Source organism: Cyprinodon tularosa, unplaced genomic scaffold (assembly GCF_016077235.1).
Source record: "Cyprinodon tularosa strain WSP-4 unplaced genomic scaffold, ASM1607723v1 ctg684, whole genome shotgun sequence".
NCBI classification, from domain to species: Eukaryota; Metazoa; Chordata; class Actinopteri; order Cyprinodontiformes; family Cyprinodontidae; genus Cyprinodon; species Cyprinodon tularosa.
In genome coordinates this window covers 133,581-242,401 of record NW_024039434.1, presented here as the reverse complement: position 1 = coordinate 242,401, position 108,821 = coordinate 133,581, and the positions used below count along the sequence as shown (strand labels likewise).

The 108,821-nt window shown below is 37.1% G+C and overlaps 5 protein-coding genes across 6 annotated transcripts in view; 3 read left to right on the top strand and 2 right to left on the bottom strand.

Moving 5' to 3' along the window:
• The first annotated feature begins 9,875 nt into the window (after positions 1-9,875).
• Positions 9,876-14,717, top strand: si:ch211-149b19.2 (G protein-regulated inducer of neurite outgrowth 1). The gene is made up of 3 exons (XM_038267789.1): positions 9,876-10,076; positions 10,303-12,064; positions 13,459-14,717. The coding sequence occupies exons 2-3, from the start codon at positions 10,387-10,389 to the stop codon at positions 14,643-14,645; spliced, it is 2,865 nt and encodes a 954-aa protein (XP_038123717.1). The 5' UTR covers positions 9,876-10,076; positions 10,303-10,386; the 3' UTR covers positions 14,646-14,717.
• A 4,778-nt stretch (positions 14,718-19,495) lies between these two features.
• LOC119771658 (protein phosphatase 1K, mitochondrial-like) lies at positions 19,496-29,267 on the top strand. The gene is made up of 9 exons (XM_038267773.1): positions 19,496-19,615; positions 20,625-20,754; positions 22,589-22,765; positions 23,472-23,644; positions 23,728-23,828; positions 23,976-24,141; positions 27,696-27,840; positions 27,967-28,101; positions 28,579-29,267. The coding sequence occupies exons 2-9, from the start codon at positions 20,644-20,646 to the stop codon at positions 28,708-28,710; spliced, it is 1,140 nt and encodes a 379-aa protein (XP_038123701.1). The 5' UTR covers positions 19,496-19,615; positions 20,625-20,643; the 3' UTR covers positions 28,711-29,267.
• A 6,613-nt stretch (positions 29,268-35,880) lies between these two features.
• abcg2a (ATP-binding cassette, sub-family G (WHITE), member 2a) lies at positions 35,881-79,139 on the top strand. 2 transcript variants are annotated; one of them, XM_038267791.1, is made up of 19 exons: positions 35,881-36,186; positions 42,116-42,189; positions 42,271-42,395; positions 56,655-56,714; positions 57,095-57,209; positions 57,475-57,627; positions 59,055-59,212; positions 61,890-61,992; positions 62,093-62,141; positions 62,224-62,322; positions 68,152-68,268; positions 70,632-70,777; positions 71,462-71,544; positions 72,521-72,610; positions 72,866-72,990; positions 73,079-73,233; positions 76,960-77,049; positions 77,171-77,229; positions 78,652-79,139. In XM_038267791.1, the coding sequence occupies exons 2-19, from the start codon at positions 42,145-42,147 to the stop codon at positions 78,794-78,796; spliced, it is 1,917 nt and encodes a 638-aa protein (XP_038123719.1). In that variant the 5' UTR covers positions 35,881-36,186; positions 42,116-42,144; the 3' UTR covers positions 78,797-79,139. The 2 variants fall into 2 exon arrangements, with proteins under 2 accessions (XP_038123719.1, XP_038123718.1); XM_038267790.1 differs by lacking the exon at positions 35,881-36,186 and adding an exon at positions 40,313-40,400.
• A 13,185-nt stretch (positions 79,140-92,324) lies between these two features.
• On the bottom strand, positions 92,325-97,698 carry LOC119771662 (cyclin-dependent kinase-like 5; the record flags this gene model as incomplete). The annotated part of the gene is made up of 7 exons (XM_038267776.1): positions 97,516-97,698; positions 96,744-96,938; positions 95,477-95,661; positions 95,278-95,390; positions 95,066-95,205; positions 94,154-94,242; positions 92,325-94,050 (listed from the first exon to the last, which is right to left on the bottom strand). Coding segments are annotated over exons 1-7 (2,616 nt in total), but the record flags the coding sequence as incomplete, so codon positions are not given.
• Positions 97,699-100,582: 2,884 nt separating this feature from the next.
• txk (TXK tyrosine kinase) overlaps positions 100,583-108,821 on the bottom strand; it is a 25,168-nt gene continuing 16,929 nt past the window's right edge. Inside the window, exons 11-16 of the mRNA XM_038267781.1 lie at positions 107,025-107,196; positions 106,725-106,941; positions 104,048-104,112; positions 103,697-103,815; positions 103,455-103,612; positions 100,583-101,021 (exon numbers count right to left, since the gene is read on the bottom strand). Of these exons, the coding sequence (XP_038123709.1) occupies positions 100,950-101,021; positions 103,455-103,612; positions 103,697-103,815; positions 104,048-104,112; positions 106,725-106,941; positions 107,025-107,196 (803 nt within the window). The 3' untranslated portion in view covers positions 100,583-100,949. The remainder of the gene's footprint in view (positions 101,022-103,454; positions 103,613-103,696; positions 103,816-104,047; positions 104,113-106,724; positions 106,942-107,024; positions 107,197-108,821) is intronic.

The following is a 108,821-nucleotide window of genomic DNA, read 5'->3' as shown; positions in this document are numbered from 1 at the left end:
AAAAAGTTTTCTTTAACTTGTAAAGCACAGATAAAAAAAAAATATGTGAAAACTATGAGTGAAAGCAGAGAAATGCTGCCAGGCTCTGAATCATTTCCAGCAGCGAATAACATTTGGAGATTTTTCCTTTTCCTCAATCTTCTCCCTCCTTTTAACAGATGTCTTCATTAGAGCTCCGTATTATTAGGTGCTTTCAGACCACAGAATATTTAGATTTGGGTTTGATCTCCTGCGGCAGCAGCAGAGTATTTCCCCAGTCTGCTGCTTTATCTAATAATCCCTAAAGCAATTGGACATATAGATATTAAAAATGGGTTAAACTATCTGTTCTGGTCTAACTACTTCTATATCTATGCTGATTTAGCATAGATATAGAAGAAGGGGCTAAAAGTTTATTTTTAAACCTTTTCTTTTTTATTTCCTTGTATATGTCTGATAACATGCTACCAGTCTGCATTGGATTTCTAGATTTTGATTTCTTTCCAGTTTGAGCATCATTATATTCAGAAAATGATTAAATCTACAGAATTATTTGTGTAATCTACATTCAGATATTTTTTTCTTTCAATCAGTTTCTGCTTAATTTCTTGTTGGGATGTGGTGGATTGGCTTAATTATTAAAATTCATTTTTATATTACATTTTATTTATGAATATTTTTGCATGTTTTGTCAAAAAACATGCAGACTGAAGTAGAAAGTTTTTGCCAAAACAATGAAAATGGCCTTTTTTTTTTTTTTTTTTTACCGATATTGTGATTTTTAATTTGAATCTCCTTTGATCAAACTACAAATATGTAGAGTTTCCTCTCCAAGGTTTAATTGTTTTGACGACCTTGGCCTATTCCCTGATTAAAGTCCATAGTTTCAGGACTTTACTGTTTAGTGTAAAAAATTTCCTGCTTCTTCTCTCATACATGGATCTACATGTTAGCTCCAGCTATCTTCCCACTTTTAGCGCCAACTAAAGAGTTAGAAATGTAGTTTCTTTCTCCTGTTAAATGTAACGTGACTAAGATTTAGAGGCTTTGCCATTTTAAAAAATGCATTTTGTTAAATTGAATTATTGCAAATGCAGTTAATGACCCAGCCCTGATAGAGACAGGAAGTATCTGAACAATAAAAAGAAAACCGTACCTGGTGTTAAGGTAGAAAATGCTTAAAGAAACAATCTTCCAAATGAAATTGTTAAACAAAATAAGAACCACCTTTAACTGACGTTTTTAAAGTTCTTAGAACCATGTGGTCTGAAAGCACCTGCAGCCTTGCCTTGTTCAGTTTTCCCAACATGTCCGACTGCCCCACCGCCATCATCCTGCTGCCTTTTTTTCTACTTTTGACTTCTGACAATCGAGGAGGCTGCTGCTCAGGGCTCTTCGCCCTGAACTCCGCCACAGAAGGCTCCGGTAATTTCCCGCGCCGCAGACGCAGGCTGATCGAAACGTTTCTGTGCTGCTCTTGGTTCTGCCTCTTCACCTTCATCAGCCCATCCTGTGAACACAGGACACAGGTTCACTTCGCTGCCGACTGTTTGCTCCGGACGTTGACGCTCGTGTTTTCGGGGGGTGTCGCCGGCGAGGAAAGTAAAAGATTGTCGTCTATTTTGATACCAGAGGAGACGTTTATTTTTGTAACGAAGCAGCAGGGACTGACTGATCTCCCTTCCATCCTCACCTCCCCCATGGCTCGGATGGTTCTGCATTTGATCGGGCCGATTTAGATGTTGAATATTTGTGTAATTGTACATACAAACTATTTTTTCTCTTCTTTTTTTTTTCTTTCTGAGGCCCTCGATGTTATGAACCAGACTGAACATGTTAGGATCTGACTGAAGAAAGCTGTGAGAATTGAGCTCATGTTCTGAACCAGCACTGTTAAAACTACAGGAGAAAATATTTTCAGCTGGAAAAAGAAAAAAACAAGTTTGGCTTCCTTTAATATTCGTCAGTGCTTCTATTTCCTGTGAGTTCAGTTCCTCTCAGACTCTTTGTGAAACTTCTTCCTTTGCTTCCACAGGTTCTTGGTTCAGGAAGCTGCAGGTTGTTGTAAACACTAAGTAATTTATACTCTGTAACATGGAAGCGCTTGTAAGGAGATGACAAATTTGTACGGCTTGTCTTTGACAATTTTCAGTGAGCAATGTTTTAATTAAAGTCACCTGCTTTGTGTTGTGAGTTTCCTCTTTTATAGACTATTTATTCTTCCACCTTCACATGTATTTTTCCTTAATTATCTGCAATTAAGGATGGGTTCATGAGGCATCATGAAGCACTACAACACATTTGTACACATTTATTGATAATGTCATTGAATACTGACACCTGCTGGACATTTACAATAACTACAGTTTGACAAACTAGACCGACACTGATTTGATGACCTATAATATGATTTAAGCCATCGTTTGCTATAAAGTATTATTTAATATCTTCCTTTAAATTTAAAATTCATTTGATATATTTAGAAGCAATGCATAAATGTGAACATATAATGGGGAAATTAAAGTGAACAAGGATAAGGATGTTTGTGGACTAGGATTTATATTAAAAATGACTAAAGAAAGAACAAAAACTAAGAATTTAAAATTAGTTTGATTTTAAATACATTGAGTGATTACCAAGAGGAACAGGATGACACATTAAAACATGAGATCAAAATGGTTCCACTCAACTTTTGCCTTTAGGCCTCTCCACTTCGATTAATTTGGTGATAAACCACAAAAGATCAGAGATTTTTTATTTATTTTTTGGCAGTAGCCTTCGTCGATAGATGCACTTATAAACACAGTTTAGTGCATCAGTCAGTTGGAAACAGCTCCTGTATCAATCACATTACTTTCTTGAAACGATATGTGCAAAGATTTTTATTTATTTTTTTACAAGGCTGGACTGAAAAAACAAACCCCAGAACCATTTTGAAGTTTTTCCAACCTGTCTTGTGTTATTTTGAGGATGACTCTGTTGCTACTAGCTGATAATCCAGCATTCTTCTATTTAGTTTTTTAAATAACTTTTTACGTCTTGTTTTTTTTTTTTCTTTTTGTTTTTTTTTTTATACAAGGCTCTTCATTAATTTCCTAAATGTTAATTTAAATAGCATTAAATAAAGAAGCAGAATCTATTTTATAATAAGAAAAATATCTTAGTGCAGATGTAATGTTTAGGGTATTTGTGTGGTTTACCGAGACTTAACAGTGTTCTGATATATATTTATGCAATATTGCATCAAATACATTGAATAAGATGCAAATATCAAGTCTGCTACAAGCTAATGCTTAACAACATAATTTCACTAAACTTAAATTCTAATGTAAAATACTCCAGCTTATTGGTTTTAAATAAATATTATCACAGGTTTCCTCTTATATTATTGATAAATTTTATCCAAACACAATGGTCCTGTTAAGCTAATTCTGTGGTAAGGGATTTGTCTCAGTCGACAGTATTGAAAACTGTTTTTAAATGGATTAATAAGAAAACATGCTAGGCTAATGGGGAATGATCAAACTGGACTGCGTGAAGAAGCAGCTGGTTGCTATGGTTTCTCCCGCCAGAAACACTGACTGTAGGAAAACTGAAGATGACATCACAAGAAATAATGGAGGCAACAGCATCAAACCCAATGGTAACGTGTTTCTTTTATTTAATAGGTGATTGCAGTTCAAAGCTGTTAAAGTTACTGAAAATGAGTGACTTTTTAATCAAAGTTGTTAAAGAAACATTTGAGGGATTTGATAGAAAGTGGCTGTAAAAGAGACGCTGTTTGATAGAAAATGGTTTATGCCCAGTTCCTTTATAGCCCTTTATCAAGTCTAAAGAACCCAAAGTGCTTAAAACAAAATCACATAAAGTATACATAACTTCTGGAAACTTTGTACAGGAAAGTAACCTTTACCAGAATTTAAAACCTAGAGTTCAGAAACATCTTAATTTAAGCTTAACATCCTGATACAATATTAAATTTACATGTCACAAAAGATTAACTATAAGGTAAACATGCTAACTCAGTCAAGAAAATTAATACATATACTTTATTTAACCTATATTATGAGTGTAACAATATATATAGCAACAATAATATATATTATAAATATATAACATATATACGTATATATACACTCACCGGCCACTTTATTAGGTACCCCATGCTAGTAACGGGTTGGACCCCCTTTTGCCTTCAGAACTGCCTCAATTCTTCGTGGCATAGATTCAACAAGGTGCTGGAAGCATTCCTCAGGGAGTTTGGTCCATATTGACATGATGGCATCACACAGTTGCCGCAGATTTGTCGGCTGCACATCCATGATGCGAATCTCCCGTTCCACCACATCCCAAAGATGCTCTATTGGATTGAGATCTGGTGGCTGTGGAGGCCATTTGAGTACAGTGAACTCATTGCCATGTTCAAGAAACCAGTCTGAGATGATTCCAGCTTTATGACATGGTGCATTATCCTGCTGAAAGTAGCCATCAGAAGTTGGGTACATTGTGGTCATAAAGGGATGGACATGGTCAGCAACAATACTCAGGTAGGCTGTGGCGTTGCAACGATGCTCAATTGGTACCAAGGGGCCCAAAGAGTGCCAAGAAAATATTCCCCACACCATGACACCACCACCACCAGCCTGAACCGTTGATACAAGGCAGGATGGATCCATGCTTTCATGTTGTAGACGCCAAATTCTGACCCTACCATCCGAATGTGGCAGCAGAAATCGAGACTCATCAGACCAGGCAACGTTTTTCCAATCTTCTATTGTCCAATTTCGATGAGCTTGTGCAAATTGTAGCCTCAGTTTCCTGTTCTTAGCTGAAAGGAGTGGCACCGGTGTGGTCTTCTCCTGCTGTAGCCCATCTGCCTCAAAGTTCCACGTACTGTGCGTTCAGAGATGCTCTTCTGCCCACCTTGGTTGTAACGGGTGGTTATTTGAGTCACTGTTGCCCTTCTATCAGCTCGAACCAGTCTGGCCATTCTCCTCTGACCTCTGGCATCAACAAGGCATTTCCGCCCACAGAACTGCCGCTCATATATATATGTATATACACTCACCGGCCACTTTATTAGGTACACCTGTCCAACTGCTCGTTAACACTTAATTTCTAAGCAGCCAATCCCATGGCGGCAACTCAGTGCATTTAGGCATGTAGACATGGTCAAGACAATCTCCTGCAGTTCAAACCGAGCATCAGTATGGGGAAGAAAGGTGATTTGAGTGACTTTGAACGTGGCATGATTGTTGGTGCCAGAGCGGCTGGTCTGAGTATTTCAGAAACTGCTGATCTACTCTGATTTTCACGCACAACCATCTCTAGGGTTTACAGAGAATGGTCCGAAAAAGAAAAAACATCCAGTGAGCGGCAGTTCTGTGGGCGGAAATGCCTTGTTGATGCCAGAGGTCAGAGGAAAATGGCCAGACTGGTTCGAGCTGATAGAAGGGCAACAGTGACTCAAATAACCACCCGTTACAACCAAGGTGGGCAGAAGAGCATCTCTGAACGCACAGTACGTCGAACTTTGAGGCAGATGGGCTACAGCAGCAGAAGACCACACCGGGTGCCACTCCTTTCAGCTAAGAACAGGAAACTGAGGCTACAATTTGCACAAGCTCATCGAAATTGGACAATAGAAGATTGGAAAAATGTTGCCTGGTCTGATGAGTCTCGATTTCTGATGCGACATTCGGATGGTAGGGTCAGAATTTGGCATCTACAACATGAAAGCATGGATCCATCCTGCCTTGTATCAACGGTTCAGGCTGGTGGTGGTGGTGTCATGGTGTGGGGAATATTTTCTTGGCACTCTTTGGGCCCCTTGGTACCAATTGAGCATCGTTGCAACGCCACAGCCTACCTGAGTATTGTTGCTGACCATGTCCATCCCTTTATGACCACAATGTACCCAACTTCTGATGGCTACTTTCAGCAGGATAATGCTCCATGTCATAAAGCTGGAATCATCTCAGACTGGTTTCTTGAACATAACAATGAGTTCACTGTACTCAAATTGCCTCCACAGTCACCAGATCTCAATCCAATAGAGCATCTTTGGGATGTGGTGGAACGGGAGATTCGCATCATGGATGTGCAGCTGACAAATCTGCTGCAACTGTGTGATGCCATCATGTCAATATGGACCAAACTCCCTGAGGAATGCTTCCAGCACCTTGTTGAATCAATGTCACGAAGAATTGAGGCAGTTCTGAAGGCAAAACCCGTTACTAGCATGGGGTACCTAATAAAGTGGCCGGTGAGTGTATATGTATGTATATATATACATGTATATGTATATATATGTATGTATATATGTGTATATGTATATATGTGTATATGTATATATATATGTATGTATATATTTATATATGTGTATGTATATATGTATATATATATATATATATGTATATATAAATATATGTATTTATATATATGTATATATATATATGCATATATATATATATATACATACATATACGTATATATATATATGTATGTATATATATGTATATATATACATGTATATGTATATATATGTATACATGTATATATGTATATGTATATATATATATATATATATATATTGTTTGTTTGTTTTTTACATTGTGTTATATTCCTACTGAATAAAAAACCTTTAAACACTTTTATCCCTGCGATGGATTGCAACCTGTCCATAGACAGCTGGAGATGGGAACCAGCAGCCCTGGCGACCCTGCTTGAGATAAGCGGGACAGAAAATGGATCGACGTTTTTATTAATTAAATCAAAACCCTTTATAGCTTATGTGAGAGCTTAACGTGAGCCATTAACATAGTTGTCCACTTGTAGTCCAGCTCTGTTCTGTTCTGAGTATCTTAAAAAGGTGTAAGGCCAGACTCTATGTAATATCTTAACTAAATAAGAGTTTTAGATCTCAATATAACATGTTTTACATGTCAATAAAACATACTTTTAAAAGCTGTATTATATAATAGTTATTATTTAATATATTTCATGACAATGCAGAGGCTTTTTAAGAATTTTTCTGGGGCCCCATTAGCACCCATTCTGGCGGCCCCCACTTTGAAAACCACTGTAAAATGGGTCATCGAATAACTAGCCTGTAATAGTGACTAAGATCCAGCAGGTGTCAGTATAGAGCACTCATGATATAATAGTGAATGTGTCACACTTCTTCACCAGGCCTCATCTACTAAGCACTATTTGTTACTACTCAACCGAGCCACGCCTGGGCAGTCACTGCACCATGAACATTACCCACATTAAAATGGGTGTATTTTCTATTTGGATCAAAGTGGCATTCTCTACCTGTTGGGTATTGACTGACGCATACATCTGTCTCTGTAGACAATCTGATGCCTCCAGGTGAGGATGTGTCTTTGAGTCCCAGATGATCTCTGCAGCAGTGAATATGTCATCCTCAGCACAGAAAAACTGTTAAGATGAGAGCTTATTTCTAATGTCCCAGTCGCTCAGCTTACCAAATATCAGATCCAGCATCCGTTAGGTTAAGAATTGAATCTCTGAATGTTACTTTAGTGAACTGAAGTGAATTATTGTTTACTTTTTAAAAGGAATGCATTTTAAACCTTGATTACGGTAGGCCTGTAATGTAATCTGTCTCTCTAAAACCCTGCAGCTTTAAATCACCCATTCTGTTTTCTAATTATTTAAAAGAAATGTCAAAGATGTAACTTGTTTGGAGGAGTGTGCTTGTGCCCTTAGAAGGTTGCAAGTACCCGGTTCGATCTCCACAAGGTTCCTCAGCAAAACCCTTAACTCCACACTGCTCCCTGGGCGCCACACAATGGAAGCCCACTGCTCCCCAAGGGGATGGGTTAAATGTAGAGAGTGAATTTCCCCATTGTGGGACAATAAAGGATTTTACATTATGAAATGTCAATGATGTAACTCTGAGATCAGCTCTAAGCAGTGATTCTCTCTTCAGGTTCTGTAACTTAAGCATGCAACATTATGTTAATCCTCAGTTAGGTGTCTAATGGGCTCCCCGTCATGTAGGCATAGCTTCTTTTTCAGAATTCCAAAAAAAGAAAATTAAAAACAATCCACTGGACTTTGTTTCCAAGTTTGATTCGATTAGATTAATTAGATGAGCTATATTGATCTCACAGCGAAGAGATTCACTTGTCACATATTGGCATAGAACTCAAAGAAGGTGCAAACAAGGAGGAAAAAGGTGCATAATAAACAATATATACAGTATATCAAGATAAATAAGGATTAAGGTGCAAGTATACCTGTGTCGCACACAATGAAAGACAAAATAAAAATAAGAAATAAGAAAAAAAAGAAAAATATGTACTATCCAGATAGCTTATATACAGGTGGATTAAAGTGTAGTAGGTGAGGAACAACGGTGAGGTAGTGGTATGACTATTCTATTCACATATATTGCACATTCAGCATATTGCACAAAATATTGCACAGTCAATAAATAAAAAACTATAATGTAGCTGTACAGTGGTTTTTACAGGAGTTATTGTGGTTATAGTGCATTATTATAGGGTCTGGTGGCAGCAGGAATGAATGACCTGCGGTAGCGCTCCTTCTTACAGACAGGGTGTCTAAGTTTGAAGATGTTTCGCTTCCCATCCAAAAAACCTGTTCAATTCAAAATATCAGAAATAGCGTTGAGTTGGAGGTTTTATACAGGAGCCCATGAAAACCTTGTTTTTTGTTTGGAAAACATGCAAATTTAAACAGACGAACGGGTCCACCCCCTTGGTATGGGGGTCATTTGGCTTCTTTTGTTAGCCTGCGATGCCCCATACCCGTCTAAGTGTCTGAAAGGGGGGGTCATTAAAGGGAATTGTTGGCCTTGCTGAATAGGTGAATTTAATTTAATGTTGTTTTTTTTTTAGAATGACTATTACCTGAATGACAGAGATTTTTCACCAGCATATTCTTTTTCAGAACTTTTTCATTAATTGTCCTTAGAGCCATATAAACATCAGGAGAGAAGAAACAATATTTGCTGCACACCTACCCAAATGTTTTTCTATTTAAGAGAGTCTTCCAGGCATGGACCTAATTTTTTGGGGGGCTGGGGCAGGGGGGCGCATGTCCGCCGCACTTCTTCAAATCTCTGTTTTGGTCCCTTGCACTTTTTACCATCCAAAAAATGAGTCGAGCACTAGGACCAAGCGGAAAACTGCAGCTCCAGTTGAAGCCCACTTCCCTGAGCTAAGGCTGCCCACAAGCTCCTGATTGGCTCACCGTGACTGGCTGTCACCACTGTCACTCCTGAGAAGCTCCCTTTGCAAACATCTGATGCCCCACTGAATCGGGTCCGTGATTAGATGGTCATACACCGTAAAGTTAGTTATATTAAACAATACTTGCATCACTCCCACTACTAAAAGCAAAATTTCATCCATGCTTCCAGCCCTATTGCTTCTTTCTCAAAGAGCTTTTATTCATAAGTATTTCTGACACGGTAGAGGTTTTTTATCATGCGGTGCAGAATTAAGAAACCAACTCACGCCTCTAAAGCAACACTAATTCAAGAAAAAAAAGTTACATTAGGTGTAAGAAAAGTCAACTTCCTTTTTTAAGCATTCATGCGATCCCCTTTCGTCTGTTTTCTGCCCTGCAGTAACGTTCTGGACGCCCGGCCTACAGGGCCTACGGCTCAGGGCCCCCTGAGCTTCAACAGCAAAATGTCATAGAAAAAGATCCCTGCTGATATCAAAGCACGGGACATTTACAGCTGAGCTTCATGAGCTCAACGTTAAAGATTTTACCTCATCTAACGCCAAAGACAAAAAGAAGAAAATACCCTTAAGAGGTGAAACTGGGAGAGCAAATACATTTGGAGGAAAAACATTGCATCACACCTTAATACATAAAAGGTTAAAGAAAATTAATAATAAAAAAAGAGAAGAAGGAGGAGCAAAAGCCGCTCTCAGCTCTTTCACTGCATCTGCTATTAATTTATTCACTGCTGCCTCCTCTGGAGCGCTGAGGAGGAACAAAACAGAGCAGCTAAACGTTTGCTTTTCAACTGGGCAGGATTTCCAAATTCAACCTCTAATTCGCCATAACTGATGACTGCAGAGCCTCAATAGGTATGAATATAACTAATACATTTCTAAACATAGTTTTTGTTATTTGATCTTCTATGCTTCATCCAGTAATATAATGTTTTAAAGATCAGGGACTATCTTGTAAGCAACTGTAGACATACTGTTAGTGTTGGATAAATATTTCATGTTTCATAACCTGCTAACATCAATAGTTGAGATGTTTTTTAAAGTTTGTGATTTTGATAATTTCTCTCATCTTTTAATACAGGTGCAGATCTTCAGTTGGATAATTTTAAGATTTTTTTTTGTCTTTAGATGCATTGGGGATCACAGTTTTTATCCCCCATATATCATGAAACGAAGAAAAGATCTTCTCCAACAAGAATGTGATGCTCCAGAACCAGCAGAAGCTTCATATTCTCCAGTGAACACGGATTCAAACAAAAGCTGGGATACAGAACCAAACTTCAATCTTAATCTCAATATAAGCTCACCAAGCAATCCTCGCCCCACTAAAGAGACCTCCAAGATGGATTCTGGGAGTAAAAAGGACGATAAAAGTAAAGGAGGGGGGAAAACTGGTAATAAAGGAGCAATAGCTGTGGACTTTTCAACTATTTTACCAGCTGAAAAAATGAAGAGCAAAATCCCAACCTTTTCTGGCTCGCAAACAACTCAGACTACTGTCAAAAACAAAGGCAAGCCTAAATATCCACACACTGAGAATCCCTCTACATCCGAGATACAAATACATGGCTCAGCAGCACTAAGTTCCAAACCAAACAGTGTGGAGGGGAATCTCAGCCAAAGACCTATGGAAAAAGTTAAAACTGAAATACCTCTAAGAGAATATGCTAAACCAATCCCTGAACTAATGCCAGAATTGACAACAAACTCTGCAAATGTCACACCAAACTTAAAGACTAAAGCAAACAGGAAAGATGGACATGTTAAAGAAATTCACCTTGAGACATCATCCAAAACACTACAGCTACCTAAAAGCCCGAAGTTCTTCAACAAAAAAGGGGATAAAAGCAATATCAGCCCACAAATTACAAATCATACCCCAATGATGATGGCCAAAACCAAAAAAACTGATTTGGTCAATTCAACTATTCCATTTGACCAACAACTTGAGGATGTTAACAAAGCTCAAGGTGCTTTTACAAGTTCTGAAACCTCTCTGAGTCCAAAGCCATCCTTACTGGCAAAACCTACAGGGACCATAAACAACAACGTATCAGGGTCTAAGGAGAGTCTTAAGGGTAAATATTCAAAGGCAATTTCTGGATCCAAAACTGCTGTCCAATCTATTAAAAGCCTGAAAGCAACAAAAGGATCCAAAAATAGTCTGGATTCCAAATCCAGATCTCAGTCTGGGTCCAGAGATGCACTGGATTCCAAAAGCAGCAGTGCCTCAAAAAGTAGCGTGGAATCTAAGGACGGCTTGGAGTTAAAGAAGCTCCAGAGATCCAAAGCTAGTCCAAACCCTAAGCTAAAAACTGTTTTTAAAGATATGCATGATCAGAAAACCTCAAAAGAAAGCAATAAAATCCACCAAGATTCTGAGAAAACGGCTGCTTCCAAAATGACGAACTCAAAGAATAATCATGATTCTAAAAGTCTTCAAAGCTCCAGAGCAAGTTTTGATCCCACAATCATTACCAGCTCAGGATCTGAACCTAAGATGGGCGTTACCAATACAGCTTCTCTAGCTAATCTGCCGACCTCCTCCTTAGATATGGACCTTCTCGGGGGTGTTTCCTTTTCCCCCATCTCTTGCGGAAGCATCAAGACTGCAAGTTCTGCTGTTGAGCTCAGGTTGAATCTGAAGAGTCAGTACAATCAGTCAGATCCATCAAGATCTGAACAGGTTCAGTCTGATTCAAAGTCAACGCCCATCGACCTGTCCTCTTTGAGGCTTTCTCCTGTACTAGCATATCAGAATCCAGGATCCAGCTCTAAACACTTTGCTTCTACTTCAACTGGATCAAACGGGGAGAACCAGAAGAGCCCAAGTTCTTCTCCAGGTAATGACAATCCAAGCGTCAAAATACAACAGAAGCAAGGTAAAACTTTATTTCAGTCATAACCTTTAAGATTTTTTTGCGCAACTTGTTTTAGGGTGTGGAGATACCTCTTACATCTGTAGGGTCTTTATCACCCGACTCTAGTAGTACAAATGATTTGAACTTTTTTCTCTGTATAAGGCCTGTGCCTGTGTTTTGAAATGTTTTATAGAGACTCAGTCACCAAGGTTATCTGAAGTGTCTAAAAAACTTTGAGGTTTTGTTGCAAGTACTTAGGATCTGGGTTTTAGATCTCATCTAATCAGAAACCATGCAGTTGTGTAGAGACACCCCAGATCCAACTATATAATGGAGTATAACAGCTGGCATCAAACATTTCTAGGTTTTTTTCCTCAATTTAACTCTTGAACAGTGGCTCGGCAGCCATATTGAATGACCATACCAGAGCAAAACACTTGGTGCCTGATGTAAAGAAGGTTTGCGTGTCCTAAAACACCTTCCACGTGTTTGTACGTGCAGATTAGATCGTCAAAGAAGGTGCAAAGTGATTGGTGTTTGCCGTTCAGCAGACCATGTATGCAAACCATTTTTTTTGTGTATGTGTTTGGCTTCGCCAAAATGCAGATCATATTCGAATGACCAAATGGCACAAATTCATGGGTTGAGGATGTGTAAATGGTACCATTTTCAAAATGCAAAAAGATATTCCAAATCAAAAACTCAATTAAAAATATCTGTGGTGATTGTTTCCGCAAAGGAGGAAGTGGTGCAATGACATATGCTGAGATAAACATATTTGTACAGTTAGACAAACCTGACACAAGCAAAAATAAGAAAAATCTGACAGAACTTAAATATTGTAGCATGTATGTAAAAGATGAAAAAAATATTTCTTTCTCAATATAGTAAAAATCTAACCAAGCACAAGACACTGTTATGTTTTATTAGACGCTAAAGCAAAAACCTGGTTTAATCTGTTTGTATGTCAATAGACAAATACAGCTTTACAGCTTGCAATCTGTTCATTTTAATGGATGGAACAGAAATAGTTTGGAGGTCTTGAAAATTTGTAACAATCTTTGTAGATTACCCAAAACACTCCCACTCATTGCACATACTGAAATAAAAGTGGTACTTGCAATTTAGCAATATGACATTTTTTAAGATCAGGCCCTTAGTTGACAATGAGTCAATTAGAGTTGATGTAATTTTCAATCAAGGAAGTTTTGAGTAGCAAAATAAGCCAATTGCAGACTAAAATTTTTTTTAGAGTTTACCAGCACATTAGATTGGAACACATTTACACACTTTCTATGCTTTCCAACTTTATCAGACAAGTTGCTTTGAAAAGCATCAAGCACCTTTTCTGACAGATCATTTTGCTTTCATTTCAGGTACACTGGCCCCTTTGACATCTTCTAGTCCTAAAACAAGACCTGTGGTGACCTCGAAAACAGTGGAAGGGTTAACACATACCTCTGAAGTTTCTGCAGTTATAAAAAGAGACCCTGGCATTTCACCCCGAAATACTTGTCTGACCCGAGGTCTTACCTTTGACTCAATCACAAAACTAGACAATAATGCTGTCAGAAAACATTTAAGATCTAGTGAGAATAAGGTGCAGACTAAAGAAGGGTTGGAAATATCCCAAGAGGACAAGAATATTGAGAAGGAATGTCCTTTGGGAGATAGTAGGAGGGAATTAGATCGCCTGAGGAAAATGGAACACCCAAGAGACACAAATATCATCTCATCACCTCGGGCAACTAATGTAGGAGAGCAAAAGCAGAAAATGCCAGTTCATGGAAAGAAGAATGAAGTGAATTGTTCTTCACCTCTTCATCCCATTTCTTCTTCATCTACTCATGCACCAACTAAGAAGAACGTCAAGGAGACTGCAGCCAAGACTGAGTCTCAAAGACTCCAAAAACTTTCAGGAGAGCGGAAAGAGGTGGCCGTTCAGGTAGAGGTGGAAGTGGTTGAACGTTCTGTCTCTACAAGCCCCAGCCTCCAACAGGGACCTCTCACCTCATCCCTGATTGGTTCCCCCAGTTGTCAGTCATCACTTAGTTACCTTCCACCCCTCAAACATGTTTGCCAGATTGAGATTGAGCTATGCAGCCAATCAATACTTCCCTCTGTTGTACCTGAAAAGGCGAGTTCCCTTCCTGCGTGTCTGTGCACTTATAGCTTCCACCAAAACCCTGAACTAATGTCAGAGATTGGACAAGACCCAGATGTTAGCTCTGAGAGCATCTGGGAGGAGGAAAACAATGAGAAAAACTCACAGGCCAACAAAGCGAACGAGGATGGGTTTAAAGGGCAGACTGAAAAGCCTCCAGAGGTATTGTGGGACAAACAAGGGATGACTTGGGAGGTTTATGGTGCCTCTGTAGACCTAGAATCTCTTGGTACGGCCATCCAGTCCCACCTGGAGATGAAAATCCGAGAGAAGGAGAGACACATTCGGATACTTAGGAAGTCCATCTGTTCCAACAACAGCTTCACACGGTGCAAGCTGAAGAAGAGACGGAGAAAGTTTCTTGGTTGCTGCGTCAAGGCGTCCACCGTGATGGACTGAGATTGATCAAGGAGGTTCACCAACTTCAAACACGAGTTTAGTTGCTCTCAGCTGGATTTAGTTCAGGAAAATTATAGAACATCCCTGTTGTTTCCCATATTTGATTTAAAGTCGTAGAGTAACGGCTCTTCCAACCGTTGCAGTTCCAAATTCTCCCGAATGGTGCCCGACTTTACACGAGTGAATAAAGTGAATGTGATTTGTTGATTATCAAGGGGGCGGGATTGTTTTGGCGGAAGGTTCGCAAGCAAGTTTGGTTGTGGCAGGTTTGTCAGATGCATCTTGCTAACCAGTTAGCATCTTAGTGCTATCAGGTTCCCAATGGGAAATTACATTGGGACCAAGTAGAACTAACTTGGTGACTTAGAAACGACACTGTCAAGGAATGCTAGGGACAGCGGAAACATGCAAGAGGAGGAGAGTTTTGTGTCGGAGGTCATGGATGAGTCTCCTCTGTCATACATTTTTTATTTAGAGGAGGAAAGTGGGGACGAAGATGTTGTGGAAGAGGACGCCAGTGTAATGATCTCAGAATGTAGGACTCAGAATTTGAGGCAAGACAGGCAGTGGGAAAGTTCAAAGCGTTTATTAAATAAAACAGGTGCGTGGGGCTGCTCGTCTGCTGCGGGGCGGATCTCTGCAGAAATGGGAGAATACAGATCAGTGACTGGATATGGAGCTTAACACGACTTGGAGCAAAGTCACTGACCTGATTCAAAGTTCAGTCCGTTTGCAGAGCTTTGACCGCAGTTGTGGCGGGAGACGCCCCCAGAGTTCCTTGAGAGCGCGCAGCAGACGCCGAGCAGCAACAGAGTCCAGAAGGGAAATCCAAGGCCGAAGTCAGAAGACAGTTCATGGTTCAGAAGCCGGTAGAATCCAGGATCAGACAGGACAAACAGAGCAGACAGGGGCAAGGCAAAAACTCGAAACCCTCAGGGCAGAAACTGGTCAAGATCAGGGAAACAGGCAGACTACAGATTGCTGGGGAACGTATCACAAAAACACAAGAATAACCTGGCGCTGATGGGAGGCAAACACACAACTTAAATAGTAGAGGAACCAGGTGGAAATGATCGGCGATAATCAGCCGCAGAACCAATTAGACAGGAAAGCAAGGAGCAAAGGAAAAAACCAAACCATCAGCGCCGAGATCATGACAGCCAGGGCGGCAGAAGCTTGGTTTGGTGTAGAAGGCTTCCAGCCGTACATGTTTCAGCCCTTGCCTCGCAACGCTGCCAGTTCTGTTAGCTCTAAGCCTGCTGAAGATAAGACATACATCTCCTTGAACACTGGGACGGAACTCAATGGGAAAGTAAATGATTTGTGTTTCTTATTTCAACTGTTGCGTATATCAGCAGTGACATATGAATCAAGATGCTATGACTGAAAAAATTTGATTGACAGATGACCGTTGATATATGATTGGCCGAATTTAGGTGTACAAGCTGACGTATAACTAACTGGCCTGCATAAGATAATGAAGAAAAAAAACACAGATTTTAAGACAGGATTTTTTTCGTTTGGGACAATATGGTCTGATAAAGAGTACATTTATATATTATATATTGAAGCAGAATTATTTGACATTTAAATATGACTTCCCTATGACTTTAAACACACATAAAGTTAGTCAACGAGGGCACTGCCTGGAAAAGAGACCTTTAACAAATATTTGACTCAGCCTCAAGAAAGTGCTCCGGTCTGAAGAGTTCAGGATACTTGCCCTTTTGTCTGATGATTTTTCATAAAAGCATTCTTCACTTGGCCCTGACAGTCATGAAAATTCCAAGCTATGGCACATTAATCTTGAATAAATATGTAGCGAAAAGGAATATTCCCCTGCAATTTAATGGAGTAATTTTTGTAAGAAAATCACTAAGGCTTGTTCCTAATCTTTTCCACTGTTCAGGTTTTTGTGTTATAATATAGTAGAGAGTCAAACTAACGTGTACTGTAGACCACATCCTGTGATGTTAGCACATGTTTAGATGTGTCTATTTCTCAAACAGTACAATGGGTCAGTACCTCAGTCTTCCGGTGTTACATATTCAGTTTTAAGCCACTAGGGTTGTTGATGTGGAGCTAAGAGGACAGCAGCTCCATTCCTTTTAAATATTTAATCCAATTTCTCTTTTATGAAACTCTGCACAAAGCACTCAAGCTGGGGCAAAAAGCTTCCAGTCGGAGAGTGGATAATTTGCTTTAAAGACGTTTCGTCTCCTTTATTTTCCTGTCACTTCCATTTCCATTGTTTTTATCAATTTTCACTTCTTTTTCATTTTTCTTTCCCATTTCTTTCGCATTTTATTTCTTTCCTTTCTGTTTTTCTTTTCTTTAATTAATTGCTTTCTACATTTTCTTGACTTCTTGTCCCAGTTTTTACCTTCCATTTTCTTCCTCTTGTGAGGCCTTCTTAAGCTTTTCTTTCAGTCTCCTTCTTACCTAAATCATCTTCTGCTTTTTCTTGTTTCCGTTTTAACTAAGCTCTCCTTTGAATTTCATATTTTCCACTTTGTACAAGTTTTATTCTACTATCAACATAGCTTTCCCTTGAGTTTCCCCTAAATGTTTCCTTTAGTTTCTTCTTTCCGGCATTACTTTTTAGCAGCTACTGTAATCTAACAGTAATGGTTCCTCTGACACCTTCCTCTAGCCTCATGAATTTTCCCTGTCTGCTTTTATTTTTTGATATTTAGGACCTTGAATGTAAATCAAACCTCCCTGCTTCGTCCCTTCATTTCCCCCCCTCTGTCTCCATCTCCTCTTCCTCCCTGAACCTACCCAGCCTGTTTTGTAACTCCTTCTGCTCCCTTGGATGCTGCTGATGGAGCTTCATCATTTATTTAAATAATTCAGAAACATTTAAATGACGCTCATGTTAACAACGGAAACTCCACTATGTTTTATTTACATGCACTGGAACACACTGTAAGGATGATGTATTTAATAAAGGTTCATTACAAACTCTTCAGCTGTTTTCTTGTTTTCTATTTAGTCTTTACTATCTTTTTTAACCATTTAACACAGTTTTAATGTACAACTTTTTTAAACAGAAGAACGCGAAACAACCATTTTATAAAACCAGTGCTTTATTTGCAGTTCAGGTTAATCTAATTTTCTGTTTCACCTCATAGCGCATATCTACACTGCAAAAAATGTAAATCTTAATAAGTCAATTTTTCTTAAAATAGGTATTTTTTCTTGAACTGAAAAGGTAAGTTAGACACTTTGCCAATGGAACAAGACAAATTACATTTATAATAAGAAATAACAATTGCATTGTCTTATTTCAAGTGAGTTTTATCTAATTATCTTATTTTAAGAATAAAAATACACATTCCATTGGCAAATCCTCTTACTTACCTACCCAAATTAAGAGTAAATACACTTAATTTAAGAAATCTGTTTTTCTAGATTGTTTTTGCAGTAGGAAAAGTGCTTTGGAGAAACAAAAAATATATATATTTTTAGTGAAATTCCAAAGTCCTATCTATGTTTGTTTTATTATTATTATTTTTATTTTTTTGCTGAATAATCCTTTATTTGTTATACAAAGTTTCAACCATGCAGCATGTGGAGGTAATTCTCTGTCACCATTAATCCTCCAACTGTCTTTAAATAACTATTTTAACTCACATTAAAGGTATTTAATCAACAGTCTGCATAATGTTTTACATTTCCTAGCCTCACTATCATAACATATTTTATAAAATAAAATGCTTTGAAAGTATACTTTTTTAAGAATACTTTTATCTAAGAATTAATATAAACAGTGGGTTATAATATTTTTTTTATGTGTATGTTTATGTTTTTTGTTTTCATATGTTTATGTATTTTTTTTTTTTTTGGGGGGGGGCACCAGGGAGAATAGCCACACAAAAAAACCTTGATGTAAAAACCACACAGTGTTGGGAGCTGGAGAAATTCCACCTTTCTCCAGCAGAGTCCGCCGTGGATCCTCTGAGGGAGCCTCCTGCACAGCTGCAGCTTATCAAGACCATCAGAGGATCCACTACTTAATCTGTCTTCAGACCTTGCCTCAACGCCGCAGTGTTGTTCCAGTTGGTCAGCGCTTAAGCCTAGATCCTCAGTGAAACTCTTTGACTTTGAATCCAGCCTGGATTCTAATTATTGTCTCTGTCTTCCAGGAAACCTGTGTCTCCTCTGTGAAAGCTCTGGAAGAGCTAACCTGCCGAGCCGACCCTCTGAGCCAAACCTGAAGAATCTCAGAGAACCTCCAAGCAGCTCTGGACTAGAGCTGGAAAACCCAAAACCAAGGTCTGTTCATTGTAGACGTGAGACGCTGAAGCAGCAAACGGACTCTGCTGTTGAACTCCTCTCCAGATCCAACAGTGACTCTCCCAAAGCTAACCTCAAGAACCCTCAAGGTACAATCAGTGATCCTCTGGAAATCAAACCTCTGTTGGCAACGCTAACTGAACTGTCTCTCACGCAGACTCCGGTGAACCAGTATCCAGGCCCCGAACCAGAACCAGTACATTCTGTGTGCTTGTGTATAATAAACTTGTTAAACTTTCATCCCTGTGTCCGTTAGTGGTGTTCTGCATTCTTGGGTCGCTTTTAGTGAACCCATCATGACACACAGGCTAAAAATACATAAAAACACAGTGGTTAATATTAATAATAATAATGCTTTTAGGATTATTATAAAATTATACATTGTTGATCCAAAATAGTTGGAATAAATTGCTTTAATCTGTTTGCTTTAAAGATAGAACAGTTTGAACCTGATAAGGCTAAAGAACACTTGAACTTTTTTTTTTTTCTGACGTCAGGATGTGCCGTGCTCTGATTGGTCAGCTACAGGGTAGTTAAAACCCCTCCCAGTAGTTCAGGGTGAGGTGAATAATCAGAGGGCGAGCACCACTGACTGCTCAAGGCAGCTGCTGGACACCTGTTGCCTAGGAAACTGAAACGGCGGGAAAATTATCTGTTAATGACGTGAAGAGGTTGGTTTACATGTGCTTTTGTATTTTTTTTTGCCATTTTTTAATTTTACTTTTCCTTTCAAAGTGCCTTTCTTTAAAAGAAAGAATGTAATGAGATATGTATAAATATTTATATTTTAATTATATATATGTAATAAACTTATTTTCTACATATTGATAAGGAACCTTTTTATTTTAAGTACTTATTTATTTATTTAAGAAATAAACAGAATTATCTATCAATTCTTTGTTTTGGGTCTTTCCAATTTTGTAAAATGTTTTTATTTTTTAAATTTTTAAATAGTTAATTGATTTTCAATTTTTATTCAGCCTCAGTTTTTATGATTTTTTCGGATGACTTTAAATTCTGATATATTCAGCCGTTAAAACATATGTGCTTTTTGAGGTCTTGTCATCAGCAAGTCCCGTGCTTTTGTTATTGAAGCTACTCTGAAGGTCAAGTTCACCAAGAAACTTCCATGGTGTTTGTTGCGGAGGGAGTTTCAGTCCAACTATGTCAGCAGCAGGTGATCCGATCTGGCCCAGTAAAATGTAAATTACCTCACCAGAAAATGGGAAATAGTGACAGCTTCAGAGTTTACCTCGCTTGAAGGGGATCAGTTTTATATAAAGCTTTTAAAATCTAAAGTCAAAGCAGAAATGGTTTTATAGGTCAGGCTGACTATTTATAGAGCTGATTCTGTTGTAGGGGACTGATACGGAAAGGAAGTGGTGAAAACGCTGAGCAGCAGGGCTATTTGTGGAACAAACATACACAAAAGGAATAATGGGCTCATAAGGGGTATGAGGAATGTAATCCCTGTTAATGTCAATACTTTAGAGGATTTTTATTTCATAGATGAATCCGTATTTCACTACTGCCTCCTTCTAAATAAGAGACCCCTCGATATTTAAAGGTTAGAAGTTGGATGTTTGTAATTAATGTAATAATGATGGGGGTGCCATGGGGTATATATGTTGAAATGTGCAAAGTTTCCTGGTTTAATTCCTTCATGCAAAATGTCTACAGCTGTTAAGGACAGTCAGTCATGTCGTCTCCTGCACTGCTTAACCTTCTACGCTGTGGCCGCTTCTCCGTGGGCAGACAAACCCTCGCCGCTGTTCAATCCTCCCTGGAGGCCTCCACTCAGTCTGGGCAGGTGAATCTGTCTACCCAGTCTTAAATGATTCTGTTGAATCATTTAAGACAAACTTAACTATATAAATAACAATTCATTGCCAGGTTATCATAACAGTTATCACTACTTTATTTCTAGACAAGGAGAGTTTTACGTTCATTCTTCGTACAGTAGCCCACAGGGGATAATGGGCTCATGCTATTCTTTTTAGGGTTTTGAGGCGACCTTAGGTTGGCATGAGGATGTTATGCCAGTGAGGCAGTCTGCAACTTCATATCCAAAAGTTCCCCATTTGATCCTTCATCCTCTGGTAGAAGTTAGTTATCACAAGGTCCTTACAAGATTCCTTTAGGGAACTTTTAAGGTACCTACAGTGTACATGATGGTAGTTAACAGCTACCTATTTGTAACACATGCACCTAAAAGGAAATGATGTTATGCATGGTGTGCATAGTGTATATAGGGAGCTCTTATAGGATACCTACAGATTTTTTATGAGTTACCTCTGGTTACTTGCATGTAACTTACAAAATACCTTGTGACAGTTACAGGGTACCATATGCATAAATGCATATGTGAAATGGATGCTTAAATGGGAGCAATTGTACTTACAAGGATCCCATGAGGCACCTATCTGGCCCTTTTTGGGTAACTCTTGCATATTGAAAATTACCTTATTTTCTTAGTAGTTGCCCAATGTTTTTTATATACCTATACTATTTTCATACGTACAACTGCTAGGGTATATAGGATGCATACTGGGTACCTATAGGATATGGATTTTCTATGGGAGGCCTCTGGAATAGGTGGTTGTTAATGTAAAGAACAAAACAAAAAGTATACATCATAGGTATTCTTTGTGGAATATCTATATGGTACTTCCATAATACCTTGTAGGTCATTTCTAGGACTTTAGGAGATTTGAATTTTTACCCTTTAAGTACCAATACTTGAAGGGTAAAATGCTACTAACTGTATACCCAAATGGTATTAACAGGCAAACATTTTAAAGTATTTTAAAGCTAACAAGTACTAAAATGACTTTACATTCATGATGTATTTAATGAGTACAAATGTGGTCCAACCAAGAAGTCTAAAATATGCTTAAAGGGTACCTTCTTGATATTTAGGTACCGTACTTTCAGTACTAGCGATTCAAAATTTCCCTGCTTTCCTTGATGGGCCCTTGGCTGGTCCCCTAACATTCCTTTTAAAAACATCAATCTTTGTACTAAAATATTCTTTCTGTCATGATTTGTGAACATTAAGACCTAAAGAGAAGCATTATCTCCTGGTCAGACCCTGTAATTCGGTGAAGAGGGTTGAGTCAGAGTATAAAACTATGCACACGCAGGTGAAGGAGGGGATCACTAGATACGTTAAGACATGGTAGAAGCATGGTACCTTTTTAATTCTTTCAAGGTATCTTTGGTTTACGCTGTTCAGGCTTAGAGTACCTACAACAGTTCTTGGGGTACCTTTGAGGTACCGAAGTTGTACCTATGGGGTCAGAAGGCTCGGTTATGAGATGCTGCTGTCACCATCTTGTTGTCCAGGTTTTACAGGCTACTGACTGAGCTAACAGTAAAGTATTTAAAATATTCTTACTAGATTCTTCAGGACTAGTTAGCTGGGAGTAGGTACTGAATACTAATGGGGCCTAGGGGTATCATAAGGTGTGAGTTATTTAGTTGGAAGATTTCCAAATCCTCAAAAAGACCAAATAATCAATAGATGCATAAGATGTTATTTAACTTATAATTGATGTTGTTATTTAACAAAATATAAAATATCTAAAGTATCTATGACTATTGCAGATTTTCTTTACAGTAGGATTTTTTGGGGTTTCATGCAGGTTGGTGGACCTTTGTTGGGGCTGGTGGGCGTGCGGCGGGCCAGCGGCTCGGTCAGGTTCGACAGTGACGGCAGTGGCCGGCCAGTAACCTGGGACTCATTTGGTATTTGGGACAACCGTGTAGAAGAACCAATATTACTGCCTTCAAGTATCCGTTATGGAAAACCCATTCCACAGGTATTAGGGTTGTCAAAAGTATCGAAACTCAAAAAAGTATCGATACTGAAATGTTGTATCCGGATACAATACTTGTTTTTAAAAGTATCGATACAGTGCCGTCACCAGTGGCACCTAAGCAGTCATTCATCTAAAGTGCAGAATAGAGGACAATGCACTTTCTGAACACTGTGTGATGGAATAATTCTGTGCTCTTTTCGGTTTCAGACTTTTTTTTTGTAAGAGGTGCAGCTGCTGAGAATTATTTTTGTTTCTTAACTGGTTTGGCTGGTGTCATTGTTATGTGTGCAAAGCATAGCCAAGGAAGGAACACTTAATTTGAATTTTATAAGTTTTTTATCAAGCTTGCATAATATTATGCAGAGCATACAACCTTTATTGTGTTTATTTATTGTATTTTATTTATTAATGAAAATATTTCTGTTGAATTTTGGAGTCTTTGTTTTTATCCTTGTGGTATCGAAAATGGTATCGAGTAGCGAATATTTTCCCTAGTATCGGTATCGAGTTGAAAAGTTTAGTATCGTGACAACCCTAACAGGTATACAAACCATTAATTTGTTTAAATAGATGGTTCAAGTTCAAAATCGGCTTAGAGTTGATTGAATAATATGTAAACAAACAGATAAACAATAGAAAGTCAAACTTCTGAGAGCAATGTTGTTGTATCCAAGTAGATGGAGGGTAATATTTGTCTTCCTCTCAGATCAGTCTGTCTCGGGTTGGCAGCGCGTCTATTTTGGGTCTCCGGAGAGAGAATGAGGACAGACTGCGTATTGCCCGTATTGATGACAGCCTGCTGTACTTCGCCGTATTCGATGGCCATGGCGGCCCACACGCTGCCGACTACTGCTGCACCTTCATGGAGAAGTTCATCAGGTTGAATTCAATTTCCTCAATAAGTTACCAAATACGACATTTTGACCACTGAATTTTATAAATTCCTGGATGTTTTCCTACAGAGACGCTTTGGAGGAAGAACAAGATCTTGAGAAAGTTTTACAGAAAGCCTTTATAGATGCTGATAAAACTTTACACACACACCTAAGCTTCTTCAACAATGGTAAACCGCTTTACTAAACCATTTACTGAATGATCCAAATTACGTGCACATTCAAAATATGATTTGCAAACTTGGTTATAGTTTGAAAATCAAATCACCAAACAACAGTGGCTTAAGTTTTTCTTTTTTCTTTTCTTCATTTTTTAGAATCGTTTCTGAAATCAGGCACAACAGCAACAGTCGCTTTGCTGCATGATGGGATAGAGCTGGTGGTCGGCAGCGTCGGTGATAGCCGGGCGATGCTGTGCAGGAAGGGACATGCCAATAAACTCACAAAAGACCACACACCAGACCGCAAAGACGAGAGAAAACGGTATTGAGTCATTTTTTTTTTACTACTATACAAATAAATCTTTGATAGTAATAGTAATGTGCAGGGTTAAAAGCTAACTTTTTGACCCACTGGCCAAATTGACCGAAAGCTAAAATGATTTACCAACACAGCATATCTTAAGCGTCCGGAAAAAAAAAAATTCTCATATATTTTTAAGCAACATAGTTAAATAGTTAAAAACAAACTTAAGGTAAAAGGTAATGTAGTTCATTGAATGAGGCTGTAATTTAAAATTTCATTAAATTTAATTCAAAATAGTGCAAATACTAAGACACCTGTGTTTAATACAGTTGACATAAATAAAAAAAATGAAAAAAAACAGCAAACTATTTTCATTTTCATATTATCCATGAATAAAAAAATAAATTATCATCATTTTAATCAGCATACTCACAGTTGCTGCTGCATGGGTTGTTGTCAAAAATAAACCTCTTGTGAAACACAGGGTGTGTTCGATTTCAAAGGCTGCATCCTCCAAGGAGCCGGTCTTCAAGGATTGGGTCCTTCGAGGTTCTGGAAAATAAGGAGGCTGGAAGAGATTTGGTCTTGGATTCAAACAGGTCCAGCCTTCTCTAGCTTTCACCGGCCTTATGCTCTGTTGCTTAGCAACCATTACAGTTGACAAAAACAGGCAAAGAATGGATACCGAACTTCTCACAATTTTTATGTATGCTTCCCTTCTTCCCTGCTTTCCCTTCACAAAAATAGTAAGCTTACTAAACTATAAAGGTTCATAATGTATTTCCTGAGAAAAAAAAAGACTTAAAATTCTGTCTGTTTAATTGCTCATCTGCCCCTGATCTGCACTGGAAATGGGATCCTTTGCTCCTTTGGGGAGTTAACTTTTCAGCTTTGCATTTAAACATAAATCTAGTCTTTTTAGGTTTTATGTTTCCTTTTCTTGTTAACATTATGGTATATTATGTATAATCTAAAGAAAGAAACAGCTAAAATGAAGATAAACATGGTTTAATCATATTTTGCTGGACCGCTCTGAGCATGTATGATGATGACATTAGAGAAGCAGTTTAACGAAGATGTAAAAAGCATAAAAAGTGTCTCAGAAAACTCATAAAGCATTTTTCAAAGATGTATATTAGAATTCTTTAGGGAGTTAAGGATAGAAATAAGTAATTTTAGTACAATAATTACATTATTTATGGACACTATAAGCCTAGTGGGTTATAACAGTGCGCTTGTGCTCTGAGATAGTTGCAAGTATGTATAACTGTATAAACTATACAGTTGTATAGTTGCACAGATATAAAAAAATGTATCAGCTATGTATAATATCCTCTAAAACATTGATGTCCAGTTTCAGTCCTAATGGCTGCTATCTGCCAGGTTTTGAATTAAAGATATACTCAAAAAAAGTAAATCAAGCACATTTACTTTGTTGCTTTCCATCACTTAAACCTCTGCAGGGTTTTTGCACCCTGGAGCCGCATTTATCCACCTCTGCTTATTTGTTTTTTTTACAGAATATTGCCTTGGTATTTATTTGCCAACTAATAAAACACACACTTCTAATCCTCCGCAGTCTACCTACCCAAAAGTCAATGTGATTTCCTTTTCTAGGATTCATAGTGGTTGACCTTATCTTCTACTTAATAATGATTTAAAGCTTCTTTATTTAAGCATGAAGGTTTCTGGAGATTTTAAATCCTTTGCTTAAAACATAAGCTCTAACCAAATAGAGACTAGGCCTTAACAGTCTTCTGTTAATGCAGTTAAACCTCCCTGCAGCTCCTTCCATCATAGTTTGCTGATCATAGATTCATCAGTATTGTTGTCTGGTTTGAGGTTTTGCTGTGAGGACTTTCAGCTTCAGAGCATACACAGCAACACTACGGTTCAGGTTTCCCATACAGTTGATCAACTCGCCGAGTATAAATAGTGTGAAAGTCAGTATTCATAAAGCTTATCCAGGAGCTGAAATAGGAGCAGAGCTGCAGGTCGACAGGTTTGGGATTCCCTTCAGCTATAAGCAGCTGGTGTTATCTAACAGCAGAGCGAGCCCCCATCAAGCTGTGGACATCAATCAAACGGGATAATCATTTAGTGCTGGGGAAAATAAAGTCTTTACAGAGAAGCTGTTCATGTGAGTACGCTAAAGCAGAAGAGTTGTTTTAGTTTAAGTAAATTATCTAATCATATCAATCTTCAACAAATTGTGTGATACTCTAAGAAACTGCTTTTTATATCAGGCAAAATTATAATTTATAAAGTGAGCAAATTCCTTATTAAAGGGGGAGCAGGGGGGCCATGGCCACTGCGAGCCAATCATTGGCCATCCCTTCCAGCTGATCTGCTGTTCCCATGGAGATCTAAAGGCTGATTTATACTCAGAAACCAGGTCGTCTGCGTGTGTGTCGTAGTGAACGCAAATATGCTCCCACTGCAGACACTCTGGTGCACCTCTCCTAAAATGTAGGCGACCGCAGACAGTGCCGCAGACAGGAGGTCTCTGATTGGCAGAGATGGGAAGTAACGAAGTACAAATACTTCGTTACTGTACTTAAGTAGATTTTTCTGATATTTTTACTTTACTTTACTATTTATTTTTATGGCGACATTTTACTTCTACTCCTTACATTTTTACACAAATATCTGTACTTTCTACTCCTTACATTTTAAAAAATTGGCTCGTTACTTTAGTTTTGAATCATTTCAATGGAGTTACCGTTATTTTTCACGTCATCAATACCAAATTCAATCTAATTGGATGGGAATCTACGTTGCATTTGACGCACCACTACAAGATGAATCGACAGATTCGGCGGTATTCATTGGCGGCAAATCATTGCAGCTTGGTGGCGGTGGCGTTAGCATAGTAGTATGGACGACGAGATGATTGAAAATGAACACAACGGAGATCTAGTCCTATTGGTAGACATCCATTTAAAATGTAGGCAACGGCATGAAAAAAGTGGTTTCTACTTTTACTTTTATACTTTAAGTAAATTTACAAGCCTGTACTTTGTTACTTTTACTTGAGTAAAGAAGTTTAATCAGTACTTCCACTTTTACCAGAGTATTTTTTAACACAAGTATCTGTACTTTTACTCAAGTATGGAAAGTGAGTACTTTTGCCATCTCTGCTGATTGGTCAAATCTATATCCGCTCTACACTATGCGTATATCCTGTTTGGTACCGTACCGGCTTGTTTTGTTTATTTGACCACCATTGTGGAAACATCTCATGAAGATGGATCAGCTAGAAGAGCGAGGTGCAAGAGAATGATGGGAACCTTTTTCTACCTCGCTCTTTTTCGCCCTCATGTCCCTCCATTGTCGAACAAACCTGCCCCAAGTTTCTCACCGCCTCGGCCGTATCTAGACCCACAGCCAAGTCAACAGATTGCTGATGGGTGGGTTTGTCAGAACCATCTTGTCAATTCTAGAAAGTATTCTAATATGCTCTTAAAACACAAAATGAACTAAATTAACACACAACCAGTGATTTGTATATTTAAATGCCTCATAGTTTTGCTTGAATAATAACTGATCCTGTTTAATTTTTTAATGTTCAGGATCCAAAGGTTTGGTGGTTTCCTGTCATGGAACAGCGTCGGTCAAGCAAACGTTAACGGGCGGCTCGCCATGACGCGCAGTATCGGAGACTTCCACCTTAAATCCAGCGGCGTAATCGCAGAACCGGAAACACGTCGACTTTCGGTGAGTGCTATCCAAACTTAACATCATTTCCCAGTCAGTTTGGATCTGTAGACTTCTGACAGCTAGCCAGTTAGGTTATTATTGCTCTGGATAAGCATGTCACATAGACATCCTCCATGTCTGCAGGTCCAACATGCAAATGACTCCTTCCTGGCTTTGACCACAGATGGTATTAACTTCCTTTTGAGTGATCAGGAGATCTGTGATGTCATCAACCAGTGTCAAGATCCCACTGAAGCAGCAGAAATCATTTCTCAGCAGGTAGATCATTAATAGAGCAAAGTAATAGGCAATAATGCAAAAGACGTGCAATGCAAAATCCATTTATTTTGGTATATATTTGCAAAGGACTGTAGAGAAAACATTGATAACTCTAAGAAATTTAGACATAATTTGAGAATAACTGAGCTTCAACCTGTGTTGTTCTCAGAAACCAGAGATGGTCCAAACTCAAATTTGAGATCCTCTACATTATAGATACATCCAGTAAACTGACCCCTTTAACACTGCAAAACATTTACAGTCATTGAAAGACATTTAACCCTTTTAACTCTAAATCTTTAAGCAGTCATACATTTCTAGGGTTTAAATATTCTTTTCTTTTTGGGCTCTTGGCATCTGAACTTTGTTTATTAATAAATGACAAATGTGAAACTTGATCAGTCCAGGTTATTATCAGCATTTCTTTGAGAAACGAACGTCATCCAACCCAAATAAGTGGATAAAATTCTGTTTCAGGCTCTGCAGTATGGCTCGGAGGACAACGCCACCATCGTCATCATCCCATTTGGAGCCTGGGGGAAACATAAAAGCTCAACCAAGATCTACAGCATGAGCAGGAACTTTGCTTCGAGTGGCAGATGGGCATAGACAAAAACATACATAAAACTTTAGCTCAGACAATCATCTTAATGTCACTTTAAGTAACCCAGATTTTCTTAAATCATAAATATTGCCACTCATAAATCCATCCAAACTGCCACCCACCAGCGTTATCAAGTCCCTTCCCAACTCAGTAGTCAATTCTGTAAATATAGTGTAAAATAATAAAATGTGTATATATATATATATATATATATATATATAAAGATTTAATGAAGTGTTGTTCCATATATCAGCTTTGTATCATTAAATATTGAGCCTTCAGAGAAACCTTTTTAGTATATTTATATTTTTCCTGAGAGCTGGCATGGAGTTTCCAGCAATTATCAAGATGAAGGCAAACATTTTTACCCCTCAAAATAATTCAAGAATAAAAAAGCAGGTTATTTTAATCAATACCAAACCCTTTGTTTAAATTATGAGTTACATTATGGTTTTGATCTTCTACTCATTGACCACCTGAAGATGTTAACCATGACTACCTTAAATGAATACTAACCCTGAGCCCTCTACAATGATAAAGCTCCACAAATTAAACAGTAAAACAAAACTGTTGCTTCGTTGCTTTATTTTTTTATGCTGTTTTGATGCTTAAGATGATGGCATTAAGCTCAGGTAGTGATCAGTCAGACACTGAATTTTTCTTTAGAAGTTATACCAGTGCAGGTACTGTAGACTGAACTGTTATTTTGTCCTCTATTATATCTTCCTGTAAAACTGGCTTTACTGTAGTTAAAAAAGGGTTAGTTTCCTTCTCTTTTACCATGAATACAGAATGTGAGCAAAAGGATGGTTTTCCATTGGCTTGGTGAAAAGGATCTACCTGGATCTGGAAAGAAACCAAATGTCTTCAAATGTCTCTGCTTTGCTTTTCACCATCAATGATGGACTGAAGCTTTCTGTCAAGAACTACTGTAAAGCCTATGACACCCACTTTAATTCACTTACCTGATGAGCGTTTTAGCCAAACAGGGTCATTCAGATGTGAAGGCTTGTGCAGGGAAGCATGGAGAGAGTTCAGTCAGTTAAGTTACATCTGGATACAAACAAAGGTTTGTTTCTATTGGTGGTTATTGGAAGTAATCAAAGGGCTGAGAGAAAGAAGGAAGGCAGAGAAGATCTGAAACCTTGGTGGTTTTGTTGGGAGTTTATTGCCTCCATTTATGGGGTACCTGCTCTACCATTAAACCTTTCATTGCCTCAGAAATAATCAAGGCAGTTCTCCTTTATGGAGCCAGTAGAAGGTTTATCAGGTTTATTGAGATCTGGTAGGGATCGGTCCAGTGCTGCTCAGAACACTGGCGAACCGGAACTGAAAAGTGAAGGGAAGTTCCTGCGGTTAGTTCAGACTCAGTGGGAAATTTGAGCTTCGATTGCAAAGGGAATTAAGGCAACAGGACTCAAGTTTCCAGAAAAAGGTGTTGTTCGCTGAATCCAGTCAGTGTGGGTTGTTCCAGTAATAGACTTGTTCCCTGGAGGGCGAACAGGGTTTACCCAGGTTGAGGTGTTTCCTTGAGGAATGTAGGAGCTGACTGCCACTTGGATTTCCTATGGTACTTGAACGGTTTCTTGTGGAGATGAATTCCCTGTTCAGAGTGTAGCTCAAACAATTCCTTGGGGAAAAGTAGATCCGAACCTCCAGTTTGAATCCCCAGCTCAGTTTGTAGCTCAGACGATCCTTCCGGGGGGAGAAGGTCCAAAACATCCAGTGTGCAGGATGACTTCCTGCTGAGAGGCAAAGACAAAAACAACAAGGTTAGGCTCAGGTTGACAAAAACTCAGTTTGACTCAGCAAAACTCAGCTTGGCTAGAGTACCCAAAACTGGCAAACACTCTGGCGTCGAGGTAGGAGCAGTCAGCAGCTTAAGAGTCCTCCGGTAATGAGGTAACCATCCGCAGGAATTTGAGAGGGCCAACGAGAACCAGGCGCCACCTGGTGGTGGAGGGAAAACACACAAAAACACAACCCACACAAACAGGAGGAAAACAATTACATTAATAAAATCACTGGAACTGCAAACAGTCATCAACAGATGCCTTCAGAAGACGCTGCACATTGGCTGGGAATCTTTGGTTCCCTGTGGAAGAGGATGTGCTCAAAAGATACTTGCTGTAATTTGACTATTCTGCACGCAAGGCAGTTACAGATATTAACAAACAAACTGTGACCTGAATATGGATAATATATGTATGTATAAATGTATATACAAATTTAGATGGCACTTTACAGAGTCAATTCAACCAGATCATACAGTCAGATCGATTCAAAGTTTTCTATCTAAGGAAAAAAAATAGCTGATCGCATCGACTCATTTACTCAAGAGCAATCCCTCACACCAAGCATGCTTGTAGCGACAGTGGAGAGGAAAACTCCCATTTAACAGGAAGTAACCTCAATCAGAACCAGGCTCAGTGTGAGCGGCCATCTAACAAGGCCAGCTGGTATCTGTCCCTCAAATCTCTTGCATAGGTAATGTGGATTTTTTTTATGTATTTAAAATTAATGGCTTCTTCCTATAAAAAGATGCCTTTTATTTCATTTGTTCCAGGACTTATTTTTTTTGTAGAAAAAGTGATCCATGTTTTAGTTTTTGCTAACATTTTCACAAGTCCCTCAGTTTGCACCAAAACACTTTGGCTTTGTGATACTTCCTAAATGGTACAACTGCTGAATATCCCCATACTGTTCATAGAACTGATAAACCGTCACATCTCTGGAGGTTGTACCAAATGTTGGGCAAGACTTGTGGGGTTTGATTAAATTGACTTTACAAAGTGCCTTCAAAGGACATGAATTGGCAACAATTCACAACAAGTGTCATGCGGTTTTTTTTTTATTATTAATTGGTTGAAATAAAAAATAATTAATTAAATTCATTCATTATGGCATCAGAAAATATGAATAGCTTTGGTTATCCTAAGTAAAAAAAAAAAAAAATAGATCTGCATTTGAAAATACAGTAGGGAGAGCAGGAACGATAGTTACCCAGGGGGAGGTTTAAGGCATAATTTTGGAGGTAATGTTCTGGACCAAAGGTAACATTTGTTTTGCACTTATATACTAGTAGCTATGCTCCAAGTTAAAATATGGCTCTTAAAGCAAACAAGCAAATATTGGTAAAGCTAAGTGAGCAGATAAGACAAACAATGGCTGGCTATGGTGGGTTATAACGACCCAAAAAGTATTACATCTGTCCCTGTTATCTATTGAAAATTTAAATAAGGATTTGACTCTCTTTATTTGATTAATTTAGAGCTGGTTAGGCAGTGGAAAAGGAAGACAAAAACCCACTAAAGAGCTTAAACCATCACTAAGACTCTATACAGTATGTAGGCCAAAAAAGTTAAAATGTGCTTATTATGTTAAAATGTGCTTACAATGTTGTTATTTACCAACATTGTCATTCCGATTTACATTATAAACACAAGACACACACAAAAAAAAAACAATATATATTTTTTGTTTTTTATCCGATCAATATGCTTATTTGCTATTTAGCTAAAGAATGAACAATGAGAACTGATACTGTTGAGGTTTTTTTCTTGTAGACTCTCCCACACACACCTAAACTCTGATGAGGAACTTGAAGAGACTTAAATGTCATCATAAATATTAGCAGACTGTATTAAGGGTTGTTATATTTCTGTAATACACTATACAATATAGCCTCTGTCTTTGTCTGGTACAAAGTACCCCAATATGTAGCAAGAGGGTGGATTGAAAGAGGAGGACTGTGTCTTTGACATTAATGCAATGACTCTGTTACGTACTTAGAGTGGTGGAGTTTATACCTTCTGCAGTAAACACGTGTAGATATGTTGTAAAAACGTATGAGAACCATGGTGTCCTGTAAGACTTATATAGCATCCATGCATTTCTGTTGTTACGTCTAAACATTAAGGAGGTGCTGGCTATAGAAATCTGGTTCAAAGATAAGTTTGTCATGAACTTTCTCCTGGTTGACTAAATGCAGACCCTCCTTCTCAGACGTCCAATCACGTTACAGCATTCTCAAACCCAGTGGGGGTTCAGAAGTTGGAAAGTAAATATAGAAACCACCAAGCTTGACTGAATTCTGTCATATGACCACGAGGTGGCATTTGAATGAGCAACAAGACACACCCCCTCCTCCATAACTGCACCTTTAGGAAGCCTCTAGGGGGTGACCTTCAGGATCTGCTGCCCTGTAAGTCGGTATGTCAGAGTGTGTGTGAGGAGGTAGTCTTGTTTTGGTAGAAGCAGTTCGTATTTCAGAGCTTTAAGGTGGTATTTTAAGACATGATGTTAACCAGTCATCATTTTCCACCTTAAAGTGGTAGGGAAACTTCTGTGATATAAATGTTCTCTTTATCAAACGATATTGTCCTAAAATTTAGAAAATTTCTATTTGTACAAGCTGGTTTTTTTTTCTTCGTTATCTTATGCAGGCCAGTTAGTTATATATCAGCTTGTTCACCTAATTTCGGCCAATCATATATCAACGGTCATCTGTCAATCAAAGCATCTTGTTTCATATGTCGCAGCTAATATACGCAATGGTTGAAATCAGAATCATTTCCTTTCCCATTGAGTTCCGTCCCAGTGTTCATGGGGATGGACGTCTGTGTCTTCAGCAGGCGTAGAGCTAACAGAACTGGCAGCGTTGCGAGGCAAGGGCTCAAACATGTACGGCTGTAAGCCTTCTACACCAAACCAAGCTTCTGCCGCCCTGGCGTCCTCTTCCACAACATCTTCGTCCCCGCTTTCGTCCTCTAAATAAAAAATGTATGAAGGAGGAGACTCATTCACGACCTCCGACACTAAACTCTCCTCCTCTTGCATGTTTCCTCTGTCCATAGCGTTCCTTGACAGTGTCGTTTCTAAGTCACCAATTTAGTGCTACTTGGTCCCAATGGAATTTCCCATTGGGAACCTACTAGCACTAAGTTGCTAACTGGTTAGCAAGATGCTTCTGACAAACCGGCCATTCACATTCAGTTTAATTACTCGTGTAAAGTTGTGCTCCACTCAGGAGAATTCGGAACTGCAACCATTGGAACAGCCGCTTCCCTATGACTTTAAGTTCACACAGCTCTAATCTGTTGTTTTAAAGGAGAGTCATGTCACAGTGTTTGCCACTGTCTTTAAAATGGACTTGTTGGAGTTGTGCGTAGTGTAGAGGAAGAGAGGATGTCCAATATACTGAGGCTATTACAATAGACATTGATGCAGCCATATCAGGGTTGCAAGCCATCCCATTAAATGCCAACCTTCCTTTATTTGGCAGTCAAATATTGGGTTACATATTGATAAAATAAGGGACAAGTTTTTTCACATGTTGTCATAAATTTCAAATTCACATGGTTGTCTCACACACACATCAGTTCTAAATCTAACAAAATTTGCATCAGCTGCTGTCATGGTTGCATACAGACAGTAAACCCTTACCTACACTATCATTGCTAATGAAGGATTTTTAGCTTATTATGATTTTTTTACCTCTTTACTAAAGGCAGCAGCATAAAATAAAACATTATTTTAGGACGTCCCACCATGCAGATTGAGGGGCTTGGGCCATGGGAATGCTTTAGTTTTAATTTATGAGAACCCCTGTATAAGAACGTAACCACATATTTTACCCCCATCCCTCTGAAATAAAGAACACTAGTGTCACAAGATAAAAAATGTAAAAAAAAAAAGTTGCTCATATTAAAAACAGATATTTGCAATTGTACAGTATTACTTGGTTCTTTGCACTGGTAAAAAAAAAGTCGTTTGAAAAATCACCAGCTGAATTTTTTTCCAAAGTAAGATGCACTGCCGCCCTCTATAGGCCGATATCTGTACTATACACGTCAAAATATATATATATAATAATAATACACACACACACACGCACACACACACACACACACACACACACACACACACACACACACACACACACATATATATATATATATATATATATATATATATATATATATATATATATATATATATATATATATATATATATATATATATATATATATATATATATATATATATATATATATATATGAATGCAATCCTCTCATTACTCTTGCTATAAACATTTTAAGGTGGAGGCATTGTTCCAAAGTACATATTCAAAGCAATTTCTTAGGTTATGAAGAGCATTTTCTTTTTTCCACTACTCTGAATGAAAAACTAAATTTGACTTATAAGTATAACTGAACTGGAATGTTTGTCACTCCCCAAACCTTTCTATATGATTAAATAAAATATTTATTTACCTGTATGTAAAATTTATCTTTTTATTTTGTAAGGAAATTTGAGAATAGATTTTTTAAATTCGCACACTTTATTTAGGATTAAAATGTTCCCTCTTCACAAATTTTGTTTTTTGAAATTTACCTTTAAAACTGTATGGTTTGTCACTTGACTAAATGTTTAAGTAATCTAAAATAAATCGGTTATTGGTTTAACCTGTTTTCTTGAATATTTTGCTTGTATTTACACAGTGCGGGTCAAAATGACCCGCAACATAATGAATGTAATTTTTTTTCAACATAATATAAGGGTTAATAATTGTTGCTCCACAAATAAACTGAACATAACAGAATATTACTTTCCTAAAAGATTGCTTACAATAAATTGGAAATGTATCTTGTTTTTTAGAGAGGTGTAGCAGATTACCAGCTAATGAGTTTTATATCATTATTAAAGTCATATCAATTCACATAACCCAAGTTTTTCTACCGGCGAAAATCTGACGTGCAATGTCACATTTATACCGCCAGAGGGAGCCAAAGCAGCACAGCATGACAAAGAACTGCGGCGTTCTAATGGTTTAGCCTTTTATTAGTAAGTTTATAATACAAACAAAATAAAATGCATCAACACCTACACATAACACGTTACTGTATTTTTCTGTATTAATTTTAATCTGTTAAAAAAGTTCTCGGTTAAGCAGATCATTGTTTATCTGCATCCTGACAAGAAAAAATAGAGAAAAAGAAAGTAAATCTAAAGCTGAATCATGAACAGATATGTGGAGGATCGCTGTAACTGTGAGAACAAGGAAGCTGTTCAGTAAAACAGAGTAAATTAAGAAACAGGATGCGAGTATTTCATGGACTTCCTGCAGAGTGTAGGGTGAAAGCTGCAGCTGCAGACCCGCCTCCTCTCTCTGCTACCCGGAGAAAACAGATCAACCACCTCTGCTTGGCGCTCTACTCTGTCTGCTGCATTGCTTTTATAGATTCTCTTTGAAAACTACAGTTAGGTGTTTAGGATACATTCGTTTTCAGCCAAATTTAGATTTTTCTCCTGTATATAATTATTTTTAAGCATGCAACTTTATCCAGGATGTGTATCCAGATGTTTTCTGGAGGAGATTTAATCATCCATTAGAAGGAGCTGCAGCTGGGCGGGGCTTCAGACACGTGCTGAGACCTGAGGACTTCAATTTACTGCCACACTGATCTGGAAAGCATCAAGTAACCCTTTTGAAATTTTCTAATGCTACACATTTTTTGGTAACACGTTGAAAATTGGATAAGATAAACAGAGTAAATACAAAAAGAAGGTTTTAAGAAGGAATTTTCTTTATTTGGGGTAAAGTGTTAAATTCTATGGAGGACCAGCTGTACCATATTTAACCCTTTATGGGGCACTCAGTCAAATCGCAAAAATGCATGTCAAAGTAATAACAAGAAACACCAACTTGCCTGTACATATTTAGAAAAATAACAAAAGTGCTTTTATAAGAAATTGATGAAAAACACTCTGAGATAGAAAGAAACTTTTTTTATTGTTTTTTTTTTTTTGGTAGAGACATTAATGCTGATACTAGCTCTTAATTTTTTTAGTTTATAACCTTAATATAATTGTTAAATGGGCTTATTGACTTTTTAACTTTTCAATTAGCTTTTTACCTATTTTTCTTTTTTTCAACTTAATTTCCAGTAGGTAATATATAATTTAAGGGCTCATCTAACTGGTCAAATGCCAAAATAAGATGTAAAACCATGTACCAGTATCTTTGCTGAATGGCTGGATATAAATCTTGTGCTTGTAGACCTCACTGAGGGACAGTGGGACTTCATTTGTAAGGGGTATGCAAGTGATCAAAAATTGTAACTTGCCCTATAAAGGGTTAAAAATAAATGCAGAAATAAATAAATGCTCAATTAATAAATATGCATGTAATTAATTGCTCTATGAGACATAAATGTATATGTCTCTTAATTAGCTTCTTTAATATTTATCTCATCTATTTATGTGCATGTGATAATATATATATATTTTTTTATTCTTCCTTTGTATATTTTTTTACCCTATTTATTTCTTAACCATTTATTTCTGCCTGCAGTAAAATGCTAACCAACCAATGGGCAGAAGTTGACCCTCTAAAACAGCGGATTGGACCGTTTTTTACCCCCTATTTAATTATTTCTGTATTTATTTTTAAATATGGTAGAGCTAGTCCTCCATAAAAACCAAGCTGGCTCTATGTCCAAATTTAATTTCCCATTTGTAAAATCAAGGATTAGCTGCGTTTTACTGCATTTTTATTGTATTGTATTTTAATTGCACGGGCCAATTTCAAGTCATATCTATAATGAAGATTTTGCTTAAAATTTAAAATCTTTTCAAATTGATAGGTGTCAGTGGTTTTTTTTAGACTTAGACAACTTTTATTGTCATTTTGTATCTACAGAGTGTATACAAAACGAAATTTAGTTTTTTACAGCCTTTTGTTCAGCCTTTATAACATTTTTTTATTAATGTGCAGCAGTGATCAAATGCAAATGGTGTAGGTGAAAAAACGGGATGCAAAAAACGCATTGATATGGAAGTTCAGAGCATTAAATATGTATGGTGCAAATATGCAGTGTTTTGGATGAGTTTTATCAGTATGTTGCAGAGTCAGTGACATGATTAAGAGATTTAAAACAGCAAAGTGTAAAGCAAAAAGCTCTGCGTTTACACCTTTATCCTTCCTCTCCCCGTTTCTCTTCTGAGAAGAGATCACTCTGAATAAACTCTTTAAATAACACTTCATAATCTATATTTATTAAATAACCATTAGACAGGACAACAGATTTTGATATAAACTGTAATCTTACTCAGACCAGAGAAGTTGTTTATAGATACTGAAGGCTGCGCTTTTCTACCAGGCTCACTTCTTGTTGAAGTCTACCCCAATCACAGTTATAAAATATTTTTATACCCCCAGTCTGCCACATCCTCGTCATTAGATTACTCAGTGTTCCAGATAAAAACACAGAGAACTCTTTGTTAAGAAAGATCCAGTCTGTCTGTGCCCCCATTTCATTCCCAAATCTCTGTTATGTACATAATGAACATGACAACACTATATCCTGACAGAAGAGTTGTCCTAATTAGATAAACTACTTGGAAAAACATTAGTTTTGACATGTAGCAGGCAGGTTTTATTATGGTTTAACAGACTCACACATCACCAATAAAGATAATCCTAACAATAGCATTTTCCTTTGAAAATTAATTCCATAATTTTTATGCTGCTTTGAGTAATTTTATGTTTGTTAAATAATCTGAAATCAATCTGAAAACAAAAATGTAGGTAAAAGCAGCAACACATTGTGCCAATCTAAAAAAAAAATCAAAACAGATGAAAAGAAAAAAACGGGAGTGGTGGTGGTAGACGGACTCATCCAGGAGATCACATCTTTATCATCTTTATCACTACAGCCCTTATTTAGCTCTGTTAAAGTCAGAGGGGGGGAGGCAAAAATGGCGACAACTGCACGTCTTCAAGATGGTAACCACTTCTAAAGTACAGGAACCCAAAATAACTTAAAAACCAACAAAAAAGACTTCTACTCAAGAGGTGTGACAGCGAGAGCAAATACTGGTATCTGGCCTGTCTCCTTTTAAGGTGGCATATGCCACCAGCATACCCATTTCATAAGGGCCACTTTTAAGACTGGTATGCCCGTTCCACCCAAAGGCCTACATTGGGTCTGAATGCCGTATTCTGGTTTTATTGACAATATATTTGCACCAATCTTTGCCTTGGTGGTGTCTTCGTTAACAGTGTGACTGAGCTTTCCTAAAGCGGCAGATTGTTATCAGGATTACAGCAGCTGTAGAGCATTAGCCTAACCGCATCGTATGCAGGCGTAGACAACATCTGTGCCACTGTCCTGCAGCTTCCAGCTACCTAAAACAAACAAATGGTTAATAACCAGGCCTCTGTGAAACTTCCCCACATGCAAAGTGTGGAATTTGGCCTTTTGTTTCAGGATTTGTTGGAGCAGGGATGCTTGCAAAAGCTGAAGGACAGTGGCGCGTGAGGACCGACATTGCCAACTCCTGATCTAGTCTGACTTTAGAGATGCAGAGCTCTGCTTCTTCCTTTCTAGTCAGCAGTTGCTGACCGGGATGCTGGTAAAACATTGGCATATGTCGTTCTTTTAACTGGTATGTCACTCATAAAATTGGCTGAAAAATGTTGTGGACTTTTGTCTCACCTTGTCCAGATGTTACACGCCTGAAACGTCTTGGGTAACATCAACACAGCTGATGGCTAAACATGGTGGTGGCGTGAGAGTCTGGGAATGCTTTGCTTCTTAAGGACTGATACGTTTTTCTATGATCAGTGAAATTTTTCTGCTTTTCTAACTGCAGAAAAAAGTCCAGTCGTTGTTTTTTCTTGACCTAGAACTCAAGCAAACATTCGTACAGTTCAGTTGGGCTGAAACAATTGATTGGGTTTGTAATGAAGAGGGCTTCATTAATGGGACTAGTTTTATGCAAATAGCTTGTAGGACTTTAAAGGACCTTTGCACTCTATTAAAAACCTGCTTGTTTAGCACTAGGAAACTGTATTTAGCACTGCACTCTAAGCATAGATTTTAACATAAAGAACAATTTGCACACATTTTTTAAATAAAACAATCTGAAATCTGAGTTGTAGCCGCCAAAGATTGTGCAGCCAGTTCTTTATCAGGGTACAGTTACTGTCACATCCAGCAAGGTTGGTTTGGATGTTTTTTTTTTTTTTAGAAAAATCTGTAATGTGAAAAAAAAACTAATTTGTTGACATTTTAGGCATTTATGCTCTCTGTTAGGATTGCTCGTAATAATGGATGTTCATGAAAAAAGGGGCTTGTTGATGCTACCTTACTGTTATCATGTTGTTGTTGCCATTTTAAAGCTTTTAGGCTCAATTAACAAAACTATTCTAGATGATAAAATCCACTTTGCTGTCATGTGTTAGTAATTTGATGAGGGTTGCATACCATGCAGCAAAACCTCTGCTGGAAAAGACCAGTCATTTATCTACAGTTCTGTTGTGAGGTTTTGTCAAGAAATAATCCCCACTGCAAATTTAGAAACAGACTGATATAAATATGTTTATAATGGAATATAATAAGGTGTTTTGGGCAGTGTTTTTAAAGTGACCTGTGCTCACTTTCTCTGACTTTTATAGCCAGGACCTTAGGTAAGCGTCACTGACTGCTGCCCTTCTCCCTACTTATCACGCCTCAGTCATAAAACTAGACTTACCAAACCAGCACACATGCGCACACTCTGTGAACATTAAACAAACTGTGGTACAAACATCGATCTCAGCAGTCTGAGGCTCTGCTCCCTCCTGGTCAACGTCCTGTTGTTTGGATGTCCGTCAGCCGCTGCTTGCTCTGGGATTTACTGATAGCAGGTAGAAATATCTCAGCCTCTCATTTCCCCTCTAAATGCTTATCTGTTTGTTCTAATTAATCTAATCTCTTCGTTTGCAGTGATTTATAAAAGTCAATGTCGTGTTTAAGTGATTTGAGCTTTTTTCTCCTCTTTAAAAGGGAACGTTTGCGCTCCTTAAATGAGGAACGGACAAAATTAGCTGCTTTTGAGTTGAAAGATTTGACTTTTTTTAACCTAATCAGCAGAAGTTCAGGAAATCAATAATCTAGGGCGATTTTTCCTGTTCATGCTGTTTACTTATTAAGATAAGGAAGCCTACTTTTATTTGTTTGTAATGCTTTAAGCAAATAGTTACTGCTTGTAAATTATTTGTTCAAATGCTCAAATATTGAACTGGGTTTTTATTTTTATTTTTGTGTGGACTAAACAGAATTTTTAGAAATTGTCCAGCTTACAAATACTGGCCTTTAAAATCTAACGCTCTAGCAAAAAGCAGTCCTGGACAGGAGGACAGTATTTACGCTTTTGAGGTCTTCTTTTAATATCTGGTCAGAAATAGGCTTTTCTGTTTCCGGTTATCTACATTTGGAGAAAATATCTCTTATAATTTTCTGAGCATCCCTGAACAGTACCTTCAGTAGCCTATTTAATAAAAAAAAAATAGTTTTAAAAAGTCTAAAAGTCCTGAACGTTCTACCCGATAAATATCAAAAATAAATAAATAATGTTTCAGTTAAACCCTGAACAGGTCTTGTAATTTTGCAAAGGTTTTTAACATACAAAAATACACTAGAACCTGAATTTGTCAAAATCAAAGGAAAGTCAAATCAATCCTCTGTAGCCTGCAACACTGCCTGTTTAATTTGGAAAAGCTAAAGAGCAAAATTATAAAACATATTATGTGTTTTTTTTTTCTTTAATGCAACTATGGATTAAAATAGTAATCCAACTTATTTGGAACTTATTTTGGAGGAGAACAAAAGTATTTTGTCTCTTATAATTTATTAAAGTTTTGGCTAACAACCATTTTATAACAAGTCCTTGACAATAAAACAATAAAAATGTAAAAAATAATGTATGCGATAGAACAAAACTGATAGTTTTATCCAATAAAGTTTAAACGTTAAATTGTCTATAACAAAACCACTGCTTCATTTATTCAGAAATCGTATCAAATAACAGAAAACTGCCATCGTTAGCTTGTAAAACTGCTGTTATACGTGGTACAACACTTAAAATTTAAGTTTGGCTAAAATAACCTCTAACAGAAAAAAGCTAATAGATAAAAACAACTTAGATAACATTGCATGTGGGAAGGAAGCTGCTACTTTTGACTTTAAAAGTCGTTGCTAACGTAGAATCTTTCAGATTCTACGTTAGCAACGACTTAAACACTCTTATTGTCATATATAACATATTTCTGTATGGCTCTAAATATCTTGTCTATATCTGAAAACATGTACAGTTCCAGTGAACAGTGAGAGTAAATTGTTTAGTAGTTAAATAATTTAAAAAGTGATAAATTCTGGCACCAGTTAATTAGCAATTGATGCTTGCTTTAGCTAATCTGGAAATTCACCCATTCCCTAAAACACTGTATCTTTAATACGTTTTCTTTCTAAGACAGAATATTTAATTGAAGTTCATTGCCGTTTTTATGGTTATTCTACGAATTTTATACGACTAATAATGTGCGTAATGTGAGTTTCTCATTACGTCCTACGTGTTTTTCAGAGTTTTGAAAACAGAAGGTAAAGAGCAGGATGTCTGACATGGAGCTCGGGCAGAACGGACCTTCCAAAGGCCAGGTAAATCCCTGTTTCCATGCTAAAAAGATTAATTTTAAATTTGTAAAAATATTCGTTTTTGGTAAAGCAATGACCTTTCAGTCTGCAGGGAGAGGAAAACGCGGCGCCGTCGTTAGTTTCCACAATATACACTACAAGGTGAAGCAGGGAGGAGGCTGCTTTTGCCGGAAGAAGGCCACAACCAAAGACATCCTCATTGACCTGAAGTGAGTCCAACTGTGTCTCAGAGATAATTCCAGGAACACATTTTATCTCAAAGACAAAATTACATATTTATATTAAGTTGTTTTATTAAATCTGTTCTTGAATACAGTGATGATACAGTGATGAACAATGCAAGCGTCAGCCACCAGGTGTCTTAGAAAAAACAAAACCACTATAACTTGTTAGTCTACGTGCCATCAGGAGCCCACCTGGGAGGCAAGCGGGACATGATCAGACCCGTTCTTTGGTTCCACATCAAATACCACATGTTGGGGAGGCAAAGGAAGGAAGCGCTGCTTTGTGGAGAGACTCCGGTTTCAGCTTTGCCTCCGCATTATAAAACCGTAAGCCTGTTGGGGACAATAACTTTGAGCTTAAACCAACAAACAGGCACATTAGCAGGATGCTGATCTATTTAAGTTGCCTGGAACAATGTGAGAGGTCAGGGTGTTAAAGGTAACAGAAACACGTTGGCTTTAAGGATTTTATTCATCTGAAAACAACAACCATAGAGGGAGAAAATCTGTTTTTTTTTCTATATGCATCACAGGCTGTAGACACACAGTAAGCATAGAGAGACATTTGCTTAAATAACCACCAAATACAACAAAGGTGTTTAGGATTGCATTTGACATTGAATATATTTTGTAAGAGACAATTTTCAATAATTTCTCTGAACTCAGATCCAGAACTGCATGGCATTATGGGGGATGTAGGCAGAGAAAAGGATTTAGCCTGATCCAAATCTAAAATTTTACATTTAAATCGGGTTAGGAGTTAAAGCTTAATTCTGGCTTTTTTCACCTTATTTCAAACAGCTAAAATAAATGCTAACATTAAAAAAACAAAAAAACACAAAACTCCAGACTCCACCGACCGAGGAGAACAACAGGTGAGTCTTTGATTTGCATCTATCTTGGAATGTGCTTAGAAAGACCCCGGGCCGGGAATAGAACTCAGAACCTTTTTGCTGCAAGGCAGCAGTGCTACCCACTAAAGGGTTGAGTAGATTAAAAACAAGTAAAATTAGATGTAACAGCTTCATTTAATGGGGTTTAAGACCAAAATATATATAAAAAAGAGAATATAATAAATGAATTAATAAATAGATCATACTGAAACTTTAAAATGCATAACTTCAGAATAAAAAAACTAAAAAAACTACACACAACCAAAACGAGACCCACAGGCGTTAACTTTAAATACGTTGAGGGGGTAGAAATCTGTAGGAACAAATGAACGTTTAGACCTATTGCTCCAAATAGAGAGGGAACCTAAAATATATAAAAAAAAGATTAATGTCGAAATGCAGTTTGCTCTCCTCAGTGTTTGAAGATCTACAGCTCGTTCAGGTTGCTCTGTTCTGCACCTGTGATTTAGTTTCTGATGTTCACAGCTTTATAAAGCCGCTTTATCTCTCACTTTGAGATTTCCTTATCAACGAGTCAAAGAAAATGTCAGAAAGTTTACTAATCTTTCTTTGAATCACATATACTTTTAGAAAACACTAATTACTTTTTTTTCGTTGTTTCTATGGCACTAGTGGCTCATTTTTATGGATAGTAGGCTGACAGAAAAGGACCGCAAAGGACCACAGGTCCGATTCGAACCCTGCGCCACTGAAGCACACCTGAAAAGGTGCATTTCTATGTTTGCTTCGATGGGTATGGGGAAGGATGGTATCAGGGGCGCTGTCTAAATTCTGCCATCTTCTCCTTTGTCTTGGACGCAGTAAGCTGTTAAAAAAAAAATAACTCTTTATCACCTGAAGAAATTAAGTCGTTTAAAACACAAGCATGATGATTCCCTTCTTCCCTTCACCCCAGAGGAGGCTGATAACAGCAGTCATCTGTGAATTTTCAAATCTACCCGTTGTTGTTGCTACGACTGTCATTAGTGTAAAGCAGTGATAAGATATGTCCCTAATCCAACACGCCTTTATTAATTGGCTAACTGACCTTCTCAGTTTAAGTCAACTTCTCTAGAGTCATGCAGATGACCTAATTATGATTCAGGTGTGTTAAAGTAGAGACTTATCTAATGGTGCGTTCAGACCGGAGGCGTTGGCCATGGCCCTAGCAGTAGATTCACATATAATTCCTATACAAACTTTGCGGTGTAGGGTGGTTAAGTGGCGAGTTGTGAACTCCACCGCGGTGAAAGTTTTCACTGCTCTGCCCTCACCTCAACTCAATAGAACTGTGGTGTTCATAAACAGCAGCACCGCAAAGAGAGACAGGAGTGATGACCACTCAGGTTTAAACAAGCTGAACGTTTCTATGAAATTGCGACACGGCAGCCACATTATCTAGGGACTGATTGTAGGTTACGCTTTTTTCACTTAAATTGGAATACAGAGAAAATAATTTGATAAAAGGTAGAAATAAGGAATGCTCTCAAGAGGTTTTTAGTTGGTTTTAAAAAAGCCGTTTTAATTTTAAATGCAGAGAGTGATTTCCCCATTGTGGGAAAATAAAAGATTTAAATTAAGATTTACATTTTCATTTAGTCTAGAACGAATGTTAATCATCCTCCATCACCTCCAGCACGGAGCCAGGTCAGTCAGTGTCCACTGCCCGGCATCAGTGCTTTCTAAGGGGAAAGATTTACAAGGAAGTCCCGCCGAATCAGAAAAGAGAGAGGATTTGCCATCGAACTTCTGGCCAGAGAAAAAGCACGTAATATGTAGCCAACATTTGGAAGAAGAATGTTTTCAAGATGACTTGGATAATAGCGCGTTGTGACAAACACCAGATCCAGCACTGGGACTTGATCAACAGCCGATACCGCACCGTGACGTCACAAACCAGTAGGTGGCAGTAGTGTTCTTTGGCAAACATGGATGCCTCCAGTAAAGCACATTCAAATGAAAATTACTCTTAATTAAAAACACTTATCATTTATTTAAGAGTATGTTATAATTTCATATTTAACATACTTACTAATACTACTAATATGAGCTGACTTTTCCTTTAAAGTTTGTTAACTAAGAGTTGTTTAAAAGCAGAGTAGAAGTTAGTAATGAAATCCTTTCCTGTGTTTTACTGATGTTTAGAAACCTGATCAGTCAGAGTAGCGTTAGCATCTCTGCTCCTCGTTTCACCTCATTACCATATAAACTATTGGGGATCAAGAAGATTCCCAACTTCAGGCCTTTGCCTGTGAGCTCAGAACCTCTCAAGCAAAGAAATGATAAAATACTTTTTAAAACCAGGAGTAATTTTTATTTTTCATATTAGATTAACACGGACAGATTTTTGTTTTGTTTTACTGGTAGGTATGGCTGTGCTATGTGTTTTTTTTTATTTTTACTTAACTCTTATAATAAAAAAAAATTAAAATGGCATACATTGCTTTGGAAAATAGCTTTGATTTCTATCATCTATGCTATAATTCAGTCATGTTTCACAAAAAAAGGCAAAATGTTAGCAGCTGGTAGGATTACACACTAGTTCATTTATCAGTTATAAGAACGCATCTAAGAACAAAACATGATGAACTGATGCCACTCCGAGTTATGGAAGCACAATCAGTGGATTGATGGAAAAAATTTTTTTGATTTTCCAAAATATTAATCTTCATAAACAAAAAATTTGATCAATCAATCAATAAAGTTGATTAATCATCCGACTTTACTCTAATGGTAAATTGAACCCAACCTGTAATTAAGGTGAAGATATGTCAAACTGTAGAGTTAATTACATTTTAATAATCAAATAGTTTTTATTGATTTTCAGACATCCCATTCAAAACATACAGAACAAAATAGTAGTATTCAAAATATCCATCCATCCATCCACTTTCTGGCACGCTTATCCAGAGTGGGGTCGCGAGGGGTGCTGGTGCCTATCTCCAGCAGTCAATGGGCGAGAGGCGGGGTACACCCTGGACAGGTCGCCAGTCCATCGCAGTATTCAAAATATACATCACAAAAACAGGTCAAAAAATACAGACAAAATGGTAACGAGACAGATCCTACTACTAGCAGACACCAGGCATACCCAACACCCGAGTTCCACACAATACTGGGTTCAAAATAAATAAATAAGTAAGTAGAAATGACAATAATAAAAACAGTGATATTAATTCAGAGAGAAAAAAAATAGCTAATTATGCTGAAGCAAATGAAAGCTGGTGTTTAAAATAGGAAATAAAAGGCTGTATTAGGGCAACACTAAGAGAAGTTGGAATGTCTCTTAGTGTTGACCTGTAAAGTAGATCTAAGATGTTCTAGTTTCAGTTGAGCCATCAATACCTCTACCCATCCTTTGTGAGTTATTACAGTTTGACCTTTGATTTACCTCCTTGTGTTGACATCAACCAATCAGTAAGGCGAAGGATTTGGTCTCAGAAAGACCAGAAGTTTGGAATCGACCCTCAGAGGCGCCTTAGAAAAATTTCATGTTATTCAAGAATTCATCATACAGTATTAAGCACATTATGGAATCTGTGTTTGGTCAAAGGTCAGACTGGTGCTCACATGGTATCTTCATTATTTTACTGTTTATTTTGTGTAATCATTGACAGAGGTGAAGGAGAGTTGAAACTTTATTTAACTTTTCTCACGTGAGAATAGAGCGTGTTTCCTGTCCTGTCTGTTTCCTGCAAATCTGCTTTTATTCCTTCACAGGTCAGGGATGGAATTAAAACAGCGAGGGTTTGCTTTAAATTCTGCCAAATACATAAAAGTGATTTAATCTATAGAATAATTCAAAACATCTCCAAATTTGTTGTAAACAGTATGTTTTAACTGGTGACATAAGTGCAGCGTCATGGTTTGGATGTAGACCTTTTCTGAATGAATGACTTGACTTTTTCTGTTTTTGGTAAAATCTGCATTTTTATTTTTGCAGATAGAAAAACTAAAGCGGTTTTAGTTCCCTAAATGTAGGACTGGTTCTACGCAATCGTACGAGTCAAACCCCAAATTATGAGGAAAAGAAACTGCTGCCTCATGGTAGTAAAAACCTTCAAAAACATTCTCAAAAAGTTTAGAGAAGCTCCTTATCGTGACACATAAGTTTGCATCTTTCATTCATCCAGTTTTAATATTTAACATGTGTGTTTTTTTTATATAAACTTCTATAAAAGGCATTTATTTAAATTAATTATTATCAAAGTATTTGCATTTAAAATAAGAGATTTAAGGTTTTTCTGAAACATCTTAGAAATGCGGCCAACATGAAATGCCTTTTAGAAGAGGGAAAGAAAAACATCTAAACATCGTCTTAATCTAAATGTTCTTTAAAAGCCTTTATATTTTCTTTCCTGGGTTGATGGGTTCGGGTCTGCACTGACAGAATCAGAGTAGTTGATTTATAACTGAAGGAGAAACTTGAATAGCTATTATCAAACATAAACATGTTTGTGTCCTTTAACTCTGTATCCGTCCCAACAACATGGGAACATTTGCAAAAAAAAAAAGAAGATTCTCTCCTTAATATCTGCTTGGAAAATCATCTTAGAGAGGTCAAGTCACTTGGTATAAATATTAAGTTGCTCTACTTTAGTTGCTATTTTTCTCATCTGTGCTTGGATATAATTATTTTGAGCACTTTTTTTTACTCTTACTCATTAAAAAATTAAATCCAAATAAGTAATTTTTTCTTAAAATAAGTGCATTTTTTCTTGAAATAAGTGCATTTTTTTCTTGAAATAAGTGCATTTTTTCTCAAAATAAGTGAATTTTTTCTTGAAATAAGTGCATTTTTTCTCAAAATAAGTGCATTTTTTCTTTGAAATAAGTTTTTTTTTAAATAAGTGCATTTTTTTCTTGAAATAAGTGCATTTTTTCTTACAATAAGTGCATTTTTTTCTCAAAATAAGTGCATTTTTTCACGAAATAAGTGCTTTTTTTCTTAAAATAACTGCATTTTTTCTTGAAATAAGTGCATTTTTTCTTGAAATAAGTGCATCTTTTTCTTGAAATAAGTGCATTTTTTCTTGAAATAAGTGCATTTTTTCTTGAAATAAGTGCATTTTTTTCGTGAAATAAGTGCATTTTTTCTTAAAATAACTGCATTTTTTTCTTGAAATAAGTGCATTTTTTTCTTTAAATAAGTGAATTTTTTTCTTAAAATAAGTGCATTTTTTCTTGAAATAAGTTTTTTTTTTAAATAAGTGCATTTTTTTCTTGAAATAAGTGCATTTTTTCTTACAATAAGTGCATTTTTTTCTCAAAATAAGTGCATTTTTTCACGAAATAAGTGCTTTTTTTCTTAAAATAAGGAAGTGAGAGACTTTGCAAATGAAACAAGACAATTTACACTTAAAATCAGAAAAACTATTAAAATAAAATTAGAAATTCTTTGCTTATTTCAAGTGCATATCATCTAATTATCTTATTTTAAGAGTGAAAAACCTAATTCCAAATCATCTTATTTACCTACTCAAACGCAGGATAAATAAGGTTAATCCAAGAAATTTTTACTTATTTCTAGATCTTATTTGCAGTGTGAATTTGAACACAAATATCTACACTTTCCTTTTCCAAACGGACTTGTTCCTTCTGTACATCTAACATGAAATCACTTGACAGCTACAACAAAATGGGTAAAAACTAAAACACAATCTTTCCAGTCAGAGCCCAGTTTGTTTTTTCAGTAAAAACACATGTGGATGAATCCAGGAGACTTTGCAGATGATGGATTAGAGTCTGAGACTCAGATATTTTCCATCAAGCCCCATTTATTAGGTTAGAAAAGTACATGCCGGTCATGTTTTTAAGTCTATTTAAGTTTAAATGCTAATTGAAACTTTAATGCTGCGGATACTGGAGCCCTAAAAAAAAAACTCATCACATAGGAATTCATCTTTTTCTATATGATCCTGTCTGAAATATAAAATTTAGACCAAATCTGCATTTTTATTTTCTCTTTACCTACACAGTGTACGAAAAAAACTATTTCTAAGAACAGAGAACTGTTGTTTTAAAGAGCAGATTGTTTAAGTTGTGGTTTGTGTTAGCATGTATGTATTTTTTTTATTTTTTATTTAACCTTTATTTAACCAGGAAGTCCCTTGAGATTATACATACTTATTGGATGTATGGGATTATGTATAGGCCTATATTTATATTTTAGGCCTATATTAATATTTTAGGCCTATATTCATATTTACTGGGCATTTCGAATCAGTAGCTTAGAAATTAAACAGGAAACAGAAAGTTATAAATAAAAATTATGGCCAATCAGAGGGAGAGGAGGTGTTCTTAATACATTTTACTTCTTTACAATCCTTTTCAGACATTGTATGTGTGTATATATGTCTATATATATAGATATATATATATATATATATATATCTATATATATATATATATATATATATATATATATATATATATATATATATATATATATATATATATATAGATATATATCTATATATATATATATATATATATATATATATATATAGATATAGATATATAGATATATATATATATATATATAGATATAGATATAGATATATATATAGATATAGATATATAGATATATATATAGAGAGATATAGATATATAGATATATATATAAATATATAGAGAGATATAGATATATAGATATATATATAAATTTTACTTTATTCAACTGGGAATGTTATTTGTTGTAATATTTCTATTTTTGCTTAACTATAAAAAGGATAAGTATCAATTTGGCTTATATTTTTGTGAATATGTATATATTTTTGGATGCGTTTTGTGGTGGAAATCATCTGAAATAAATTCCTTCGATTATTTATTGATTTTTTTATGTTTTAAGGCTAAAAAATGTATATCTAATTTTTTTTTTTAAGTTGAATGTAGATCATATACTTTACATCTTTTGAAGTACAATAAGGGAGTACATTTTCACCTCTGTTCCTATGAAGGCTGTCCCCATGTTTGGTAGAATATCTCAGAGCTGTAATGAAGCCTGTGACTACCTGCAGATCAAATAAATACACTGCAAAAACGATCTATATATAAGTCAAGAAGGTCTTAAATTAAGTGTATTTGCCCATAATTTGAGTAGGTAAATTAGATAATTTACCAATGGAATTAGTATTTTGACTATTAAAATAAGATATTTAGATGAAATGCACTTGAAATAGGACACAGCATTTATTTTTTAAATGTAAATTGTCTTTTTCCATTGGCAAAATGTCTCTTTTACCTCCCCAATCCAAGAAGAAATGCACTTATTTTAAGAAAAAAACCGTTCAATTTTTTTTCAGTGTATGAACTCATCAAATTGTCTGGAAAACGTAATTTGTAATTCCCTCCAAGCAGAAGCAGACTCATGTGCTATTCTGTTACTGGTTTATTTGAAGTTGCTCCAAATCCACCATTAAAACTAAATAATGTTCACAAGCATAAACATTAATGCTACAAATAATAACTTGCAGAGCATATGAAGTATTAGTTACAACGTAAATAACTAAAATACCTCATTGGCTGCATGCTGCAAGGAAAAAGGGAATTACCCAAAAAATCTTAAAGATTATATTTCCATAAATGTAAACGTTGTTAGCATTGACCTAGCAAGAATCCTCCATAACTGATTGATTGTTTCTTCCGTGAGAGCTCAAACGATACCTTCTTAGACTTCAAAATAAAAGCATATTTATTATGTACTTGATGATTTAATATAAAACAAATGCAAATTAAATACATTCTAATCAGACAATTACCTTAGAAAAAGGAAAAGAAATGATAGAACTATTATGCACAATAAGCATAAATACAACGATTAAATATACTCTCATTTATATGATCAAACCAGCATGGACTAAACCATATATGATATAAACTCTGCTTTTTTATGTTTACCTCTAAGTTAAATCCCCCCTGAAGGTCCACTTTGTCCTACAGTCTGCTGTAAACCGTCTGATAATCGTTCAGGATGACATGCAACCATAAAACTCTTATCTTTATTGAGATCTGAACAAATCTCCAGATGGATTTTAAGATGTTCTGTTCATGAGACCCGTCTGTTAGGAAAATCACCGCAGTCATTGCGTGAATACGATGAAAACTGTACTCGGTCAGAGGGCGTCGTTTTCTCACGTAAGGTTCCGAGTCGTTCAGCTGTTGTCTTTTATATTTTATAGTTAGAGTCTAATCATTGACAGAGGTGAAGGTGGGTCAGGTCTGCGCTTCAGGTGAGGCTCCACCCTTATAAACTGACGGCTGATGTACTATTACTTTATTGCTGTCTGACGGTACTTTCTGCTTTCTAAGGCATCGTTACCAAAGAATGCAGATGTTCTGCTTTGAGATCCTTATGATTTAATCATCCTCATTTACTTTGTTTAAACCCTATAAATGTATTTAATGTTTCATCTCAACTGTACTAATGTTATAACTGCTGCTGTTTGGTCAAAGAGCAGCAGGTTTTTATAGGGAACGTGAGCTGATGGTCCAACAGTCCTTCTCATTTATATATTTTTTTCTGTCTCATTATATTCTGTCCGGTTAAACTAAGATTAAATCATAATAAAACTTTACACAAACTAGTTTATGCAGAAGAAGGTTTTAGGTATTTAACTCCCATAATTCTGGTTTTATAATCATCACAGACGGCAGATTTATATCCATTTACTTATTTTACTGCATGTTCTTCCCCCTGAAGTTATCTTCTGAATAACCTTTATACAGCATTAGAAAAAACCTTGTAAAAATGTTCAAACATGCAGACTGATGCGCGGGTAGCAGGACTCAGTATGATTGCAACATGTAGCTACATCTTTTTTATTTAAAAAATGGTGATTTGTTTAATAAAAATCTTGTTTTCTTGTCTGGAATGATCGTGGTAGACATGGGTGTGGTTAGCCTCGTGAGACCATCCTGATCTCGCGAGCTTTCAAGGTTTCACTCGCTAATCAGTCTGGAGACTCTCCGTTAAAGAAAATTTGGAGCCGTTCACCAAACGAACGTCCAATCAGTGTTGGCTTTGAGGCGGGTTGAGGTGTGACGCAACGAGAAGCGCGACATTTCAGTCTAAAGAACATGGCGGCTTCAGCTGATGAAACTAGCGTTAGCGTGGCTATCCAGCAAGTTTTATCGGAATTACAGAGTATTTGTTCACTGAAAGAAGAGCAAAACACTGCTCTGGAGGCTTTTCTCAGAGGAAAAGATGTTTTTGCTCTTCTCCCAACTGGTTTCGGCAAGAGTTAGCCTGGCTTGTGGTTGTGTTTTCCTCGTTGTTAGTGCGTCATATGCTTCGTTGATCTGATTGGTTTATTTGGCCCGTCTATCACCAACATAGGCTAACCAGTATTTTCGCCCCTTCCCAAAATTACTTCAGCGGAAGTCACGTTAGGGTGTGGTGGGATTAGGACAGGAAAGTTTTACCTCTTTATCCACCCCCCACCCCACCCCCCATCCTTATTTAACATAATTTCAACGGAATCATTTACTTAAAAAAAAATGCAATTAGAGGAACTTTTTTTATATAATAGGGGGGTTAATAAAACAAAAAACATCCATCCATCCATCTCCCCTTTTATCTCCTCTTTCTTTCATCTTTTCTCCTTTTTCCTGTTTTTCCTTTCCTTCTCTACTTACATTGCAGTGTCCATAAATGTATTACTCCCTGCATAATTATAATAAAGCTATTTATATGCATAAATCAAGCTGAACAATATGGCAATAAAAAAATTAGCAAAATCTGTTGGTATCTTTTTTTGCATCAAGATAATTATCGTTATTGCCACATCGCCAGACAGGACAATGTAAATAATAATAACAAAAAAACATACATAAACCACTGGAGGAAAGGGACAAGAAACAAAAATAAATCAAAACAACTTTGTGATGCTTTACTGTTTCACCCTGTAAACCCTTTCACTGCATGAAAAGTGAGATTTTCGTCCCCGTAAACCCCCGTAAACTCCCGCAGATCTGCCTGATTTTCGTCAGTTTCCGACAATTTGCAACCCGTGCTTGTCCGCGTTTGTCGTGCCACAAATTGTCGGAAACGTACCGTGACATATGTGGAGAGCGATCAGCTGTACTAATGGCCCTAATTAGCATATGAATGCAGCAAACCCGCGCTGCTGGCCAGGTCTGGCTTGAATAACCTACTCAGTATTGGCTGAAACCACTATTCTCAAACAAATGAAATCGCTCGTGATTGGCAGCAAAACCACACGTGGCCACGCCAGGCTTTAATTTTCTTACTGAGTATTGGACGGAACCACTTCTTTTTAAACAAGTGAAGTCGCTCGTGATTGGTTGGCATATATATATATTTACATATATATATTTATTCATATATATATATATATTTATTTATTCATTCATATATTTATTCATTCATATGGTGTGTATTTATGTTATCCTACACTACTACACAATTATTATGCTACCATCAAGGACATGAATGAATTTATACAGGAAATGAAGATTTGCCAGGAAGCTGTTTATGCAAAGAAAGAGCTTTATTAAAACACACACAACTATATACAACGCGTACCCAAACACATGCGTTTCTAAAAATTAAAAGTCCGTGAACGGTCCGTTTGCTTCCTCGGGGTTGGAGGTAACTGGCAGCATTCCCTCCGAGGCAGGTCCGATGTGCAGACGCCTACTGTGCGTGGCCCTGTACTTCGGCATCGCTTCTAACCGGGACTGCAGCTTAACACAGAGTTCAGTGAGATCCGGCCTACGAAATGGTGGCGACCGTACAATCCATCCAGAGACACCGCTGACGACGGCGGACTTCCAGAGTTCCACTTCCTCATCTGCTAGCACACTCTGCCTCGCTTTCAGCAGCTGAAAAAAAAACAATGAATCAGCGCACTGCGTATGGACACAACACATCTATCAATGCACCTGAAAAATAGTCACCAAATAAAGTCTTACCCTCTTTCTTCTGGCACGACTCCGAGCAGATAGCCTCCTCACGCAGCGTGTTGGCTGGCAGCGTATATCTGAAGCTCCTGCGTACCGTCTGAAAATACGTCTTACAGGCAGCTGGAAAACAATTAAATGAGAGTGGTATAAATAAAAAATCAAACGCAAGTCACAGTAACAAGGAAGGAGAAAACATTAAAACAAGTCACTTACACACAATGTCGTCTTTATCATCATCGTGCAAATCTGGACTTGCCGAGATGGCTCCGAGCAAAAAGGAGGTCTGTGAAAACAAAATGTAAAGCTATGATCGGTATCCATTACCTTTTACCGCAGAATGAAAGCATATTCTTTAAATCTTACCCTTGCTCCGGTTCATAGCGCCTGCAATTAGTCTCCGAGTTGTTAAGACGGCGTACTGCTTCCTGTAAATCACAAAAAATGCACTTTAATAAAGCTTGTTCTTGCAAGGCTAGGCTAGATAGGCTAATAGCTAGGCTGCTATTAGCCATAGCTCAGGCTAGGCCGCTTTTAGCTTAGCAGGCAGTAATCGAACATATATTTACCGCTAGCATCTCTTCTTTGAGTTCGTCTTGTTCGATGCAGAGTCGCCATCGCGTCCAAGAGGAGTTTTACCCCGAAATCCCACATACTCCGTCTGCGCTCCGCTCCGCTCCGCCCCGCTGCGCTCCAGACCGCCTGCACAAAGCAAAGCCTACAGCCGCCGCTGTGGCTCCGTCCCCTCCTCTCTGAGTTCCTTGGAGATCGTAGAGGGCATGCGCCAGATGAACCAGGGTTTCCGCGGATCATTAAAAATAATTACAATTCATAATTCTTTTTTTAATCAAGGCCTTAATTGGCACTAAAATTAATTAAATATGTTTATCGTTGCATTTATGATTCTTTAATAAAAATGCTTCTAAAAACAATTTCGTCAGATATTATATCGCTATTAATTTGCGTGGAACTGTTTATAAAGCCGTATGTTCGGAAAGGAAGCTCGAGGCGGAGAAAAAGCTAGAGAATATATATACGTATATATGTGTGTGTGTGTGTGTGTGTGTGTGTGTGTGTGTTTACATACATACAGGAGTCATGGAACTGTGCTTACAGCTCCTTCATATTTCATGTACACTAATAACTTGTGTACATGGTTCTTGTTGATGGCATTAAAATCATTTCTAATAACATTAAAATAGCATTAAATTAGAGTCACTCATTCCTGTATGAACCCTGTGAGCGCTTAATTTAATATGACATATTAAAAAAATCCCACCATCATCCAGCATATGTTCAGTTTCTGCCCAAATATATATATATATATTTTTGTAGATTTTTGTAACAGAGATAAGGATAATTTAAAACTGCTTTTTTTTTTTTTTATGAACTTGTTCTCTACAACTTAGCATCTCTTTTCATTCCTGTAATAAGAATTTTCTTTTAACTGGATTTGATTAAACTTTAAGTCCCTCGGTATAAAATAAATATTTTAATGGAGATGAGAAATCTGCTTCCTGGTTGGTGAATAACCAATAGTTTGGATCCAATCATTTAAATAAACGGTGTTAGTTTTTTTTTTTTTTTTTTTTTTTTTAGATATTTATAAGAATTTTGCTATAATTTCTAGTCACCAATCTGTTGCTGCTATATTTTAATTTGACGAACCGGAATTTGTCGATGTTCTTTTTCCTGTTTGGTGCAATTGCAATTGCGGATCTTGACCTGGCCAGACCGTATGACCACAGTGTACCAATCTTCTGATGGCTACTTCCAACAGGATAATGCGCCATGTTATAAAGTGAATCATCTCAGACTCATTTCTTGAAACTTTTCCACTTAAGTAATTGTGAATTGAGCATATTGACAGACAATATTTTATTTTTTATCTTAAATGCAAATTTAAAAAAAAATAATTACTGCTCTAAATGTATTGCTCTGTCAGCTAAAGATCTGTTTTGGTCTCTATACTTTAATTAAATAAATCAATTCAAGCTAAAATGTGAGAGGCTATACTAAGCCTGATCTCTTTGTATCAGAGATTTTCTTCCTCAGAAAGATGTCACTTGGGGTAAAACCCCCCCTGCAACCCTGGTTTGCATTTGTATAGCTCACAGCATGTTCATTTACATGTTAAAGCCTCCCCTAGAATTCCATGGGGGGGAGGCATGGGGGGAACACTGCCTAAGAAATTCCACGTCAATTTCTGACAATTTACGGGAGTTTTCGACGAAGCCTGCAAATTGCCGTAAACTGCCGCTAACCTGAAGTTCCACGACAATCTACAGTGCCGTATATTGACGAAAATCCCACTTTTCATGCAGTGTCTTGTGTGAAAAGTGTTGCAGAGTTGGATCAAAGCGCCCAGAGTTCCTCTAATTAGCAGCAGGGTTCTGTTTTACGAGCGTTTCTTTATTCTCCTCCACAGCGGGCTCATGAAGCCGGGTCTGAACGCCATCATGGGAGCAACAGGAAGCGGAAAGTCATCGTAAGTTCTTTACATTCCCCTGATTTTTAAAATAAACAAAATAAAACAAACTCAAGCGTTTTTCCATGCAGAACCTTAAGAGGTTCACTCTTTATGACTTAAAAAAATAAAATGTTTGTCTAATCATTGGATTATTTGGTTCTACATAAACAAAACATGATTTAGTTCTCATTAACTGTATAAGAAAGCACGTATCTCCCACTTCCTGTTTCCATATTTCCACATGTTGGGTCCTTTATCCTAATTAAAAGATGGATATAAAACAAACCAGTTCATATTTTGATATATTTTCTATACATTTATGCACATTTTTAAGTGTTTTTTTCCTAAGCTTGCAGATTCAAACCTATATTTATTTTCTCCAACTGTTTCTCCATCAGATTCCTGGATGTTCTGGCAGCCAGAAAAGATCCCGCCGGTCTGTCAGGAGAAGTCCTGATCGATGGAGCTCCTCAGCCTCCCAACTTCAAGTGTCTTTCTGGTTATGTGGTGCAGGTAGGTGAAAGCAGGCAAGAAGCCCACACAGAATGTTATTTTCTTCTTTCCAGGGATGTTTGCTGGAAGGGAAGGAAGAGACCGCCTGCAACAATAAGAGCTGCTGCTGCAGCCGACCTGCTTCAGCAGCATCAGATAAACTCTTTCAGAAACCCAGAGTCCCAGCAGAGGAAGTTTGATTCAATGTGAACAGAAATGATGGAAATAACGGCGCATCTAGCCGCACCTCATTGAGTTTTTGTAAGCAGTGGCTTCCTGTCTGCAGGACGACCTGGTGATGGGAACGCTGACGGTCAGAGAGAACTTCACCTTCTCAGCCGCGCTGCGTCTCCCGTCCTCCATCTCCCAGAAGGAGAAGGAGCAGAGGGTGGAAAAGCTGATCCAGGAGCTGGGACTGGGACGAGTGGCCAACTCCAGGGTGAGGAGAACAAAACTCCAACCAGGAAGTTATAATGTTAATACACTGCAAAAAATCTGAATCAAGATAAGTAATTTTTTCTTAAAATAAGTGCATTTGTTCTTGAATTGAGGAGGTAAAAGACACATTTTGCCAATGGAACAAGACAATTTACACTTAAAATAAGAAAACACAATTTCATGTCTTATTTCAAGTGCATATTATCTAATTATCTTATTTTAAGAGTAAAATTACTCTTTCCATTGGCAAAATATCTCATTTACCTACTCAAATTAAAGGTGAATTTAAGAAATTTTTACTTATTTCTAGATCGTTTTTGCAGTGAACATTCATAGCACCAAGTACACAACAAAAAATGCCTTCTAAAAAATAAGAAAAAAATATAGTGTTTTAAGTGAATAATTGCTTATTTTGAGCAAAATAATCTGCCAGTGCAGCAAGCAAATGAGACATGGTAAGATTTCTTAAAACAAGAACATAATATCCGATTAGTAAGCATAAAAAAAAACTTAAATCAAGTAGAAAAATCTATTTTTTCTTTTACTTGTTAAGATTTTTGTCTTTTATTTTAAGCAATTTATTCTCATTTATTAGTCATTATTGCTTAGAATTAAATGTCCTCTAAGCAATTATTGCTTAAAACAAGAATACAACAGGCTTAAAAACAAGGCAAATGTACTTGATACCAGTTCATTTAAAGGCTTAAAACTAGTCTGTTTTGTCTTAGCTAGAATTCATTTCATTATTTAGGTGTAGTGAATGTATGGGAAAAATACACTTGACAAAAACTTCTAAACGTTTTTTTTATTAATATTTTAGCAGAAATGTCACAGAATTAAGTGAACCAATGTAAAAAAATCGGCGTTCCCCGTTAAGGCAGAGCTTCTATAATAATAAGCATATGTATGATGTAGAGTTGTTATGATGTATTGTAAACGGTGAATGGTCCCATGCTAAGGTTCAGAATCTCAAAGCTAAATCATGAATGACAATCTCATTTAGCTGGAATATCTTAATGAGATGGGGTCAGTTCTTAAAACAGGTTCATATGGATTGTCTTATTGTCTTGAAACAAGTAAAAATGTACTTACAGTCTAAATGTTAACGCGACTCAGTCCGCAATGTGTGCTATTTTAAGAGAAAAGCTGCTCAGAATTAGTTTTATTATCTAGTTAGGATGAAAAAATTAAATTTTCTTAAAACAAGTCAAATAATCTTAACAATATTTAGTCTTACTACGAAAATACATTGAAAAACAAGTGTAATAAGACCAAAATGCTTAATTCAAATTTATTACACTTGTATAGATTTTCCTTTTTTGCAATGTAGACCACAGTAACAGTAAACATGTTGGCTTTTAAAGCAAATTAAAAGCAGTGAGACAAAGGTAGAACACCTTAGAGCTGTAAAGTGTTGCTGTGTCTCAGGTGGGAACTCAGCTGATCCGAGGAATCTCTGGAGGAGAGAGGAAGAGGACGAACATCGGCATGGAGCTGATCATCGACCCGTCCGTCCTCTTCCTGGATGAACCCACCACAGGCCTGGACGCCAGCACGGCTAACTCTGTGCTGCTGCTGCTAAAGAGGTGAAGGGCGTCTCGTTCACACTAACTACAGAAAAACCCCAACCGGTCAGGGTCAGAGGAATGGCTTCTGGCTCAGAAATAAACGTTTTTCACTTTAACTTAAAAAAAATTTTAAATCAAAGAAAAATTGTCTTAATTTTAAGCAAGAAGGGAGCAAATTACAGGTCATAGTTTTGCTGTTATTACTCATGTACCGTGTTTGAACTCGATCAAAGGACATGATGGAGTTTTATCATGTTGACCATTTACATCTAAGCATCTACGCTATAAAAAATAATTCACCCAAATTTAAAGATGTTGGTCATTTTATTTCATAAATTGTCATTTATTTTTATTACATCACGGTTCGTCTAATTATTATACAGTTCAAACAATAAACTGTATGTTTTTGGAATAAATGCCCTAATTACGTAGCCTAGTGAACTAGCCCCACCCTCCAGCGGCCAAAATCATTTTTGCCTGCTAGTGGGTCTAGCCTCGATCAATGCTCCAGGCCCTAGAACTGGTTGGCCAATCACAACGCAGAGATTTGTTTTGAATTTCTAGATGCAAAGCGGGCGGGTTTTTAGGGCGTGACGACAAAGCTGTGCGGAGCTGGAGAAAGCACAACAAGGAAGATGGCAACAACTAATGAACAGTTATCGTTTGACTCAGCTTTGGAATCAGTTTTGGAAGGATTAGACTTGGGATTTTCGTTGACTCTCATTGGTCAGAGCGTTGGCCAATAGGCACAGACATGGTTTGAAAAACAACAGGTTTTTCTCATCAACAATTTTCCAATGTCTCATTCATTGGTTCCAGACTAAATTACACATTTAATCTCACATTTAGTCTGGTTCATCAGGCTAATAATTTGTATTAATTTTGAATTATTATACTTCATGAATTCTAAATACATACACTGGAAAAATCAAAATTTAGATAAATCATTATTTCTTAAAATAAGAGCATTTGTTCTTGAATTAAGAAGCTAAAAGAGGATTTTGCCAATCGATCAAGACAATGTAGATTTAAAATAAGAAAACACAATTTTATTGTCTTATTTCAAGTGCATGTTATCTAATTATCTCATTTTAAGAGTAAAAATACTCATTCCATTGGCAAACTACCTCATTTATCTACTCAAATTAAGGCTAAATACACTTAATTAAAGACATTTGAACAGATTTCTATATCGTTTTTCCAGTGTAACCTGACACTTCGGTATTTTACACTTATAAGCTTTATAAAAATAACAAATATGCATCATGTAATCATTCAATGGCTTTGTGTTAAAATGATCTAAAAATAGTAAATTGGAATTTTTTTATGTAATACAATTAGGGTGAAATATCTTTATGAAAGACTGAAGGACTTTATTCATTTTATTGTTCTAGAGATATTGTCTTATTTACAGGAGCCCATTTAACTAGAATCCATCCAACCATTGATCCTCTTCCATGTATTCAAAGTTGATCATTGGGCAACTTATCTAAGAGGAAACCTTTCCTCCAAAGTTTAGGACAGATTTCTTCATTAAAAGAACAGAAAAAGATGACCCCTACAGGACAAGAGGAGTTCTAAGTTTTGTTTGTTATTCTGCAACCTTTGACCCCAGAGCTACAAATGGCTTTTTGGACCTCCCATGAAAGTTCTCCCTCACATTAACTGAAACTAATAAATAAAAAACTCATGCAGGGTTCTCATCAGCACATTTCAGCTTAACACTGAAAGTCGTCATCGCTGCGCTGAAATTAGGCAGAAATTATTATGTTTTATGATCGGCCCCTTTATCTGACATCAGTGCTCCTTCCCTCAGGGTTCTGTCCAGCACATTTCAGTGCAGCGGCTGGCTACACTTAAAGCTGTGAAAATTCCTTTCTAATTAGGCTGGTACGCTGAAATTTAATGAATGTTCAGGTGTGAAATCCATGTTTTTAAACACATTTGCCTCATTATTTGCACACAGACATGATTTTGATCTATGAATAGGTGGACCACCTGCTTTCTAGGTAAAGAAGATTAAAAAAAAGGGTTTCACATTTGCACCAATACACTCTTAATCCTTGTGAGAACCCTGTTATGATTTTTAAAATTAATAAGTAAAAACAAATTCAGGGTTGCAATTCCACGGCCAAGTAAGCATAAACTTGATATTTGTTTAGATCTAGTTTTCCTGTCATTCATTTGCAGACTATACACTTTTTTGTAGATTTTTCGACAAATAACATATTGAGTTAATTTATCCATCCTTATTTTACTACAGATAATGTATTTTTTACTTTCAAACCTTAAGATAGAGGTTAAACAGGACAGTATACTGTAATTAAAGTTGCATGGTACTATAATAAAATACAGTAAATGTGGAAGCTACCCGTTTCATTTCATTTTTCTCTTTGAAAAACCTTACAAATGGCATTTAGACGATATTCTGCATAAAAAATAAGTGAAATAACGGTAAATTCGGATATAGTAATCGTGTTCAAATTGGCTCTGGACCACCGTGAGCACTATAAGCGGATTCCAGTGTAGTAACAATAGTAGCTTGTTTAAAGATCATGAGGCATTTGCAGCTCTAAAGCTTTCTTTACCTGAACTCAAGTCAAAATGTCTAAATGACTCATTTTGAGGGAAATCAACGGCTTTAAAGTATTAACATTAAACTTTACCTGTTATTATGACTGTATTACTATTATAGGATGGCGAACCACGGCCGCACCATCATCCTGTCCATCCATCAGCCCAGATACAGCATCTACCGCCTGTTTGACAGCCTCACCCTGCTGGTCAACGGCAAACAGGTCAGCTACTGCTGCTGCTTTTTAAAGCTACTCAAACACATCAGGCAGCCCAGATGTGGAATAAAACAACTCTGTTTTATGGTGAAATGTAAACATGCAGGTTTACCACGGCCCGGCACCCAGAGCGCTGGATTATTTCTCTGACATTGGTAAGAAAGTGGAGCAAAAATGGAGTCTGATTCAATGCAGCAAGGGGGGTTCTTAGATCCGTTTGGGGGTTTTGTCTTCCAGGATACAGATGTGAGGCTCACAACAACCCCGCCGACTTCTTCCTGGACGTCATCAACGGAGACTCCACCGCCGTCGCCCTCAACAGCCTGGAGGGAGGAGGTAGGTGGCTTGCTTGATATTATGTCTTAGATCTTTGATTTTTATTTTTTTTTTCTCAAGTAGAATTGGAGACAGAGCAGAGCAACTTTTCTCAAAATGTTTTCTCTCAGAACAGGAATGACTGATAAAAGGGGAAAAGATGGTGGATGGTTGTTGACAGTGGCGGCTGGCCAATAGAGGGCGCCGTCCCCCCACCCAGTGACCCTGATTAAGACATAAATATTTTATATATATAACATTTAACAATATTTTAAATCCATTTAGAATATTTTGAAATATATTAATATGTATTTCTTAGATGTGCAAGATAAATATTTTATCTTTAATGACTAGTAAATCGTCATTCAGTTTTTCGTCGGATTAGTGACGCATTTCCGCCCTGTGGCACAAAAAACTTTGCTCATTGACTCTCGTTAAAATGTGCCCAGTAGCTCCTCTGCAATACAAAGGTAAAGGAGAGCTCTGATTGGCCCTGAGCTGACAGGAAGTGTAATTGCTCACCAGCTCAGATGTTTGGCGGGTGATTGAAAAGTCGAGTCGCAGGAGTTGGAGATTGAGAGACTGGAGACAGAGAAAAATGGAGCAAGAAGTGTCTTTTTCCAGGACCTGATTTAGCAAGAAGGCTTGGCTAACTGCATTTAGCGAGGCTAACACTGTAGTCTGCCTTTTTCAAATGTCAGGGTTGGACAGATCTGAGCATGGATAAAGACAGACTGATTTAAAGCACTTTTTAGAAAAGGCAAAGAAGAATGAACGATCTGGGATTCACATAATATAATATAGTGCACTTTTCCAAGATGTTTGTTAATTTGTTGCTCTTAAATAAACACATTCTCAGAAAATAAATAGTATTTTATGTGTTAAAAAAAATATTATGCTGACTAATAGCTTCTCCCTTATGAAATTATGTTTGTGACACAATATTGGACCATGCAAAACACAGATTTGCCTTCACAAAGCCTCAGAAGGGCAACATTTATAATCCAAGATGGCGGCATGAATGGTTTGATGTGTGTTTGTCGCGTATACCTATTCTCATTTATACTCATTTTGCTTGCTTTTATACTCATATATGGAGAAATGTTTTGGCAGATTCTATGCTTGAGTTCTTTGGCTTTTAGATAAGGAGAATTTTTTAGATTATGGACTACGTTGTTGCAGAAAAGCTCCATCTCCAGGCTCTTCCTGTTAGCCCTAGCAGTCCAGCTACCATTTTGAGACTCCAGGCTCTAAATAGCCCAGCTATCACCTCCTGGCTCTGCTTGGATATTGAGGCCCTCCGAGCCTCTATAGGACCTGGCAACCCAGCTTCCATCTTCTGGCTCTACTTGGATCGTGAGGCCCTGCTACCATCTCTAGGCTCCAGGCCCAAACAGCCTAGCTACCAACCTCCTTCTCTGGCTCAGCTCTAACCCTGCTACCATCTCTAGGCTTCAGGCCCTAGCAGGCCAGTTACTGTCTCTGGGTGCTGTTTGGATCCTGTGGCCTTGCTGGCCCTTCCAGATTTCACTTGGATCTTGGGGTTCTGCTGGCTTCTCCGGACCCTGGCAGCCCAGCTAACAACTCCAGGCTCTGCGTGGATCCTGAGGCCCTGTCAGCTCATTCGGGTTTTGCAAACATCCTCTGCTAACATGGCTTTTCTTTTAATGTTGCTTTGCTCATTGTTTGTGCAAAATCTAAGATCAAGTGATTTACACTCGGTGAGTACATCTTACAACATTTATGGCTCTTTGGATGTAGCCTATGGATTCAACTGTTCAGCCTTTGTGCATTCCCCTCAAATGCCGAAAGAGTTGGCAAAGGACTTAAATTTAGCCTGGTTTCTACCCAGAGATATTCATCAGCTTCAAAATCTCTTGATTTTAAATGACTATTTTGCATTTGATGACAGACATTTCTGGGACTTTCATTTTAAAAACTCTACAGATCTGTTGTATACTGATGGTAAACAGAGATGGTTAATATTCTTATTGCTGCTTTTGTCTGGCAACGTTCAGCCAAATCCAGGTCCTGAGTTGCAGTGTATTTCATTGCCATCTGATGTGAAATCCATGTCTGGTTTGAGTGTAATTCACCTAAATGTTCGCAGTTTGTTACCCAAAATGGATCTGCTTAGAATTTGGGTGAATTTAACAGATGCAGATATTGTTGTGCTGTCTGAAACCTGGCTGACAAAATCAATTACTGATTCGGACATCGGATTAAATGGTTATAATGTGTTTCGTACTGACAGATTAAGGAAGGGTGGTGGGGTTGCTATTTATGCTAAATCTAAATTTAATATGAAGTTAGTCCATTCAGAATCAGTTGGTAAGCAGCTGGAATTTTTGGCAGTGAGGGTGGAGTTGGCCAAGGGCCTTTATGTTACTGTTGTCGGGTGTTATAGGCCTCCTTCTGCCCTCAGTACTGCATTGCAGACACTTATTCAACTCTTATCCAGATTGGACTACTCTGAAATTATTTTAGCAGGTGACCTAAACTGGGACTGGCTAAAACCTTGCTCAGATGAATTTAAGTCATTTTGTGATTCTGTCAATTTTACACAATTAATCAACTCTCCCACTCGTTTAAATCTTAAGTGCCATGAGAAATCCACATTAATTGATTTAATTTTGACTAATGTCCCGCACAAATTTTCTGCTGTTGGTGTTTTTTGCAATGACCTAAGTGACCACTGCGTTATCACTGCTGTAAGGAATACTAAGTTGCCTAAAGGTAAACCTCGTGTAATATGTAAGAGAAATCTTAAAAATTTTAATGAACAGGGCTTTTGCCATGATTTGTTTAATTGTGATTGGAGTAGAATGGAGCTGATTCCCGATGTGGAGTCAGCCTGGATCTTTTTCCGGGATAGTTTTCTGCAAGTAATAAATAAACACGCCCCACTAAAGAGATTTAGAGTTAAGGGGCGGGATAATCCCTGGTTTTCCTCTGAGCTTGGAGATATTCTTCATGACCGCAATTTAGCTTGGGCCAAAGCAAGAAAAACGGGCTCTTCGTCTGATTGGCTTGCTTTTAGACGGCTAAGAAACAAATGTTCTTCTTCTATTAAGAAAGCAAAATCTGATTTTTTATGTCAGTCACTACTAATAACTTAAATGACCCCAGAAAATTCTGGAAGGCTATAAAATTACTTTCTTCTAACAAAGATAGTATCAATGTTCCTTCTTCTATTATGAAAGAGTCTGTAGTAGTTTATGACAAGCTAGAGATACTGAATCATTTTAATGAGCATTTTATTCAGTCAGGTTCTTTGTTTGACACTGTTTGTCCTTATGCTGTGACACCCTGTGGAGATGTGCCAGTCACTACGGGTGTTTTTAATCTCGTTCCATTTTCAGTGGCTGACGTTCAAAAAGCCCTAAAAGGACTGGTTCCTGAAAAACCCCCAGGACCTGATCTTATAGAACCCTATTTCTTAAAAATAGCTGCTGATTGTGTAGCACAGCCTCTAACGTACCTTTTTAACCTTACTTTAAAGAGCAACACTATTCCTAAAATCTGGAAATCTGCATTTGTTTGTCCATTACTGAAAGGGGGTGACCCGTCAAATTTAAATAATTATAGACCAATTTCTAATTTGTCTGTTTTGGCCAAAATGCTTGAATCCCTGGTGAGTGATCAGATGAAAGACTTCTTGCACGCCCAGGACATTTTATCCCCAGTTCAGTCAGGTTTTAGAAAAAAACATAGTACCATCACAGCTGCAATGAAGGTGATAAATGATATCTCTGTTGCTCGTGACAAGAAGCAGCACTGTGCATCACTTTTTATTGATTTGTCAAAAGCGTTTGACACGGTTGATCATGATGTTCTAAAGATTAGGCTTCTTAAATCAGGGTTTTCAAAGAAAACTGTCTCTTGGTTTTCAAACTATCTTAGTGACAGAACTCAGTGCATTAAGCATGATGGTGTTCAATCTGGTATTTTACCAATCTTTAAAGGGGTTCCACAAGGCTCTGTATTAGGCCCTCTTTTATTTACTATTTATATAAATGATCTTAATCGGCATGTGTCTGATGCAAATTTTCATTTTTATGCAGATGATACAGTTATTTACTGCTGTGCACCTTCTCTTAAACAAGCCATTGCACACTTACAGAATGCTTTTAATGTGGTCCAAAATACTTTGCTACAGTTGAAACTTGTGCTCAATGCAGAAAAAACTAAATGTATGCTTTTCACAGACCTTCGGAACAGGTCACTGAATGTTCCTTCAGTGGTTACTCTTGATGGTCGTGAAATACAGATAGTTTCAACTTATAAGTATCTTGGTATTGTCATTGATGACAACCTATCATTTAAGCCTCATGTTCACTGTCTAGTGAGAAAGTTGAGACTAAAATTGGGTTTTTACTTTCGAAATAAGCTGTGCTTTTCTTTTAATGTAAAAAAAACGGTTGGTGGCATCCACTTTTTTAACTGTGCTGGACTATGGTGATATATTATATATGCATTCATCTGCTCAATGCCTGCAGATGATAGACGCAGCCTATCACGCATCATTGAGATTTATTACTAATTGTAAAGCTCGCACCCATCACTGTGAGCTGTATTCTCGTGTAGGGTGGTCTGCCTTGGCTACACGGAGGCTTTGTCATTGGTATATATTTATATATAAGGCTATTCTTGGTGCGCTTCCATCTTATTTATGTTCACTTCTTATGAAAAAAAGTACTGGTCATTACTCTCTCCGTTCTCAGGCTGTTGTCTTGTTTTCTGTCCCACGTGTCAGTACTGAGCTGGGTAAAAAGGCCTTTGCTTACTCTGCTCCCTTTACATGGAATTTGCTGCAAAATAACATGAAACTTAGTAAATTGGTTCCTTTGAATACTTTTAAGTTGAGAATTAGATGTTTTGAGTTAGACTCCCTCACATGTCAATGTTTTAATTGAAATTTTATTGTAAGTGCATATTTGGCTTTTATGTGTGTGTCTTTTATACATATGTAATGATGTGATGTAATTTTGATGCCTATCTTGGCCAGGTCTCCCTTGCAAAAGAGATTTTTAATCTCAATGGGTATTACCTGGTTAAATAAAGGATAAATAAAAAATAAAAAATAAAAATTATGTACAAAGTCATCCAGGTCATAGTCATTCCGTAAAAGTTCAAAAAATATCCAGTGGACTTGGTTTCCAAGATTTGAAGACGTTACGGACATTTGAATTGAGAAAGCTTCCTGGAGAGGTGGCGAAATGTCTTCAAATCTTGGAAACCAAGTCCAGTGGATATTTTTAAAACTTTTACGGAAAAAGTAAACCTGTACATGAAATAATGTTTTTGTTTGTATAAAGTGTTTTTATAATGTTTTTTGTTGTTGGCATTCATATAAATATACAGGTTAGTGATAGCTTTGATTGGTTTTTGGTATACGTCTTATTTTGAATTTATAGCCCCCCCCCCCCCACCTGCAGAAAACTCCACCCCCCACCACTGGTTGTTAATTTGATTTTGTTCCAGAGAACTAATGAGCTCAGTCCCATTCAGCACTGCAAAAACAATCTAAAAATGAGTAAAAATGTCTTAAATTAAGTCAATTTAACCCTTAATTTGAACAGGTAAATAAGATGACTTGCCAATGGAATGAGTATTTTTACCCTTAAAATAAGATAATTAGATAATATGCACTTGAAATAAGACAACATAATTGCTTTTTTCGTATTTTAAGTATTACTTGTCTTGTTCTATTGGCAAAGTGTCTCTTTTACCTCCTTAATTCAAGAAAATACACACTTATTTTAAGAAAAAAATTACTTAATGAGATTCAAATTTTTGCAGTGAGCAAATTTAAGACGTAGCCATCTTTAATAAATGTTCTTTCTCTAGATGGCGATTCCCAGCAGGACGATGAGTCGGTGTCCAAGACGAGAAAAGGAATCGAGGACAAACTGGTGGAGGAGTATAGAAACTGCGAGCACTACAAACAAACCAAAGATGAGCTGGGTAGGTATAAACCTATAAACACTTCCATCTTTATGAATTCATTTTATTTTTAACATCATCTCCAATGAATCATTTCCTGGAGACCATATTAGTTGGACACAGACAGAGGACACGGTCCAACACGGGACTGTTAAAGCCGTTTTTATATCTGGCCACTTTGGTATCATCAAATGTTTTAATTACTTTACTTTAGATTACTCTATTTCATCATTTAATCAACTTCTCTGGTATAAAAGTTTGCTCCCATTTATTTGGCCATTTTTTCTTTTTTTTTATACAACTGCTTACAGGCTGAATGTCTACCCAGATTTACAAACAATGTTATTATTTTTGTAGATTACATGTTAGATTTCATAGGAATTATTTGATTTAACTAGAAATAATTATCAGATTAATCGTGATTAATCAATTAATTTATGTCAACTAGTTTATTAATCAATTAATCGTTAACTGGAGTATAAAGACTGTAAAACAAGCCTTTAGATGATAGGCCGACCCCAGACCAACCGACAGAGCAGTAATTATATTAAATTAGTAAAAAAATATATATATATATATGTATATATACATATATATAAACATTTTGCATTTAAGATAATAATAATAAAATTTTTTGCCTGTCAATATTCTCCATCCAGAACTCCACAAGTGGGAAAGTTTTTGTTTCACATGGTTTAATTTAGTAAAAACTCTTCTCTAATGAACCTTTGGCTATCTGATTATTAATTGATTAATCGAAAACATAATCGACTTGCAAAATAATCGTTAGTTGCAGCCCTCCTTTTAACATTAGCTGCAATATTTAGGATAGATTTAGGTATGTAGCTAATTAGCAACACCAGGCACCTAGGGAACAACACAACTTTCAATATCCCAACGTTAACTATTATTGTTGTTTTTCTCAGACAAAATCTACTATTTAGTCTAAAGGTACGTTTTTGAACAGGCTTCAGCTTTTTACCATCATAGTGTTTCAAATGGTTTAAATTTTGCTGAAAATCATCCTGCTACAGTTCAAGGAGATAGTAGGCCTTTCTTTGTAATGAGAAAACTGTATTGGAAAATAAACAATGTTAGAAAGTTAGAAATGTTAGAAGAAACACGTTTTTACAGTTATTAGGTTTTCATTATTAAAGTGTTTCAGGTTTAGCAGAATTCCTGCTTCTTTGCTGCATTTTCTTATTAGCTGCTAAAACATTTTTTGTAGGGCTGAAACAATTAATTGAATTATGGAAATAAATTTCAACTAATTTAGTAATCCATTAATCGTTAACTGGAATAAAGACACTATAAAACCTGTCTTTAGCTGACAGAGTGACCCACTTAGAGCAAGAATTTTATCAAAATTTAAAAACCTAAATTAACATTTAGCATTTAAGATGAAAAAAAAAAGTTTTTGTCTGTCAGTAAGCTTTATCTCGAACTCTTTAAGTGGAAAGGTTTTAGTTTCACCTGGTTTCATTTTGTTTTCTTTAAGGAACCTTTGGCTATCCAATTGTTAATTGATAAATTGAAAAAATAATCAACAGATTAATCAATTTGCAAAATAATCATTAGTTGCAGCACTAATTTGTTGAAATAACAGGTAGGGCTTAGAGATTTGTTTTTGGCAGTCGTTTCAAATTAAGTTTAATATTGAAAAATCAGTCTGTCATCATCATTTGACATTATATGATCAATTATTAATTCATCATTATTCTTTTCCTAATTTTAAATTAGCATTCACTAGAATTTTACACAATAGAAACAAAACATTTAACAGATATATTCTACAGTCACTGTTTAGTTGTGCATATTACTAACTTCACTAATGTCTTTTGCTTAATTGCTTAGTGAAGCTTAAAAGCTTCAAACAAGAAATCCGCAATAACTTCAGGAATTTTGGTCAGATTTCCGTTCTTTTATATTATTTGTAAAACACATCAATAAATCTGTATGTTTTTTTATTTTTATAGTGCAACCTAACTCAGACATTGAGACGTTTTACTGATTTCTATCAGCTAAATTCACTGCAGTCCCTTAGTGCATCACATGGATCATGTTTAATTTACACTTTTAACAACTAAATTACATATAAGCACATTTTATGGTTTCCTTAGTACCATAGGCAGACATATAAACCAACATTTGCTCCACATATAAACCATGTTGGCTGCATTTAGACTGGAACTGCTATGAAGCTGCTTTAACTAACTTCATCCGTCCATAAAGAGTTAAAGAACCTAGACCTCTACTTTCTAATATGAGAGACTTTTGTTTTATGGCTCCTGAGGGCCTGATAAATCTCATTGATGGACTGGATTTAGTCTGCAGTCTTCAGAGAAATGTTTCTATCTGAGGTTTTCACCCCTTATGTCTTCTAGAGAGGATACTTCAGGGAAAACCAGTGAGAAAGGGTTCTCGCTTCAGAACCATCACCTACAACACCAACTTCTTCACCCAGTTCAGATGGGTTCTCAAGAGAACGTACCGCAACCTAGTGCTGAACCCTCAGACCTCCTTCGCCCAGGTAAGAAAAACATATCATGTTTTGTTTAAAAGGAGCTTATAGGAATGGTTCTTCAGCAGCATCTACTGGACAAAAGGAGTACTGCATATTAAACCCCGGAATTTTCACTTTTCTTTTTTTTTTTTTACATTTTTAAGTCCAGTTTCATTCTTAATACGGAAGAGGATTAGGGCCACTGAAAAAAAAAAAGTTTACTGATTTTAAATTATATTTCAATTTAGTATTGAAAAAAAAGTCAGAATTCTGACTTTAATCTCAGAATTCTGACTTTTTTCTCAGAATTCTGAGAAATAAGTCAGAATTCTGACTTTAAACTCAGAATTCTGACTTTTTTTATTGTCAGAATTCAGTCAGCATTCTGAAATTAAAGTCAGAATTCTGAGATTAAAGTCAGAATTCTGACTTATTTCTCAGAATTCTGAGAAAAAAGTCAGAATTCTGAGATTAAAGTCAGAATTCTGAGAAAAAAGTCAGAATTCGGAGATCAAAGTCAGAATTCTGAGAAAAAAGTCAGAATTCTGACTTTTTTCCCATGTTAAACTGAAATAAAATTTAAAAAGCAGTTAACTTTTTTTTTTCAGTGGCCCTAAACCTCTTCTACTTTTAAGTTACTCTCTGCAACAAAGTAATCGTGAATTTAAATTGTTCTTTATTCAGATATATTATTTGTCTTCCTTTTTGCAGTTAGCTGTAACGCTCTTCCTCGCTCTGGTTGTTGGAGCGCTGTTCTTTGATGTCCAGTTGGATCAGAGCGGGATCCAGAACAGGTACTTTACCCTTAGAGCAGGATTTATGGTTTTAATGCTTATTTTCTGTATCTTATTTATTTGTTGCCTATATGTTTAAAGGTATAGTGAAGAAATTTTTTGTTTTATATTGCAAACATGGCTAAACTGGAGGACTCACCTGCAATTGACTCGGTTTTACCTAAAATAGTGACAATTTCTCATTTAAAAAAGGAGCAACGAGAAGCACTTTGTGCATATGTAGATGGGAAAGATGTCTGTGCTTTTCTTCCAACAGCATTAGGAAAAAGTTAGATTTATCAGTTTATTCCGCTAGTTATAAAACTCAAGAAGCTGCAGATGAAACCTATTGGGATCATCGTTTCTCTGTTGGTGGCTGCCAAACTTACTCAGTCTGAAATGTCTGAAATGTCACATGTTTTATATTTACATAAGGCCGTCATTACGCATTTTCCATTTTCACTCACCGTTTTTAAAGTCTGACATGTTGGAAAAACAGCATATTTTCTTTTGAAAAGTAAGCTTGTAGGATTGATGCAAACTTTTAAACAGAGCGTGCACGAGGAGAAATGGGCTCTGCATGCTCTCACACGCGTTTAATAGGGGTTCCCTCTGGGGAGTGGGTACAGGGTTATGCATGTGCATTCTTTTTTTAAAGTGGAGAGGTTGAGTCTTTTTAAAAATTTGTGAAAATCCTCCACTATATTTTTAAGTTTGATCGAAAACTTCTGAATAAATAATGATTGTCTTAAGATGGGAAACTGCCAAACTTCAGGGATCTAAAAGCAGCAACTTTATAAGGCATAAATGTTTATTTTCCACACACATTCATGCTGATAAAAGGGGTCATTTTTCCCTCTGTTACACTGCATGGATCTAACGTTTATTAGTTCTGGGAGATGGATGTTTTTCACAGGTTTAATGTGGTCCAGGAGCTGAACGTCTCGTGTGTTTTCTATCTGCTCTGAGCCCGCTCACTGTGAGGTTATGTTTTCAGGACCGGCGCTCTCTTCTTCATCGTGGTGAATCAGTGCTTCAGCTCGCTGTCCGCTGCTGAGCTCTTCATCACCGAGAGGAAACTTTTCATGTGAGTCTGATTTACTAAGCCGCATCTTTTAGATCCTAGAGAATGTTTGACTTTTTTTATTTAAATTGTCAGTTAGTTTAGTTGCGTTCCAATGAGGAAGATCACTGGCTGCCTTTTTATCTAGAGAAATTATCAATATTGAAACTGATTGAAATGTAGTTGATTATAGTAGTATCCATAATATGTAAACAGCCAAATAAGAGCCTCTGATTGGAGGAGATTTACTGATGAAAGCTTCCGTCTCTTTCCATGCAGCCATGAGTATATTAGCGGCTACTACAGACTCTCTGTCTATTTCCTGTGTAAGATCCTGTCTGACATCATAACTCTGAGGACCCTCCCTGGCATCCTCTTCACCTGCGTCGCCTACTTCATGGTTGGTAGGTAGAATGTTGCCGTCGTTCAAACATTTTTAAACATTCTCCCTTCTGATGCCAGTGGTGGATTGTTGGTGCGTTCTCTGTGCAGGTCTGAAGCCCACAGTGGGGGCTTTCTTCACCTTCATGTTCACCGTGGCTCTGGTCTCGTACACGGCCACCTCCATGGCCATGGCCATCTCGGCCGACCAGACGGTGGTCGCCATCGCCAACATCTTCATGACCGTCACCTGCGTCTTCATGATGGTAACCTATCGTCTCTCGCTAACGCCACAAATAAACAGAGGAAATATTAGCTGGATCCTGTGCTGCTGAACACTCTGAACACCGTGTTACTCTGTTGCTCTATACTGACATCCGCTGGATCATAAACACTGTTGCATCACACACACACAGATTCAATGATTTCATTTATACATAATTGCATTCATTATATGGCATGTTGCATTATTTTATTCCCAAAAGTATTTGCTCACCCATCCAAATTATTGCAAACAGCTCCTCCAATAACTCCCATGGCCACAGCAGAGGCGTAGCCAGAAAATTTTTATAAGGGTGGCCGGGCAATAACCAATGTACACTGAGGGGTGGCCGAAAGTGGATCGGCACCAGAACCTCAGGGTCAATCTACACTGTTCCAACAGGAAAATTAACGAGCAAAACATCCATATTTTCTAAATAAAGACAAAATTTACTTTCCTACAGCCTTTGCTAATAAATACACGCATATATTTAAACATCCATCCTTTTAGATAAAAGGTAAAGTGGATGAAATTCTTTCAGGTTTCAGTTCTGGGGTGAACCATTCCATTGTCATTAATTACCAACTTTTATCAATAATCATTCTGCATAAAATTGATATTTACAAGTACTAATATCTACATAAATTGATTATTTAATACATTTTAATTAAAATAGTTATTTATCTACGATTTTACTAAAGACTCCTAGATGAATGCAGCGACACATCATTTTCTCGTTACCCCATAAAACACAAAATCCAGTTCTGAAAAGAGCAGGAATTCTGTACTTACCATCTTTAATGTTAGTATATTAATGTGCATTATTAACAACTTTGTTTTTGTTATCAAGTAATTATGAATAAATGAAAAAAGAGTAAGTAATATATGAAAAATTTAAATGTTTTGAATATTCAACTTGATTATTAGGGGGAAAGAAATGGTAGGGGTGGCCAATGATTGGCTAAGGGTGGCCATGGCCACCCCTGGCCCCCCATCTAGCTACGCCCCTGGGCCACAGGTGTGTAAAGTCCAGCTCCTAGGCATGCAGACTGTTACAAACATTTATGAAAGAATGGTCGCCCTTAACCTGATAGTAGCCAGACTGATATGTGTAGAACTGAGTTGAGTTCTACGTTATCAATGGCGGATGGCTGCCAACGTGGTGACGTGCCAGCTAGTACCCACCTTACACAATAGGCTTTCAGCCAATGGTAGCAGCGAATGGTGACATTTCAGACTGAGTAACTTTGACCGCCACCAACAGAGACACCATGATCCCAATAGGTTTCATCTGCAGCTTCTTGAGTTTTAGAACTAGCGGAATAAGCTGATAAATCTAACTTTTTCCTAATGCTGTTGGAAGAAAAGCACAGACATCTTTCCCATCTACATATGCACAAAGTGCTTCTCTTTGCCTCTTTTTTTAAATGAGAAATTGTCGCTATTTTAGCTAAAACCGAGTCAATTCCAGGTGAGTCCTCCAGTTTAGCCATGTTTGCAATGCCCCAGCAAGGTCCTTCTGACTGTCGTCATTCCTACATGTCCCGCCCCCAAAAAACACGCTGGCATCTCATTGGCTAATTCGCTGGATGAATTTGTTGCCAGACTGAAAACTCAAGATCTTGTGACAATCCAGCTTGCAGACAAGGTTAGGTCGCCCGAAGGAGCTCAGTAAAATCCAGTGATCAACTGTGATTGGATGCCACCTGGGCTACAAATCCAGTTGTGAAATTTCCTCGCTATCAACTGTCAGTGTATCATCCAAACACGGAAATGATTGGGGGCAACAGCAACTCAGCCATGAGGTGGTAGGCCATGTAAACCAAGGGAGCTGAAGCACATGAAGGGCATCGTGTGAAGATGTTACCAACTTTCTGCAGAGTTAATCTCTACATACCTCCAAACTTTACTTGGCCTTCAGATTAGCTAAAGAACAGAGCTCTCCATGGAATGAGTTTCCATGGTGATGCAGCTGCCTCCAATCCGTATGTCACCAAGTGACATGCAAGCATCTGATGCAGTGGTGTTAAGCACACCACCGCTGGACTCTAGAGTAGGGCTGACGTGTTCTCAATGGATGAATGGCAGCAATTCATCTGGAAATCTGATGGACGAGTCTGGGTTTGGCTGATATTTGGAGAACGGTTCTTGTCTGACCGCATTGTGCCCAGTGTAAAGTTTAAAAGAGAGGGTGTTATGGTTTGGGGTTGTTTTTCAGGAGCTGGGCTTTGGAATGCTCCAGTTTACCAGGACATTTTGGACAATATTATGATCCCAACTTTGTGGGAACAGTTTGGAAATGGCCCCTCCTCTTCCAACTTTGCTGTAAACCAGATCACAAAGCAAGGTCCTACACGGGGTCCTGAATCACAGAGCGGACAGAGAGCCAGACCTTCTTGTCCAACATCAGTGTGTGACCTCACAAATCCACTTCTGGAAGAATGGTCAAAAAGTCCCATAAACCGTTTGTTCAGGCTTCTTAGAAGAGCTGAAACTGTTCTAGCTGCAGAAGGGGAACCATAATTATACAGTATCGAACCCCTATAGATTAGGAATGGGATGTCACTGAAGCTCATATGTGAGACAGAGCAGGTAAGCAAAAACGTTTGGCAGTATAGTTTATCCCAATCTAAATGAAACCAAGCAAACCTGTGGCAAGCCGGGCGATTGGAAAGAAGGAGAAGACGATGAGAAAAAGAAAGCAGAGAAAGTGTGAACTGCTGGAAGAACTGTGTTGAACTGGTGAAAGAAAAGTGAAATGGTGCTCAAAGATGACCCTGAACATTTAGAGGATGTTTGGCTCCACCTGCTGCTGTGAAGCAGGATTCTCCACCATGAACAGAATCAAAAATAAATATGGATCCAGGCTCAAAATGAGCTCCTTGATATGTGCTTTAGAATGACTTTGTCTCCATTCAAACCAGGTTTAAAGCCTTGCAGGGCAGCATAAAGCCCACTGTGAACATTATTACCCATAAAAAAGAAAAATAACAGTCAGTCAGTTCAGGTGTTTTATAAAATATGTGAATCAGGAAATTGTCTATAAACAAAACTGAAAGATTGTTGTTCTCTACTTTAAAAAAAACACTTAAGATTTATTTTATTTATTTATATTTTTTTATTTAAAAAGTCAATGTATAACATGGATGCATAAACACTTCATTTTAATTCAGTTAAATTCTGTTTAAAGCTACAGATTCTAATTAAAATTGTCTCTGGACCTTTACTGGTTGATGATTTTCTTTATTCAGACCCCGCTGATTTTTATTTGCTTACCCCTGGTTTACAGGAATGTCATGAAAACCTAACAGAAACCTTTCAAATGAACAAAACAAATATATTATTTTTATATTGATGTACAACTGAGGATATAAACAAAGCTGAGGTATTGATCATGTGGAGCAAAGGGTCAGATCAATTATGTTGACTGTTTATTTCTAGATATTTTCCTTCTTTCCATCCATTTAGTTTTCACCTGTCCAGCGATGCACTTTTTCACTTGATGTTGGGCTAAATTAGCTACTTAAATGTTGTTTATTGACACAGTTACGCAAGTTTTAAAACACAGAAGACTTTCATTACTTTACATTTACTAGAGCCATAGCGTTTGCTCAGTTTTAGTGTTTTATCTATTGTATTGGGATGTTTTTAATGGTAAAGTACCATAAGAGCAAAAACACAGTATTACTTCATAAGGTCGATAATGAACCTGTTGTTTTTTTATGTGCAGATCTTTGCAGGTCTGCTGGTGAATCTTCCCTCCATCGTCAGCTGGCTCTCCTGGTTGAAGTACTTCAGCATACCCAGATATGGATTAAGTGTATGTACACAAACCTAATCAGCAAATTCACACAAAAATATTTATGTGCAATTAAAATTTTTTAAAGTGTCTGTAGTGTTTTTTTTTAGTCATCTTTATTCCTTTTTCTTTGCTTTTTTAGGCTCTGCAGGCCAATGAGTTCACCGGACTGAACTTCTCTGCGCCATTCAACAGTTCCATGTAAGCAAAACACAAACATTACTTTCAGTGGATCGAATCTAGAAGAACAGCTGCAGTGAATTCAAAATCTCTGCCGCCATATTTCTGCATGTTGTATTTTAGTTTCTCTTATTATCAGTTACTAATTCTTGAGGCAGCAGATAGTTATTTTAGGGGAGCGAAGATTTACCTTCAAAAGGGTGGATTTAGTGTTTGATCATAATTTTTGGTGATTATCCAGCTAAACTTGAAGGTTTGAGGACATTTCTGGCAGAAAAAGACAAAACATGTTATGATGAAGTGCCCTGCTGTTTCAAAGTTACCAGAGTTATATACCAATTATTATTACCAATTATTATGACCAAGTTATTACCAATGTTAGATTATTAGGGCCTTCAGAAGGGTAACATGCCCAAAGCACCATGGATCCTCCACCATACCTAACAATGGGCATGGGATGCATTTTTACATTTACATTTTTTAACAATGGACTCATCTAGGAGGTTTCAAGTGCTCAAAAGATGAACCTGAGTCTAATCTGACTAAAGCACAGTTCCAGGTAAAGTTAGACTTAGACAGATTTATTTTGTCATTTTACATACAAAGTTGCAGAACTTGTTAGAAAAGCTTTTATTTTAACTGATGTGGCAGTAAAGGAGAAAAGACCTTTTCCTACAAAAAATTGCAGATTTCATTGTAGATGAATCCTGATGGTTGTCATGGTAACTTTAGGTGAAGATGTGAGCTTCATTGTATTTAATGCCATCCTAATAGCTGTTACTGGCAAAATATAAATATACAGTAATGCTCAGTAACTGTTTCATTTCTTTTTCACATCTTAAGTTTGTTAAATCTGTCGACCTTTTTTTTTACTTTTTCTCCTCCGGAAACACTGGAAAAAATCGAAATCTAGATAGTAATTTTTTCTTAAAATAAGTGCATTTGTTCTTGAATTAAGGACGTAAAAGAGACATTTTGCCAATGGAAGAAGACAATTTACCCTTGAAACAAGAAAACACAATTGCATTGTTTTATTTCAAGTGCATATTATCTAATTATCTTATTTCAAGAGTAAAAATACAAATTCCATTGGCAAACTACCTCATTTACCTTCTCAAATGAAGGATAAATACACCTAATTTAAGAAATTTTTACTTATTTCTAGATTATTTTTCCAGTGAAATGATTAAATAATTTGAACTCCTTTTAGTACAAATGTGACATGAGTTTGATGATTCATTTCTTGAAGGCACGAAGCCCCGCTGCTCTTTTTATTTGCGTCACTCAAAGAAAAATCCCCCTTTTTCAGTTAAATGATAACTTATACAAACAAACACATATTTACACAGGCTTGTGTTTGAATTTCTTCCTACCGTTCTGTTCGTTTTATGTCTAGTTTTTGCAGTGGAACTGATTTTTTTGTCTGCGTTGTGTCTGGCGTAGGACTGGGGAGGAATTTCTGAAGGAGCAGGGGGTGAATTACTCCACCTGGGGTCTCTGGCAGAACCACCTGGCTCTGGCTGTCATGACCATCTGCTTCCTCACCATCGCATACCTCAAGCTGCGCTTCATCAAGAAGTTTACCTAAAGTCTTAAAGAAGCTCTACCACCAAAACATATCTTACTGTACTTGTTTTTTTATATATCTAATTTGTTATTTTCTATCTTCTTGGTTCAGGATTGTATTTGCGATTTGTTGATTATTGTGTTAAAACCAACTAAGTTCTTCCAGATAACTTGTTTGTAAAATGTTTGGATTTGACAGTAAATCGTTCTCTCAGTTCTTATTATTACTCGATCACACCGTTATAGTGTAAGCTGTATTCTGATTTTTGCACTTTAATGTTTAAAGCCATGTAAATCTATGGTTTTGTTTGTAATTTTTTTTTCTACGAAAATAAAATAGCCGAATAAAGGAGAAACAAGGAAAATGTTTTTTTTATTGTTTTTTTTTTATGTTTTATTACAAGCAAACACCATAAACAGTATATATATAAAATAAAAAGTCAAGAATCAGGTCTGTTTAAAGCAGTTTTGGTAAAAAACAAAAAACAAAAACAAAACAAAAAACAAAGGAAAAACTGATGCTTTCATCATTTTATTGTTTTTCCAGCCTGATTATTCTTCCAGAATGTTTATCAGCTCAAAACAAGCCATATTTTAAGTTGACAGAACATTTGGATGAACGACTCCTCTTCAGTTTAAAGCAGCGTATCAGAAAATCCACTTTCAATATATAGGAGTATTTATTTTTATGAACAAAAACAACATTTTGCCTCATTGATTTATGGAAAGTAGCAGCATGTGCTAAACAATAGCCCTGTTAATGATATCTGCTAACTACTTTATCTTTTTTTCAGTTAAAGGTATAGTGGAGGATGTTCTTTTCCTGGCGGATCATCAAAATAAGTGGTCCTCCTAATTGTCAATCATTCTGATGTTATGGTTGCGTAAGGCCGTCCTACGGGCTCATCCTCAGTCAGGTATCTTTTTCTGAGCATGCGCACTTTTATGAGCTGAGCTACGGTATCAGATAGTCATTGAAGCTCACCTTTCTCACCGCGGCTCTTTGAAAATGGTCAAGAGTGATAAAAGAAAAAGTTTCTATGGAGTGCATGAGAAGAAAAGAAAGGCCTCAGAAGAGTTAAAAAAGACCAGAGTGTTTTTGGGAGATTCTTTCATGCGATGGCGTACACTGCAGGTCGGGCTTCCCACTGATGCCTCGGTTGCAAAGTTTCTACTCAACAGACAAAGTTTGGCATGCTATTTGGAGAAATCCTTTTCACATCACTGCTGGTAAAAGTTATCTACCTCTATTCTGTAGCTCTCCAGGGAAGATAAGTTTATTTATTTTGTAATTTGCATTGTTAGTAGTTACACTGTGGCCACAGATTTACCCTGCAAACATATCCAAATTTCCACTGCAGCAAACACGCACACATACAAGGATGTCATGATTTTTTTAATGTACCAGTAGTTTCATTTGCTTCAACTTCAACTTTTTATATATAAATATGGGTGAGATGGGATCCATCCGAGAGACCGTCTTATCACTGCGTCCTCGCACGTCCTCAAGGAGAAAAGGTCTTGTGCACGCTCTTGCACGTGTTTAATACTCAAGCGGGTACAGGGTTGAGCATTTGCATCTTTTTTTTTTAAGTAGAGAGGGTGGGTCTTTTCAAAAATTCACGGAAATCCTCTACTATACCTTTAAGGTCAAGTTTCATATAATTTTTTTATAGTTTTTTACTGACTTTAACAGAAAATTTCTGAATTGGGATGTAGATTCTGGGTATAAAATACAAATACATCTCTCATATTTAGGTGAAATCAACAAACCATCCAAAAGGACACTTTATAGGACTGATTTCAGCCATCACTTATAGGGACTGTTAAGGTGATAATTGTGCTGTGCAGCAAAAAAACGTCTCTGCTCTGCAGCTGATACTAACCTCAACAGTACGTGTACAGTATCCCAAAGCCTCCATCTCCTCCTTTAGATCTGCCCTCATTTTTAATAGAAAAATGATCCTATGTTGAAGTAGTTCACTGTAATAACAGTTGGTCGTCAGTAAAGAGTACCAGGATAGTGAGACAGAAACAGATTTACAAGAGATGACCTCCTATTAGGGGTGAGCATTTGCATGGGTGTTGCGATGCGATACGTGTCACGATAATGGGGCACAATACGGTATTATTATGATATTGCAATACTATTCAATATAAACAATATTTTTCCCAGTTGTCGCAATAAAATGTATAAATAAAAAAGCAATTGCTTTAAATATATGCTCATCAGAAGATATTGATCATTGGGGTTTGAGTCAGTCCACGTCTTCCACTGTGACTGCCTAGACCACTGATATGACACTACGCCACACAGTAAAAGGGCTCCACCTCTGTCAGAGTGGCGGTGCAGAGGTAGCCCATCTTCCCTTAATGTTATAGTTAAAAACGTTTTTTTTTTTTTATCAAAATCATATCGAAAATCCCGATATATATACCACCAAAACAAATTTTTCCCACACCCCTGCTTCCTACTCACAGAAAAACCTTTGATTTTATGTCCATGAAGGAGTGGATAAAGTTCTGAAGCATCTTTAGTTTAAGATTGTAGTCCACCCTATTCTTTGCCTGCCTTTCATGTCAATGAAATGTACTTTTCTCTGCTGTCTCTTCTAATCTGATGTTCATCTACAGCAATTTCAATTATCTTCTTATTGAAATGTGATATGAAAATGAATTTATGCACAGTAGCACAAAAAATAGGAGAACTAATAATTAAGCTTTGTGAAAAACTCATAGAGAGGATTTGTAGGAGGGGAATGTAAAACATGTGTTTTATGTGATATTACACATAATATAAACAAATATTTGTGATATAGTTTTCACTTAGATCAGCACCCTGGGATAAGAAACTGGTATTGAAAATGGAAGCATGCATGGATTTTCAATCGGCCATTTCAACATTTTTTAAGGTGTTGGCAGATTTTGTCTGTGAAGCTGTTTCTGTGACACACAATTATCATCCTGTAGGTGGCGCTGTAGATAAAGCCCAGGGGTTTATCTCTGAACAGCTTGAATGTCTTTATAACAGAGCTATGAATCTGCTTTAACGTGTTGTTTGATGTGGTACGATAGCATAATAGCAGGGGATCATGAAGCTAAAGCATGTCAAGCACCAAGCCTGGAATATTTCTGTGTAAGCAGACATTTCCATAGCAACCAGTGAGAACTTAAGATGTGAGGAAATCTTCTTGAGTAATGGGATAGAGGTAGAGACCTGTGGGAGGGAAATCATTAGATGAGTAGCTGTTCCCTCAACGTGCAGCTTCCTTCCAAATTAACCCAATGTTACGTCCCCTGGCTGAGTCTAGGGGGGTGTAAGGGACCAACATAAATGTAGACAGTGAACGAAGGAGTCCAAAGGGCATTTAAAGGTTTTATTTTGCCATTTCTTGTGAATAAATTATGGTAAAAGCTTCAGGGAGAGCCAAGGCCAAAATCCCAAACAAAACAACCCTAAAGAAAAAAGAAAGGTGGACTTACCTAACTCAATATGAAACCAAAATATAGAAACCTACAAAATAACCTACCTAACCACCACATAAACAGGAGAAAACTTGGGTTAAACAAATGGGCAGCTCTCCCCTACAAAAACATCCAAGCAGGTTTACTTAACAGCCCATTAGATTCAACAAGGAATACAGAGGTGTATTGCAGACAAATGGCCCAGAGGCCCTGAAGTGCTGCTTCACAGGCCTTAAATAGTCTTCAAGTGATCTTGATTGGACAGACTCAGGAAGCAGCAGCCAGTCTTAAAGGCGGAACCTAAAACAGAGCAAGGTGTTTATTGGATGCAAAAACAAAGCCATCCATTGGAGATGTAACACCAATAATGACGTTTAACGCTGTTCTCACACACAGGTGTTTGGAAATGAGACAAGGAGGCACCGGTGGGTCTTTGCAAACTTTTCTACCAGTGATGTATTCCTCATTTAAGTGTAAGTGGGGTGACAGTGGCGTTGCATGAAGGAGTTTGCCCTGCAACCCGAGGGTTGTCGGTTCCGACTCTGGCTTTCAGTGTCGTTGTGTCCTTGGGCAAGGCACTTGACCTGCATTGGCAACTGATGGTGGTCGGAAGGACTGGTGGAGCCAGTGAGCCCCAGCAGCTGTGGCTACAATGTAGCTTGCCACCATCAGTGTGTGAGTGAATGGGTGATTGAGTGAATGTAGTGAACAGCGTTTTGGTCAAGTCCTCTGACTTGAAAAAGCGCTATATTAGTACAGGTCATTTACCAAGTCTTTAGGATAAACGTCACCTAAACAATCATTTTAAATCAGAACGCCGATTGCTGGAGGATTGATTACAGACGAAGCTCTCAGACTGCTCTACTACCTCCTGACCAATAGCAGAGGTCGATTCATTGGTTCTCAGCCAATAGGAGGAATCAATGCGATGTCAGGTAGCGAGGAATCCGTAGAGGTCTGGAAAATGGCCGCCGCTACGTCACTGGACTTGGGTGATGAGTCGTAAAATTAAACCATGAGTTAAATCAAGAATTCTCTATCAGGTTTCCTTAAGTCATTTAAAATTGATCTTTAAACAGAACCCAATGGGGAAGTTATTTAAGTACCAGCTTATTTATGCTTAATTTTTTGGGAAAAATGTTTTAATCAGTCATTTTTTTTTTTCCGTTTGATTCAGCGATTAGGCCTACAGTTTAATATCCATGGATAAATGAAAACCCTACTTACCAACTTACAGTTTTGGAAACTTAAAGGTCTATGTAGGTTTTCCTAATTGTCTTATTTTAAATATACCACATTTGATTGTTTTAACTTTTTATCAACTGGAATAATTTTTATTTTTTGATTAGATTATTATGATTCACTGGTTTGGAAAAAGCTTAAATCCTCTATCTGGCTTTCATACATAATGTGTTTTGGAAAATCACCTTTCAGTGAATCAAACAAAGCTTCTGGGTGTGATGTTTTCTAATCTGGGCATGGATATAATTATGCCACCCTGTTGCAGCTTGAAGGTTTAGCAAGGAAAAAAAAAACTTTATGGGAAGAAATCTTTGGGGAATTCCAACCATTTATCCGACTCTCAAGCTATAAGGTTCAAGAACACTCTTTAACAAGATGTTTTCAAACTTGTTATTTGCTAAGTATCAGTCTGAAAAAATATGCTGTTTATTTATTAAATATACAATCAAAAATACATGTTTTGCATCTTTTCTATCTAGTTTCATTGATATGTGTGTGCAAGAAGAAACTGTCAACTCCACATAAAACATGATTGAAATATCTCCATAAAACGAACTTTAAGAGAAAGAAGTAAAAGCTAGAGAGAAATGGGGAAACATTCCTGTGATTAGGTGGAGGATTCCTCTCAGCTCCCCAGATGAAGCAGGGAGGATTTCCCACTGTTTACTCTGTTGTAACTCTGAACCACAAACCCTTCAAGACCTGTTCTGACTAAATCCTAAAGTCTAGACACTACCCTACTCTTGTCCGTTTTCACTCTGTTTCTTCCTTCTTTACTCCTTACTACCTTCCTCTGCCATTCTGCAGTCATCTCCCTTCATTCCTCTCCTCCTCTGATTTCTTCTTTTCTCCCCTTCTTCCTTCCTTTCTCTTCCAGCCATCATGTCTCTTTGTTTATCAGGTCAGATTATCATTTTCCTTCTGTGTTTCTTCGGAGTTCACAGCAACAATCAGATTCGGGGTGAGTACGGATACACTAATCTTAATTATAAAAAGCTTATCTTTACAAATATTTTTGCTTTAAGCTTAAAGAAACAGTCAAGATGTTTCTGCATGATGCAATTGACCCCTTTATTTAGCTTGATTTGTTTGTAGCAGCTTTGTAGACACTAAAGGTTGGAGACAAAAGAAAAACACACCTCAGAGGCGTTGTCATAAAATATGCAGGACAGACTGACAGATCAGGTAGCATCAAAGACACCTCCATACCAACAGTGGAGTTGTGGGTGAGACCATTCTAGCAACTAAAGGCAGAAATTATTAATGTAGACTTTTGGACCATTATTATGTGATTAATACAAGCATTTTTTGACAGTATGCAATAAAAACATGAAAAATATTGGCTCTAAATTTGCATCTTTTATCCTCCTTCTTTGCAATCTTTTTTAAGATCAAAGCTTTAGATCTAAGAAAGATCCATCTGTTTTTTTTCGTTGTTTTTTTTTTCCCTATTCATATTTTGCTTAAGTGGTAAAATTAACATGTCCAAAGGGGCACCGGCAGGGGCGGATCCTGAAAAATATTTATGGGGTGGCGCGAGAGGGGCAGGAATTTTTTAGGGGTGGCAACATATGGCATTTGTTTACACTGAATTTAATCACAGTTATCACAGTTTGGTGAGAATAGTATGTACAGTACTAGTGTTTCATGTTAAACAGTTCATATTAGAAATACATCGTACAATGTGATCTCACCTAATAGGAGATAGAAGAATGATAACACTACTTCTAGAGGGGCATTATGACAGGAAAGGTATTAAGGTAAGACACAGGTGCTGAGTTGCAGATGTGTGAGATTGACTGACAGAGAGGCAGCTTTGCAGCATTTGCACAAGAAGAAACTATAGAAAGAAAAAGTTACCCATCAGAGATCTATGGACTGAGCTGTACTACAGTGAGCATAACTACACAGTAGAAATAAATGGGTCAAGGCACCCGAACAAGGTACCGGACATCTATGTAATGTTTACTCTGAACACACATTTACCACATTTGTTCCTCAGTAACTTGACATACAGCAGTTAAGGCAACATGAAAGGGACATTTCATGCATGTAAATATGCTGTAGATAGAGCTGCTGTATCAACAAATCAACAAAAAGGCAGGTACTGTATGTTACATCAAAATCTCTACAAATCTGAAAAGATGCAACATAAAAATACATTTTGCTTCCAGTCTGAAAAAGTACAAAACATTTTGTGAGTAGGTTCATACAGGTCATTTCTGGATAGTTTCATACTGTATATACAAAAAAGAAACAGCACTGCTTCATATTAAGCAGGATTTACACCAGTATCACATTTTTAACTTTTAACAATTTTGGTTTTATTAAAGGAAATATCAGATTTTCTGAGGTGCCAAAACAAAATGTAACAGCTCTGTAAAGGCTCACCAGAGAGCATAACATAAAGTTAACATGACTATAACAGCTGAATGCGGCGATTTCCATGTTGCTCAGCAAAACGCTTTACTAATGTATTTAGATCCAATGCCTTTGTGCGTTTTGATTTGAGTACAATCAAACTTGATCGTCTCTTTTCTGTCATAGTTGACCGCAGATATGTCTTTATGAGCCTGAAACGTCAGGCCTAACTAACATCATAGTTAGAGAAAAAACGTTCTGCAACCTGATTTTTATCATCTCAAAATCAGCATTGCAGCTATGCTAGCAACATTGTGCTTTCATTATGATTTAATTTCTCGATAGATAGTTAATCAATTTTTACCTGTTTCATCCTGTGTCTCCTCTCCCTATGACCCCTGGCTCCCTCGCTTTGCTCCATTCGGTTTTCAAAACAAATCAGTCTCAGTCGCTCTGGCGTCATCTCGTGCTGCATTCACTGCAGTCCGACATTGGAAATTAGCGGTGGTAATTCTCAAATGATCCATAATTTATAAGCCACGCCATCCCTACCGCCAACTGGGGTGGCAGCAGGGGTGGCAAGGTTGTCATTTAGGGTGGCATTTGCCACCCGATGCCACCCCAGTAGATCCACCTATGGGCACCGGGAAATGCTGTCCCTATCAATGCTCCTAAGCTGGCTGCTTGGGGTTCCTAGGCATTCAGAATAGTGGGGTCAGTGGCTTGCCTTTAGGGCCACATTGAGACGTTCCAGAGTAGAAGACTAAAAAGCAACCAAGACATTTTAACTCTTTTACAACTGACTGCTTTCAACACAACATTTATTGAATACATTATGATAATCCAATCTAGAGGCCTGCGCAAGTTCTCGGATGTTGAGAAAAGTTGGAGACCTTGGTATTTCAGAAACTTAACCTGCTCAGACAGACTGATACTAGTCTGGTAAAGAGCTGATAGAACTGGAATTCAAAGGCGGGGTCAGCATCATCAGGTTAGATTCAATCAGATAACTATGGATGAGACTCAATAACTTCAAGCATAACGCTCTGTTTTTGTAATTTTTTTAGTCCGTTGAAAAATAGCAAATACATCTTTTTTTTTCAAATAAACAAAATTAAAGATGCCGGTTATGGTTTTAAGGTGGTTTAAGGTGCTGAGTGATCATGTAAAGTCACAAACTCAGAAAACAACCAACCGTTCTCACACGTTCAATATGTTTAACTTTATCTGCAACCAAACCAAACCCTGTTAGTCATTCCTCTGCTACATTCTTCTCAGCTTTGTCATTATTGCCCTGTGTGACCCAGTCTCTGTTCTTGTTCTTTGCACACAATAAGCCAGCCACCATGCATTAGGATATCCAGTTGAAGTGATATTAGATTTAGTCACAATAAGGGGAATATGTGTTGTCTGGATTCATTCATCAGCATTGTTAAGGAAAAGGGCTTCTAAGCATTCCCAGGCCTGAAGACATCTAGTCATGTCAATGAAATTTACTTTTCTCTGCTTTCTCTGCTGATATTGTTTTTTAGGCTATACATGGTTGGTTTGTCATTGTCTTGATTTAGTCCAGAAATAGCTGTTGAAAATTGGGCTGTGTTTGATCTGTCTGATTCTTAAAAAGACATTGGAAACAGGGTTTTCAACGTCTTTTCAACAATCTAGATCAAGGATCTAAAAATGATGGCCTTTTTCAGTTTTCAACCAAATGTAGACGTTGTTTGGATGTAAATCATGTCGTCTTTTCAATGTCTTTTTAACCACATTCATGGTGGGAATCCTTCCAGATAGTTAGTACCTGGTCTGTCTTGGGGTCCTCTTCTTGTAGGAAAAACACAGAACACTTCCAAACTGAGGCAGCCAAAAGGCATGAACTTTTTTTTTAACTGACCATCTGTGGATGTGAAGGAATCAGCACTGAAGAGCCAATAATTTTGATAATGCCTTCATCCATCCATCTCAGGTATTGGTATACGCTTGTCACAGAGAAGGGTTTCATTTTTTATGAAACCCCTTAGGCATATGTTTTGACTAATGAATTGCTTGGATTCAAAATAGAAAGTTTACCAATTGTATCTGTTGTTCTTAAACATTTTATTGGTTGGTAAGGAAACCAACATACCTGTAATTTCTCTTCTACAGCTGAGTCTTTCCCTTCTGTGTTGGGGTTTGAGCTTCCACAGATTGATGGTTCACCAGTTGTTGACACCTGCAGGGTTTTTGAGACAGAATCTAACACCAGTCCAACATCTACAACCAAACCACCAACCAGACCCTTAACTGGAAAGGTAAGGAGAGGCATTACAGAAACTATTACTGAGCCTGGTGCTAACAAGATTCCTCACTGTACATGTATGTTATCCACAAATGTTCAACACTTAGCAAGATTTTGTAAGCGAAATGAACTCTGTAAAATGAGATATAAGAGAAGTCAGATGGAACAGATTTGTTGTAAGCTATTTGTGGCTGTGAGGAAGCATAATGGGCTGCCAGTGTACCACCATGAATCACTACAGATCTCTGACTCAAGCTCCTGATCAAAACTTTCACATGATAAATACAATTCTGCTTTTTATTAAAAACAGAATACTTATCTATACACTTCATTCAAACATAAAAATTTATATTAAATCTAAAAGTTTGGACAAAAATGCTGAAATAACAGTGGGCCAGTAGATGGTACAACTTGAACAACATCAACATTTTACCTCATGTATGGTTGATACTATTAGTTTTAGATGTTTTTGGGGTTAACTGTTCAAACAATAAACTGAAGGGTAAGATTAGAACATCTATGCAAAATAAATATTAAATCATCAGCCGTAAGGCATCATTGCTCCTGGGATTCCTAGCATATGCTCAACAAAATTGCCAATGAAATATGTTTTCATTCATTACTATGTGGTGCAGACTGACAATCTAGCTGTCGTTCTATTTTCATTAAACGTTTCAAGATGGCTGCTGTGGAATTAAAGTTTCCCATCATTTCTTATGCCACATCTTACCGTGCCAAGAAGAACAGACAGCTGTGGTACATTATTGTTTATTTTGGTTTAAATACGTCTGTCACTATAAAATGATAGTGACAGAACCAGTTTCTCAAGTTTGAGGCTGACCAAACCTTAAAGTCATAGGGGAGCGGCTGTTCCAAACGTTGCATTTCCGAATTTTCCAGAGTGGTGCACGACTTTACACATGTGAATTAAGTGAATGTGATTGGTTGATTATCAAGAGGCGAAAGGTGTGCAAGCAAGTTGGGTTGTGGCCGGTTTCTCGGAAGCATCTTGCTAACCAGTTAGCAACTTAGTGCTAGTAGGTCCCCAAAGGAAATTTACATTGGGATCAAGTAGCACTAAATTGGTGACTTAAAAGCGACAGTGAACCAACCACCTCTGTAATAACTGAAAACAACACATGCAATAGTTGTAATGTGTTTCAGATCACTTTCAGATGAGTAATTTTTTTATTTATTTTCTAAAACACAGCAGGTGGCCCTCATAACCAGAAAGACAGTCGTCCAATCGCCACGGAGGAAGTCAGCCGCCATAGTACCAATCAGGACAGGACCGATTGCTGGAGGACCAATTACAAACCCAAACACCAATCAAGCTCTCAGACTGCTTTACTACCTCCTGGCCAATAGCAGAGGTCGATTCATTGGTTCTCAGCCAAAGAGAGGAATCAATATGATGTCTAGTAGCGAGGAATCAGTAAGGGTCTGGAAAATGGGTGCCGCTACGTCAGTGGACTCCAGTGATGAGTCATAAGATTAAACCATGAGTACAATCAAGAATTTTGTTTCAAGTTTCCTTAAGTCGTTTAAAATTGATCTTTAAACAGAAACCAATGGGAAAATTATTTAAGTACGTGCTTGTTTATTCTTACTTTTATTGGAAAACATTTTCATTACAGTTTAAAAGCCTGTACATAAAAATCCATAACCTATTTACAGTTTTGGAAACTTAAGGATTCTTTAAAGGTCTATGTAGATTTTCGTAAGTTTGTTTGGTTAGGAAAGGTAACTAGAACTTGTTTAGATTAGCAAAGTCAGTGTGAAACAGAAAGTATTTAAGGAATTTAAAGTCAGTATTTATATATTAGCTCTGTATTGTTGACTGAACTAAATGAAAACAAAAATAAATAAATGGCGTTTAGAAAGTAGGAAATGTTAGTCTTTTAATTCTGACTGTTCTTGTGTATTTGCTGTAGAGGTTTTTCCGTAGTGTTCTTCTGATGGTGGACTGGTTGAGACTGGAGTCTTTCTGATCCTGGGGTCTTTGGCTCCTTTATTCTGTTTGGCTTAGAGAAAAAATGCATTTTATTTAGTTTATAGCCATGTGTGATGTAAAGGTTAATGTAAAGTGAATTAAATAGCATATAAAACATTTGAATGTTTTCTTTTTTATTAAGCTCAAATTTTTGTGGTGTGATTTTACACAATTTATCCATGACTAAAAACTCCATCCTTATTGTATGCACAATTGAAAAGACAGATCAAAACAGACCTAAAACAAATATACTGGTTTAAATGAGAACATTAATGTTCTTTTCATACAGTGCATGTTCACACTTTTAAAAAACTGCGTCTGTACCTTCTGTTCCACTGAGATCCGGATGCACTGAGCCTCTTACGTCTGGGAAATGGACGTTGTATTTAGCCCTTTCGCTTAAGAAATTGTTTTCTGATGTCTGAAAAGACAGACAGGTTTTACAAGTTATTACAGAAATATCATTCTTTAGTAACAAGAAAGACACCAGTTCACATTATTACCTGTAAGGTGAAGGGTCTTGTAGCATGGTTTTGTCCAAATTGTTGGTCCTGTCCACCATGAATGCCACCATAGTGCCTTGGCTTATCTAAACTCCTGCAACATACATGAGGAATAGTAAGTTGTGAAACACATAAAGCATATTTTTCTATCCACAATGTTCTTAGTGGATAGTGCAACATTCGGGAACCTGAAACCCACCCAAGACTCTATTAACCGGAGAAAAGATTGATTTAGGCCAATTTAACAGACCACAGAAGTTATTTTGAACCATAAGGCTGAAAAGGGATTTACTAGTTTTAATCACGCAGGGTACTAGTTTTCAGAGGTGGGTAAAGTACCCAAAAGGTTTACTCAACCTCCATTTTAAATTATACAAGAAATTAAGTAAACTGAATAAAGTATTTGGTCGAAAGGCTGCTTAAGTATTGAGTAACTGTTGTGTAATCCATCCATCCATCTATTTTCTGTCACTCTATAAGCGGGGCTGCTGGTGCCAATCTCCAGCTGTCTTTACCCTGAACAGGTCGCCAGTCCATAGCAGGGCAACACAGAAACATACAACCATTTATGCACACACTCACATCTAAGGAGAATTTAGAGAGGCCAATTAACCTAACAGTAATGTTTTGGGACTGTGGGAGGAAACTGGAATACCTGGAGAGAACCCATGCATGCTCAGGGAAAACTTGCAAACTCCATGCAGAAAGACCCCAGGCCGGGAATCAAACCCAGGACATTCTTCATGCAAGGCAGCAGTGCTACCCACTGCCCTACTGAGCAGCATTCATAAGATTTAATGTTAATATAAAATATGCTGAAAAATAGACAGGTTCTGGCATTCTAAAGACTCAAATGCCTAAAGAATAGAAATAAATGTAATGAATGTAAAAGAAATAAAATTAGTACAGAAGAAATACTTCTACCATTTATTTCCAACAAACATTCCATATGTGGCTAAAAACACCGATTTCCTTCATTACCAGATACTATGGCTGTGTCTGAATGTCCCTAACCCCTAGATCCCTCAATCACTATGTAGAGTCGAAGGTGTCCTAACTCCACCTCCTCACTGGGGCATGCGCCATCTTTGTTACTTGTCACCACTGTCAATACCTGACCGCAGGCTGCTGTCACAACAAATCCTATGATACATTGCGAGAAGAGCCCTTGCAAAGCTTTCTGGGATATTTCTGCTCATAAAGTGACCATGGATGATCAGTACTTTCAAGATGCATTGTGGGAAATCTTCAGTCCACTACTTTCTCATCCACTAGACATTCGGACAAACCTTTAAAATGGCGTAAGAGCTATAAAGTGCCCTATATAGTGATTAGAGTGGAAGTTTGGACACAGCCAAGGACATACCAAGCAATTCCATATTGATTTTCTCTGACTGCCCAAGTTTCCCAGTTAAAATAGAGGGGTTTATTTGTCAGTCAAACAATTTCTACGTGTATCAAGCCAGGATCTGTATATTTAATGAAAGTCATAGTGTGAAGCAAATATAGTTTTTGAGGTGAACCAGTCTTGGTTGGGTCAGAATTTTAAAGACATGTGCACTGAGAGCTACCTAAGACTGTAGGTCCCCGTATGAAAACCTCGTCCCTGTAGAAGGTGGTCACTGTCAGCAGTGCTGCTGGTATTTGAGACAAGGGGGGTAGAGGTGAGGGCTTTAGAGGATGGAGGAAGACGATTGGTAGTGGCTTCTGGAGGAGCAGAAGGTGTACAAGATCCGAGTACAGTGTAATCAAACATATTTTCTTTAGAGTCTGTGTCATGAAGGATGAGGCTTCTCGTCAAAGCTTTGTGGTCTAAAGACACAACTAAATCAGTGGACATATTTGTAACATTCCCCTCTAGTTTGCTGTTTTGCTTTTTTGCATCTGGAGTAAAAATAGGTATTGGATTCTTCACAGAGGACATCATGTGGTCGCTAACAGATTGAGCCATTGTTGGGTTTGGATAATGGTAAGAAAGAGTTAAGGCTTTTGAATCGAATTGAAACTCTTGGCTTGCATTGTTCCATTTGCCTTTAGCTGACCTCTCAGAAGGCTTTGAAGTTTTATTCATTGGAGCATTAGCTTTTAAACTAATGGGCACAGACAGGGCTGAATCCTCCTGAATCAGTTTTGCTGACACTCCCAGTTCTTTTTCCACTGGTAGGTTTTCATCTGGCCCAGGGGTTGAGGTATTTCTTTCTTCTGCAGTTATAATGTTGCTTTGCGGACAAGTAAAATAGGGCTTTGATATTTCAGGATTTCTATCTAAGACATGGGAAGACAGACAAGGTTTTCTGGGAATTTCTGTCATTGGATTAAGCTTCAAGTATCTGTGACCGTTCTTTATGTCCCGGTCCTCTGTAGGTCCCTTGTCTTTTGACGAATCCTTAGCAGTGCAGGTTGTTTTAGGAACCTTTGAATGTGAGATTACTTGAGGTAGGGCAGAAGGGGCGTGGGCAGTACCGGGTTCTGGAACTGTCACAAATGACTGCTTGGAAAGGTCTACGGCAGTTCTGGAAGGACTAAAGGAGCAGTCATTGTGACTGGGTTGAATAATACTTGAGTCAGCATGGGTTCTCCTTTGGTTTTTAGGTTGGGCCTTTGGGCATTCACAGGTTTCTTGCTTCACATCAGCTTCTAATTTTTCACTCTGAAACTTTGATGCCAAACTTGCCCTACCTGGCTTTGTAATCTCCAGTAATGTCCGGGCAGTATATTCATTAGAGGATGGAGGATTTGTAGGTATTACACTTGAGTCTGATTCCAAAACTGTTTTTGAAGATGAATTTAATATTTGACGATCATTTACTGACATTTTAGACAATTTAGGAACTTTTGAACTAATGTTGCTTAAGCTCCTTACAAACTCTTTGTTTGTCTCAGATTTGGATGATTCCCCAAATGGCATCGTGGTATTCCCACTGTCCAGGTTACTATAGTTTAAGTCTTTTGATTTGTGAAGGTAGTCTTTTCTTGGATCTTGAGTGATATCCTGTTCATGTTTCGGTTTTGCTGCCACTGAGCTTTTCTTCTTTAAACTTACAGATTTCTTGGTTGTATCCGATGAGTCAGAGCTACAGATATAAATTGACCTTAAATTTTCAAACTCTGAACCAGCTGGTTTTCCTGCTTTCATTAAATACTGCTCTGTATGATAGACACCCTTGTTACTACATGTTTTGGGTTGTTTGCTCATAAAAGGTTCAGTTGTATTATGAATGGTGGTTGAGAGTTTGGCTGGTTGTCTCCCTTTGGTTTTCTCCATCTTTTCATGGTATACTTTCTCTTCCATTTCTTCTGGTTCTTTCTTGTCTTTGCTCCTGCAGTTTTTATCATCTCCATTTTCTCTTTCTTGCATTGGGGTTTTGGGTATTTTGGGAAAACTAGACTTTTCTCTATGGTCTTTTTGGATTTCAGTGTTCAGCTCATCTAAAAACCTGTGCAGACACAAAGACAAATGTGGACTATCTTAAGGAACAATGAGCAAACTCAAATTTTAGACGTATCTCACAAGGGAGGAGTGAAAAACATAAAATATACCTGATGTTGAAAGAGTCTTGAGTAAAGAGAAGATGCTCTAATAAGTCAGAACATTGGGCTCGTCTTTTTGGATCCATCTCTAGACAGTCCTGAACAATAAACAAAGGAACAAATTATGCAAATGATCTGGTGGCTAAAAACAATAGCAGTAACTTTTTTACAAGTTTTTCAAGTTAATCAATTTCTCTTCCCCCTAATCATGGTAAAACTCCTTTCAACCAAAACTTCAATAAGTGGCGCATAAGACAAGATAACATAAGATAGGAATATAAGGTTGAATGATGGATACCAGATGGGATTGATCATGTTACTAAATGACCCCATATCTATAGGTGTACAGATCCGATCTAAGATAATAATGGATAAAATGTGACATATATATTTGGATCCTAGGTGTATTGTGCAATTGGAAGTAATTTTTTAACAATTGGATACCACACAAGCAGCAAAGTATGGGCCCAGTCCCACTTGATCCACTGGTTCACCCTATTTAAATTGATATTCATAAGGAGCCCAATATATTTGTTGGCTGGATCGAAAATCTGTCAAGTTATAGCAGATCTGAAACTACTTGGTGTAACAGTGGCTTATGGTGTCAGTGTTTGTCTCAAAATCAGTAGCAGGTTGCTGGTCCAAGCCCCATCTATGTCTGTCTCTGTCGTTGTGTCCTTGGGCAAGACAGTTCACCTGTCTGCTGCTGCTGGTCAGAAAGCAGGTGTAGTAACTTACCATCATCAGTGTGTGACTGAGAGAATGTGTAAAACACTTCAAGGGTTAAGTTAAGGCCATCCATTTACCAAGTTTCTCTTTGGTTCAGCAGTCAGAGAATTAACTTCATTGTTTTACTACTGTCCTCAGCTAATAGATTATCTTTAGCACGGTTGAGTCTTTTATTACCAAACTGTGAAATACCTGAGCTAGATCAAGGGCAGTTGGTGGTATTCTCGGGAAGCGTTGTTGCAGTGGCACGGTTTTTGAACATTCAGGCAGTTTAACTCCAGAAAAGATGGGATTTCTATAGAACAACTCCTGGTGATGAGCTGTTAGGTTACCTGGAACCGAGAAGAAATAGCTCAGTAAGAGAAATAAAAATAATATCATGACCCTTTTCTGTAAGAGCTTACCGAAACACTTGACGATGTGGTATATCTGGTCAAGGTCAGAGTCACCAGGAAACAGAGCTTGTCCAGTTAACATCTCCATTAACACACAACCCAGGGCCCAAACATCTACAGGTCTACACACACAAGCACACGTACCATTTATTGTTTGGTATCCATAACATCCATCAGGATACCTCAGAGTGCAGCAAAAAATACCTACTTGCCATATTTGATGTCACCTACAAGCAGTTCAGGAGCTCTGTACCAACGGGTAGCAACGTAGTCAGTATAAACACCACCTTCAGATGACGATGCAATGGTTCTGGCAAAGCCAAAATCACACAGTTTGACCACACCCCCCTGAGAAACAAGAATGTTCTCAGGTTTGATGTCGCGGTGGATCACCTAGAATGGGGTACGACATATTGGACATCAGCAAGTGAAGAAAACACTCCTTTGGTTTCCTTTTTTGTCTGATGCGAAAATGCATTAACTTGTAACTTTAAAGTCGTAGGGAAACGGCTGTTCCAACCGTTGCAGTTCCGAATTCTTCCGAGTGTTGTACGATTTTACAAGAGTAAATAACATGAAGGTAATTGGTCATTTATCAAGAGGGCTGGACTGTTGTGGCGGAAGGTTCGCAAGCAAGTTTGGTTGTGGCTGTTTCTCGGAAGCATCTTGCTAACCAGTTAGCATCGGAGTGCTAGTAGGTTCCCAATGGGAAATTCCATTGGGACCAAGTACCAATAAATTGGTGACTTAGAAACAACACTGTCAAGGAACGCTATGGACAGTGGAAACATGCAAGAGGAGGAGAGTTTTGTGTCGGAGGTCGTGGATGAGTCTCCTCCGTCATACATTTTTTATTTAGAGGAGGAAAGCGGGGACAAAGTTGTTGTGGAGGAGGACGCCAGGGCGGCAGAAGCTTGGTTTGGTTTAGAAGGTTCCTGATAATAAAATCAAAAGGCTTGAAAATAAAATGACAGTTTTGTGTCGGAGGTCGTGGATGAGTCTCCTCCGTCATACATTTTTTATTTGAAGGAGGAAAGTGGGGACAAAGTTGTTGTGGAGGAGGACGCCAGGGCGGCAGAAGGTTGGTTTGGTGTAGAAGGCTTACAGCCGTACATGTTTGAGCCCTTGCCTCGCAATGCTGCCAGTTCTGTTAGCTCTACGCCTGCCGAAGACACAGACGTCCATCCCCGTGAACACTGGGACGGAACTCAATGGGAAAGTAAATGATTCTTATTTATCACTTCAACCGTTGCGTATATTAGCTGCGACACATGAATCAAGATGCTATGACCATCTGATGAAGAGTACATTTATATACATGTTTAAGCCAGAAGGATTTGACATTTAAATATAATTTTCCTACGACTTTAAAGCTTGAAATTGTGTTCTGGAATTTTGAACTTGTGGATTAAGTTGTAATTATATTGTATATCTATTCTTGCTGTTTTAACATGACATATAAAAGAATTCCTTACGTTTTGCTGATGGCAAAAGTTGGCAGCTCTGAGGATCTGAAATAAGTACTGGCGACAGGTGTGAAGGTCCAACCCGCTTGAGTTCTGCTCCAGTTCATCCAAAAGCGTCCGGTCCACAAACTCAAACACAAGATACCAGCGACGACGGCGCTTCCACACCTCCAGGAGGTTCACCAGATTGTCGTGATGCAGCTGCTGTAAGAGTTAAATAAAGCAGAGCATTTCAAACACATGTTGTTGTTTTCTATCATTATAATTAGCAAGACTTGATAATCATTGTTTATACACATGCCTACACTGCAAAAAATGATGAAGAAATAAGTTAAAAATCTCTTAAATTAAGTGTGTTTACCCTTAACTTGGGTAGGTAAATAAGATTATCTGCCAATGGAATTAGTATGTTTACTCTTAAGGTAAAATCATTAGAGAATATGCACTGTAAATAAGAAAATGAAATTGTTTTTTTCTTATTTCAAATGTAAGTTGTCTTGTTCCATTTGCAAAGTGCCTTATTTACCTCCTCAATCTAAAAAAAAGAAGCACTTATTTTAAGGAAAAGTGAATTATACAGATTAAAATTTTTTGCAGTGTAGACAAAATCAAAACCACTATCTCATTTTCCTCTGGTGGTGACCTTGAAAACAATCATGAGAAATTGACCCTGAGTTGTTTGCCTTATGCTTGGCGGGTCCTCTTAGTGTTTCAGGTTTCAGACTCATGTACACCACTCCCTTTACTCAGTTATTCATTGACTGACTGATTATTGATGTACCCTGAGCAGCTTGATTTCCCGGAGGGCAATTTTCTTCACTGTTTTGTCATCGTCTGAGTCGATGAATTTCTTGATGGCGACGAGGCGACCAGATTCCCGATGCCGGCATTTAAGCACACTGCCATAGCTGCCCTCCCCAACCGGACCCAAAGACTCATAACGCTCCATTTGACTCTTATTCTGCAAAGAAATCATAAAAAAACTGTTATTTACTCTTGTGGCTCTTTGTTATTAAAAAAGATTAAATTGGTTAACTTTACATAGATATACTTGATCTTAGGACCTTGTAAAAAAAAAAAAAAAAAAAACACTGTTCACCCATTAGTTCACTTTTTTTAAAAGCAACAAGTCTTGATCAATTGCACTGTAGAGTTTCTGAAGATCTTAGAAATGTTTTCTTTGGATGTTGGCAGCTCTTTAACCCAGTGTTGTTGTTTTTTTGCAGATACCTAACCATGTCCTTTTAATCATTAAACCATAAAGCTTTCTAGACTCTGGAGACTATAGAGCAAATGTGTCAATGCATAAACTTAAAAAAAACATTCAGTTTGGATCATTGGTAGGCTACCATTGGAACTTTTTTTTCTATTTTACATGAATCTCTGAAAAATAGCTACCGTGCATATTAATTTTGGTTATTTCAAACAAAGTCTTATAAAACAGTTCTTATTGAGAGGAACAATAGGGACCTTTTATTCTGAAACTGTTATGTTTTGTCCAATAAAATTTCATTTTGAAAAATAAAAAGATTAACAGATAAACAAATAAACAAAACTGCGGACTTAAAAAAAAAGAATTTAAAAACGAAAAAAAAAAGACAAAAAGAAAGAAATATAAAAGTCCCATTTCTCTCAGTTCCTTAAATTGCTAAGGTGCCATGAAATTCCTCTAATAATTATATTCTTATATATACGTCTGAATTTATAAACAGCAAATAGAAAATGTTGTTTCCCCCGATATAAGATAGGCTGAAAGTTATCATTTGTCCTAAAAACTACATGATGAAATTCAGTAAACGGAACAAAGAATGTGTCTACTGGGGAAAAAACAAACAAACAAAAAGTCACTGACCTCATAGATAGGTCTCCCTCTTTCCTTCTAATTTGTACATCAATATAAACACTAAAGTATCGCTGTCTGGGAACGTTTCAGTCACCTGAGACACAGCAGAACAGCTGCGTGTGTTTCGCCTGACGCGTTTCCATGGTAGCACTCACCGCGCGGTGGCGCCTCCTTCTGCTTTGATGACGTAGCCCTCTTTTTAAATCAAATGAAAAGGATTATAAATGTACGGAAGAGGATTAGGGCCACCGAAAAAATAAAAAATGTTAACTGATTTTTAAATTTTATTCCAGTGTAATTTTGGAAATCTGACTTTAATCTCAGAATTCTGACTTTTGTCTCAGAATTCCGACTTTAAACATAAAAATTCCGTTTAGGCATGACATTTCTGTGAAAAAGGTGTTGACAGTTTAGTTTAAAAAAAAAACTTTTGGTTTTAAATGTGGTTTTTGCACTTTATAGTTTTACAAGTGTGTAGGTCTGTGTCTTTTTTTTTAGTCATTAACTATACAACTTTATAAAAAATAAGAATCATTTAATAGTTTATAGCAACAAAAAAAGATCCATCCATCTGTTTTCATGTCTATCAATTTTTAAATACATGTTTTAATTCAGGGCCTGGAAAATATCTAATGTTAGATATATTCAGGAGTCAGATGTAGAAACAGAGTTTATCTGATAGCTGAGGTGAGAGAATCCCTTCACCGTTTTTCTTCTCTTCCTTTTTTTAAATTGTGATCATTTTGATTTTCTTAGCCCATAAGACAGATTAGACCCACTGCATTTGTATAACCATTTTCTACCCAAATGGGGCGTTTTTAAACCTGGTCTGTTCAATTTAAAAAGTTTTAAGGGAAAAAAATAGGGATTAATTAATTCAGTTTAGGAGGAAGTATTTAAAGCTACAGTGTGTAACTTTTAGCGACATCTAGCGGTCAGACTGGAGCTGCTGCAACATGAACATCTCCCCCCCAACAGTACGGCGAGCGTTACAGGACAAAATGTCTTCCACGACGTCCGCATCACCTACCTTCTCAAGTGATGAGGTTTGTTTACATAGATAATTTTACAGATAGTATTTCAGTAGTCTGTGTAGGGTATAGATTTCATGTAGACTTAAGATAATAAATATACCCGTTATTTGTTCTACATCGTTGTGACGTTTTGGCGATCTCGCAATCGCTAGTTTGTTGGCTCTGCGCTGCCGTAGCGCAAAGATGTCTGCCCCCATGGCTGCGAGACCCGCTCCTATGTAATTATAAATAACGAATTCTAAGGCAACGCAAATATTAAGGTTAAGAGGCTGAGCTCGTAGATGATGATAAATAACATAGTTATGTATAATATATTACATTTCTGACTGTATATCCCTGTAATTATTACACACTGTAGCTTTAAATGGCTAATCAACATAACCCTATCTATGGGTTATAGGGTTAACCCTATCATAACTCTCTCTCTCTCTCTCTCTCTCTCTCTCTCTCTCTCTATATATATATATATATATATATATATATATATATATATATATATATATATACATACACATATGTAATGTAACTATGCAGTCATGTTTACATCACTTTTTTCATCACAATGTTTTTATCACTGCTGCTTACCTGCAGTTTAAAAAATTAAATAGTCTAGAGAGCTGTACTTAACGAAATTTCTTTTTGTTTACACGTGTGTACAAAATGACAAAATAAAATCTAAGTCTAAGTCTATATGATTACAGTAGGTGCTTCCATTAAACAAAAAAGATGCTTTCTACTTGTCGTCCAGCAGGAGGCAGTATTAATCTCCAAGCATCCTCCTTCTAATTTCTGTGTTTCTCTATTAGAATGTGCTGCTTAATGAAAAACAAGCGAGCTACTTTAACTGTTTGAAAAATCTGTGTTAATAAAGATGTCATCGTACTAATCAAGCTTTAACATTAGAAAGTTTAACCCAGAACAGAATCGTTTTTTAAACTTTATTTGGGTAAAGATCTCACAGCATCACTGGGTTAATCATTTAATCATTTATTTGATCATTCAGGCTTCATAGACATAGTTTCGCTGCTAGTTTGTATTTTACAGTGTATACATTAATATGAACAGAAGCTTAATGTTTGAAACTAACTTTCACATACTGATAATTAGTTTGAAATTTCTAATGTCTTGTTAGATTTACAGTATAATTCAAAAATAAATAAATGATATAAAGCACTGATAGAGGTAAAAGTATTTTTCTTATATAGAAAAATATATATTTTTACAGCAGAGCCATGATGGTTAATCTGAATGGCTATTATTTACACCAATTAAACATTTCTAATACATAATTTAAAAACAGTTTGATACACAGAGGTTAGAAAACATCACATCTTTGGTTTAATCTGGAGTTTCAGCCAATTTTCTGATCTCCTCCAGAAGCTCTGAGAACTTCGGCCGACCGTCAGGTTTCTGGAATATCAAAAAAAAAAAATGAAAAGGATGTTAAAGAAAAAACTGATTAAAAGAAAAAGATACAGTTTTTATATATCAATTCTAACAGTAAGAAACATATTGCTTCCCTACTTAGTTTAACAGTCTAAGTCTTTTATTTTCCATCCTCCTTTCTTCCCTGGTGTGCTTTACTTCCTATTGCCTCATCTCCTTCCTTTCCTCCTTCCTTCCTTGTCTCCTACCTGCCCAGAGCCCTACTTTCCTTCCCTCTTTGTTTCCAATTGTTTTATTCCTTTCTTGCATCTAAGTTTTCTTCTCATTTCTACCTTGTGTCCTAATCTTATGTATCCTGGTATTCCATCTTCCAACTAGGATGCATATTTAAAACCTGTTTGCTCCCTGACTTCCCTAATCTTATGATAAAAGTCTGAATATTATGTTTTATTATAAATGTAAGGAATGACCGGGCTTGGATTTTATATCCACTGCATCTGTTCCTTTTTTTTTTTTTTATACCATTTCAGGTCCAGATTAATCAACAAAATTTGTTCTACAGCAAGAAACATTTACCATCTTTAACGGAATGTGAATTTCCCAGACCAAATCTGTGTTGGTGTCACTTAAAATTAAATAAAATACTTTCAACATGAAACTGATGTAATTCTTTTAATTTATTTAGTTTTATGGCTCAACTTCATTTTGACAATTCAGTTTCTTTGTGTAAGATCACCGGGTCCTTATGGTGCAGAGTAAAAAACATTGATTCAGAGAGTGACATTTAACATCAACTTATGTTTAACATATTTTAACCTGAAGTTTGAGTGGTATAATAATGTTTAATTATAAATTAAGCCCGTCAAAATCGTGAGATCTAAAATCTACACTACCGTTCAAAAGTTTGGGGTCACATTGAAATGTCCTTATTTTTGAAGGAAAAGCACTGTGCTTTTCAATGAAGATAACTTTAAACCAGTCTTAACTTTAAAGAAATACACTCTATACATTGCTAATGTGGTAAATGACTATTCTAGCTGCAAATGTCTGGTTTTTGGTGCAATATCTACATAGGTGTATAGAGGCTCATTTCCAGCTACTATCACTCCAGTGTTCTAATGGTACAATGTGTTTGCTCATTGGCTCAGAGGGCTAATTGATGATTAGAAAACCCTTGTGCAATCATGTTTACACATCTGAAAACAGTTTAGCTCGTTACAGAAGCTACAAAACTGACCTTCCTTTGAGCAGATTGAGTTTCTGGAGCATCACATTTGTGGGGTCAATTAAACGCTCAAAAAGGCCAGAAAAAGAGAACTTTCATCTGAAACTCGACAGTATATTCTTATTCTTAGAAATGAAGGCTACTCCATGTAAGAAATTGCTAAGAAATTGACGATTTCCTACAACGGTGTGTACTACTCCCTTCAGAGGACAGCACAAATAGGCTCTAACCAGAGTAGAAAAAGAAGTGGGAGGCCGCGTTGCACAACTGAGCAAGAAGATAAGTACAATAGAGTCTCTAGTTTGAGAAACCGATGCCTCACAGGTCCCCAACTGGCAACTTCATTAAATAGTACCCCGCAAAACACCAGTGTCAACATCTACAGTGAAGAGGCGGGTGCGAAATTCTGAGTGCCCATCCAACCAATCCAACTTGTGGGAGCTGCTTCTGGAAGCGTGGGGTGCAATTTCTCCAGATTACCTCAACAAATTAACAGCTAGAATGCCAAAGGTCTGCAATGCTGTAATTGCTGCAAATGGAGGATTCTTTAACAAAAGCAAAGTTTGATGTAAAAAAAAATCTTATTTCAAATACAAATCATTATTTCTACTCTTGTCAATGTCTTGACTCTATTTTCTATTCATTTCACAACGTATGGTGGTGAATAAGTTTGACTTTTCAGGAAAACACAAAATTGTTTGGGTGAGTTTATGATAGTGATTTAAAATCTTTAAAAACATTCAAATCAAACATACCATTGATAGTGTCTGACTATGGGGACTAACATCCCAATTAACTGAAATAACTATTTCATAAGAAAACAAAAAATAGGAGGTTACACAAATGAACTATTGAACAGCCTAGACCCTGGAATATGATGATAAACCTTCAGATTCTAAATTTAAGACACTTTTTCAGAATTAAAACTAGTGTTGCACCGATACCGATACCAGTATCGGGTGGGGCCCCGATATAGCACTAAAACAGTGGTATCGTATCAGCAAGTACCAACAAATAGGGCACCGATACCATTTTAAGAGCCAAAAGTTTATTTAACCATTGTCACCCATTCCAGGTAGGCAATAAAAAGTTCTACTGGGTTTACTTTGTTTTAGTCCTTTTCCTGCTTCACGAAGGTATTAAATTTTCCATAAAAGAATTCATATTCTGTTCCCACAACCAGGCATCTCTACAACCAGCTTCTGTTTAAGGGTCCCTGTGTGCTTTGGTACCTCATGCCAGCAGCGATACATGATGGTGTAGAGCGACTGATTGGCGCGATGCGGTCGGTACAGACGGGTCCCTCTGGTGATGTCATTCACCACCTCCAAGTTGGAGCGGTTCTCGAAGGGCGTTCGACCCTCTGAGTAGATCTCCCACATCACCACACCTGCACGCAAACACGTCAGACGCTCCTGATGCTGGAAAACCACAACAATCATCTGCAGCTTCGAGTGTTCATTAGGCCTCCTACCGAAGGACCAGACGTCTGATTTACTGCTGTATTTACTGTAATGGAGAACCTCAGGAGGAGACCACTTTACGGGGAACTTGGCTCCACTGGAGCTGGTGTACTGATTGTCCAGAACATATCTGCAGTCATTTCAAAAGTGAAACTGAAAGTTAATGACTTTAGGGGGACATTTAAAGGGAGATAATAAACAGAAGACCTCAATAAAACAAACAGATCTGAACTTACATACGAAAGCCATAAATGAAATGTTTTAATGTACAGCATTTATTAATTTATATTTCATCAGTATTGAGTTGTTCAATACAGAACACATTATAAGAAGAATGAGTTGAAATAAAGCCTCTACTGTACCTGGTCATCCCAAAGTCGCTGACCTTCACAACGTTGTTCTCGTTAACCAGACAATTCCTGGCTGCCTGAATCAACACACATCAGGAGCAAATATTAAACAGGACTTAAAGCAATAGACCAGAGTGTTCTGATAACAGTTAAATACAGGTAATACCTTATATGATGCAGGTAAAACTGTTTAGTATAAATCCATATTAGGTGGACCCAGAGTCAGAGGTTAACCTCCTGTTTGAGGAGGTCAAAGACCAAACTGGACTTCTCCTTATTGGTGGATGAAGTAATCAACGGTAGTACTTGAGTAAAAGTATTAATACTTATAGTCAAATCTAACTTAACTTGAATAAACATCTCAAGTATTAAATTACTCACTTTTGAAAATACTTAAGTATTCAAAAGAGCAAATTAATATGTCCAATATCATTACATTTCTGTATAATTTTCAGATTAATTTTACAGAACCTTGTAACTCTCAGAAACCACCTGATTTATTGATGAATGGAACCACCTGTTACAAATTCTACATAATTTATAACGAATGTCTAGAAAAATAAGGAAAACTGAAAACTGGAGAGTCTTGATTCTCCTCACACTTTCACTATAGAATAGAGGTTTGAGGTTGAATGATTACAACACAGAACTTGGCTATATGGCAACAACTAATGTCTACAAATAATATCTGCCCTGAGTTTTTCACGTCTAGGGAATGTCCTGCAAATCTGTAAAACATTGGTGACCAAATTCAGACCTAAGGGCTGCTATCTGCCATGTTGAAATTGGATTTAAAGATGTGAAAATGTGGAATAGAAAGCTAAGCTGAGCCAAAAGGAACAAATAACTAGCAGCTTCCTAGAAATGGAGTGGAGTAGAAAGTACAATATTTGACTTTGAAATGTGGTGGAGTTAAAGTTATAAGAAAAACATTTCCTCATGTATAGTAAAGATACTCAAAAAATATATTAAGTACAGTAATAAACTAAATGTTACTTTCTACCACTGCTTCTTTAATCATGTAAAGCACTTTGCATTGTCTTTGTACTGAATTGTGCTATACAAATAAATACAAATAAATTTGCCTTGCCTTGTCTTGCCTTCTAAGCTCTTGTATCAAAATCAACAAATGTTTTATTAAAATGCTGTGGAAAATTAGGTAAAGGAGATTGGTTAGTTTCAAATGTTCCTATTAAGTTGCTAATTTCTTTGAATTTCACAATGTTATTTTCAATAGCTGTACAGCCATTTTTTTAATATAATAAATTAAGTTTTTTTATATTTTTTTTTTACTTATATATGTTGTTGCCTGATTCCATTTGCCGTTTAACTTTGTTGCTAAAACACGTGAATTTCCTCATTGAATTAATGAGGTTTCTATTTCTAAGATCACAGTAAATCTTCCTGTTTGAAAAACAGACTAAGAAGAGAAGCTGTAAAGTCTCAGATGAGTCATCTGACTGAAAAGTAAAAGAGTATTAAAACCAGCATATTATAGCGGTTTAGTCGATGTTCATATATCCAGTACAATAAACTTTTATGATCCATAAAGATTCACTTCTAAGGAGGTAGAAGTCCACGTTGGGTTTCGGCCCTCTAAGACCTTTAGCTTCAACCTCTGGAACCAACTTACCTGAATTTGAATAAAACCAAGAAAAGCTTTTATCTACCTTTAAGAATCTACCTGCTTTAAAACCTCAGTCCAAAACATCTCCACTGCAAAAAATGTAAATCTAAATAAGTAATTGTTTCTTAAAATAAGTGCATTTTATTCTAAGTTGAGGAGGTAAATGAAATACTTTGCCAATGGAACAAGACAATTTACATTTGAATTAAGAAAAATCAATTGCATTGTCTTATTTAAAGTGCATATTATCTAATTAACTTATTTTAAGTGTAAAAATACTCATTCCATTGGCAAACGATTTTATTTACCTGCTCAAATTAAGTGTAAATACACTTGATTTAAGACATTTTTTACTTAATTTCAGATCGTTTTTGCAGTGTCTAAGGATCATTTTCAAAAGAACTTAAAAAAAACCCCATCTACTTCGGTTCCCATGACGACTGAAATGATGACCTGTTTGAGTCTAGTTGACTCATCAGTGTTCATCATGTTCATAAAAACATTTGATCATAATTTTTCAACCTTTGATCAGAGCAAAAACTAATTTATAACAGTAGATTAACTCTAACTACACTGGAAAAACGATCTAGAAATAAGTAAAAATTTCTTAAATTAAGTGTATTTAGCCTTAATTTGAGTAGGTAAACAAGATGATTTGCCAATGGAATGAGTATTTTTAATCTTAAAATAAGATATTTAGATACAATGCACATGAAATTAGACAATCCAATTGTGTTTTCTTATCTTAAATGTAAATTGTCTTGTTCCATTGGCAAAATGTCTCTTTTGCCTTCTCAATTCAAGAACAAACGCACTTATTTTAAGAAAAAAATGACATATCTAGATTTGGATTTTTTCCAGCGTAGGAGCTTTGTTTACATGTGTTAAACATGTAGCTAGTGAAAATTCTTCAGTCAACCGAGGACATTAAAAGTAGACAACTAAGATTAAAACATAAATGACAGCATAAGATGATAATGAGTAATATAAGATTGTATTTTAGCCAAAGATTAAATGACCATCAGATTATAATCCAGAAGCCTCCCTTTGCTAGAGACTCACCAGGTCTCTGTGGATGAAGCTCTGAGCTTCCAGGTACTCCATCCCCTCACAGACATCCTGGCACATTGAAAGAAGCCACGCCTCCTTTAGAGCCCCGCCCCTCTGCCGCAGGTAGTTCAGTAGGCAGCCATTGTCCATGAACTCAGCCACGATCAGCAGCGGGCGCTGCTTCAGGCAAACACCGTACAGCTGGACCAGTTTGGGATGGCACAGCCTCCTGGAGGAGGAGACACGGAAAAGTTCAGGAAACACATTTTCTGCATTCTTTTTCTGTTTTTAGTTATGATTCTGCTTCCATACATCATGACTTTGGCCTCCTCGATAAAATCTTCCTCATACATGGCTCCCGCTCTGATGGCTTTGATGGCCACTCTCTGCTGGTCCCTCCACTTGCCCAGCCTCACCACTCCAAACTGGCCGCTTCCAAGTTCCTTCATGACGGTCAGCTCACTGGGATTTATTTCCCACTTCTCTGATTATCATCAAGAGAAGAGAAAACATGTCAATAATAATAGGTTGCATGTTATGCATTTCAAACGTTAAATTCTATTGAAGTATTGAGCAGCAGGATAGAGCTACAGAATCCACCATTAGATATGTATTTTGTAGTTACATTTACTTCAGTACTCTAAGACAAAAAGTAGTTTAGGAGTGGGTTTATTGCATTGTCAATATTTTGTTATTAACAGAGACACAAAATTCTCTATGAATTTGGACGAACTGGTAATTTTAATGATTAGCATCAGGTCATCTGCATACAGTGGCGTAGCCAGAAAATTTCTATAAGGGTGGCCAGGCAATAATCGACATACACTGAGGGGTGGCTGAAAGTGGACAGGCGCCAGAACCTCAGGGTCAATCTACTCTTCTCCAACAGGAAAATTAACGAGCACAAAGGCCATATTTTCTAAATGGAGACAAATTATACTTTCCTACAGCCTTTATTAAAAAATATACACATATATTTAAACATCCATGCTGTTTAGATAAAAGGTATAGTGGGTAAAATTCTTTCAGGTTTGAGTTCTGGAGCGAACATCTTTTCCATTGTCATTACTTACCTGCTTTTATCAATAATCATTATGCAAAAAATATATATTTACTATTAATATCTACATAAATTGATTCTTTAATAAGTTTTTATTAAAATAGTTATTTATCTATGATTTCACTGATGATTTCTACATGATGACTTCTCTGAAAAGGGCATTGATTCTGTACTTATCATCTTTATTGTTAGTATATTAATGTGCATAATTAACCACGGGGGGGGGGGGGGGGGGGGGTTGTTAATTAATTATGAAAATATGAAAAATTTAAATGTTTTAAATATTCCACTTGAGAGTACTACTGCAGCCACTGTCTGTATTAGAGGGAAAATATTGGTAGGGGTGGCCAGTGATTGGCTAAGGGTGGCCATGGCCCCCCCTGGCCCCCCATCTAGCTGTCTGTATATAATCACAGCTTTTTGTTTTCAACCTGAAAGATAAATGGAAAAAATGATCCTAACTGGTAGTATAAGACAGCAATGGATCAAAGACAATAAAATCTCTTTTCTCAGATTGACCAGAGAAAAAAACATTAGCTGTGTTTCCATTTAACTGAAATGCAAATATCAAACTAACTTTTGAAAGTTCGAAAAAAAAAAAAAAGGAAAGGCTAATTTTTGGTGTTTCCTTCGTGTTTGAAGCACATTAACAGTGACCCAAAATGTAATTACATCATTTATCGTTCTTCACATTATGTCATCACACATGGCAGTAATAAACAGGAAGTACAGGCTGTAATCTAGCATGGATCCCAGATCAGTAATTGAGGAAAGTTTAAATGAATGCGTTTCTATTTGGCAAGAAGCTTTATGTTAACATGTCAGCTAGTAATGGCGATGTTGCTTCAAACACGCATAGAGGAACATCGGCAGTGAAAACAGCTGATCAGTCATGTACTGTAAGGTATAAGTTTGCTTTACAGAGTTGATTCAGAAAAATTGTTTCCATTTCCCGTTTAGCAAATGAATCCTTTTCAGCAAATCCAGCTCAAGCAAGTGTAAAAACTCTTTTGCTAATTTGAGGGAGATGTTTGGAATTTAGCAGTTTC

Bases quoted from the DNA above. Each gene is read 5' to 3' on its own strand.
- si:ch211-149b19.2 (XM_038267789.1), top strand. From the start codon at position 10,387: ATGAAACGAAGAAAAGATCTTCTCCAACAAGAATGTGATGCTCCAGAA. The intron at 12,065-13,458 runs GTAATGACAATC...CTTTCATTTCAG, and splicing joins GAGCCCAAGTTCTTCTCCAG to GTACACTGGCCCCTTTGACA.
- abcg2a (XM_038267791.1), top strand. From the start codon at position 42,145: ATGTCTGACATGGAGCTCGGGCAGAACGGACCTTCCAAAGGCCAG. The intron at 62,142-62,223 runs GTAAGAAAGTGG...TTTGTCTTCCAG, and splicing joins GGATTATTTCTCTGACATTG to GATACAGATGTGAGGCTCAC. The intron at 77,230-78,651 runs GTAAGCAAAACA...TGTCTGGCGTAG, and splicing joins GCGCCATTCAACAGTTCCAT to GACTGGGGAGGAATTTCTGA.
- LOC119771658 (XM_038267773.1), top strand. From the start codon at position 20,644: ATGTCGTCTCCTGCACTGCTTAACCTTCTACGCTGTGGCCGCTTCTCC. The intron at 23,829-23,975 runs GTAAACCGCTTT...TTCATTTTTTAG, and splicing joins CCTAAGCTTCTTCAACAATG to AATCGTTTCTGAAATCAGGC. The intron at 27,841-27,966 runs GTGAGTGCTATC...CCATGTCTGCAG, and splicing joins CGGAAACACGTCGACTTTCG to GTCCAACATGCAAATGACTC.